A 144,179-nucleotide genomic window follows, 5' to 3' on the forward strand; every position below is an offset into this window, starting at 1 on the left:
GGGTCTACTGTACTTGGCCAGATTCCCTGATCCTGTGATGTCACCATGTTGCCCAGAAGTTCATTACACATCATTTGAAATACTGAATAGGAACTGTGCCACTGGCTCACACCTGTAATCCTAGTTACTCAAGAAACAGATTTAAGGATGACAGTTTGAAGCCAGCCTGGGCAAGAAAGTATATGAGACTCTTATCTCTAACAAACAAAAAATAATAATCTGGAACTGAAGCTGTGGCTCAAGTGGTAGAGCACTAGCCTTGGGCAAAAGCAGCTCAGGGACAGTGCCCAGGCCCTGAATTCAAGTCCCAGGACTGGCATTAAAAAAAAGAAAGTGTGTTTTATTTTGTATGTACTATGTTTTTATGGGTTCCTTGTTGGAACAGGACTCCTTTCTCAGGTGCAATTAGTGAGCGCACTCACTGAGCATGTAATCTGTGCCTAGACCTGTGTCAACTAGAGCAACATCTATAACAAATGTCACAGGTCACCCCGGCTCAGGGCACAGGGCAGGAACCACCTGGCCTCCACGCCAGGCTGGGCAGTGGCTACTGAGGGAGAAGCTTGAGGGTGTGCTCAAAGTAAACACAGGTTCCTGTAGCCACTTTTAGCATCTGTGTTCCAGATCAACTAAGAACGAACGTGGCTATCATGTTATCAAGCAGTTGACGCCTCAGTCTCCTATATCCTTAGGCTTCTTAATTCTGGAATCTATGTGGAAGCGAACTCTCTGGAGGACCAGGTGAGATAGGGAAGAACAGAAGAATGGCAGATTTGCATGGAGGAGAATAACACAGGAAAGCCTAGGGGCTGCATAATTCTAAGGTGTGAAAAGAACTAGGTGTGTGTGTGAGAGAGAGCGATCTAGGTTTGCTGTAGGTTCCTTAAAGCTCAATAGCAGGCCAGGCGCTGGTGGCTCAAACCTGTAATCCTAGCTACTCAGGAGGCTGAGATCTGAGAATCATGGTTCAAAGCCCAGGCAGAAAAGTCTGTGAGAATCTTATATCCAATAAACCATTAGAAAACTGGAAGTGGCGCTGTGGCTCAAGTGGTAGAGCACTAGCCTTGAGCTGAAGAGTGCAAGGACAGTGCCCAAGCCCAGAGTTCAAGCCCCACAACCACAAAAAAAAAAAAAAGAAAGAAAACAAAAGAAAAGAAAAAGAAAGTAGAATCGCAAAAGAAAGCAATAATGTGGAGACTAGCAGAAAAACTTAAAAAAAAATCCTACTAGTATTTCAGGATGCAAAGATCTCAGAAGCTTTCAGAGACATTTTGAGCTGTATTTTTCCCTTGCTTTATAATCAAGTCATATTAATGTAAACCAAAAACACATCTTGAAGTAAACATCTGTTTCACTCATGAGTAATTATGAAGCAGACATTTCAAATCAGTGCTGATCTAATGTTTTTAGAACATTTATTTAATTTTCAAGGCTCGATATCTGCCAAGTAAATCACCAATTTCCAGTCCACTCTTATTTAATATAAAAAATCTAATTGGTATAAAGCTATTTCACAGCTGTCTTTAAATAAAACCATAGTCAAGAGCATGCAGCATTTGGGGTTTGCTCCGGCATCTCCAAATCAAATGGATTTTTGTTCAGTTATAAAAATAATACCACAAAATTGTGCTTGATTTTGAAACCATAACCTTAAGATTATAGATCCTAAGGTGGGCTATATATATAAATATATATAGATATTAGTATCTATAGGGCATTTTACCCTATTTTGATTAATTATAAGAATTAAAATAAATATCACTATTAATACTTATTTTTTCATTTTTTTCTTGCATTAAGAAGCAGACTAGTTAGTTGTACATGCAGACTTTCAAAACCTTCAGAATTCATTCTTTTCTAATAAAAACTATTCTATATGAATTATTAAAACAAACTGTTGATAAATTATTACACACCAAACTAACCAAGGTACATTATCAGGACTTGAACTCATTTGGGTCAAAGAGGATTTGTGAGAGGACTGAGCAAAGAAACTCATAACCTCAGCCACATGGGTAGAGAGAAAGATCAAGGTTTAAAGCCAGCCCAGGCAATGTTAGTGAGACTCCATCTCAACAATAAGCTGGGCAGTGGTAGTGTGCACCTGTGGTTCCACCATAGATGCGACACAGATTATCTTCATTCATGGTTGGCCTGGGGCAACCTTGGACCTTACCTGAGAAATAACTAGAGCAAAAGGGGGCTGGGAGTATAGCTTGAGTAAGAGAGTTACTGAGAACAAAGCCATGACTCAAACTCCAGTATTGTCTCTCTTCCCCAAAACATAGTCAGATGTTAGTGTCTTTCATCCTTTGATAAACAAAATGACTTACAACACCGGCTTATTGTAGCCTAACTTGAGCTGGATCAGCCTGGCTACCATCTTGCCTCATATTGATCGTGGTAGATACGTGGATCGCTGTGTCTGTCATAAGAAATCTTGTAGAAAAAGGATGAGAGAAGACTGCTGGAATGGGCAGGGGTGGAGGCCTGACCCCTAGATGAGATCTGACCCCTACATACAAATGATGCCTACAACTGATGCTGTACCTGGCCATGACACCTGTGACCCAATCCATCCAAACCATTTCTGCCCAACTTGAGAGATGACCATCAGAGACAAAACCACAAATACCATATTCACTGTAATTCAGGCCCACCTACAGGGGCAAATAGCCGGACATGTCAAGCTCCACCAAGAGCTAAGGGAATGGGAAGGCAAAGGAATCCAGACTATAACATTTCAACCCCAGCCCCCAATACCTACCGCAGCCCCCACAACATATCACGTTTCCACTTCTAAAATGCTCGATGTAAAATGACTATGCAGGTAGGCTAGAAATGCAAAGGATTGACTCAGAAGCAACCAGTTACTTTATAAATTAGAAAAAAGGAAAAACCATTAGGCATGGCTTTATTATTTAGTGCTGGCTTTGAACTCAGGGCCTGGGCACTGTGCCTTAGCTTCTTTGCTCAAGGCTGGCACCCTACCACTTGAGCTCTGGTTCTTACTGGGTTAGATAAGAGTCTCATGGACTTTCCTGCTTAGGGTGGCTTCAAACTTTGATTCTCAGATCTCAGCTAGGATTACAGGTGTGAGCCACCAGCACTTAGTAGAAGTTACACTAGTATAAATTCCTTTTTTTAATTAAAAAAAAAACTTTTGGATGCAGGTTCTTGCTTTATGGTCCAGGTTAGCCTTGAACTAGTTATTTAGTCCAGACTAGTCTTGAGATCACAAATCTCCTGCCTCATGTGCTGGGATTACAGGCATGCACTTTGCACCAGATGGAAAGATTTCACTGTAGATCTGGACACAGGGCTGAAGACCTTAGTTTAAAAATTTCAAGATTGCCCAAAACAAAATAAATCTAATACATTCCTGTTTAAAAGGTTTTCATTTCCTTGTTACATTAAAGTAACTATGAGGATGTAAGAGACAAGTATTTGACTCAAACAGCTGTTCTATTGTCAGAAACTGGGAAAAACAGTTGGGTTGTCAGGAGGGTGGAATTGACATGCTTTCTGTATAATGCCATTTGAAACAAAACAGGTGTATGCCTACCTAAAAATTAAAAAACAAACAAAACGCTTGCTCTCCCTTATTAAACAAAGGATAAAAGCAAAACCAAATGTATACCAACTAAAATCAGCCAGGCAGTGTGGCTCACACCTATAACTCTAGCTTCTTAGGAGAATGAGATCTGATGATCATGTTAAGCCAGCTAGGGTAGACAAATTTGCAAAACTGTTTTTTGGGGTTTTTTTTTTATTTTTTGGGGGGGGGCGGTTGTCAGTCATGGGGCTTGAACTTTGGGCCTGGATGCTGTCCCTGAGCTCTTTGGCTCAAGGCGAATGCTCTACCAGTTGAGCCATAGCAAACTTCCAGTTTTCTGGTGATTAACTGGAGGTAAGAGTCTCACAGACTTTCCTGTCTGAGCTGGCTTTGAACCGCTATCCTCAGATCTCAGCCTCCTGAGTAACTAGGATTACAGGCATGAGCCATTGGCGTCCAGCTTGCAAGACTCTTAATTAACCAACAAAGGGCTAGAAGTAGAGGCGTGGTTCAAGTAGTAGAGCAGAAAAGCTGAGCAATGGTGAGAGGCCCTGATTCAAGCCTTAGTAAATGCTGAAAACTGTAGAGCACAAAATTATCAAATGCTAGACCCTGAATATTGCCCCCAAATACCCCAAAACAAAAGAATACTATCTCTATATATTTATAGGGAGAATATACAGAAAAAGAAACAGAACAATACATTGATTATTATCCCTAAAGAGTGGGTTTCTGGATAATTTTGTTTTCTTTTGAATATTTTTCTGTATTTGACAGATTATCCCTTTGGAGATTGTATTACAAAGAAAATATTGGCCTGTCTTAATATAAATGGTGCTTCCCCCAACTCCACCACCTGGTGCCAGACTCAGACGTGGTCAGCTTTTGCTCCACCACTGGAACCACATCTCCAGATCAACATTTCGCTGGTTATTTTAGAGATGAAGTGTTCTGGATTTTTCTTCCATTCTGGCTTCAAACTACGATCCTCCAGATTTCAGCTTCCTAAGGAGCTGGATTACAGACTTGAGCCATTGGAGCCCAGTGTAAGTATAATATACGTCTTTGAAGTGCAACATTTTTAGTTGTGTCCATTTAATACATTACTTAGCATAAGAATAAGATTTTTTTTCAATATCAAGAGTTTTACAGTAATGAAAATATATAGTGTAAAATTAGTCTCAATTTACATAAATACAAAATTCCTAGACCATGACTGTCTGCAAATGAGATTTTTCTTTACATTTCTCTTTTGTGCTCTTTTTCTTCTGTTTTTCTTCTGCTTGTTTTTCAAAATAGTCTTTAAGAAGATGGTTCAGCTGTGGTTCACACTGGCTTGCATGCTGCAGTCCGTCTTCCCTTCCTTAAAAATACACAGAGCAAGATAAATTTCCTTTTATCTCATACTGATCCTGTTATTATCATACCAGTCACCTTACACAATGACAAATCCGGAGCCACTCCATTCCACATCAACCTAACACTAACCAACCCCCAGCAGATTTAATTCAAAATGCATGAAATAAATGTATTCCTATTTTACCTTCACAGTGTTGGATCACACGGACCCATAGTCGATTTTTTCTCAAGCAGGTTAAATTTCCCACAATCAACAAATGCCTCCTTCCTCTGGTCAGTGCAACGTTCATTCGTTTTTCTGAATCAATGAATCCTACGTGTTGTGTGCGTACGCAAGACAGAATAATGATCTCCTTTTCAGCTCCCTGAAAAGCATCTACGGTGGAAACTTGTACACTTTTTATATCAGGATTGTCAAAGTCAGCAGTGGTGAGTAAATGACAAAGCTGTGGAGGGAAGAAGACAGGGATCCAGCCCAGGAGGTGTAAAGTTTAGTTAGATGGTTACTAAAATAACAATAATTATTTAATTAGTTGAGGAGATGACAATATTAATGATGGAGCAAAACCAAAAGTGATGATTTATCTATTACTTGAGAACTCATTAGCTTACGTTGATTTGAGATGATAAATAAGCTAAATAGGTAGAAAAAGAAAACCTACTAAAAGGGAAAAGGGAAGCTATACTTAAAGTAATGAGCTTTTGTATATATTAATATGTGGTGTGTAACATTGCATTTACCGATCAAATTTAATTCATTAAGGAACATTTTAGAAAACAAGAGATTAAATCTCACCTGTCCCCAAACATAAAATATATATTTTCTTCCTGTAATTTATTTGCATTTCTGCCTCAATGGCTGTATACTGAACTTAATTAAACCTTGTTAGGTTTACATTTAATTATGCAGAAAAAAATCTAGGCCAGAAAAACGTATCAGAATGTTCAGAATGTTTCTTTGTTAGTATAGAAGTTACAATTCCCCAAGCACTTCAAACTAAGACAAATGTAATACCGAATACTATAATATGTAATTATATTTAATATGTGACAAGTGTCATAAATGTAATGCAAACCTTGTACATCTGGGATTTGTATAATGTTATCACCCCAATCATACAGCCGGCTATTCCACTTGCAATCAGTGATTGAATTAGCTTGAGTGTAAAAGCTGCTTCTGCAACATTATAAAAGCTGTTATCTCTTTCAATCTGAAAGAAGAAACAGATCCTAAATCATATTTCTTGGAATGGCTATCGGAAGACTGAGTGAAATCATACAAACGACAATGAAATTAAACCAATACATTAAATGTTGCCTCCCATCAACACGAATGTCATTTACCTGTTCAAGTCCTGGAACATTGTAGAAACATAGGGTGGGGAGCCAGGCTAATAAAGGGCTCCTCTCTGGCTCAGAAATGCCATTCAGGAGGTTTCCTTCATAGAAGAGATCATTAGCAATTGCACTGATTGCAGGGTGACAGCGGTATTGGGTTCTCAACATAACTGGCTTGTGACCCTAAAAAATTTAAATAAGAAATTAGAAAAGCACTTTTTATCTCTTTAGTGAAAGAAAAATTATAATATTTTAAACTTTTTACATATTGCTATGGCATGGTATTAAAAGATGTATTATAAGCTGGGAGCTCACGCCTGTAATCCTAGCTACTCAGGAGGTGAGATCTGAGGACCACAGCTCAAAGCCAGCCCAGGCAGGAAAGTCCATGAGATCCTTTTCTCCAATTAACCGGAAAATTAGAAGTGGCACTGTGGCTCAAAGTGGTAGAGCACTAGCCTTAAGAAGAAAAGCTCAGGAACAGCACCAGGGCCACAAAACTGACAAAAAAAAAAAATTATTATAAATATGATAGGACAAGCAACAAATAAAATATTTTTAATTATTAAAATATTTAGAGTATAATGTAAACTATAAAATTACAAAATATTTTGCTAATGTAGCCTCATATGACTAAGATGCTCTCATAGGGAATAAATAGAACTAAAAACAGTTTCTAGTTGCTGGTCCAGGAGAGCAACTGTTAATGGGCTATGAGATTCCACTTTGGGAAAATGAAAATGTTCTAAAAGTAGACAGAGGTAGTGGTTAAACAGCATTGGGACTGTACTAAATGCTAACAAGTTACTCATTTAAGAGTTCATATGTTATTTGAATTTTACCACTATTTTAAATTACACTAATAATTAACTTCTTAGCTGGGTGTCAGTAGCTCAAGTCTATAATCCTAGCTACTCAGGAGGCTGAGATCTGAGAATCACGGTTAGAAGTCACCTTGTGCAAGAAAGTCTGTGAGACTCTTAATCTCCACAAAAGCTACTAAAAATAAGCTGGAAGTGGAGCTGAGGCTCAAGAGGTAGAGCACTAACTATCCTCGAGCATAAAAGGTCAGGGACAGTGCCTAGGCCCAGAGTTCAAACCCTAGAACCGGTTAATCATCATCATCATCATCATCATCATCATCATCATCATCATCATCATCATCATCATCATCATCTCTTAAATATCTAAAATGTGAAGTAGAGTTCCACATTACATATTAAGGGCAAAATAATATATTTACCACCAACTACTTAAGCACATAGGGTTCTTTATATAAAGGCATGATAAAATTTCAGGGTTCTAGTTATCTTTAAAATGAGTACTTTGGTCAGCTGGGATGTAGCTCAGTGACAAAGCGCTTGCCTAGCAAGTGCAATGTCCTGGGTTCAATCCCCAGTACCAAAAAAGAAAAGACAAAAAAAAAAAAATGAGTACTTTGGGGGCCAGGCATCCGTGGCTCATGCTTATAATCCTAACTACTAAGAATACTGTGATCCAAAGACTAAGGTTCAAAGCCAGCCTAAGCAGCCTAAGACTCTCATGTCCAATAAATCAGCAAAAAAAAGCTGGTAATGGAGGAGTGGCTTAAGTGGTAAATGCCAGCACTGAGAGAAAAAGCCATGGGAGAGCTACAGGTCCAGAATTTAAGCCAGAATACTGGCACCATTAAAGTATTTTTAAAATTTTAAAGAAGAGTACTTTTTCAATAATGCCAACTACAAACTGTTTAAGAACAGTAACAAGGCTGAGGTCTAATATTTTCTTATTCTATCCAGGCACATAGCATACAATCAATAAAGGAAAATCCTGCAAGTACTCAGCAGTGTGTACCATTAGGCAAAGTCGATCAAAAAGAGTTTGCTCCAATCCATTTTCATGAGCGGCGTCAGAACCCTGAATTGTGGGAGGCAGCTGTTTGGGGTCTCCAACAAGAATAAGCTTTTCACACTCAAACCTAAAAGCAAAATTCAAGAATTAGTCTACAATGGAAAGAGGTTATATTAACATCAGTTACTGCCTTTTCCAAAATGTGAGCCAAGGATTCAAAGAACACAGTGTGTGCCGGGAGGAGCTTCACAGCACCAGGACACATAAGAAAAGCTCTAGGTCTCATGCACTAAAGGACTGCTCACAGACTGATATTTGCCCCTTGCATGGAATTGGTATTTCACAGAACACAGTGGGAACACTGACTTTTAGAATCCATAAATGCTTAAGAATTAGAGGCTTTCTTACAATTCCTTTCACTTACACTCTCCTGTGAAAGGTAAAGGAAGGCTCTCAGGGGCCAAATGGCTTTTAAATAGGATTAAGATCTTTGTAGAAAAAAGTCCAAGGTTTATAGACAAACTTCTATCTAAACTGCAACTCTCATTGTTTTTCATAGACAAAGCAAGTTATTTAATCTCTCAGTGCTTCAGTATTTTTAACCAGCAACAGAGGTGAGGACACCCTGCGTGGCGACTGCAAAGATTAAATGATGTACGCAATGTGTTTAGTCCACAGTAGAAGCTCTCTTCTGCTGTCCGCCCAGGGCATCACTGCTCTTCCACTATGGCCCCTGCATACAGTGACCATCCTGATTGGCCTAGGACTTGAACAGCTTAAAAACAGAAGGATCATGCCTATATGCTAGCAGCTCAGGAGGCTGAGCTCTAAGGTTCAAACCCAGATAGACCAGGCAGGGAAGTCCATGAGACTCTTACCTCCAATCAACCACCAACACATGGAAAGGTAGGTATGGTGCAAGTGGTAGAGCATCAGCCTTGAGCAAAAAAATTAAGGGATGGCTCCCGGTCCTGAGTTCAAGCCCCAGTACTGGCACAAAAGCATTCAATCAAATAAATAAAACAACAACGAAAACCTGAAAGCTCCATGATCCAGGAACCTCCCAAGTCATGAGCAAAACCTGATAGTTGGCAACTAACTCCTTCCTTAACTAGGGACTAATCAAGGTCTGCTGAATACACTGTCTATTTTCCCTAGGATTCCTCAATAAGAGAGGTTATTGTTTTTTCTTACTTTATTTTTCATTGTGTTGAAGAGGGAACCCAGTGCCTCACGTGTGCTAAACACGTGCTCTACTACTGAAGTGTGTACTGAGCTCCAAGAGATACTTTAAAAGCACAATTTTCCTTTGGCTAGCATGACTTGGAAAATTTTGTAATCTTCAATTTTAAGGAACAAATGTTCACTTTAACTACTTTTTATACATATGTATTTTTAATTTTTTTTTCTTTTTGTTTTGGCCCTGGGCTTGACCTCAGGACCTGGGCACTGTGCCTGAGCTTCTTTGGCTCAAGGACATTGTTTAGCAGCCAGGCTCTCAAACTATGACTATAAGAGAGGAACTGTTAACATAGTTGAGGAAGCTGCAAAATTCTAGAAGAATCCTAGAGCTAGTGCTCTCAGGGCTTTAAGGATTATACGATTCAACTATCTAAGCTGCAATCTAACAAACTTGAGATACATTTACTTCAAAAAAATTCCCATCGTGTTATTTTCAAGAATGTTGTTTTTATACTTAAATTGCTAAGAATTTTGACCAAAATCTGCTAAGAGACTGTTTTCTGGAGATGTTGAAATAATTTTGACATGTGAGTGTATCTGGGGAAGAATCTTCCAGGTCACCTTGCAATGGGAAGCAGAGAGGAGGGCTCCGTCATTTGGCTACACTCATCCAGCACGACGACAGGGAACTTCAGGTCGTTCATACATGGGAACGGGCAGGCTGCGCAGGTAACACCAACTACTCGGACCTTAGACAAAAATGCGGTTAGTTGACAGCTGGTAAAAGAAAACAAGAGAACAGCCGGGCACCAGTGGCTCACGCCTGTAATCCTAGCTACTCAGGAGACTGAGACCTGAGGATCTCGATTCAAAGCCAGCCTGGGCAGGAAAGCCGTGAGACACTTATCTCCAATAAACGACTAGAAAAGCAGAAGTGGTGCATTGGCTTAAGCGGTAGAGCACTGGCCTTGAGCTGAAGAGCGCAGGGACAGCGCCCAAGCCCAGAGTTCAAGCCCCACGACCAACCAAAAAAACAAGAAAACAAGAACATACTTAACAAATCTTGTAAACAGGAATCAAACTAGTCCTAAATTATTTCCTGACAAGGAATCATTGGTCACTTTCTTTCTGTACATTTTTATTATTCCCACACACAGAAACCACAGAACACAGGCTACTTAATCTGCAGGCTCACTAATCAGAGCAAAAGGCATGATTTCATATTCAGAAGGAAAGCGTTGCCGAGCTCAAGCCTGTAATCCTAGCTACTCAGGAGGCTAAGATCTGAGGATTGTGGTTTGAAGCCATCTGGGACAGACAAGTCAGTGTTACTCTTATCTCCAATTAACCACCAGAAAACCAGAAGTGACTCAAAGTGGTAGAGCACTAGACTTGAGCAAAAAGAACTCAGGGATAGTGCCCAGGCCCTGAATTCAAGCCCCATGACCTACAAGGAAGGAAAGCAGTATAATAATACCAATGATTTAGGAAGCATCAAGGATGATGTTTCTATTTTATCTTCTAGGTGAGTTTGAATACAAGTATATTATAACAACATAGACCAAATTCCTCCACAAAGAAAAGGTAATTTGGTAATCAACTGTTCTTTGCTTAACTATCAGGCACACTAATACTGATAATATAGGTTAAACAGAAAAAAATGTTCTTAAGGCAAAAAGCCTGAAAGGCAAATATTTAATCTCCATAACTAAATGTAACCAATAGAAAAATCTATAAACTTTTTGTGGTCATTGGCTCAAGTATGTACTTGTGTGTACATATATAAATATACATCTATATATGCTTTTCTACTATCTGCAGTATAATTGTACTTTTTGTCAGCAAGAGCAATCCATAAAAATTAACCATCTCTTTTTTACAACAAAGGTCACTGACAAAAATATGCTTTACAAATTAAACACTGTCTTTGCAGATCCTATGAAACAATATTACAAACATCTTACTTTCTTTCTTTTTTTTTTTTTTTTTGGGTCCGGTCATGGGGCCTGAACTCTGGGCCTGGGCGCTGTCCCTCTACCACTTGAGCCACAGCGCCACTTCAAGCTTTTTTTCTTTTTGCTTATGTGGTACTGAGGAATTGAACCCAGGGCCTCATGCATGCAAGGCAAGCCCTCTACCACTGAGCCACCTACCCAGCCCCAAACATCTTACTTTCTTACTCGTCAATAACACTCATCACACGTAAAAGCTCTAAATACATAAGCTGTTTTCTTTCATCGGAAACAAAAACAAAGCCAGTTATGATAGGGTACACCTGTAATCCTGGCATTTGAAAGGTTGAGGCAAGAGGATCCAAAAGTCGCAGGCCTACTTGGGCTATATGATAACTCAAAACAAAAACAAAAATACATTGTAATCTACTTTTATATTAGAAATTTTTTTTGTCGATCATGGGGCTTGAACTCTGGGCCTGGGCGTTGTCCCTCAGCTCTTCAACTCAAGGCGAGTGCTCTACCACTTGAGCTACAGCACCACTTTATATTAGAAATTTTTATATTAGAAATTCTGTAACATTTAAACATTCATGTCTATAGTGATGTGCAATCCCTGTAACCTATATACTGCTTAGCACTACTTTGAAATATAATTTGCTATTTTAATTTCTGGGAACTGTATTTGACTAAACAAACTTTGAATGGGAACCTTAAATTTATAAATCAAGAAGAATTCTTTCAGTTTAAAGAAAGACCTAATACAAAAACTTAAAAGAATTTTTTTCTGTTAAGAATTATGTAATTTTGGGCTGGGAAGGTGGCTCAGTGGTAGAGTACTTGCCTTGCATGCATGAGGCCCTGGGTTCGATTCCTCAGCACCACATAAGCAAAAAAGAAAAAACCGGAAGTGGTGCTGTGGCTCAAGTGGTAGAGCGCTAGCCTTGAGCTGAAGAGCTGAGGGACAGCGCCCAGGCCCAGAGTTCAGGCCCCACAACCGAACCAAAAAAAAAAAAAAAAGAATTATGTAATAATTATGTAATTTTATCTTTTAATTCATTATTATATGATTAAAAAACCTTGTTACTGACCTAGGAATTAGAAATTAACTATGAAGCATTAAAAAAATAGTTTCATTGAAAAGATGTATAACTTTAAGAATCGGTCTGGTCTCACAGCTTAACTGGATTGGTATTCTTTAGTAGATGTGGTTCAAGTGTTAATACACCTATCTAGCAAGCATGAGACTCCCTTGGTTCAAACCTTAGTAACACACACACACACATTCTCTCTCTCTCTTCAAAAATAGTAATAGGTAATACAAAGTAATATACATTTTGTTTACGAAGATGTAAGCAGTTATTTTTAGGTTGGGTGAATAAAATGATAGTTTATATAAATGGCTATGGCGGGGGGCAGGATTTACTAGGGCTGAGCTCAGAGCAGCCTCTCTATCTGTATGCCTCTAGTCCTGAAATGGCTACTTTGTATTCATTCAACATAATCAAACTCAGCCCTTAGTGAAGAAGGCAACTGTCTTTTTATTTTTGGTGCCAGTCCTTGGGCTTGAACTCATTACCTGGGTACTATCTCTGAGCTTTTTTGCTCAAGGCTAGCACTCTACCACTTGAGCCACAGTTCCACTTCTGGCCTTTTGGTGGTTAACTGAAGATAAGAGTCTTGCAGACTTTCCTGCCCAGGAGGACTATGAACCCTAACCCTTAGATCTCAGCCTCTTGAGTAGCTGGAATTATACTTAAGTCACTGGCACCTGGTTGTCATAGTGGTTGCTTTTATTAAAATAATCTTCCCTTGCCAGAAATAGAGAATGTGACTAGTACATAACCGGAGATCTGCCTCCTACCTGCTTCAGCAGCATTCTGTTGGTCCCCAGCTTATGCTGCTCAATGCTTTTTCTTACATAGACTCTTTCCACAGGTGTCAGGTCCTCTTTCATGAGTGCATGGAGTTCTTTTAATTGTTCATTGTCATTTTCTGAGCCAGCATGCAGACTAAAAATAATAATAAAGCAAAAAAGAACAATACTACTATTTAGAGCTTGCCACTTGCTATCTTAGTTGGAACTGGCAATTTAGAATTTGATGTGGAGGGGGGGGGGCGGGGGGAGGCTAGGAAGGGATGTGAAGGGGAAACAAAGGAGGAAGCTGCAATGCTTGATAAGAAATGAACTCATTATCTTGCCCATGTAATTGTAACTCCTCTGTACAGTATGTTCACAAAAATTAAAATTAAAAAAAAAGAATTTGATGTGGAATATATATATGTGTGTGTGTGTGTGTGTGTGTGTGTATATATATATATATATATATATATATATATTCCATATCATATATATACATTTGCTTTCACTATAGTATAATATGAGGAAGTTGGAAATGTTTGTTTTGTTCTTTGGGGTTTTTGTTTTTTTGTTTTGCCAGTCCTAGGGCTTGAACTCAGGGCCTGGGTGCTGTCCCTGGGCTTCTTTTGCTCAAGGCTAGCACTCCCACTTGAACCACAGCACCACTTCTGGCTTTTCCTGTTTATGCGGTATGAGGAATTGAACCCAGGGTTCATTCATGCATGCTAGGCAAGCACTCTATAGACACACTAAGCCACATTCCCAGCCCCTGGAAATGTTTTGTAAAATAAAGCTTAAAATGTTCTTACACATGAAAAAAACAAAAAAAAACACTAGTCTTTATACTCCACTTTTTAAACATCACAAAAGAGAATACAGATTTTTTTAAGATTATACATATATTTATTGTTATTGTAATGGTGATATACAAAGGGGTTATAGTTATATAAGTGAGGTAATGTGTATATTTGTTTTTGTACAATATCACCTCTTCCTTTGCTCTCTCCCAGTTTTTCTCCTCCCATAAAGATGGGAGGAGAAACTATACAACTCACAAGTTGTATAGTTCATTTTCAACATAGTGTCCAGTTAGTAACACTGCTGCATTTGTTCACTCTTTGTGGAATCCTTTCTGTCTCCCTCTTGCCCTCCCCAAAACATTCAAACAAGTCAAAAGGTGCAGAAAACAAAAACAGCAACAAACTAAAAAAAAAAACTTTGTTCCCATTTCTTGGAGTTTATTTTGATAAATATTACTTTATATGATCATATACATATAGCTACCGAGTCTTTGTGATCCTCTCCTAAGTTTAAAGTTAGATTTTCTAATTTAAAATTTTCTTAGGCTGGGTATTAGTGGCTCACGCCTGGAATCCTAGTTACTTAAGAGGCAGAGATCTGAGGATCATGGTTCAAAGCCAGCCTGAGCAGGAAAGTCTGTGAGATTCTTACCTCCAATTAACCACCAGAAAACCTGTGAAATGGCACTGTGGCTCAAGTGGTAGAGCACTCACCTTGAGCTGAAGAGCTCAGGGACAGCGCCTAGGCCCAGAGTTCAAGCCCCACGATTGAAAAAAAAATCCTAAATCAATCCAGAAAAAGATAATATTTTCCTCACTCCTACTTAAACACCAGATTTAAGGTTAAAAATATAGATAAAATGTCTTCATGTCTCTGAACACTCATTGGAACTTAGCAGTCTTACCTATGAGGTAAAATTGGCTTGGCAATCTTCCTAAGACTCCCAACTCTGACAAACTTTTCAAATCCAAGACCAAGAAGCCTTTAAAGAAAAGAAGACAAAACAGATTCTGATTATGTATAAGACATGAAACAAAGTTTCATGCGGTATTTACATCAGGTGAGTGTTTTTGTTTTGCTTTATGAAGAGACAAGGTCTCACTATATAGCCTACAAATTGATCATCCTGTCTCCTGAGAGCTAGGATTTTAAGTGTATGCAACCATGCCTAGCTATATCATTAAAATTAACTTTGCATTATAGGTTTGTTGTTGGTTTTGTTTTTTGTTTGTTGTCTTTTAGCTTTTTTTTTTTTTTTTTTTTGCCAGTCCTGGGTCTTGAACTCAGGGCCTGGGCACTGTCCCTGAGCTTCTTTGTGCTCAAGGCTAGCACTCTAACATTTGAGCCACTGTTCCACTTCTGGCTTTTTCTGAGTGATTTATTAGAGATAAAGAGTCTTACAGACTTTTATGCCTGGGCTAGCTTCTAACTGCAGTCCTGAGATCCCAGCCTCCTGAGTAGCAGGGATTACAGGTGTAAGCCACAGGCACCCAGCAACTTTGCACAGTAATATTTTTATGGTTATATGATATAATGTGAAACACCTAAATTTAAAAAAATGTATTTAAATGATTTCTTTTAGATGAGACTTTTTTTAATTTAATTTAATTTTATTTGTGAACATACTGTACAGAGGAGTTACAATTACATGGGCAGGATAATGCGTACATTTCTTACCAAGCATTGCAGCCTCCTCCTTTGTTTACCCTTCACATCCCTTCCCAGCCTCCCCCCTCCCCCCCAATCCCAATCTTCTCCTTCCCCCCCCCCCAGATGAGACATTTTAAGACTTTCTCCCCTCCCTCAAATCCCTCGGTAGAACTAGGGATCAAACCCAAGGCCTGGCACTCTACCACTGGGCTCCTCTCTCCCATTCTGGAGATGGTTAAAAAATATTTATTATCTTATGTTGACAGTCATGAAATGTTTGTAAAATACCAAGGTTAATCATAAATAAAATTGTCCTTAAGGACACAGTAATAAAGCAATACATACCTTACATCTAGCATAAAAAATTATTAAGATCCTCTTCACACATATTATTTAATGACTGCAGTTCTGAACACCACCTCATCTTACAGATGAGGATAGTGAAGCTCAGAGATGAAGTAGCTTTGCTGAGGCTACATAGCTAACAGATGGAGTCAGCCATGTTTAAAACCCAGGCTATTCTATCTCCTTAGGCCATAACTATTCTCTATTACCTTAGGCCCAATTAGGTTTTATGCAGACGTTCTCCTCCCCCTTCCTGCTTATATGTTTTTCAGCTCTAGCATTAGGAAATTAATCTGTTAATTTATAAGTCTAGACTTCAAAATCTTTTATAAACAAATAAAGTAATGCTTATGGTAGAAACTATAGTTTATTTTTTTCACAAATTTTTATGTACACCTTTTACTTCACAAACTTGGAATTCAATATACACTGTTCTGCATTCTATTTTTCCTTTACTTAAAAGATTATTGCTCTCTGGTGTTAAGCCTCGGGAAACATAGCTTTTTTTAATTCAGTTGTACTTAATAATTAAGCAGTTATTGATCAGTAAATTCTTTCCCAAATTTTACCATTATGCTATACTGTGACAAAAATCCTTAAAGGCAAATCATAATAATTACTAAAAAAAAATGTATAACTGCTTAGGATTGCTGTTTTCTTTTCTGTATCATCCTTATTGAAACGAAAAGAAAAATTCACTCAAACTGTTTATCTATGTTACATGTTCACATAGGCAAGATGAACATAAGAATGGTCTGTAAGTATTGGTTCTGAGATTTTTTTGTTTTGCTGGTCCTGGGGTTTGAACTCAAGGTCAAGGCACTATCTCTGAGCTCTGTTATTCAAAGATAGCACTCTATCCCTTGAGCCACAGCCCCACTCCCAACTTTTCTGATGGTTAACTGGAGATATGAGCCTCAGAGACTGGTTTCACTTTGAACCATGGTCCCTGATCTCAGTCTCCTGAGTAGCTAGGATTGCAGGCATAAGCCACAGGTGCCCAGCTTGATTCTAAGATTTGACTTTACCTATTTCTCGCATAATAGACTCAAGGCTCATGGTTCAAAAGAAAAGGACTTTGGCTCATGGCATAGGAAGCAAAGTGAGAGTTGGGGAGTTGGGCTGTGACAATGGATGTCTGCACAAGCAGTGGACTAAATTAATATGAACGTTGGAGATTCATTGATTTTAGTAACAAGCAGTAGTCAAGGTTGCTCATGGTCCTGGAGGAAGACCTTACCATATCAGGCTGAGCTGCTTCCTGTGAGCTTGGCCCTGCAAAATGCTTGCAGGGATGCTCAGGGCCCACCGTTGTTAGCTGAACTTGGTTTTTATATATGAGATTCTCATAATGGTGTGAAAATTGTCAGGTCTGGGATTTGATTTTGTTTTTCTTATCAATTAATAAATTAGCTTGTCATAGTTTCGTAGGATCAGAGAAAATGGCCTTGCACTCTAAGCAAGTATGAATACTTAGGGGACACAGCAGACTGCTTTTCTCATCAGCTACATAAATATGCCCGTCCTACCTACCCAAGAAGGATTCTGTCCACAGCTACATTAGTGGAAGAAGAAATCAGAAGTTTCCATGGCCTTGCATTTCCAGCAGCAAGAGCTTCACTCTTTTCAAATAGCTGTACAAAGAACAAAATCACCACTGACAGCAAATAGCTTTTTCCTGCTCCAAAAACACCTAATTGTTTTAAAGAAAGGGAAAAAAAGAAATTAAGGCAATATTATGACACATGTTCTAAAAGTACAAGAAATATTCCATCTATTTATCTCTTGTTCTCCTTAACTATTAACATAGGAAAAATAATGGGTGCCCACTACAAGGTGTACACAAGGATAATCAGAATACTTTCACCTTAATAAGACCACAGTCAGCTTAACAGGATAAACAGGTAAAGGGGAAATGATCATCTAACATGGCAAGTAACATGGCTGTGGGGTACAGGAAAAAACAATACCCATGTGTGCTTTGGTGGGGACAGGAATGCTTCCTAAAAGGAAGAAGTTGGAGGACTAAGTCTTCAAGGCTTAAGATATCAAGACTGCTTAGAGGAAGTATTATTTAATGTAGAAGTGTGACAAGTATTGTCAAAAAGAACTTTAAATGGTCTATACAGGCTAACAGCAAATAGATGCCCAATGAGGTGTGGAGGGAGATGAAGCAGTAAGTCCTCAGTTTGCTATAGCTAAAATTTTTGAATTTCATCTTCAAGGATAGAGAGGTCACTGAAGGACTTTAAGCAATAGGATTTATCAGATGGTTTTAGAAAAATATGGAGAATAAGGCACTCAGAAAACTGTGTGAGATAATCATAAAAATAATAAATGCTAAATTTTCCAAGTATCTCCCATGTGCCAGACACTGTTCTAAGCCTCTCACTTATGGGTATTTTTTATTGTTGTTATTGTTTTTTTGCCTTTTGTTGTTGGTGGCACTAGAGCCTGAACTCAGGGGTATCGCACTCATTCAGCTTGCTTGCTCATGGCTGGTGCTCTATCATTGAGCAATACCTCCAGCCTATCTTTCGGCTGGTGGGAACTGTGTTCCTCTAGCTTTCAGGCCTGTGAATAGCTAGGATTACAGGCATGAACCATCACCACCCAGATCATTTCACCTATATTAACTCATCCTCCAACACAATGAGACATTCACCTTTCAGAGCAAGAAATCAAAGCTAGGTAATCTGTCCAAGATCCTAAACATAATAAATGAGAGAACCAGGATACAAAGGCAAGATTCTAATTCTTGAGCTGACACTCTTACTCTCTGGGAAATTACAAAGGAAGAGGACAAGTTACGACGTTTATATTATTATATTAAAGTGTATTGACTAAGGTCGTCTTCTTGCTTCTTACCATGTATGACTGTGATAGGAAGGGTGTGGATGCACATTTCCTTCACTTTACCAACACTTTCCAGGGATGACATCATTTGAGCGATTTGAATTAGAGCTGTAGCTTGGTCCTTGTTTAACTTGTGTGTCTGAATAAACTCACTGGCTAACTGCAATGTTGCTCCTAGGCTGAGGAGCTCAGATTTTGTGTTGATATTTACAGAGGCTGGTGGAATAAATTTTCTCTTACTGACATTCTTACTGCTAACTGTAGTTGATGAAGACCTGGTTTAAAAAAAAAAAAAAGACAGCAAATCAAAGAAAACTTAAAGACTTTTGAGATAGCTAAGTGGACTTTTCATAACTTAAATTCTTCCCTTTTTAATCATCACAGAAGATATTTTGAGGGAGAACAGATTTAGATCTCAATTTAGAGGTCAATGCAAGAGAAATAATGTTTTGTTCAATACCTACAATTTGCTAGGTTGAGTCTAAAACATATTCTTTTATATAATCTTCACAACAAAACAATTATCCAAAATATAAATATATAATTAAACTGTTTTCCCCAAAGTCACACTATTAATAAATGGTAGAATGCTTAGAGAACACAGCACCTGTTTCTGGTAAAATTACAATAATTGCTTTTATTTCTACTTATATAAGGGCTCAATTCATTTCAAGTTAGATAAATAACATAATGAACTCCTAAGGATTTTTTCTTTTGTACCTAGGATTCATTATGGTGAGAGTAAATCACAGCAAGATGGATAATAACATTGAAAATTAGGAAACAGAAAATTTCTATCATTTTAATGCATTTAAATGAGAGCAAAATTACAGTTTATATAAATGTCCTCCCCCCCCTTTATTTTTTGTCAGCTGTGGGGCTTGAACTCTGGGCTTGGGCTGTGCCCTGAGCTCTTCAGCTCAAGACTAGTACTCTACCACTTGAGCCACAGCACTACTTCTGGTTTTCTGGCAGTTTATTGGAGATAAGAGTCTCACAGACTTTCCTGCCTGGGCTGGCTTTGAACCATGAACCTCAGATCTCAGCCTTCTGAGTAGCTAGGATTACAGGCATGAGCTACCGGTGCCCGGCATAAATGGGGCTTTTTAAGAAGGGGCCTGGGTATTTGAAATATTAAAACTGAAATGAGGATTATGTCAAAAATAAAATTACATGCAGGCACCAGTGTCTCATGCCAGTAATCCTAACTACTCAGGAGGCTGAGATCCAGAGGATTAAGGTTCAAAGAAAAGTCTCCAACTCCAATTAACCACCAAAAAGTTAGATTGGAGCTACAGTTCAAATGGTAGAAAACTACCAGTGAAAAGGCAAAAGGAAGAAGCCAAGTTCAAATTCTACTACTGGCCAAAAAAACAGGCAAACAAACAAAAACAAAAAGAATAAAATTAATTCTTAAAATTTTAAATAATTGTGCCATATAGACGGATACATTTTAAAACAGTCAAATAATTATCTTTAAAAAAAATTTTGCTCATGCTTATAATCCTAGCTACTCAGGAAGCTGAGATCTGAAGATTATAGTTCAAAGCCAGCATGGAAGGAAAGTCTGTGAGACTCTTGTCTCCTATTAGCCACCAAAAAGCCAGAAGTGGAGCTGTGGCTTAAGAGGTATAGCTTAGACCAAAAAAGCTCAGGGACAGCACCCAGGTCCTGAGTTCAAGACTGGTGTGCACACATGCACACATACACATACATACACGCACACACATACACAACAAATTATTCCTTTAGCATCTGTGAGGCTGAGGCAAAGATTCTGAATTCCAGGCCAGCCTGAAGGACATTAAAATCAAAACAATAAATTATCCCTTGATAAAGAAAAAAATTGCAAATATGTAGCAGCCCAAACTAAAACAAATAAATAATAGCTGAGTAGGAAATTATGCATAGTTCCTCCTTTCTTTTTAAAACAATTTATTAATTTATTCATGTACATGGGAATCAAACCCAAGGCCTCACAAATTCTAGGCAAGTGCTCTACCCCTGAGCTACAATCTTATGTTTAAATAACAATAGACAGTAATCTTATGATCTGAAAGATAACTAAGCATTTTAAGGGTAAATTTTATTTAATGTGCTTTATATAGCATTTTCATTTGCTATTTTTAACTATCAATGCCCCAAAGACAAGTGATAACTTACATGGTTAATAGGTGAGGTGTTAGTGGTAGAGTAGCTGGATTAAAATAGTTCTGAATGTTTTTCAAAGTAGTCAGCTCTGTGCTGGCATTACAGACCAATAATGCATGGACCATTACTAGAGAGAAGAAGCAGAAAACAATTTTATTTTATATAAATGTACCAATTAAATATCGCTATAACCCAAGAGTTCAGCTACTGAATTCATCAAACTGCTAAATACCTGCAAAGATACACAAAATTTTATCCATTCAATAGTACAGCATCCAGTTACTCATTTCATAGGTGACCACCCACACGGAGTATAACTTCAATCATATTTGGACTTCTATGTATCAGTTGAAAGAACATTTGTTTTGATCTAATGTATTGTGGCACTATCTGACAGGAAGCTCTCTTTAATCAGTATACCACTTATGATGCACAGTAATCTTTATGTAAGTTTTAAATGTGTCTTGCATTTCTTCTTCAATTATCTTGTAAAAATACTAAGAGTGCTTATATTCTAATAGTAAGAAAACAACTTTAGGAAGTGGTGCTGTGACTCAAGTGGTAGAGTGCTCGCCTTGAGCTGACGAGCTGAGGGACAGCACCCAGGCCCAGAGTTCAAGTCCCACGACCAACAAAAAAAAAATCCCAAGCTGGGAGCTGGTGGATCACTCTTGTAATCCTAGCTACTCAGGAGGCTGAGTTCTAAGGATTATGGTTCAAAGCCAGCCCAGGTAGTAAAGTCTATGATATGAGACTCTTATCTCCAATTAACCACCAGAAAACCAGAAGTGGAGTTGTGACTCAAGGTGGTAGAGCACTAGCCTTGAGCAAAAGAACTCAAAAAAGAGCGAACAGCCCATTCTGGGGCACTGTTGTGGGGCATCCTGACTTCAAGCCCCACAACTGACAAAACAAAAATGTAAAGTATCTCCCAAGCCAAGTACTGGTGGCTCATGCATGTAATCCTAGCTACTCAGGAGGCTGAAATCTGAGGATTGTGGTTCAAAGCCATTCTGAGCAGGGAAGTCCAGTAGACTCCTACCCCTAATAAAAATACTCAGAAAAAGCCGGGCACCGGTGGCTCACGCCTGTAATCCTACTCAGGAGGCTGAGATCTGAGGATCATGGTTCAAAGCCAGCCCAGGCAGGAAAGTCCGTGAGGCTCTTATTTCCAGTAAACCACTAGAAAACCAGCAGTGGTGCTGTGGTTCAAGCGGTAGAGCGCTCGCTTTGAGCTGAAGAGCACAGGGACAGCACCCAAGCCCAGAGTTCAATCCCCATGACCGACCAAAAAAAAAAACAAAACTCAGAAAAGGCTGGAAGTAGTGCTGTGGCTCAAGTGGTAGAGCACTACCCTTAAGGAAAAGAAGCTCAGGGATCGCACCCAAGGCCCTGAGTTCAAGCCCCCCCCAGGACCATAAAAAAAAAAAAGCAAAACAAAAAACCTCCCCAGATGACAAGATACTCTTAAGGCAAATCATAACTCCGAATCTCCAAGATCTTGTCAGTGTAAAAATATATTCTTCACTAAATGTACTTTCTAATAACCAAGAGAACCAGAGTTTGATGGAATTATTTGAAAAAATTTCATTTACATGTTTAATGGGAGTATACAAATCAACTTCAGCAAAATATTAGGTAATGGTTCCAGATTTAATTATCTCTTGGGGCTGGGAAGGTGGCTCAGTGGTAGAGCGCTTGCCTTGCATGCATGAGGCCCTGGGTTCGATTCATCAGCACCACATAAGCAGAAAAAAAAAAGCCGGAAGTGGCGCTGTGGCTCAAGTGGTAGAGCGCTAGCCTTGAGCTGAAGAGCTGAGGGACAGCACCCAGGCCCAGAGTACAGGCCCCACAACCGGACCCCAAAAAAATAAATAAATAAAAAGATTTAATCATCTTTATAGGACTTGAACTGAAGAAATATTTATATTTTAGCTGGGCACTGGTGGCTCACCTGTAATCCTAGCTACTCAGAAGGCTGAGATCTTAGAATCATGGTTTAAAGCCAGCCCGGGCAGTCATGAGACTCTTATTTCCAATAAACCATTCGGAAAACCGGAAGTGACCCTGTGGCTCAAGTGGTAGAGCGCTAGCCTTGAGCTAAAGAGCTGAGAAACAGCACCCAGGCCCAGAGTTCAAGCCCCATGACAAAAAAAAAAAAATTGTATTTCATATACATATCTAAAATACCAGCTTTGGGCATTTGTTGTAGGACTTTCGTTTTTTCCTTGATGTACTAAGAGGATCTTCATTTTTGGTTTATAAGATTAAAATAATATTTATACTATTAAAGCAATCTCCATTTGAGCAATTTAAATTTTCATATGCATTTTCAGAAACACAATGTATACAATATTAGAAACTAGAAGTAGGCTTTCGTCAAATAATCCCACACACAGTTAGCAATCTTGCTCACAGTGCCTCTGTTATTTATTTTAAATACAAATTAAGATGGACATGGCAACACTTACTGTTTGTGGGCCAGTTAGAAGGGAAATAGCCTTTCAAAGGTAGCAGTTCCACCTCATTGGTACATGATGGTCCAAAGAAAGCACTACATGCGATGAATGTATCTAGTTCGAAGTCTAGAGTTTTTGAAACCACCCAAAGGTCATCTAGAGAGACAAACGTTTCCCCAGCTTTATTGAGGTATAATTGACATGTTTAAAAATGCATATGATTAGAGAATGTAACATGGTATTTGGGAAGGAGATGATGGGGAATGAAAAGGAAGCATTCATTCTACCACTGAGCTACAAACTCACAACATGTTATTTGATAATAAGTATAACTTGTGTAATGATTCCTACAGCCACACAAACATATCCATCACCTGCCATTGTTACATTTGTGTATGTATACATTGTGTGTATACATATACAGTGTGTATTCATAATATATATGTACATATGGATGTATGTATGTATGTATGTATGGATGGATGGATGGATGACAAGAACTCTTCCCTGTGCAAATAATCTATGTTCAAATATCTATCTCGTTACCAAAGTTTAGGTGCAGGATACATTTTTATTAACTATAGCCAACATGCTATGAAACCCTACAACTTACTTGTAACAGAAGGTTACAGGCAACACTCCACATTCACTTATATACAGTCTATTGCAAATAAGTCTGCATCTGGTTTCACTTAGCATGAAGTCCTACACATCCATACATGTTGAAAATATCAACATGGCTAGTTTTATTATATACATATAATGTGGCTAATATTATACTAGAATTATATACACACTAATGTGGCAAGTATTATATACCTATGTATGTATACACACTCATGTGCATACACAGCATTATTTCTTATTCTTCCACTGAAGGACAGTTGCTACCTCATCTTTGCTTTGTGAGTAAAGTATAATAAATACAAGAGTGAAGATACCTCTTGAAGATACTGATTCTGTATCTCTTGGATATGTACCTAGTAATGGGATAGTTACATAGTAGACCTATTTTGTTTTTTTGAGGGTCTCCAAGGCTGCTTTCCACAATATCTATACCATGTCACATTCTCATCAATAATGTACAACAATTTCAGTTTCTCCATATTCTGATCAATAACTGTAATCTTTTGTCCTTTCGGAATTAGCCATTCTAGTAGGTTTGAGATATTATCTCATTGTAGTTTTGATTTACATTTCCCTAGCAATGATGAGTATCTTTTCATACACTGTTGGCCACTGTATGTCTTTTTTGGGAAAATGTTTATTGTAGTCCTTTGTTTAGTTTGCAATCACATTATTTATTTGCTTCTTTTTTAATTTATTTATAGTTATTGTAGAAGTGATGTTCAGAGGGGCTAACATTACATCAGTCAGATAAAGAGTACATTTCTTTCTTCTTCTTTTTGTTAGTTGTGGGGCTTGAACTCTGGGCCTTGGCACTGTCCCTGAGCTCTTCACCTCAAGGCTAGCACTCTACCACTTCAGCAATAACGCCACTTCCAGTTTTCTGGTGGCTAATTAGAGATAAGAGTTTCACGGACTTTCCTGCCTGGGCTGGCTTTGAACTGCAATCCTTAGATCTCAGCCTCCCAAGTAGCTATATTACAGGCGTGAGCCACTGGTGCCTGGCTAAGAGTAAATTTCTTTTTGAACTATGTCACCTCTTCCCTTGTTCTTTCCCAGTTTTTCCTCCCTGATCCCACTCACAAGTTGTATATTCCATTTTCTTTTTTTTTGGGTCTGGTCGTGGGGCCTGAACTCTGGGCCTGGGCGCTGTCCCTCAGCTCTTCAGCTCAAGGCTAGCGCTCTACCACTTAAGCCACAGCGTCACTTCCGGCTTTTTTCTTTTTGCTTATGTGGTGCTGAGTTATCAAAACCTCAGACATGCAAGGCAAAGGCTCTACCACCGAGCCACCTTCCCAACCCAACATCCATTTTCAACATACTGTCTAGTGAGTACCACCGCTATATTTGTTCACTCTTCATCCCTCCATTTCTGTGCCCTCCTTATCCTCCGTAAGACAGATAAATGAACGAACAAAACCAAAGGAAATGAAAACAAAAACAGCAGCAAAGAAACAAATACCTCTTGTTTCCACTTCCTGGAGTTCATTTATATAAATACTTTTTATATGGTTAGATGTGTATACACATTGCACCCATGTGACCCCCCTCATAAGAATACCTTCCTTTAGTCTCACTCTATGTGAATACCTAATTTATCAAGCCCTAATATATTTTTCTTTTACCATCTGGTGTGTTTACTTGTGGATTTAAAGGCACATTCTAATTACTATAAATGAGGGAAAGCATGCAACCTATATTTCTTTGGGTCTGGGTTACTTTGCTTAATATTATTTTTTCCATGTCCTTCTATTTCCTTACGATTAGTACAAGATCATTACACTGTTGGTGGGAATGTAAATTTATTCAACCGCTATGGAAAGTAGTATGGAGATTCCTCAGAAGACTAGACGTAGAACTTTCCAATGAACCAGCGATTCCATTCCATTCCATTTATCCAATAGAGCACAAGCTACTAGCACAACACTGTTTACTGCAGCATTGTTTACCATAGCCAAGATATTGAATCAACCCAATGCCCTTCAGTGGACGAATGAAACAAGAAAATGTGGCATACAAGGTTATTTGGTTTCTAACTGAGTTCCTGATGTATTTTGCATATGGTTTGAAAATATTTTCTCCCATTTTATAGATTCTCTTAATTCTGTTGATTGTTTCCTTTGCTGTATAGAAGCTTTAGTTTGATGTAAACACAATTATTTTTGCTTTTGAAGTCTTACCAAAAACTCCTCCACAAAACTATTGTTAGTCTATTCAAACTGCCAGAATAAACTATCTTAGACTGATTTGCTCTCGGCTTCACAGATGGGGCCTCTTACTGCATCCTTACATGGTAGAAGGGGCAGAAGGCTAGGTCCTCAATGGCAGATGGGTCCAAAGGGGATAGGATGCTCCCTTCAATCTCCTTTTACAAGCCCACTAATCCCATTTGAAACATAGAGCCCAGGCAGATAAATATCAAAGAGACTTTTATCTCCAATTAACCAGTATGAAGACAGAAGAGGAGTCATAGCTCAAGTGGTAGAGCTCCAGCTGTGATTGGGAAAGAGAAGAGAGAGGCCATGAGTTTAAGTCCCACTGTTGATGAGCAAGCAAGTCAAGTGAGTATGAAGCCCTGGGCTCAAATCCCAAGATTGGGGGAAAAAATTTTAAACTAAAGATTTAAAATGTATTTGTTGAGTTGGGCATGGTGATATGTACTTTTAATTCTAGCACTGGAAAGGCTGAAGCAGGAGTATGGTGTGAGTTCAAGAAACAGTTGAGGTTAGCAAGACCCTGTCTCAAAAATTTAAAAACCAAGTGCTTTTTAGGAATTCATTTATATAAGTTTATGTACAAGAGAAAGATGAGTTAGTGTGGTAACTTTGTGTTAAATATACATTGGCATACTAGATTTTGTTTTGGATTATGAGTTCACAAATGCTTAAATTATTTTAAAAATTAATTAACTAAATAAAAGCAAGCTATGTAAGGATTAATGACAAGAGTAGATCCTAAAACCAAAGATAATTCATGTAACTTAGTGCGTCTAGAGATTTTTGAAAATCCATATTTTTAAATGACTTTGTTTCTAAGTATACAACAATATTTGGGATGCGGTGTAGGCAGACAGTTAGAGAAGTACCCACAGTCTCCCTATGCTTTTCAACGTATTTGCAATATTAGGTCAGAATAGAGCTGTATCAATATATTTATGTGACAAATAAACATAAGTTTTAAGTCAAGAACTTGGTGTAACTAATCAAATGGCTTTGAGTATTCTTTTAATAAAGTTTCGTGTGTGTGTGTGTGTGTGTGTGTGTGTGTGTGTGTGTGTGTGTGGTATATGTGTATGTATATGCAGAATACTGGGTCTTGAACTCAAAAGCCTTGAGCTTTTACTTTTTCTACTCAAGACTGGCACTCTGATACTTAAGCCACACCTCCACTTCCAGCTTTTATTTGCTGGTTAACTAGAGGTAAGAATCTCTTATTTGTCTGACTCTGCTGACTTTGAACTGTGATCCTCAGAACTCAGCCTCCAGAGGGATGAGCCACTGGTGTTTGGCCACTAAATTTCTTCAATACAAAGAACTCACAGAGCTGTGTTTAGCTGAATCACCTCAATGATCAGATTTACTTACCTTTGCTATAAACTGAAGAACTTTCCTTCCTACTCAGCTTAAGGTAAAGTTTGCTTTTGGTTTCACTATGAAATTCAGGATTTATTGTAGCAAACTTCTTTAGTTTGCCATACTGTTTTCTCTGAAAATCAAATCCCTTTCTGAAAATAATGAAAAATAAAAATACATTTGAATATCAAGGTATAATTCTTTAAACCTTTAAAACATAGTATATCAATACAAGAACCAGAGTTAGATACATACATACATACATACATATATATATGTCTATATATATATACTTTCACATATGTACATAAGACATAAAACATTCCAAAGTGAAAATAACCCTCACACTGAATTGTCATCTGTTTTAAAAGATGGATAGGAAAAATATACGACAAGCACTTCAGTTTCCAAAACTATAAAATAAGAATAATTTATTCCCACTATTTTCATATGTTCAACATTACTATGATGTAAATGAAATATTACATATAAAATGCTTAGAAGATGGAGAGTGGTGTGGCTCAAGTGCATCCACCTAGTAAGAACAAGGCTCTGAGTTCAAACTCCACTAAAGCCAAAAACAAAAACAAAAAAAAAGAAAAGAAAGAAAAAGGAAAAAGTGCTTATAAGAGAGCCTGGTATTTATAAGCTTCCAATAAACTGTTATGTAAATGTTCATTATACTTACTTTTTTAGTGATCTCACTTTTACAAAAGACATGTTTCTAAAAGTAGCATCTTACAGGCTGCATAGGTCAAGTTTGTGAACAATCAGTTCCCTATTATCCTGCATTACTAAAACATCATTTCTGGGGGCTGGGAAGGCGCCTCAGTTGTAGAGCGCTTGCCTTGCATGCCTGAAGCCCTGGGTTCGATTCCTCAGCACCACATAAGCAAAAAGAAAAAAGCCGGAAGTGGCACTGTGGCTCAAGTGGTAGAGCACTAGCCTTGAGCTGAAGAGTTGAGGGACAGCACCCAGGCCCAGAGTTCAGGCCCCACGATTGGACCCCCCCCCAAAAAAAATAAATGATTTTTTTTTTTGGTTTGTTCAATAAGGTTCTTTGGATTATGGAGGAGAGCCATGAATGTAAAAAAGAAAGAAAAAGAAACTGGTAGAAAATAGCCTCCTCGGGCTGGGAAGGTGGCTCAGTGGTAGAGCGCTTGCCTTGCATGCTCGAGGCCCTGGATTCGACTCCTCAGGACCACATAAGAAAAAAGCCAGAAGTGGCGCTGTGGCTCAAGTGGTAGAGCGCTAGCCTTGAGCTGAAGAGCTGAGGGACAGCACCCAGGCCCAGAGTTTAAGCCCCACCACTGACAAAAAAAAAAAAAAAAAAAGCCTCCTGTCACATATCCTGATATTGCTGTCATTTCATAGTTAGAGGACCAATATAAATTAAATTTAAATTAAAGATAAACTCCTATTTTATAGTTGTAGAAACTGAAGCACTGTCTCTGTCAGATACTTTCTCTCCATTAGATAGGCAACTTAGTTGAAATAGATTTCAACTTCTTTTAAAACTAATGTGGCTGGGCAGGTAATTTACTGGTAAAGAGCTTGTTTAGCACGTGCAAGGCCCTGGGCTCAATACTAAGTAGCTCAAAATATTAATAAAACAACTGATAATTCTGTGAGGGCTCCTATTCCTTGATATGGCTTAAAGGCAATTATTTGATATTATAAAACATACCTCACGCCGGGCGCTGGTGGCTCACGCCTGTAATCCTAGCTACTCAGGAGGCTGAGATCTGAGGATCACGGTTCAAAGCCAGCCCGGGCAGGAGAGACCGTGAGACTCCTATCTCCAATAAAACCACCAGAAAACCGGAAGTGGCGCTGTAGCTCAAGTGGTAGAGCGCTCGCCTTGAGCTGAAGAGCTAAGGGACAATGCCCAGGCCCAGAGTTCAAGCCCCACGACCGACAAAAAAAAAAAACAAAAAAAAAAAAACAAAAACATACCTCACTAAAAGCTGGCACTCTTCATAGACTGGTATCTTTTGACTTCTCAAATACAAGCCAATGCTTTTAATATCATTTAAAACCATGCTGGGCTGAGACTCTTCCTGTGTCACTCCTCCTGGAGTCACTTCTTCCAGCCACTTGAAAAACTTACATTGATCAGCTTTGGGTCTATCACATGAATAAAAGAAACGACCCTGAAGGGAAAGAAAGTATTAAAATTTAGGGCTGAAAGTAGAGTGTCACCCAGTGGTAGACTGCTTGCCTAGCATCCTGTGTGAGGCTCTGGGCTCTATCCCCAGCAGTGAAAAAAGAAAAAAAAAAGATGAAAACTTAATGAAAAAAAGTTTTTATTGTGTTTCGTATTATGCTTGTTAAGACTTTACTCATAAGTTTGCTTGACATTAATGCACTCCAAGGAATTACTATGCAATCTAATTATTAATTTAATAAATTAAATTTTTAAATTGCCTAATTTTCACTTATTTTCTCTTTATCAAAAAAATCTATCAGTCTGAGAATATTTATTTGAAAGCCAGCAATAAATTCATATTTATTATTCTCTGATCAAATGTTTATAGGTACCTTGAAATTTATCCAGAAACAACTGTAAGCAACATCTGTACATTTCCTTCCATGTCTTCCTCATACAAGTATATATATACACACACAGATAACATGTTTTGTTTTGCTAAAAACAAAATCCACATGATAGATTTTCTACCCTATAACATAATCTTTATATACAACAAGATAGTATGAACATGCAATGTCATTAAACAATTTTGAAAAGAAAGCCAAGATTTTAAGTGTCTATATGCTTCATTCTATGATTATGCCCTTATTTATTAGTTCTCTCTTTTAACAACTAAATTTAAAGTCAACGTGAGATATCCAATTAGTGAAAGAAAGCTGTTTTATGGATAGGTATGGTAGTACATTCCTGTAATCCTAGCACTCTGAAGGCTGAGACAAGAGGATAAGTCTGAAGCTAGTCTGAGCTACCCAGCAAATTTCAAGTTCCAAGTTCCAAGTGAGCCTGAACTACATAGCAAAAGATCTGCAAAGAAAGCAAAGAAGGAAAGGAAGGAAGGAAAAATAAAAGCACAGTTTTATAAACAAGTACACGTGATCAACCAACATACATTTTACTAATATGACTTCCTCCACAGTATGTTATTAGCAATATAAGTTAAGTGAGCTAACATTCCTGTTCCTTTCACTGGGTCTGTGCCTTGTATTGAAGTTCCCACAGTAGACTAGCTTCAACTTTCATTTCTTTCAGGCTCATCTCCATATTCTCCCACCCTCAGGTGCTCTACTGTAACTTGGACATAACTGTCCCTACTTTTACAATATTTTCTGTCTCTTCCATCTCTGTCCACTACTATGCAATGCATTCCTAAGCAACATAAAAGCCAAGTAATAGGAACTCAGAAATTTCAATTTTTAATTCTGTGCCCTAGAATACATAGATTAGCCTTTTCATAAAAAAAAAGTATTAAGCTGGGCACCAGTGACTCATGCCTATAATCCTAGCTACTTGTGAGGCTGGCATCTGAGATTGTACCAGGACAGAAAAGTCTGTAAGACTTTTACCTCCAATGAACTACTCAGAAAAAGCTGGAAGTGGCACTGTGGTACAAGTGGTAGGGTACTAACCTTGAGCAAATAAGCTCAGTGAGAGAGCCCAGGCCCAGAGTTTAGAGCCCAAAACTGGAAAAACAACAACAACAACAACAACAACAACAAAGGTTACTTATATCTCAAACAGAAGACTCCTAATCAAGAGTAAGACAAAAATGGAGTGTTGGGGAGCAGGACAATACCTTATTTGGACCTTCTTTTTTAACCATGACAAGTTTTGCTGGCTGGTTATGACGGCAGGATGGTAAACTTGTTTCTACATTTTTCAGATTCTCTCCTTTCGATGATGTGTAAAATGATATGTCAACTTTTGAAAGTGCTTTGTGTAGCCTTTGGGCCAACCCCAATAGCAATATATTTAGATGTTCTACAAAACAAGAAATAGACATGGTTGAAAATCAAATGTAAAATTATTTTGTATCTGTAGCACATATGCACTCTTTACTAGCCAAATTTGAAAATAGCCTTTTAAACCCAGTCATCTGTAAGACTATATTTATATTTTATTTCTTTTTTTTTTTTTTTGTCTGTCATGGGGCTTGAACTCTGGGCTTGGACGCTATCTCTCAGCTCTTCAGCTCAAGGCAAGCACACTACCTCTTGAGCTACAGCACCACTTCCGGTTTTCTAGTGGTTTATTGGAGATAAGAGTCTCACGGACTTTCCTGTCTGGGCTGGCTTTGAACCATGATCCTCAGATCTTAGCCTCCTGAGTAGCTAGGATTACAGGCATGAGCCACCAGCGCCGGGCTGTTTCTTTTTTATTATGACCTTTATTTTACCAAAAAGAAAAATTACAGCTACCAAATAATGTATCCTGGCCACAAACACTATTAAGTGACAGATCTGGGTAATATACACAGTACTATAATCCCTTTTTATATCACTCAGAGATCTTTTCAATTATTAGTGTATATTAACTGTGCATATACATTGGTTTCACTGTATATTTCCATTCATATATATGTAATATGTAACATGAATGAAAAACTGTTCTTAATACCATTTGCAAATTTTTATATTTTGAGACACTATGTAGCCCTCAACAACTACAAGCTCTTGATCTTCCTGCCTCAGCCTCCTGAGTGTTAGTATTACAGGCACATATTACTACCATTCCCAGCAACAGCTTGCTTTTAAAATGGCAAGTTTTAGAGACAGTCTGGGCTACTTAACAAGACCTTGCCTTAAAGTATAATAATAATTATAACACATAAAAGGCAAGTTTACCCTTGTATCTCCAGACATTCAAACCTAATTATGCTGCATATCCAAAATTTTCCACTTTAACAAAGGCATTTGTCTCTAATTAAAAAAAAAAAAAAAACTTTTAAAACCTGTAAGACCTATAAAGACAGTATTACTGGGGAAAATGATGAAAGGGGTGACGTTGGTCTAGATATATTATACTCATAAAGTGACATGTTGACTTGAAACTCCTTTGTACAACTACTTAAAGATAATTTTAAAAGAATATAAACTCACGCCTGTAATTGAACTACTCAGGAGGCTAAGATCTGAAAATCAGTTAGAAGCCAGCTGGGGTAGGAAAGCCCATGAGACTCTTATCTCCAATTAACCACCAGAAAACCAGAAATGGAGCTGTGGCTCAGATGGGTAGAGTACTAACCTTGAGCAAAAAAGCTCAGGGACAGAACCCAGGGACAGAAGCTCCACAACGACTATCTCTCAAAAGCTCAGGGACAGAACCCAGGGACAGAAGCTCCACAACGACTATCTCTCTCTCTCTCTCTCTCTCTCTTTTTCTCTCTCTCTCTCTTCTCTCTCTCTCACACACACACACACACACACACGCACACACACACATACACACAGACATACACACACACACATAAATAAAAAATATGGTATTGATAGTTTTCACTTTTTCTTTTTTGATGGTGCTAGAAATCTGAACTCAGAGCTTTGTGCTTGCTAGGCAAACCTTCTACCAACTACTCCAGCATATCATTACCCTATTTCAGAAACTCAATTCTGATCTAAAGTTAGAATAATAGCTACTGTCAAAAACTGAAGCAAAATTATACAAAATAACAAATCTCAGGTGGAAAATTGACTACAAAAATTCATAAGATATACTTTCTCAGAATTCTATTATATCAAATCAATAATCACAGTTTTGAAATGTGTCAATTCATACCTATGATGCAAGATGTAAAGGTCTGCTTATAATGTATGGGAGACTGAAAAACAGCTGGTATGTGAATCTGCCTTTGAGGAAGGAAAGCAGATTTTATTTTCTGCCTACTTGGGAAGCATAGCTCAGAGCCATTTATCTCCTGAAATGGAAAGATTCAAGTTATTCTAAAGGTTAAAAAACAAAATAAAACAAACAACCAAAAAAAACTCTTTACCAATCAGTACTTTTCTTACATATATTTAAGCAAACATATAATATTACTCTTAATTCCTAAAAATTAATGAAAATTGTTTCCTAATTGTAAATGAGAAATAAGATAAAGCCAGAATAGCTATACCTGGTAGCTGTCACCTGGTCCTTGAAACTCAAAATAAGATTTAACTTTTCTTGTCTTCCCCTTAATAAGTTCTTCAGTAACCTTTGCTAAGAAAAAAAATTAACTAATGCAACTGGATTTTTATACCTTTATTGACTTGAAGAACGACTCAAAATCAACACGTAATAGACTACTTTTACTATAGTAACAATCAAATTGACAAGACTAGATAGCTGAGAATAAAAACAAGCATAGTACCGGTGCAATTAGAACTAAGAGGTAGAATTTATTAAATACTTATTATGTGCCAAATACTGCAGCACAGACATTAAAATATGTAATAAGTTCACTTAATGTTCACAATTATTAAGAAAGCTTTTAAGTCAACAGAGATGACTCTGGCTAGAGGTCTAGCTCGAGAAAAACCATATGCACCAAAGGTGAAGTTGCTTGCAATAATTTTGTTAATTCTTTTGTTGAAATTGAGACAACTACTGGAAACAATGCACCCAAATGACTGATGCCATTTCCTCACCTGTAAATCAGTTACACTGTAGCTGAAGCAGGCAGACCTTCCTAACACATTTTGAATTTCCTCAGTTTTGGAAGTCTGCTTTAAATTTGAAGAAAGTGCTTTCTTTCTAGAAACCAAATCTTGACTGCTAAGATCCTGGTGTTGATAGAGCATGCCTTTTATCATTTGTAAATGCACAGAATCTACAGAGCTTTCACTTATAGCATCACCTTGTCTTTCACTCAGATCACTAAAATGCATCCCAGAAAGCATCTCAGCAAAGAACTCATCTTTTACTTTTCTCTCAACTCTGTTTAGAGCAGTCAAGTCACATTGGGGTGTGTTTTGATACTTTAGCCACTTGCTTTGAGTAGACTTAATACCAAGCATTGAAACATCTCCTGGAGGCATTTCCCTAAATACTTCAGAGGAAAAAGTTTCACTTTGGTCCTCAAGCCCAAAGCTAAAAGGAAGAACTTCTGACTCTTCACACAAGTTGAACATAGGAGAATTAGATGATTGTTCATAGCCAGTCACAAAAGAAGAATCTAAGTCATCTGACCTGTCAGCAGGTGGCAGAGTAGCAAAAGGAATCTGGCCTCTACTTACAAAGGGAGGCCTTTGAAGGATCTTACTCTGTAGAGAACTAGATTTTTTCATTCCTAAAAGAAAACAGAATGTTGATTAAATAAATATGTACTACCAGCCATCAAAGCCTCCAAGAAACAGTGGCTATCTATACAAAAGCAGAAATACCTCATTGCCCTATTCAGGTTCTGAAACTTTTTTTGGGGGTCCGGTCAGGGGTCTGAACTCTGGGTTCTGGGCGCTGTCCCTCAGCTCTTCAGCTCAAGGCTAGCGCTCTACCACTTGAGCCACAGTGCCACTTCCGGCTTTTTCTTTTTGCTTATGTGGTGCTGAGGAATTGAACCCAGGGCCTCAGATATGCAAGGCAAGCGCTCTACCACTGAGCTACCTTCCCAGCCACTCTGAAACTTTTTGAGGCTCATGAACTTCTACTTAAGGACCTTTCCCCCTAATTGCTATATTACAGTTACTCAGTATTTAAATTTTCAAAACCATTTTAAAGCCAAGAATAGATGCATCATCCTCATTTTATAAATGAGATTATGGGGCCCAGAGAGAACATGTCTACCACATGGCATTATCAGGATAAGTATCTGGAAATAGTTTGGCTTTTACATTTGTTTGTTTGTTTTTGCTAGTACCAGGGCTTACACTTAGGGCCTAGTCATCTCTCTCTCTCAGTTTTCATATTCATTGCTAATGCGCTACTATTTGAGCCACACCTTGAGTCTATTATTTTGTTGGTTAATTGGAGATGGAGTCTCATACACTTTTCTCCCCAGGATGCTTGATCCTACAGACCTCAGCCTCCTGAGTAGCTAGAATTACAACCACCAGCCACTGCCGCTGGTATAGTTCTCAGTTTTTTATATTTAATTTATATCTCTTTTCCAGAAACTAAAGTTCACTTAATATTGAGTGATTGTAACTTACTATGAACTTCTCATAACTTATTGTTACTCTCAAGACTAGGAAACTGTTGGCTTTAATTTGATCTACTGAAAGGTAATGGTAAAATCAGGGCAGACTGGTGTGGATAAGTCTTTATAATTCATTCTATCAGCAACTTTACTAAAAGAGATACTTGTATAAGAAGTTAACAGTGCTGAATGCAAAATCATGAATAACACTTCATGGGAACTATACAAACTTAAAAGGTTGTATCTGACAATACATACATTGCTGACAAAGTGACTGTTTTGTTGGCAGTAAATTCTAGAGATCATTTGGGAAGAAACAGAGTAGTAGATAAGCCAATGAATATTCTTTTATAAAGTGCGTATTGTAATTCAACGAAGTTTTCAAAGTATTCAAGAATGGACAGAAGAGATGAAATTCCTTTAAAGAAGTAAAAGATTCACAGCTGGGCATGGAGGTACACACCTGGCACCCAAGCCCTCCAGAGGCAAAAAGATCTGCAACTCCAGGCCAGTCTGAACTATATAGTGGGCCTCCATTTCAATAGATCAACCAACAAAACAAACAAAATAAGTGAAATTAAAAAAAAAAATCACTTGTAACTCCACTGGAGACTTACTTATTTTAGAATGTCTTCCTTCTCCTCCCATCCTGACTTGCCTTGTCTTTTGCATTCTAACAACCACATCGATTAGCCATCTCAAACCCAACTACCTATACATATTAAATTGTTTAAATAATTTTTTATTGAGATTAAGTGATTACATAAATTTCACAAGTTGTACAGTATCGTGGGATAGTGATATTTAGTTAAAGTCACAAACACATTTTAACCTTCACAAGGCAAATTGTCTCATCATGGTCTATAAAGTTTGTGAATTCTATAAGTATTAAATTTTTTATATGATCAACTCACAACCAAAAAAAGTTACCTACAACTTCACACTTCACCCAAAGAACTTCAAAATCAAAAGGAGATACATTAAAGACATAAAAAAAAGAGAAGGGTTGAGTACCAGCAGCTCATACCTGTAACTACTCAAGAGGTGAGATCATAAAAATCACAGTCCTGGCTAGCACAAAAAAAAAAAGAGACTTCAGCTCAACAGAAAAAGGTGGGCAAGTTGTGTAAATTGGAGGATTGAAATCCAGGCTGACATCACAGGCCATGATACCATAAAAACACTTGCATATCCATGTTCATTGCTGACTATTCACAATAGCCAAAATACTGAAGCAGCCCAGATAAGTGGATCCAAAAAATGTGGTATCTACACACAATGGAATTTTACAAAGCCATTAGAAAAAATAATACTGTCATTTGCAGGGAAATGGATGGACCTAGAACAAATCATGTTAAATGAGGTAAGCCAAGCTCAGAGAGATAAATAGCTCATGTTTTCTCTCACATGCTGAAACTAAATATACAATACACTAGGACATGATAAATTATACAGGACTTCACATACGCAGTGAGACCAAGAGAGTACTCTTAGGAGAGAAATACAAAGGTGTAACGCCTATATGCCTCTGATCATATACAATAATATATATCAAAATGAACTCCAAAAAATGGAAACGACTTTTTTTATTTGTTGTATTTGTTTTCTTTCTGTCTGGTCTGTTTGTCTGTCTTTGGGAGGGGTGCAGCAGTGATGCTCACTGGACACTGTTTAAAGTGAACTGCAGTATAAAACTTGCAGGTGAGGATGGGAAGGAGAGACAGCAAGGCAATGGGTAACACTGTAAAATAGGAAATGTATTCATTACCTGACTTATGTAACTGTAATCCCTCTGTACATCACCTTTATAATAATGATAAAGTTAATTAAAAATTAAAAATAAAATTTACTTTCAGTTTGGTGCTTAAAAAATAAAGAAACAGGAAGTGGCACTGTAGCTCAAGTGGTAGACCGCTCGCCTTGAGCTGAAGAGCTGAGGGACAGCGCCCAGGCCCAGAGTTCAAGCCCCACGACCAACAAAAATAAATAAATAAATAAAGATCACCAGGTAAAGTTCTTGCTTTCAGAGATTCCTCGGAGAACTCAATCACAACGTCTTCATTTCTTGAGTTCAAAGAAAAAGGAGAGGCCGGATTCAATGTAGAGATCTTTTGTTCTGGCGATATTACCTATCCGGAAAGAAGAAAAAACAAGTCTTCTTACTGAATGAGAAAGTAAGAAAAGCTTATTTGTTTGATTTCAGGTAATCTATATTATAAAAATTATTTCAAGCACATTATATAGAACTATGGTGAAGACAAAAAAAACTATAAAATGGGTGCCAAAAAGGAAACAGTAAACACTAAAATCAACAATGACAGAAAGTAAAATATAAAATATAAAGGCTTTGGATTCTTTCAAAATGAGTATCTGATTTGAACTGACCTACACCAGTTTCTACTTTAAAGGGCTCAGGGCAAATCAAACCTCATGTTTGGATACATCGTGCACACTCAAGGCTAAAGTGCTCTCACATCCTCCAGTTAAGAGAATCTCAATAGTTGATATAAACTTCAGTGATACAGTGGGTGATAAGGCAGGCGCCAGTGGCTCACACCTGTAATCCTAGCTACTCAGAAGGCTGGGATCTGAGGATCACAGTTCAAAGCCAGCCCAGGCAGGAAAGTCCATGAGACTCTTATCTCCAATAAACCACCAGCAAACTGGAAGTGGTGTTGTGACTCAAGTGGTAGAGTGCTAGCCTTGAGCTAAAGAGCTGAGGGATGCGACCAGGCCCAGAGTTCAAGCCCCTTGACCAACAAATAATAAACCACACACACACACAAAAAACTTTAAGTATGCTCACAAATACAATGAGTTTTTTGTTTTTTGTTTTTTTTTTTTTGGTCACGGGGGTTGAACTCTGGGCCTGGGCACTGTCCCCGAGTTCCTCAGCCCAAGGCGAGCGTTCTACCAATTGAGCCACAGCACCACTTCCAGTTTTGTGGTGGTTAATTGGAAATAAGAGTCTCATGGATTTTCCTGCCCGTGCTGGCTTTGAACTGTGATCTTCAGATCTCAGTCTCCTGAGTAGCTACGATTACAGGAGTGAGCCACCAGTGCCTGGCTAAATACAGTGACTTTTAAAATATATCCTAGACTTGAACAGGCATATCACTACTTTTTCTTTCTCTCCTTCCTTCCTTCCTTCCTTCCTTCCTTCCTTCCTTCCTTCCTTCCTTCCTTCCTTCCTTCCTTCCTTTCTTTCTTTCTTTCTTCCTTCCTTTCTTTCTTCCTTTCTTTCCAGTATGAGGTTTGAACTCAAAGATTCACATTTGCTAGATTGGTTCTCTACCACTTGAGCCATGCAGTCTTGTTTCTGACTTGCTATACACATATGAAAGAATAAATGCTTAAAAGATTACTCATCAAACTCTTTTTTGTTGTTCTGTTTGAGAGAGGGTCTCCCTAAGTACCCCAGGCTAGCCTCAAGCTCTCAAACCACCTTGTCTCTGCCTCTCAAGTGCTGTGATTATTGGTATATACCACAATGTCCAGCAAGAATGTTTTTGATGAGAGTGGGAAAGAGCTCTTTAACTTGAACTTCACAGCCTTCTGGACTGACTTGTAAAAATAAGTTTGTGTATGAGTGTGAACATGTGCACACAAATCTGTGTTTATTTTGGTTTTTCTTGGGCTTTTTTGTGTAAATGACAATAAAATTTTGAAGTTTGTAAATACAGCTCAGTGGCAGAACACTTGTCTATCATATGTCTATTATATACTGGGTTAATATCCCCAGCAGTGCCAAAAAAATGTTTATATATTCATTTTAAAGTATTTTCTTAATTAGCAACTATATCACAGGTGTTGGCCTGGAAATAAGGATATGAAAATAAACACTCAGTCTCTGTATTCAGTTTGGTCTAATGAAAGACAGACATGCAGATGGGAAAATATAGCTATGTTATCAATTAGAACTATATTAAGAAGTTCTTACTATGTGGCAGGGCCTGTGCATATAACATATATACTATGTATCTAAGCACTTTTCACTATTAACTTTAACCCAGAATATAACCTCGTGGGTTATATAGACTCTTATTTCCCTTATTTTGCAACTCTCTAAAACAATCTCTCTGAAAGTATAAGGCATGTGTATGTCTTGTGTGATACTCTCTGATCAGGCCAGCCTGGGCAGAAAAGTCTCCGTGAATCCCTTATCTCCAATAAACCACTCAAAAATTGGAAGCAGAGATGTAGTTCAAAGTGATAGAGCTAACTAGCCTTGAGCAATAGAGCTTAGGTACAGCGCTGAGACTCTCAGTTCAAGCCTCATGACCAAAAATATTTAAAAGGACATCTACACACCAGTAATTGTTGCATTACTATTCATAAGAGCCATGATATGGAGTCAACTTGTCCATCGACAGCTAAATAAAGGAAATACTGTACATGTGCACAATGACATATTCAGCCATGACAAAGAATAAAATTGCTGGGGCTGGGAAGTTGGCTCAGTGGTAGAGCGCTTGCCTTGCATGCCTGAGGCCCTGGGTTCGATTCCTCAGCACCACATAAGCAAAAAGAAAAAAGCCAGAAGTGGCGCTGTGGCTCAAGTGGTAGAGCACTAGCCTTGAGCTGAAGAGCTCAGGGACAGTGCCCAGGCCCAGAGTTCAGGCCCCACGACAGGACCCAAAAAAAAAAAAAAAAAAGAATAAAATTGCGCCATTTGTAGCACTATAGATGGAACTGGGAAACAATTAAGGCAGGCTTAGAAAGACAAATATAACACACTCTCACTTCTACATGGAAACAAAAATGTTTACCCTATAGAATTAGAGAATAGTGATTACCACAGTGATTATTTGGGAAAGGTATGAGGGAAGTGGAGAAAAGATAGTTAAGTGGAGCCAGGTGCCAATGGCTCATGACTGTAATCCTAGCTACTTAGGAAGCTGAGATCTGAGGATCACAGTTTGAAGCCAGCCTGGGCAGGAAAGTCTGTGAGACTCTTATCTCCAATTAATCACAGAAAAGCCAGAAGTGGTTCTGTAGCTTTAGTGTAGAGTGCTAGCTAGCCTTAAGCAAAAAGACTTTAGGGACAGTGCCCAGGCCCAGAGTTCAAGGCCCAGGAAAGGCAAAAAAGAAAAAGGACAGCTAATTGGTACAGAGGTATAGCTTGATAGAAGGAGTATTTTCTATGCTCTATAACCAAGTGAGATAACATGGTTGACAACAATGAACTGAATATTTCAACATAACTAGTAGAAAGGATTTTGAAGGTTCCAACAAAGAAACTGTAAATGTTTCAGGCAATAGATATGCCAATTACCATTATCTGATTTTTTTCTCAAAGCTAGTGCCTCTACCACTTGAGCCACAACTCTACTTCCAGCTTTATGGTGGTTAACTGGAGTCTCATGGACTTTCCTATCTGAGCTAGCTTCAAACTACAATCCTCAGATCTCAGCCTCCTGAGGAGCTAGAATTACAGGCATGAACCACCATCACCCAGCTAAAATGTTTGAAAAAATGAATTTTAAAAGCCTAAGATGATGACAAAGTTTTGAGATCTACTTTTATATTTTATTTTTTAATTTTTTTTTTATTTTTTTGGGTCCAGTCGTGGGGCCTGAACTCTGGACCTGGGCGCTGACCCTCAGCTCTTCAGATCAAGGCTAGCACTCTACCACTTGAGCCACAGTGCCACTTCCGGCTTTTTTTTTTTTTTTTTTTGCTTATGTGGTGCTGAGGAATTGAACCCAGGGCCTCTGGCATGCAAGGCAAGCGCTCTACCACTGAGCCACCTTCCCAGCCCCAAGAGATCTACTTTTTTAAACGCCAATGCATGTAATGCTACTGAGTTACACATTTTAAAATAGCAAATTTGTGATATATAGTTTTGTCACAATTAAAAATTTTGGTATTTTTAAAGTCTGAAAGATGAAGCATTGGCTAATGGACTTCTTTCTGAATGATATGTAACAAAATACTTATTTCAGTTGTAGCACTGAATTTGATCAAACAGAATATTTCAGGGAATGATTACAAATACAAATGAACATGTTTCTTTTTCTATAAAGGGTACTCTCCAATTTATTTTCCTCTCAGAAAACAGAAAAAATGAGAAACAGAAACTATCTTGGATGAGACTACAAAACAAGGATAATTATAAGTTATAACACTAAAAGGATGAGGAAGCAGCATAGACTTAGCAATATGGAGGAGTACCTCAGTAGCTACTATAGGAAAGTCTTATTATAAGCTGACTTGAGAGCTGGGCACTGGTGGCTCACGCCTGTAATCCTAGTTAGTCAGGAGGCTGAGATCTGAGGATCGTGGTTCAAAGCCAGCCAGGGCAGGAGAGACCGTGAGACTCCTATCTCCAATAACCACCAGAAAAACCGGAAGTGGCGCTGTAGCTCAAGTGGTAGAGCGCTCCCCTTGAGCTGAAGAGCTGAGGGACAGCGCCCAGGCCCAGAGTTCAAGCCCCACGGCCGACCAAAAAAAAAAAAAAAAAAGCTGACTTGCCCCCAATAACCATGAGAATCCTCAAAGTAGGATATGATGGACTATTATAAACAACTATATGCTACAAACTGGAAAATCTAATAAACTACTCAGGTCTTATGTAGTTTGAGATATTATACTTCCTGTCAAGTTACTACTGTGCTATACAAAGATTTAACAATAATTTCTTTTACAAAATTTAGTATTGACATAAAGAAAATGATTTGGCAAATGCAACTATAAAAATATTTTTACCTCCAAGAAGTCAGCCTGCATATAAGTTCTAGGCAAATCCGGAGCCAAGAAGCACATATCTGTCATGAAGTCTTTATATTCCATGCTATTTTGCAAGTGACTGCGTTCTACCAGCTGTGAGCGATGTCCTCTGACCATTTCACTACTACTAGCTGATCCTTTCACTTGGTGCCCTTGAAACTCAACAGGCTGTAGGAAATTATTAAAAATAAGAATGACATAAGTATATATTTGCAATATATATTGAATATAATTTAACTTTTTATTAAATATTACTTAATGAAAATAAATGCTAGGGGACTAATACTGAAAGTCAAGAAACACTTCCATTATCCTAAAACATGTTAAGTGTAACCACTTTAAAGTGCATTGATTTTTCCCCCACAGTATAACCCCTTCTTTCACTGTATTTGATGTCGGTATAATTTGTGGAGGGGAAGGGGAAAAACAAGTCTTCTTATTAAGGATACAGGTGGACCCGTTGCAACAATGAGAAGTACAAGTTGTCATGTTGAAAACGAACTTTACAACTTTGGTGGGGGGGGGGGTAGTATTAGGTGGGGGACCGGGGGGAGGCTGGGAAGGGATGGGAAGGGGAAACAAAAGAGGAGGCTACAATGCTTGATAAGAAATGTACTCACTATCTTGCCCATGTAATTGTAACCCCTCTGTACAGTATTTTCACAATAAAAAATAAATAAAAATTTAAAAAAAAAGAAATATACTCCTTATGTGACTTATGTAACTGTAACTCCTTTGTACATCACCTTTACAATAAAAATAAATTTTAAAAAAGAAAAAGAAAAAATAAATGTAAAAGAAATTTAAAAAAAAATAAAGTGCATTGATTTAACTACATTCATGTCAATATTAATCCAAATGAATTCTATGTTACTATGTAAGGACAAATATATCAGCTAATTAAAGAGGAAGAACTAGTTGTCCCTCTTTATGCAGTTTTTACACATCACATATATAATAAGTTACATATTATATGATAGATTATAGACTCATTATTTTATACTACAATGAAGTTTCTCTTTGTTTATATACAAATATACTACAAGTTCCCTGAGGGCACAGACATTTTTCCCTCAAAAAAGAAAAGGTAATTATAAGTTATAATATAACTTATATGTATCACCTGCATTCAATACAGTGCTGGCATATGGGAAACAATCAATACAAAGGAGAAAGAAGGCTGGGCACCAATGGTGGTGGCTCACGCCTGTAATCCTAGCTACTCAAGAGGCTGAGATCTGAGGACTGTGGTTCAAAGCCAGCCTGGGCAGGAAAGTCTGTGAGACTCTTATCTCCAGTTAACAACCACAAAACTGGAAGTGGCGCTTTGGCTAAAGAGGTAGAGCATTCGCCTTGAGCTGAAGAGCTGAGGGGCAGCACCCAGGCCCAGAGTTCAAGCCCCATGACGGAAGGAAGGAAGGAAGGAAGGAAGGAAGGAAGGAAGGAAGGAAGGAAGGAGGAAGGAGAGAGGTAAGAAGGAGAAAGAAAGAAAAGAAAGAGAGGAATTCAGGAAGCATTTTCCTTAGCTTAAAGCTTCTGTAAAGTATTGTTTAACTAGTGGGCTAATAAGTTATAGAGAGTGGGTCCATGGGGCTGGGAAGGTAGCTCAGCGGTAGAGTGCATGCCTTGCAAGCATGAGGCCCTGGGTTCGATTCCTCAGCACCACATAAACAGAAAAAGCCAGAAGTGGCACTGTGGCTCCAGTGGTAGAGTGCTAGCCTTGAGCTGAAGAGCTGAGGGACAGCGCCCAGACCCAGAGTTCAGGTCCCATGACCGGCAAAAAAAAAAAAAAAAGAGAGTGGGTCCTCTTCAAAGGTCTAATTCTGCAAAGTTCTCTTATCCCCTCATAAAAGTGGTCTGCTTTCAGGCTTTAAACAGCTTTCTCTGCTACCCCCTTGAGGGTTTTGGGATTATAATCTATATAGGGTAACAGCCTGGAAAAATAAGATTGCTAAAGGAATATCCATAAAGGATTCATTTATTTATTTATTTATTTATTTTTGTCGGTCGTGGGGCTTGAACTCTGGGCCTGGGCGCTGTCCCTCAGCTCTTCAGCTCAAGGCGAGCGCTCTACCACTTGAGCTACAGCGCCACTTCCGGTTTTCTGGTGGTTTATTGGAGATAGGAGTCTCACGGTCTCTCCTGCCCGGGCTGGCTTTGAACCGCGAAAGGATTCATTTATTTTTAACTAGCAAATTTACAAAATGACAACATAGAATCTGAAAATACTAATTCAAGAGTCTAAATTAATTAAGAAACAAAATTAAATCTAAATGCTCTTTCATATAAGACTTGAAATAGCTGTACAAAGGGGTTTCAATTCAATATGTCATTTCGTGAGTACAATGCATCTTGATCAATGTTACCCCTTCCATCCTTCTCCCTCTCTCTCAACTCCGCCTTCTCCAAGTTACCTGGTTCTGTTTCCACATATGTACATTGAGTATTATGACTGCATTCTCCCACTCTTCCTCTCTTCATTCATCTGTCCCCCTCCCCTTAACCTCACTCCTCATACGTAAAACACATATTCCAGGTTCCTGGTGTTCATTTTATTAAACATAAGCTAGTTGTTCAAAGGATTTTAACCACTGGAATTCTCCCCAGCATCTCTAAAAGCATACTTGTAGATATGATGACCTATATATATCATCTATAAAACTTTTATCTAGGTGTTTGTGGATTACCCCTATAATCCTAGTTACTCAGTAGGTTCATACCTGAAGGATTTAAAGCCAGTCTGGGCAGGAAAGTATGGGAAACTCTTGTCTCCAATTAGCCAGCAAAAAAGCCAGCAGTGAGGCTGTGGCTTAAGTGGTAGAGCACCAGCCTTTAGTAAAAAAGCTAAGGGAAAGTTCCCAGGCCCTGATTTCAAGCCCTAGTACAGGCAATAAATAAATAAATAAGCAAGCAAGCAAGAAAGCAAGCTGGGCTGGAAATATGGCTCAAGTAATATAGCAACAGCTGAATGAGAAAATCAAGAAGCTGAGTAAACTTGAGGCCTTGAGTTCAAATCCTAAAGCAAAATATATACAACTTTTTCTTTTTTCTGGTGGTAGTAGAGATTGAGTCTATGGTGGAGAATATCCACTCCTTACAAGAAAATAGGTGTCTTCTGTGCTGCCATGTACCTCTTCCAGAAGTACGATGGGCTTTAGAAACAGAATCACTATTTACAACCTCATTTACTGTCTCTTAGTTTTTAATGTGGAGTAGATAGCACTATTTACAACTGAAGTTATATAAAGTTTTACACATTCAATCATAAAGTGAAGAAGACCATAAGTTAAAAGCTATAAAGAAATTCATTTTGTTCACCACACACATTCATTAATTGTTCAACCCTAGTATAACTTACGCACAGATATTGTATATGCTGTATTACTAGTTCACTAATAGTACAGAAAAGGTTCAAGGCAAAAAAAAAAAAAAAAGGAGGTAGAAGCTAGGAATTTTTAAGTAGTTTTCCTTGGGGCAATAATATAGCTCAGTAGTAGAGTACTTGCTCAGCATGCTCAAGGCTCTGGATTCCACCCTCAGCAGTGAAGGGCGTGGCTCTTATTCTTAATACCAGTCTAACTTATTATGCCAGTTTTCTGACTGAAAATTCTTTTTGCCTGTGTTGAAATACACACACACACACACACACACACACACACACACACACACACACACACACACACACACACACCACACACACACACACACACACACACACACACACACACGATATGGCAGGAAGAGTTCAGAATTAAGGGAGCAAATCATATATCTTACCTTAGGATCACAGACGTTTCCTTCTATTTCTTCAGGAATAACTGCTTGAAATGCAGAATCTTCTTCATTTCCCACAGGAAAGAACTAGAATAAAATATCAATATGTTAGCTGTTATGTAGCTTATTACAATAATTCTGTAGATGGCTCAAGATTTTGATGGGAAAACACTTAAATAACAAGGTTAAGTTTGATCTTTGAAAGCACAACTGTTCTATCTTGTTTTGCTCTCGATACACATACACAATCTATCCCTGCCACCACTCACAAAAAAGAAGTGCTCTAATAGATAAGGTACTCAAATTAGCATACTAAAAACTTCTGGTCTATTCTTTTTCCAGTTCTGGGACTTGAACTCAGGGCCTGGGTGTTGTCCTTGAATTCTTTTGCTGAAGGCTAGTGCTCTACCACTTGAGCCACAACTCCAATTAAAGCAAAAAGTAGTTTATTAGAGATGCAGACTTGTACTGCCCAGGTTGGCTTTGAATCACAATCCTCAGATGAATCTCCTAAATAGGTAGGTGCCAAGCTTTCAGCTAGTTTTTGTTTTGTTTCTGTTGGTTGTGGGGCTTGAACTCAGGGCATGGAGACTGTCGCTGAGCTTTTTCACTCAAGGCTAGTACTCTACCACTTTGAACCACACCTCCACTTCTAGTTTTCTGGTGGTTAATTGGAGATAAGAATCACATGGACTTTCCTGCCAGGCTGGCTTTGAACTGTGATCCTCAGATCTCAGCCTCCTCAGTAGCTAGAATTACAGGTATGAGACACTGGCACCTGACTCTGATCTACCTTTTTTTTTTTTTGGTCGGTCATGGAACTTGAACTCAGGGCCTGGGCACTGTACCTGACGTTTTTTGCTCAAGTCTACCACTTTGAGCCACAGCTCCACTTCTGGTTTTTGAGAGGTTAATTGGAGATAAGCATCTCACTAGGACTTTTCTGCTTGGGCTGGCTTCAAACCATGATCCTCAGATCTCAGCCTCCTGAGTATCTAGGATTATAGGCGTGAGCCACCGGAGCCCAGCCTGATCTAGATTTTTAATTAAAAGTTTTACAACTAGAAAAAATTGTTAACTACATAACAATCTAATACTTCTCTTAATGTGAACTATTTGCTTGAAAATTTAGTATTCTACTTATACATACAAATTTTATGTATTAAAACTAAATTAAGCCAAACACAGTGGTGCACACTTAAAATCACAACACTTATGATGCTGGGGCAGGATAGGGTTTTTTTGTGTTTTTTTTTTTTTTGGGGGGGGGAGGCCGGTCATGGGGCCTGAACTCTGGGCCTGGGCGCTGTCCCTCAGCTCTTCAGCCCAAAGCTAGCGCTCTACCACATGAGCCACAGTGCCACTTCCGGCTTTTTTCTTTTTGCTTATGTGGTGCTGAGGAATCGAACCCAGGGCCTCAGGCATGCAAGGCAAGCGCTCTACCACTGAGCCACCTTCCCAGCCCAAAGGATAGGAGTTTGAGGCCAGTCTGGCTTACTTAGTAAGACCCTGTCTCAAAAATTAGTTAATTAGGGGTTGGTCATAGTAGTGTGCACCTGTAATCTCAACATGCATAAGAACATCACAATTCAAGGCCCACCCAGGCAAACAAGGTTAAGACCTTATCAGGAAAAACAACTAGGCCAAAAAGGGATAGAGGTGTGGCTCAAATGGTATAGTAGGTACAAAGCCAGTACAGGATTTCAATAACCTGGATCCAACCCCTAGACGTCAAAATAATCATTAATATGAAGTTAAAGGAGAAAATACTAAGCTGGATTTTTGGGGCTCAGAACTAATACTCAGGAGGCTGAGGTCTGAAAATTAAGGTTTTAAGCCAGTGTGGGCAAACAGCTGTCTAATCTAAGTTAACTAAGTACAAATGAGTTTGAAAACTGAGAATTAATAATATAAGCTTAAAATTATGTTCCATATATATATTATATATGTGTGTATGTGTGTGTATGTGTGTGTATGTGTATGTGTATATATATATATATATATATATAAGTAAACTCACTGGTAGAGGCTCAAGTTGTTCACTTGGTTCAACTTCATTTTCAGGTAGAACCTTAGAAAGAATATTAATATAAATACAATAATTAACAACAAAGGAAAATAAAAATTTCTATTAGATGTAAAAATACCAGAACATCACTACTAGTAAGAAATGAAAACTAGGAAGTGGCACTGTGGCTCAAAGTGGTAGAGTGCTAGCCTTGAGCACAAGGATCTCAGGGAAAGCACCCAGGCCCTCCATTCAAGCCCCACACTAGCACTAACAACAAAAAAGAAATAAAAACAAAAATTTTACCAAATGCTGGTAGCTTAACACCTGTAATTCTAGCTACTCAGGGGGCTGAGATCAGAAAGATTATAGTTCAATGACAGAAAAGTCCCCAAGATGGGCTGGGAAGGTGGCTCAGTGGAAGAGCGTTTGCCTTGAATGTATGAGGCCCTGGGTTCGATTCCTTAGCACCACATAAGCAAAAGGAAAAATGCTGGAAGTGGTGCTATGGCTCAAGTGGTGGAGCACTGGACTTGAGCTGGAAGAGCTGAGGGACAGCGCCCAGGCCCAGAGTTCAGGCTCCACAACCAGACCCGAAAAAATCCCCAAGACTCAAGTTTCCAAAATAGCCATGAAAAAGTAGGCCTGTAGACATGGTTCAAGAAGTAGAGCACTAGCCAAGCAAGCAAGCTGTTAGTTAAACATGAAGTCCTAAGTACAAACCCCAGTAATGCCATAAAAATAAACAAAAAGGGGCTGGGAAGGTGGCTCAGTGGTAGAGCGCTTGCCTTGCATGCCTGAGGCCCTGGGTTCGATTCCTCAGCACCACATAAGCAAAAAGAAAAAAGCTGGAAGTGGCGCTGCAGCTCAAGCGGTAGAGCGCTAGCCTTGGGCTGAAGAGCTGAGGGACAGCGCCCTGGCCCAGAGTTCAGGCCCCACGACCAGAACCAAAAAAAACAAATAAAATTTTAGTAAGACATTATTTTTACTGAGCAAAATGTTAAAAAAAAAAAAAAAAAAAAAGAGAGAGAGAGAGAAAATCCTTCCAGTAAAGTGATAAATGTATTTTTTTCTCTTTTTTTTGTCGGTCATGGGACTTGAACTCCAGGCTAGGGTGCTGATGCTGACCCTACACTCTTCAGCTCAAGGCGAATGCCCTACCACTTGAGCAACAGTGCCACTTCCGGTTTTTGAGTAGTTTATTGGAGACAAGAGTCTCACAGACTTTCCTGCCTGGGCTGGCTTTGAACCTCGATCCACAGATCTCAGCCTCCTGAGTAGCTAGGATTACAGGCATGAGCCACCAACGCCCGGCAGATCTAAATTTTATAATATTAAGAAACAAAGTTGTTCTTAGTCTTTCCTTTTTAACTGTATTTTTTTTTTTGTTTTTTTCTTTGTTGGTACTGGGGATCAAACCTAAGACACTACACTTTCTAGACAAGTACATCCCAGCCCCGTTTCTATTTGGGGGGGGGGGGTCGGTGGTGGGGCCTGAACTCTGGGCCTGGGTGCTGTCCCTCAGCTCTTCAGCTCAAGGCTAGCATTCTAGCAGGAGCCACAGCGCTACTTCTGGCTTTTTCTGCTTATGTACTGCTAAGGAATAGAACCCAGGGCCTCATGCATGCAAGGCAAGCTCTCTACCACGAAGACATCTTCCCATCCCATTTCTAGTCTTTTGAGTAATCATTTCTACTTCTAGGAATAGAATCTAAGGGAAAAAACTTGAAGTACAATGATTACATGCCAAAATATTTACTGAAATATTATTTATAACCACAAAACACCAGAAATAATCCAGATGTCCAAAAATAGGGAACTATTGTTCAAAGCACAAGCCATCCACAGAATGGATGGAATCATTAGTAACCTTCAAAGGTTTAAGAAGAATTCTTAATAATGTAAGTAAATGCAATAGATTAAAAGGAAAGGTAAAAAACTACTTATACACCACAATTTAACTACGTTGCTTTTACATATGCACAAAAAACTGGGAAGTTAGCAATCTATATCTGGGAAGTAGTATAAATAAATTTTCTCCACACAGTTTTCTTTTTCTTTTGTTGGTCATGGGGCTTGAACTTGGGCCTGGGCACTGTCCCTCAGCTCTTCAGCTGAAGGCGAGTGCTCTACCACTTGAGCTACAGCGCCACTTCCGGTTTTCTAGTGGTTTAATGGAGATAGGAGCCACCTTCCCAGCCCCTAGTATTATTATTTCTAAAACTGCTATCTGGTCCCCAACTATGCAATAAAGTACATTAAGAAGTCCAAAACAGGGGCTGGGAAGGTGGCTCAGTGGTAGAGTGCTTGCCTTGCATGCATGAGGCCCTGGGTTCGATTCCTCAGTACCACATAAGCAAAAAGAAAAAAGCTGGAAGTGGCACTGTGGCTCAAGTGGTGAGCGCTAGCCTTGAGCTGAAGAGCTGAGGGACAGCACCCAGGCGCAGAGTTCAGGCCCCACAACTGACAAAAAAAAAAAAAAAAAAAGAAGTCCAAAACAAGGGTTCCTCAAGATGTTTAAACTTAAGGGAACAGTGTTAATACCTATGGGACAGGAAAGATAGTTCAATTTCAACATAAGATCTTTGACAAACAATAATTCTTTTGAGAAAATCAATATGGAATAGGATGGTATCTTTTCATCTGTTCCAAGGTCTAGAAGTTGTGCAGTTTCCAGCAGGGGCACACATTCCATTAATAGCTGTGTTTATTTAAAAATGAAATGCTTACTAAGTTACTAGGAAATAAGTATTTACTGTTTTAATAGTAAGTACTTAATCAAATTGGAAGTGCTGGAATTTATTTCTTGTGGCCAAGCAATGCCACAATTTTAAGAAACTATTACAAGGGTATCATGAATCAAAAAATTGGACTTTCTGAAATATTGGAATTCTACTATAAATTACAGAACTATTATATCAAAGTAAAGTGTGTTTAGAATATACAAATACCTGTTGAGAATCCTGCTTTAGTTGCGGAGATACTGGTATAACTTGTGAAACTACTGTAGTAAATGCTTTCCTAGCTACAATGGAGAAAATGAAACAGTCTTATCCATCATATATATGGTGGTTTTCTAATGTTTTAAACATTTCTAAAACTGAAACAAGGAATGTAAGATTTTGAGATGATGCGGTCTTGATGACTTTAATCTGGATTGAGGGAATTTACAGATTATTTTACTATTTTGTATAGGCTGGGAAATGTTCTTGATTAAACAGTTCAAAAGCCAGTCACCAGTGGCTCACACCTGTAATTCTAGCTATTCAGGAGGCTGGGGATCTGAGGAGCAAGGTTCAAAGCCAGCCTGGACAGGAAAATCCATAAGACTTAAATCTCCAATTAACCACCAGAAAACTGGAAGTGGGGCTGTGGCTCAAGTAGTAGAGCATTTAGCTTGAGCTGAAGAGCTCAGGAACAATGCCCAGGCCAAGTTCAAGCCCCATAACCAACCAAAAAAAAAAAAAAAAAGTCCAAAAATATGGCTAGAGGTATGACTCATGTGGTAGAGTATATCAGCCTAGCAAGCTTGATTGAAGCTTCAATGAAGGCCTTCCTTGAAAACACTAATACTGGAAAAAGAAAATTAGACAATACAATATTAATGACTAAGTCAGCAACAAAAATGTTTCCTTGTATTATGGTGTCTCAAACTAACTTTAAAAATAAAGTTGTTATATTGAAATGCCTTTGTACAACTACTTAAAACTAAAAAAAATAATATAAATAATACTAGGCCAACAACAAATCAACCTACAGTAAAAATGTTAAAATTCAAATATGACCAATTTTTATGAACAAAGGAATTGAAATAAACCATGTTGTTGCTGTGTGCAACCACAGAAAAGAAAAAGAAGAAAAAAAGCTCCTAAGGCTATTTCTGAGGCCATCTTAAATCCATGACTCAGGGAAAACACTCTCATAAATTATTTTCTAAGCACAGCATGCCAACACTGAGGAAACAGCAATAAAACAAAATCTCTTGAAAAGGAGGGCATAGAAGATAATTAAATCAGATTCTAATACAAAAGGGTGTCACTGGGCTGGGAAGGTGGCTCAGTGGTAGAGCGCTTGCCTTGCATGCATGAGGCCCTGGGTTCAATTCATCAGTACCACATAAGCAAAAAGAAAAAAGCCGAAAGTGGTGATGTGGCTCAAGTGGTAGAGCGCTAGCCTTGAGCTGAAGAGCTGAGGGACAGAGCCCAGGCCCAGAGTTCAGGCCCCACTACCGGACCCCCCCCCCCAAAAAAAAGTTGTCACTAAGAAGAGTAATGCAATTTGAATACTTTTCCATAGGGTAATCAGGAAGGCCTCTTATAAGAAGTGAAGACGTAAAGAAAACACTCATTAGTACCATCGATAAAAGTGTTCATGTAAAAGACAGAACAAAGCAGAGTAGGAGACAAAAAAGTTGGCAAGCCAGAAGAACGGAAAAGACGGCAAAGACTAGTTATTACACCTGGCTAGGTCACCATTTAAAAGTAGGATGTTTTCCCCAGTAAGTACTACAGTTAGAAGCACTTAGCTTGCATAGTACACATAAGACCCTGAATTTCATCTCTAGCACTACAAAAAATAAATAAGTAAACAAATAAATCAATAAACAGCAAATAATAAAATAAAAATAAAAAATGCACATTCAATAATCTAAGAATCTCTATTTGTTCTAAAATAATAAAAAGGTTGTATATCTTTTTTTTTTTTGCGCTGGTACTGGCACTTGAACTCAGGGACTTGAGCTCTTGTTTGGATTTTGAACTCAAGGGTACTCTAGCACTTGAGCGCCACACCTCTGCTTCCACCTTTCTGGTGGTTAATTTGGAGATAAGTCTCAAGGACTTTTCTTCCAGGGCTGACCTTGAATTGTGATCCTTCTGTTTCACTCTGCTAAACTGACAGGCATGAGCCACCACCCTCCACAGGGCTACCTAAGTTTGTAATAGAACTATCAGAGTAAGTATCTATTATACTTTGAGCTACAAAGAGAACACTCCAAAAGACATGGCATTCTAACCTTTAGGACTGCTATCTGGCTCATATGTTTGCTCAATTCCTTGTTGTTGAAAGGCAGAGTCTTTCTTTTGAAATATTTCTAAGCTTTCTAAGGCTGTACTATGTTCAGATAGTGATTTTAAGAGAGAAAAATTATTTACTACCCTAGGAAGTTCTGAACAATCTCTAGAGTTACTCCAGGAGTGTGTGCTTTTCCTTGTGGTTTCAACTTCAATACAGTCCTGGGGTGAACTTGTAATCCTTTCCAAATCTTCAGGCTCCAGAATACATGCCTCACTTTCTTCAGAAATGGAATGTTTTTTTCTCAGAGGGCAAACTAAAGAATTGAAACCTTGAGTTTTGGATTTATCAAAGGTAATATATTCAGAGTGATCCTTACTGGTATTTAATAGTTGGATATTATCATCAGTGTTAGAGATCGATGTTAAAACCTCATGTTCATTTTTGTCTAAGTTACTTTCCAAAATAGAAGGCTGAGAGTGAGCATCTTCTGAAAACACATAATTGTTTTTAGGAGTCTGATTAGTGACTGTGTCTGAAAAGTGAGGCATATGTAAGCTCCTTTGTAAACCTTCAGACTTACTCAAAGGTGAAACACAATCATAGTTACTTCTAATTTTTTGGGTTGATTTTTCAGCACCTTCATTGCTATCCGCATACTCATCAACAACATCCCATTCTAAGGACAAGTCAAAATTGCTTAATGTGTCCCTATCCTGTTCCTCTATCGCTTTTCCAGTGTTTACATCTTTACAGGCTCCAGTGTCAAAACCCACACAAATTCTATCACAAAACTCTGATAACAGAGGCTCTTTTCTGGGCAATATTTCCGTAAGTTTGCCACCAATAGCTGTTAGGAGTGGTAAAGGTTCATTACCAATTTTTTGACAGTTTATATTCTCACAACTCTTTTGAACACATGAATTGCCATTATTAACCAAAATTTCTTTTTCCCCTTGCTCTGAATCCTGGGAATGTTTGTTGCTTTCCAGTGATTCCTCATCGGTGTCACTGATCTCAAAATTGCTTAGATTAAAAGTTACCTCTATAGATGGTTGTGAAAGTTCACAAACAGCATTCAGACTTTCATTCTCAGTATGACATTCAGAAGACATGCCTGCGGTACCATAAGAGAGACTAGAGTTGTTGTTATGAAGGGGTTCACCTTGTATATGTTCTGATTTTGGCAGAGGTGACACTGGCTTATAGTCTTGTTCTATCAGTCCATGTGTATAGATTACCTTTTCTCTAATGCAAACTGGATCTTCTATGCATACTCCATTATGATTAAGAGAGATTTCACTACTTGTTTGATTATTGGATGCCAATAATAAATCATCATTTTCTGTACTGTTACAACTAACCGGTAAGCTGCTGCTTTCACAGAACGAAAGAGATTCTAATTTTTCTTCTTGATTCCAGAATTGGTGGTTGTTGTCTTCATGATACTTTTTTCCATTTTCAGGGCATGCTTCGAATGTCTTTTGTGCCAAAAAGTTTTTCAAATTTATATCATCTTCCTGGGACTCAGGCTCCCCTTCTCTATCATTCTCATCTACAGTACAACTCCGTGAGGGTAGATATATGGCCCATCGGCTTTTATATCTGCTAGGATTTTCTGATGGTTGCTCATCATGAGGCTTTTCTGTGCCTTTTGTCTGAGCATACTCTTCCTGTTGAACTAAGTGCTTTGATGTAGTAGGATTTTTTTCAGAACTTCCTTGTGGTTCTACCTGAGAAAAATGTCTTGTAATCTCAAAATTTAGGTTTGATTTGGACTTCAGAAGAGCTAATATCTGTGCTTTGCTTCTGATGGTTTGTGAAACTTTACAGTGAGATACTAAACTATTTCTACTTATGGGCTCGCTGGTCAGTAGAGGATCTGAATGTTTACTTTGAGAATTGATAGAAGAGCAAAAGTAACTTTCTTCACTTAGCAGTTTTGGGTCACTATTTAAGGATGAAGTAGAGACAACTGAAGAACAAGGCGTGTTATTTCTTTCTATGTTCTTATAAGTGACCACGTTCTCAGGGACTGTTGGCATATTATTTAGATCTTTCTTGCCAACAGTAGAAAACAAAGGAAGTGTGCTTGAGAATGGAGGAAAAAAGGGAAGATGGGGTTTCTCAGTCTCCAATGTTTCAGCTGATGAAGCATTTTCTGTAACAACCACTTTCTTTGGAACTTGATGTGGTCTTTGATAACCCTAAAAACAGTAAAATAATTGTGACATTACCAACTACAAAGAAAACACAAAATGAATTGACTAAAAATAATAAGCTTTGCCTAAGGCAAGGAAATAATGGAATTTTTCTTTTTTCTTTTGGCCAGTCTTGGGGTTTGAAGTCAGGACCTGGGCACTGTCCCTGAGCTTCTTTTGCTCAAGGCTAGCACTCTACAAGTTGAGCCACAGCACCACTTCCAGCTTTTTCTGTTTATGTGGCGCTGAGGAATTAAACCCATGGCTTCATGCATGCTAAGCAAGCACTCTACCACTAAGCCACATTCCCGGTCCTAGGGAATTTTTCTAACTACTATTTATTACCTTGTTACCAAGATAAACTATGAAGTAACATTTTAATGAGAGAGCACCATAAAAAAAATCTTTTGAAATGATTTTATAAGTATACATTGATATATTATTTTGCACTTACAGTGAATTTCCTTTTTAACCCAGCAGGTTGACATCCAAGAGAGCGGCCAGAAGATACCTTCCTGAAACTGGGCTGTGGTGTTTCAATGATATCCTGTTTAACTGCTCTGCTCCCAGCAATTTTAACCTCCTCAACTGTGATTAAGTATCGATCACTTTCCAAGTCATCTCCTGGCTTCACCTAAATTTTAAAGGATTTTAAAGGATAATAAGTACTTGTTAATAAATAATAAATTAAATAAGAAGATAAATAAAAGTATAATAAATACTTGTTAAATGAAGGAATGAGTTATTAGTAACTCATTTAGATCCTTACTTTTTATTATGCCCTAGTAAGCAAACAAGCAAAAAAGTGACAATAATACAATAACAAATTTCCCTAGTTTGTTCATTCATAAATACATATTATAGTTCTTTATGAAGCCCTTTGTCACATGCTAAGGGAACAAAGACAAGCAAGGAATTTACTTAGGAATTTACTTAGGATCTATGTAAGTCCATGTATTTTAAAAAAGATCAAGTAGCTAGGTGCCAGTGGTTCATGCCTATAATCCTACCTACTCAGAAGGCTGAGATCTGAGGATCATGGTTCAAAGCCAGCATGGACAGGAAAGTCCATGAGATTCTTATCTCCAATTAGGTATCCACAAAGCCAGAAGTAGAGCTGTGGCTTAAGTGATAGAGCTCTAGCCTTGAGCAAAAAAAGTTCAGGGACAGCACCCAGGCCCTGAGCTCAAAGCCCAGGTCTAGCACCAAAAAAAAAAAAAAAAAAAGAATTGTAAATTATGTCTTCTTTATAAACATGTGTGAATCAAAAATTTATTTATAATTACCACAATTAAATATGATAAATTGTGAGTTGCTTGAATAATCATATTCCAAAAAAAGCAGTTTAATGACTACATAGCATTTGCTACCACTTCTGATTACAGCATAAAAATAAGACTATCAAGACTATCAACCTAATTTGAAAATACACAAAATCTATCAGATTGATCTTTTACTAGTAAAAGGAAGATGAAAAAGCAGCTCTAACCAATTACGCAACTACTAAGATGGTTCCCTTCTTCTTATACCCTCTTTTCATAAATATAAAAGTGTAACTACTATTAATGGCATACAAATTTCAAACTTAATTACATACCATGGCCAAAGTTCATAGTGATAGTAATATGGATTTTAACACATTTAAAATCAATGCAAAAAATAAAAATAAATGCACTAAACTTCCACACACTTTACATTTAGCTATTTTAACCAAATAACCAACCTCAGAGAGTCTACAATTGAAGAATAGACACAGAGAAGTTGGGTGAAATAGGAAGTGTTTGTGTACCCAATCACAGACAAGTTGGGTTAGCTAGCTAGGAAATAAACCCCAGAGGAACCAACTGTAATACTCCATTCTTATAAAATAATGTCTTTAATTCCCTTCCTTTCCTTTTTTTCCAATAAGGGAAAAATACAGAAAATAGAGTAACAACAACAACAAAATCTTCATGCAATAAAAGTAGACCTAGAATTCATATCCTGGGTTCAAATTTCAGCTCTACTACCATATTATGAATGTAGGCAAGTTATACTTGTGCTGTACTCCCAATCTAAAAAAAAAAAAAAAAAAATCATCATTCCTAACAAGATTAAATGGTATATAAAAGCTTTTAGTTTATAGTCTATTTATTAAAAAATACAAATATCAGCCATAATTGTTAGCATTGGTATCATGATTATACTATTTGTATTCACAAAGCAATCTTTAAGAAAATGTTTTAATTATAACAATAAGGTAAACAATAAAATACCTCAAGGCACTTAAGAAATAGAGTTTCCAAACATGTTCCTTTATCATCATATAAAGTTGCCTGTGTTAAAACAAAATAAATGTTAGAAAAAAGAACCAGAAAATAATTCATTTTTTTTCAGCAAGTCAAAAATTATTACATATGCCAGGAACTGAAGTTGTACACCTGTAATCCTAGTTTTGCAGAAGGCTGAGATCGGAGAACTACAGACTGAAACCAGCCTGGGAAGACAAATCCAAAAAATGCTTACCTCTAGCCAGCAAAAACAGCTCAAATGGTAAAGTTCCAACTTTGAGTAAAAAAGCTAAGCAAAATCATTAGGTCTGAGTTCAAGCCTTAGCACTGTCACATACACACACAGTTACTCAAGTAAATTGTTACTCAAGTAAATCATGCAATATAAGAATTATCCATTTTGTTTGACTTGCATCTGAAAGCACATCTTTTTCAAATATTTACTGTGTATCACTTAGTAAGAAAGTATAGATATACACATAAGGGACTCAAGAACTTAATTTCCACTAGCAAGACCCTAGAATGGAAATGAGAAGACACAGAATTAGAATGCAGTAGAGGGGGCCAAAAGGGCACAATACTAATCCAGAGATACTTTAACAGTATGTTTGGGGTGAGCACTGAGAATGACCAGTACTTGAAATGAGGAATTAGCACTGGGGCTAGGTATAATGAAATCTTGTTGAATGTGAGGGTAGGAGGAGAAAAGCGAAGGTGACACGGCTTTCCTCTGTGTCTGAGTCATTTCTCAGTGCATTTTCTCTATTAGCTCCTTTACTATTAGATTTTTCATCACTCTTGAAAAGTTCAGCACTCTAAACGTTAAACATAAAGTTACTATATGACCCAAGAATTCCTCTCATAGGTAGAGTGTTGATACATTCAAAGAATTGGACACCAGCCTTTGAGGGGCTTTCTGCAATGTTTGCCATCAGGGTTTCAACCTGAGCGTCTCCCTTCAGCCCCTGAGCAACTTTTTTTTTTTTTTTTTTGGTCAGTCCTGGGACATGAACTCTGGGCCTGGGCACCATCCCTCAGCTCTTCAGCTCAAGGCTAGCACTCTACCACTTGAGCCACAGAGCCACTTCCAGATTTGTCTGCTTATGTGGTGCTGAGGAATCAAACCCAGGGCCTCATGCATGCAAGCAAGACAAGCACTCTACCACTGAGCTATCTTCCCAGCCCCCAAAAGCGGTGTTTATTTTTTTTTTGTTTTGTTTTTTGCTATTCCTGGGGCTTAAACTCAGGGCCTGTGCACTGTCCCTAATGCTTCTTTTTGCTTAAGGCTAGTACTCTACCACTTGAGCCACAGCACCACTTCCAGCTTTTTCTGTTTATGTGGTACTGAGGAATCAAACTAGGGGCTTCATGCATGCTAGCAAGCACTCTACCACTAAGCCACATTCCCAGCCCCTAAGCAACTTCTTAACCAGTCACTCTGTTGCCTCTCCCAAGCCTTAAGACAAATAAAAATAAAGCTTTTTTACTGGCAGGGGAGAAAAAAAAAAAGCATTATGCATGACATATTAAGCACTCGACAATGTTTTTAATCAATACAAATTTAATAATGTTTGTTTTCATATCACGTTAATGTAAACATAGCCAACATTTTGTCTAGAGTTTTCTTTTTTTTGTTTGCTTTTTGTTTTTTGTGGGGGGGGGGGGGTCCGGTCGTGGGGCCTGAACTCTGGGCCTGGGCACTGTCCCTCAGCTCTTCAGCTCAAGGCTAGTGCTCTACCACTTGAGCCACAGTGCCACTTCCGGCTTTTTTCTTATGTGGTGCTGAGGAATCGAACCCAGGGCCTCGAGCATGCAAGGCAAGTGCTCTACCACTGAGCCACCTTCCCAGCCCTAGAGTTTTCTTAAAAGTAAATCAAAGGCAAGGTCCTAGCTCTTAGATTCTGTAATTGGTGGGCTTTGAACTTACTTTGTTTCCTATGTGAGTGACCTTCAGAATGCCATCTTGCCACACTTTTGACTTCTTCGTCTTCTGATGAGTATATAGGACCTTATTTCCAAAAGTACAAAAGCAAAATAAGTTTATATTTGAATACATTCAATGTAACTTTTAATATGCCCTCCTACAAATAGGAAATATTTAAGACACTTGAGTGTATCTGTGTGTGTATGGATGCATGTGCATGCCAGAACTAGGCTTGAACTCAGGGAACATGGGCACTGTCCATTAACTTTATCACTGATAGTTGGAGCTCTACTACTTGAGCTACAACTCCACTTCCAGCTTTTTGAGGGTTAATTGGAGATAAGAGTTTCAAACACTTTCCTATCCAGGCTGGCTTTGAACTACGATCCTCAGATATCAACCTCTTAAGTAGCTAGGGTTGTAGTTATGAGCCACAAATATCAGGTAAGACATGTTTTTTCTTTTTTCTTTTTTTGCCAGTCCTGGGGCTTGAACTTGTGACCTTAGCACTGTCCCTGAGTCTCTTTGTACTCAAGGCTGGCACTCTATCATTGAAGCCACAGCTTTTTCTGAGTAGTTTATTGTAGATAAAAGTCTCATGTACTTTTCTGTCTGGATTGGCTTCAAACTGTGATCCTCAGATCTCAGCCACTTGAGTAGCCAAAATTACCTGGCTGCAAAAGAAAAGCACACTGGGGCTGGGAAAGTGGCTCAGTGGTAGAGCACTTGCCTTGCATTCATGAGGCCCTGGGTTCGATTCCTCAGCACCACATAAGCAAAAAGAAAAAAGCCAGAGTGGCACTGTGGCTCAAGTGGTAGAGCGCTAGCCTTGAGCTGAAGAGCTGAGGGACAGCGCCCAGGCCCAGAGTTCAGGCCCCACGACCCGCCCCCAAAAAAATTAAAAAATAAAATAAAATAAAAGCACATATATTATGACAATAACAAGAATATAAATAAAAGAGGCTTGGAGTGGAGCTCAATGGTAGAATGTGTTCTTGGCTTGTATGAAACCCTGAGTTCAATTCCCAGCACTACCACCTCCCACAAAAAAAAAAAAAAAGAAAGCAAAGAAAAAGGAAGAAAGCCAGCTAACTGGGTAGTAATTTTAAAAACAAAACAAAACACAGGGACAGGAAAATATAAGGAAGACATTAAAAATAAAATTATGAGCATCAAAATATAATCTTATTCCTATAAGTCAACCATTGGGAGAAAAAAAATTGGTTTACTGAGAACTTATGATTCATACAGTTAGTTTTTAAACTGTGATCCAGACTCCTAAAGGTCTCAACAACCTGTACATGCATCTGTGAGATTAAAACTACTTTCATGTTTTGGCCTTTCTATTCTCATTTCTTCAGGTGAAGAATAGAGTTTCCCAGGATTATACATGTGTAATGGTGCCAGACTGGATCACAAACTGGGTGGAGAAGCAGATGTGAGAATCCAACTGACTTCTACACCAAATGTGAAAGAAACTTGAAAAAAAAATTAATAGCAATGTCACTCTTTTCCATGTTTTCTTTGGCTGTTATTGGGGATTTACAAAAAAAAATAATTACTTCTCTTTAAAAAGCCAAGCACAAGCCGGGCGCTGGTGGCTCACGCCTGTAATCCTAGCTACTCAGGAGGCTGAGATCTGAGGATCGAGGTTCAAAGCCAGCCCGGGCAGGAGAGACCGTGAGACTCCTATCTCCAATAAAACCACCAGAAAACCGGAAGTGGCGCTGTAGCTCAAGTGGTAGAGCGCTTGCCTTGAGCTGAAGAGCTGAGGGACAGCGCCTAGGCCCAGAGTTCAGGCCCCACAACCGACCAAAAAAAAAAAAAAAAGCCAAGCACAGTGATACACACTTATCATTCAAATTTTACTGAATATACTGCTTGTTCTTTTTGTTTGGATAAATCTGGCCATAGTAGAAATACATTGGTGAAAGAAAGGAATAAAGGAAAAAAGAAAGTGAAAAAAAATGTGAAAATTATTAAGACTTACAATAAATTCGTGGCTTTCCATAGTTTCTTCTGAAGATATAAGCCAGTCAAGTCCAGAAAATAATCAGTAGTTGTTCACCTAAAGTTAAAAAGGCAGAGAATTGTGCAATTCTGACTTTAAAAAAATTCTTTAATGTCTCAATAGACTAAAAAAGAACAAATTTTAAATGTCTCAAGAGACTAAACTTTTTTTGTCGGCTGTGGTGCCTGAACTCTGGGCCAGGGTGCTATCCTCAGCTCTTCAGCTCAAGGCTAGAGCTGAAGCTGAAGGCTTGAGCCACAGCGCCACTTCTGGCTTTTTCTGCTTATGTGGTGCTGAGGAATCAAACCCAGGGCCTCATGCATGCAAGACAAGCACTCTACCACTGAACCACCTTTCCAGTCCCTAAACTAAACTCTTGACTGGAAACTGGAATCATTGTCCAAATATTCTCTAATGACCAAGGAAAACAGAGGCTCGATCAAATTATTTGTGACCCAAGACATAGAGTGATACCACACTGTGATAAAAGAAAAAGAAGTTACCAAATATATAGAAAACTAAATAAAATAGTGAGTTAATTAACAGTCTGCAAACACTTTTCCAAGCAACAGAACATGTATCAATTCAATTTTTTTTTCCTGAATGGCCATACCCACCACAAGATGGCACCTTCGAGTTAAAATTTTTCCTTTTATGGAGTACCCTTTCCTTTCCCTTCTGGCAGGGCTGAGGCTCAAACCCAGAGCCATGAGCATGCTAGGCAAGCCCTCTACCTTTGAACTACATCTCCAACTCCTCCTTTCTTATTTTACCACAAAATAGGAAGGCTTTATCTACCAGCATCATTCTGTTAAGGCAAATTAAAAAAAAAAATCTGTCCACAGTCTTTCAGACAATTCAAGTGCTGATCAACCACTAATAGGTAAAAGTATAGTCTACAAAGGAGTTTTTTAAAGTGGTATAGACTCCAGATGTTCAATATGTATCTACATACACATCATGCTCTATATAAATAGAAATTTCATAAGTTGTTATCTGTAAAATACCTGCCATTCTTCCTGTTAATCTGGGCAAGGTGTTTGGTCTATATGTTTATGAACATAAAAGAATTTAATGAATGAAAACCCTCAGATGTCTATATTAAAAGTTTAAAGATGCAGGGCACCAGTGGCTTACTTCTAGACTCCTAGCTAATATTTGAAAGTCGAGGTTGGGGAGCCAGCTGGGACAGACAAATCTCTAATTAACCAGCAAAAAGGCTGTGAACTGGAAGCATGTGGCTCAAGTGGTAGAATACCAGCTGTGAATAAAAAAGCTGATTGAGAGCTGGGAATGTGGCTTAGTGGTAGATGGTTTGCCTTGCATGAAGCCCTGGGTTTGATTCCTTAGAACCACATAAACAGAAAAAGCTAGGAGTAGCACTGTGGCTCAAGTGGTAGAGTGCTAGCCTTGAGCAAAAGAAGCTCAGGGACAGTGCCCAGGTCCTGAGTTCAAGCACCAGCACTGGGGGGAAAAAAAAGCTGGTTGGTAACTGAGAAGCCCCAGTTGGCTGCACAAATACATACACAGAAAAAAAAAAAAAAAAAAAGCCAGGCACTGGTGGCTCATGCCTGTAATCCTATTCAGGAGGCTGAGATCTGAGGATCGTGGTTCAAAGCCAGACCGGGCCGGAAAGTCTGTGAGAATCTCATCTCCAATTAACCACCAGAAAACCAGAAGTGACACTGTGGTTCAAGTTGTAGAGCGCTTGCCTTGAGCTTAAGAGCTGAGGGGCAGCGTCCAGACCCAGAGTTCAAGCCCCACAACCGATAAAAACAAAACGAACAAACTGCAACAACAAAAACACAAAACATTAGTTTCCCAAAACCCCAATGGTAATGCCGACCTCTAATCCCAGCCCTAGGGAGGAGAAAGCCAAACTGGGTTACCTAGTGAAACTCTACCTCAAAAAAACTAAAGTTCCCTGTGCTGCAGCTGCAGCTCAATGCAGCTCTTGCTTAGTGTGCACGAGACCCTGCAGAAAATACTGAAAACTCAAAAACGTTCAGAACCTGGCATTCAACATCATAAGTGAATCATCAAGTCTAAATGAGGAAAGGAAACCTAAATGTCATTTACCAAGATTCTAATAGGAGCCTGGTGCCAGTGGCTCACGCATGTAATCTTAAGTTACTCAGAAGGCTGGGATCTGTGGGACGCGGTTCGAAGCCAGCCCGGGAAGAAAGTCTGTAAGACTCTTCTATCCAATTAACCAGCCAAAAAAAAGGGGGGGGGAGGCAGAAATGGAGGGTGACTCAATCGCTACAGCTTCAGCCTGGAGGAAAAAATCCAAAGGGCAGTGCCCAGGGCCTGAGTTCAAGCCTCGTTATCAGAACAACAACAAAGGTTCTCACAGGAAAGATCTTGTGTACTAAAAATGGCAGTGGAGACTCGATCCTGTCAGCCTTAAAAACACATGGCGAAAGTCTCCAGGGCCTCAGACTAGGAGGAGGTGCAGCGCAGGTCTGAGCGAGGCGGTAAGGATGACGGTGTGATTCCAGGCCGTCGGAGCCGGCAGGGACGGCAATCTTGGTCCCGGGTCGCTGCCTGTGGAGCCTATTCTTCCTTCCCTTCACTCCTAGTCGTTCAATCACTCCAATTCATCCCTCACTTCCCCCAAACGCGAGAAAGAGTGCACTTCACCTGTCCCATTGCACAAAATGGACATTTTCGAATTTCTCCCGCGTACGAGTGTGACGTCATCGACATGGGACCGCACCGGAAGATCAACTACTAAGCCCGCCCCCTAGCCGTCTTAGACAGAATCGCCGTTTTTTTCCAACAGCCAATCACATTCTTCCTCGGGGTGGAGGGCGTTCCCCCCGCCCTCAGACGTCGCCCTGAGCTCTACGAAACCCCGCCCCCTCAAGAGGCGGCGCTCTCCTCTGACGTCTACGGAGGACGCACGGCCTTCCAGCGTGTCTACTGCTGGAGCAACGGGAGAACGGTGTCGCTCTTCGTATGACGCGAAATAACCACGACCGTAAGGCTCAGAGAACGAAAAGTGCTGGAGGAAGCAGGCTCTGAGCCTGTATTTGCGGGAATTGGACGAAGTAAGTTCCAGGTGGCCTGTGGGGTCCCTCCGATCGGGTGCAATCTTCCTCGCCGCCCTTTTTTCATACAGTTCATCTTACGTGTGGCTCTTGCTCCGCCCCCTCCCGCGAGCCCGTCCGTTCACTCGGCTGGTTCTCTGTGCGCACGCGCAGAAGTGCTCAGGCGGCGCGGTTCCAGTTTTCCGCGCGTGGGGGCGCGCGACGCCCGGGGACAGGACAGCTTCGGGGCCCACCCGGGGTTTGGCTGCCTCTGAGCGGAAGTACGGATGCCGACGGGGCTGCGCCCCTCTGCCCCTAGATTGGGGTTGAGTTTCGACTGTCAAAGGATAATTGAGTGTGTGACGCCTTGCAGTCTACGATTAAGTCGTTCTTCTATGCCAGCCTCTCATCCTTGCCTGGCGCCAGTGGCTCACATCTGTCACCCTAGCTATTCAGGAGGCCGAGATCTGAAGATCAAGGTTCGAAGCCAGCCTAGGCAGGGAAAAAAAAAAATCCATGAGGCCCAACCACCAAACAGCCGGAAGTGGAGCTGTGGCTTAAGTAGAGCACCAGCCTCTCGTACAAAAAGCTCAGAGACATTGCCCTGATTTCAAGCCCCTGGAAGGGCTCAAACAGACAAAAACCTAACAGTCGTTACAGAGAATTGAAAGTTCAGTTGTAAAAGAGAACTAAATACGGTGTACCAAGTGCGTTGTTAAGAGATATTTGGGGAAAACAGATGTGACAAGGAAGGCATGGTGGTAGGCCATGTGGCCTAAGCCTCGTAAATTGAATAGAAAGGTTTGTTTGCTGGCTTGTTTGGTGCCAGTACAGGGCTTGAACTCGACCTGGTTTCTGTCCCTGAGCTGTTTTGCCCAAAGCTGGTGCTCTATCACTTGGTCCGCAATCCACTTTTACTTTGGGGTGGTTAATTGGAAATCAGAGTCTCACAGACTTTTCTTCCCTGTTTGGGTTCAAACTCTGATCTTTAGGTCTCAACCTCCTGAGTAGCCAGGGTTACCAGCATTAGCCACCAGCTCCCACTGTAAGCCAGAATGAGGGGCTTCAGCCACTACCTCCAGCCTTGAACAGGGGTTTATGCAGCTTAGAGTGCTCATTCAAAAAAAAGCAAAGACCTAGCCCACCAGGTTTGTTGTTACTGTTCACTTTGGCTGTGACCACAACCTTTTATTTCTTTATTTTTGCACATGAGTTATTTTTTTTTAACCTGAAGAAGTTGTAGATGAGTTTCTCTGAAAACTGTTCATGTACCTATCAAACTATTCTGAGTATAATTTTATAAGGAAAATTTGAGAAAGCCAAAAAAGTTACCTCACATCCTAATTTATCTGTGCCTTTATTTTATTATTATAGCTATTATTTTACAACTGTAACTTGCAGGAAAAAAGAAGTGGCAATTAGGTTTGTTCAGGGGAATTGTCACTAGTTGTCCTGACATTGATTTTAACATTCCTGATTGCCAGCATGTGTATCTACTTTTTGAATTTTCCTTTGTTTTGTTTTATAGCACTTCCCTGATTACCTCGTTAATTACCATGTCTTCACGTACAAGAATGTTTTGGCCTTTCTATTAAATTTATCATTTAATCCTTTTATGAAGTTTACAAAAATTCTTGAAACTCAACAGATGTTCCTTAGACTTCTGTTTGAGAATTCCTGAGTCATGGCACTGGTGGCTTAAGCTTGTAAGCTTACAAGCTCAGGTGGCTGAGATCTGAAGATCATGGTTCAAAGCCAGCCTTGACAGGAAAGTCCGTAAGACCTATCTTCAGTTAACCACCAGAAAACCGGAAATAGCCCTGTGTCTCAAAGTGGCAGAGCATTAGCCTTGAGCAAAAGAGATCAGACCAGCTCTCAGGCCTTGAGGCTGAGGCTCTATGGCTGACAAAAATAAAAAATTTCCTAAGGTATGCCAGATGGATCTGTAATTCCAGTACTTGGCTAGAAGCAAGAGGTTGCAAGTTCACAGCCAGCATGGGCAACATAGCAAGGCTCTAGCTCAACGAAGCAAAACAAAACAAAAGGATTCGAGAATCAAAATATAATATGATGGTAGGTTCTACTGAAGAGTAGTTTGTGTGAAAGTTGTTCGTACCAGGACCCTCTTATCCAGCTAGTTTTGGCCAAGTTACTTAAACTTTAAGCCTCCTTTTAAAGAAAGTGGAACTGCTTAGTGGGATTGTGGAGATTTAGAAAATGTGTATAAAGTAATTGGCATTGTTACATAGTAACTTTTATTTTCCTAAAGCCCATGTATGAAAGTCAAGGGTGACTGGTTTACTTACAGTATCTTTATTACATATCATAGTAAAGGAATAGTAGATTGCTGAGGAATAGCACATTTGACATCAGCAGTATAAGTCAGATCTGAGATTATGCCAGTTGCACATAGGGTTCTTTGAAGAATGCATGATATTCAGAACAGAGTATAAGCTGTGTCTGCCTTCTTTTAGTGGCAGAAAATGTTGGGGATAGTCAAGACAAATTGATAAATAATAATGTAGTTACATATAACTATGTTCTCTACAGCAGCAATTTCAAATGCTTGGAAGAATGTGGCATTGTTAAATAATGTAAGGGTTGTAGAAAGAATAGACCTTGGTAGGAAAGATAATGAATTTGACTTGGAATGTGTGGAATGACAATACAATACCTTGAGAAAATACAAGCTTTGAGAATTAAGAAAATTATTGCCATGTAACTTCCTGATTTTGTGTAATATTGTATGAAAAATTGTTTTATATCTTATGAAACCTTCTGTTTAATCTATCCTCTAAATCAAAGGTGTACTTGCTCATTCTGCACTTGACTACTCCAAGTTACAAAAATGCTTATTAGGAGAAAAATGAAAGAGAGTCTCTAAGCTTAGATACAACATTTTATTTCTTAGATGATAGGCTTCAAAAAGAAAGGTATTGTAGAACAGATAGTCTGCCTTCTATAATTTACAGGAAGCAGGAGAACCTGCTATAGAGATTATCATAGCCTGCATTTGTATGTTATTTATATCCCACAATCATACAAAAAGAATTTGAAGCTGGGCGCCAGTGGCTCATGTCTATAATATTGGCTACTCAAGATACTAAGATCTGAGGATCAACATTTCAAACCAGCCCCGGCAGGAAAGTCAGTGAGAATCTTATTTCCCATTAATCAGCAAGAGGCCAGAGTGGAGCTGTGGCCCAACTGGTAAATCACCAACCTTGAGCAAGCTCAGGGACAGTGCCCATGCCCTGAATTCAAGTCCCAGGACTAGTATACACAGACACACACAGACAAGAGTTTGGAATGCTTAATGTTTTACAGATACTTCAACAGATACATAGTGATCAAGTTTAAATTTCTGCCTTTAATAGTGTTTACATCCTAGTAGAGTAGGTAATAAAGTTATAATTTCAGTTTATTATAACACTGGATCAGTAGTGTAGGTATGGTTTAGATTGGAAGCAAAGGAGTTTTTTATATTGGGTGAAAGGGAAGGCCTCTTTTGAGAAAGTGACATGCAGACCTAAATGAACAGGAATTACTCTTTAGAGAAATGTCAGGGAAGGTGAAGGAGCAGAAAGAGTAAAGAAAGAAGTTGAATGTCTTTAACATGTTTAAGGAATCTAGAGGTGGCATGTTATGATTGGAGAAAGCAAGCTGCAAAGAATTATGGATAGCCAGGCGCTGGTGGCTCACGCCTGTAATCCTAGCTACTCAGGAGGCTGAGATCTGAGGATCGCGGTTCAAAGCCAGCCCGGGCAGGAGAGACTGTGAGACTCGTATCTCCAATAAACCACCAGAAAACCGGAAGTGGCGCTGTAGCTCAAGTGGTAGAGCGCTGGCTTTGAGCTGAAGAGCTGAGGGACAGTGCCCAGGCCCAGAGTTCAAGCCCCACGACCGACAAAAAAAAAAAAAAAAAAAAAAGAATTATGGATAATGGAGTTAGCTATCCCCAGGCCAGGTAAACAACATTGTTCTTTTTTGTTTTTGTGTGAGCACTGGTCCTTGTGCTTGAAAATATCTGGTCTTCTGGTTTCTAGCCCTGTACTCTTGTGCTCAAAACTGGCCCTTTGCCACTTAAGCCATAGCTCCAATTCCGGATTTTTGCTGATTAATTAGAGATGAGTCTGACTTTCATGCTCAGGCTAGCTTAGAATGACCATCTTTATATCTCAGCATCCTGAGTAGCTGGGATGACAGGTGTAAGCCACTGGGACCCAGCTTCAAATTCTTCTTGGATGATTATAGAATATAAAGAGCATACAAATGTAGGCTATGATAATCACTATAGCAGGTTCTGCTGCTTCCTGTAATTTATTGAAGGTTCTACCATCCCTTCCCTTTTTGAAGTCTCACGGACTTTCTACCTGAGCTGGCTTTGAACCACAATCCTCAGATCTCAGCCTCCTAATTACCTAGGATTACAGGTGTGAGCTACTAGCGTCAGCATGTCTTTAAATTTAATTCGGGATGAAGTAAAGCTTCAGAGGAGTTTGTTCAGAGAAGTGTATGCTCTGGATTATGTGTTTAAATGATTCTTCTATCTGGAGAATTGAAGGGATAAATAGTAAAGGCAGGTGGAACAACATGGAAGATCTTGCAGTAAGTAGTTCAAGTAAGATTTGACAGTGGCGGGCTAGGAAGGTGGCTCAGTGGTAGAGCGCTTGCCTTGCATGCATGAGGCCCTGGGTTCAATTCCTCAGCACCACATAAGCAAAAAAGAAAAAAGCCGGAAGTGGTGCTGGCTCAAGTGGTAGAACGCTAGCCTTGAGCTGAAGAGCTGAGGGACAGCGCCCAGGCCCCACGACCGGACCCAAAAAAAAAAAAAAAAAAAAAAGATGTGACAGTGGCTCAAACCAGTTGAAGATGTCTGCTAAAGGAAATGAGAAGTATTTGTGTTCCGATGTGGTTTAAAGGTATAACTAGCAATAATTCTGATGAATTGGCTACAGTGTGAGGAATTTAAGGATGCTTTTCACATTTTTGCCCTCTGTATACTTTTGTAGTTGAATTCCTGAGATGGGGAATGTAAAGACAAAGAGATTTGTTGAATTTAGAGTACTTTCAACTAAGTTTGACATAGTCTATAAATTAGTGGAGCTGTCAAGAAGACAGTTGAAAGCCAGGTGCTGGTCACTCACGCCTGTAAGCCTAGCTACTCAGGAGGCTGAGATCTGAGGATCCAAGTTCGAAGCTAGCCTAGGCAGGAAAATTAATGAGACTCCAGTAAACCACCAGGAAACTGGAAATGGTGCTGAGGCTCAAGCGGTAGAGTGCTCACCTTTAGCTGAAGAGCTGAGGGACAGTGCGCCTGCCTAGAGAGTTAAAGCCCCACAACCAACAGACAGATGAATATTGAATGTGGAACTGATGAGAGAATATAGTTTAGTAAGCATAAAGCCAATTAATTAAAAACCAGGACTTTTTCCCAGTAGGTAGAGTTCAAGATTGAGTGCAGTCACAGGCAGTATGGGAAGAGCACAGTAAAAAGGTCTAAAAAGGAACACTCTGGGGAGCAGTATGATGAAAATTGTTTCAAGGAAGGGATTAGTAGCCAGAAGAGAACAATGATGCCTTCAGTTTCACTACAGTAGTAAAAAAGGAAGCCTGACAGAACGGGTTGGAGTGTGAAATAAGTTGTGGGGTTATTGTGCCAATAGTCATTGCCTTAGGAGTTCAGATGTCTTAAGCAAGCTGTCAACTTTCTTATTTATGTACAAAATTGTAACAGAATTGCTATTTTCTTACTGGTGAAACTGCATGTCAGTTGAGATTTGGTAACCTCTTCTTTGAATATCATCTTGGAAGATGGAAGTTACTGGATCTGGCAAGCAGTCAATCAGGAGATATTAAGTGGGTTCTAAGCAACCATTGGGCTTATTTAGCAAAGAATAAAAAACAAGATAGTTGGTAAAGCAGCACAGATCACTAACCCAAACCTAGCAAATATTCAGATCTTAAGGATTGATAAGGTATATTGCTTATCAATAGCATCGGCAAGCTACTGTTTCAGGAGATGTTGCAGCAAGTTCACAAAGATTTTGACAAAAATCAGGAGATGTCTCCCGATTGCTTATGTAAGCTGCAACTGAAGCATAGAAAAACCATATTTGTGAGCTGGGAAGGTGGCTCAGTGGTAGAGGGCTTGCCTGAGGCCCTGGGTTCAATTCCTCAGCACCACATAAAAAGCCAGAAGTGGCGCGGTGGCTCAAGTGGTAGAGCACTAGCTGTGAGTTGAAGAGCTGAGGGACAGGGCACCGGCCCAGAGTTCTGGCCCCACCACCGGACCCAAAAAAAAAAAAAAAAACCATAGTTACTACATATGGGTGTCTTTCTACAGGAATGGAAAGTGAAAAAAAAGAAAGTACTGAAAAGAAAAAAGAAGTCGAAAAAAAGAAACGCTCTCGAGTTAAACAGGTGCTGGCAGACATTGCTAAGCAAGTGGACTTCTGGTTTGGGGATGCAAACCTTCATAAGGACAGATTCCTTCGGGAGCAGATTGAAAAATCTAGAGATGGATGTAAGTTTTTGTGTGTTATGTACACACGAATATTGATGTTGTGATAAGAACCTTCATGGATGATTAAAGGTATAGGGGCCAGTAATGAGCAGGGGAAGAAATACCAAGAAAGCAGAGGGCCAACTTTCTGGGGGCTTAAGCTAAGAAAGGAGCAATCCTAAAACTTTGATAATTACTTTATTACCTAACCTTATTGAATTTTTAACCTCCTTCAATAGATGTTGACATATCACTTCTGGTATCCTTTAACAAAATGAAAAAGTTGACCACTGATGGGAAGTTAATTGCCAGAGCATTGAAAGGCTCAGCTGTTGTGGAGGTAAGTAAGGTGTATGTTTAATTACACATTATACCACAAGTTTAACCTCATTAAACTAATTTGATATTTCCATTGACTAAAGCTGGATTTAGAAGGCACCAGAATTAGGCGAAAAAAACCTTTGGGTGAAAGACCAAAAGATGAAGATGAACGCACAGTATATGTGGCAAGTACATTTAATGGAAAGTTTTAAAAAGAGACACGCCTTTATTCATTGTTACCAAGACACAATATTTTGAATTTATTAATTTGTTACAGGAATTACTTCCCAAAAACGTTAATCACAGCTGGATTGAAAGAGTATTTGGGAAATGTGGCAATGTTGTTTACATAAGTATACCACATTATAAGTCTACTGGAGATCCAAAAGGATTTGCGTTTGTGGAGTTTGAAACAAAGGAGCAGGCAGCAAAAGCTATTGAGGTGGGTCCAGGGTCCTAAGGGAAAAGAAAAAGAAAAGTCACGCTTTATAGTAAATTTTTTTTATTGCAGTTCCTTAACAACCCACCAGAAGAAGCACCGAGGAAACCTGGCATATTTCCCAAAACTGTAAAAAATAAACCTATTCCAGCCTTAAGAGTAGCTGGTGAGTACATTAACTATAGTAATTACTTTGTATTTAGTGCTCAAGCAAAATAAAAACAAAAACATTGTTGCAGATGAGAAGAAAAAGAAGAAAAAGAAAAAAGGCAGAATAAAGAAAGAAGACAGCACACAGACCAAAGATTTAAACATGGACACAAGTAGCTTATCCCTCTCTAAGATAAAAAGATCAAGGACTGCATCTGAGGGCTCAGACGCAGAGACACCAGAACCCCAAAAGCAACCTGCCAAGAAAAAGAAAAAACGAGATAGAGATAGAGGTGAAAGCCTAGCGGAAGGCAGAGCAGGGAAGAGGAAAAGAAGCAGCTCTGGAGATGCAGAATGTCTGGCGCCAAGATCAAAAATTAAGAAACTAACTCAAAAAGGCATTAAAACGGAAGCTTCTGAAATTTCTAAAGAAAACAGAGGTTTGACAATTTAAAAACTTAAATTTAACTTAAATTTAACTTAAATATAACTTAAATTTAAATTTTTAAGTTATATCTGAAACAAAAAAATCACATTCTTTAACTGGACTCTCATAGATCTAGAATTTTCTACAGAAGAGGAAAAAGATACTGGAGATATTAAAGATGGTTCACTACTGAAAACTAAAAGAAAGCACAAGAAAAAACATAAGGAGAGACATAAAATGGGCGAAGAGGTTATACCACTGAGGGTACTTTCCAAGTGAGTATATTATGATGACTGACAACATTCCATCACCATTGCTAAAGTGCAATTCCAATTTAGTGAACAGAGTTGCATATTAGCAACAGTGATGGCATATCGCCTAGTTACCAGAACGTGGGATGGCCTGAGGATTAAGTAGGAACCACCACACTCAAACATGGAAGCACTTACTTGTTATGTCACAGCAAGAGCCTCCACGTTAAAGTAAAGGGGGCCCCTTAAGACTTTCCCACTAAACACAAGCTTCATAAAACGCAAAAGGAAAACTTACCATCACCAAAACATGGAAGCACTTACTTTTTTAGATACAAAGCAAGTACATCCACGTTTAAGTGATGGGCAGCCCACGTTTGAGACACTTGGAAATGCTGTAACTTGGAACAAAACTGATCATAGCAAACCTCACAAATGTGTGCGGATGTAGAGTCACCTCCACTGAAACATGGAAGCACTTACTTTTGAATCACACAGCAGGTACCCCCATGTTAAAGCAAAGGGAAGTCCCCTAGTCAGTCACTGGGGAGACGTCTCATCCTGAAGTAAGTTGAATTCACTTCTACTAAAACATGGAAGCACTTACTCTGTTATTAAAAACTCACAGAAAGCACACCCATGTTAAAGTGGAAGGGAATCCAGCACACAGAAGAGAAAGAAACATCTCCCTAGAAGCTTTCCTTTACCTCCAGAGCATACTTACCAAAGTGCAGTTCTCTTTTCAAAGGTGAAAGATAGAGACCTGGGGCACTTGTATTTATACTATTCTTAACTCCCAAATTCCTTTTGCTTTTTATCTCGGAGAATCATTACAAGAGCCTTTTGTTATTTTAATGTATCTGCTCTCGGGGAAACTCTGCTGGGTGGGGTGGGATTCTGGGTTGCCCCTACCCCCACCCCATATTTTTTTTAAGTACCGATGTCAATGTTAACTGCTAAAACCATTACCACTAGATATCCTCTTAAAAAAACAAAACTCTTGTATCTTTTTTTTCTTTTTTTCCCTTTGGCACTGATTAGAGTTAACAATGAATGCTCCTACTGAGCTAAGAGATGCATTGTGTTTATATCTTGAGGAGCTCTAGCTGTTTGGAGAAATAGCTACATGTTAAAATATATGTAAATAAATAAATTGCTTCCTTGGGGTGCTATTTTCTTCACTGAAATCCTTTTGATTCAACTAAACCCCTAGGAATGTTTGTCTCACATTGGAAGCAATTTTACAAATAATCTTTAAATTTTCTCACAAAATGATTTGATAAATACTAGTAATTAACCAAGGAATTACCTTATAATTTTTACTTTTATAAGGTAAACTCTGAAAAGAAGCACTTAATATCGATGTTGAAACCAAAAGAATTTCCTGTGCCTGTTTACTGAATGTATTTAGGAACGAAAATAGTGAGGATTTAGAAACTAAGTAATTTATATATTTTAAAGAGGAAAGTTGAAAGTCATTGGAAAAGTATAATATTTAGATTAATCTCTATGCTTGTTTTGAGCCAGTTGTTGTCATTATTTCTAAACTTTATTTTTTGCCTTACAGGATTGAATGGATGGATTTAAAAAAAGAGTATTTAGCACTACAAAAAGCCAGCATGGCTTCTTTAAAAAAAACAATATCTCAAATAAAATTGGAGTCAGAAATGGAAACAGACAGTAGTTTACCTAGTAAGCCTGAAGTGAAAATTGCAAAAGGTAAAGATCACCTATTTTGTAGGATTGTAATGGATGTAAAGATATCATTTTTATAATATATATTTAGGAGTTGTAGGTATACCCAGTGACATAGTGCCTGCCTTGTTTGGACAGGACTCTGGTTTGGCTCTCCATCTCTGGAGTGGGAAAGAGGAAAGAAAGAGAAAGGAATCATAAGGGCTCCTTTTAAATAACATTTTTTTCCTACTCTTTCCCTACTTTTTATGACTGATTTAATTGTGTAATAAGTTCATAGTTTATAGAAGTATAGGTTGGAGTTTCTTACCTGAAATATTTTTTGTCAGTCCTGGGACCTGGCGCTCTCCTTGTTCAAGGCTAGCACTCTACACCTTTGAGCCACAATGTCACTTCCGGTTTTCTGAGGTTAATTGGAGATAAGAGTCTCATGGACTCTCCTGCCTGGGCTGGCTTTGAACTGTGAGCAACCAGCACCTGGCTCTTACCTGAAATTTCATTCAGTAAGGTGGACAACAAGCAAGGATAAGTTCATTCAAATTAGGATAAATTTTAAATACCTATAGCTTGCAAAAAATGTCTATATATATCCTCAGATTTGAGTAGTAATGTTTAACAGTCTTAAGTATACTACTTTAGTTCTTTGGTTCATGGATAAGGGAGTGTATTTTTATAAATTCTCTTCACAAGGTGAATAATGATATTTTCTACCTTCATGATATTTTCTATCTTAGTAATCTGAAATAACTCATCGTATATTTTTAAACTAAGTAAGTTTTAAATAAATTGTTTCAGGTCGCTTATGAAGAAATCTCTTGTTATTCTGGAATAGTACTTTCTAAGTGTTAAATTATTCAATGTGAGTGATTTAATCCTGGTCTTTTTCCCTTTTCAAATCAACAGCCAACAGTCAAGAGTGTCGCCCTCTGGAGAACACAGGACCACAATTTGTTAGTGGCGTGATTGTAAAAATCATTAGCACCGAGCCTTTACCTGGGAGAAAACAAATCCGGGTAATACTTTCAAGCTCCTAGGTGGTCGTTGCTTTTCTTAACTTCCTGGTGTGAAAATGTTGTCACTATAATATAGAAGACAAAAGAGAAATTAGAATCTATATTCTAGCCAAAACCCCACTCCATAATTTGAAGCAAATTCTAAAGACTCTGCATCTTAAGCATTCTTGTTTTCTGTCACTGATGGTTGCCTGCTGTGTAGTTGTAAAGGGAAATAATGCGATAGTCATCTTGACCACACACTAGTATTTACCACACATTTTTCTGAAACACTTTCAATTTTCGGAGTTTTAGAAAATTGCTTGGTAGATAATTTTTGTGAAGATTTAAGCATCATTATTGATCTGGAGTTATTTCGGAATTATAATTATTGTTTAATTTTGAAGCAAACTAGAAAATATATAAAATTTTATTTGTTTTTTTTAGCTTTCAATGGGTTCCTATATTTTATTACCTACAAAAAGTAGAAATTGTTATTACAAAATAAAAAGAATAATGCATATTTTTCACTTGGTGTTGGTTTTGATTTTTTTTTTGTTTGTTGATTAGCTATTGCAGATTTGGGGGAATTGAAAGAAAATTTTTTTTAGAAAATAGCCTTTGGATTTTTTTTTTAAATTCAATCCAGAGCTAGCAGAGTAGATCCAGTAAACATGAATTTGGACCCCAATGCCTAAAGAACTCAAAACAAAAATTTTAAATACTGTTCTAAAAAATGTTATATAGTTTACATCTAAACAGTCTTTTATACAAACAAAGCAATACATTCATTTTAATGCAGTTAGATTCCTCTGTGAGGAACAGTACTTGATCACACAAGGTGAGGTACCAATCTTTTATATTCTCTTCTGTAACTTTCACTACGGTTTAGTTTGTCTTGTTTGGGGCTTGAGACCTGTGCAGATAGTTTTTCACGATATACCCTCTATCTATGTTTTGTGCAAAATCAGAAAGCAGCTGCAGTAATGAAGTTAATAGTTACATTTTGCTGGAACAAAAACTAAGTTGTGTTGGTAACTGTTGTCTGTGACTTGCCCCTGTGATTACCAAGTTCATTTGTCATTATAGGGTTTTAAAGCTAAAGGTCTTAAATCTAGAGATTAGGCTCACATTATAATGGATATTTAGTAAATATCATTTGAATTGTGCTTTTCTACCTGAAAAACCGGTTATAAAACTCAATGAATAATTCATAGTTCATCAATTTATTACCAGTAGTTTTTCTTGCTGTGTTTCTAGATGTTGTACTATACACTAAATAAAGCTCTCTAGGTTTTTCTTTTTATTGATTCAGCAAACATTTACTACGTGCCTGGTTTTCTGAGAAACAGTATGTTAGGGTACATAGACGTGAAGCAGTACCCTTTTTTTAGAGACTCATGTATATTACTACATAGCATAAACTCTGCTTAGTCTATAATGAATTAGTATTTCCAGTCACTGCTTGATTTCTAGATACCTAGAAATTCAGTATTCAAGAGTAATAGAAATAGTTCCTTCTTAAAAAATTAGGTAAAAACTAAAAGGAAACCAGGTAAATAAAACATTCTTTCCCCAGTTGGAAATCTCCCTCTACTTCTTTAGCTTTATGAATGAAAATTGATGAATTAAGAATTAGTGTGACATTCCTGCATAAATGCATTCAGTGTTCTCTGGAACCTGCTGTGAGACACTAATTAAGGATGCAGGAATCTAGCTAATTTGCCCTCACAGCAGGAGTCCTAGGTAAAACTTTACCCTTATTGGTGATCTCCACTTATTTAGAAGTTATATTGGTATTTTATCAAAATCTAAGTGGTCTTGTGCTGTGTTCCTATAGTTCTACTGACGAACCTTAGAATTTTGGTAGGTTCAATAGAACTTAGTTTTCATGAGTTATAAAGAGTTGAAAGGTCATTACACATATTTTAAGTCATAAGTGGTGTACAGGTGAGTAAAAATAAGCCTATCCCCAAGTCCTCTGTCTTTTTTTGTTGGTCATGGGATTTAAACTCAGGGCTTGGGTGCTGTCCCTCATCTTTTGGACTCAAAGCTAGTGCTCTACCACTTTGAGATGCCTTGTCACTTCTGGTTTTCTAGGAGTTAACTGGAGATAGGGACTTTCGAATTGTCATCTTCAGCTATCAGTCTCCTGAGTAGCTGGTATTATAGGAGGGAGCCTTCAGTTCCCGGCCTTGTCTTTTCTTTTAACTTTGTTCCTTTGGATTGTCCATTCCATTCTACACGTATGTTGTCCTTAATAGAATATTTCTAACTTCATTCATATTTTAAGGACATGGTTTAAAGGAAGGAAGTTAATCATTAGACTTGTGAATTAGGCTCTGCTTTTTGTAAACCCAAATCTATTTTTAGGACCGCTTCTGTGTTTCAAAAGTGTTTGATATATTTACTCAATCTGCATCATGGAGTACTTGTTTGTGTAATATCTTGCAATGCCCATTAGAATTACTTTAGATGTATTATGAAGTATCATTATTGATTTTTATGGCATTTTGTTTAATTCCAATGCAGGACACCTTGGCCACAATCTCCGAAGTTGTTTATGTTGATTTGCTAGAAGGAGACATAGAATGCCACGCCAGATTTAAAACCCCTGAGGATGCTCAAGCAGTAATGAATGCACATACTGAAATTAAAAAGAAGCATAACTGGAAACTTGAAGTCCTTTCTGGTAAAACTTACTAGGAACATTTTTAAAGAATTGATCTCTTTCAAATTCAGGTCTTTGCGTATATTTCTCCAGCTATTCTACTTCTATTAATAGGGTTTCATTTGTGTTTTCTCGTGTGTGTGTCAATATTCAGTGATCATAGCTTGTTTTCTTATTTTAAGGTGATCATGAACAGAGATATTGGCAGAAGATTTTGGTAGATAGACAAGCCAAACTTAATCAGCCTCGGGAGAAGAAAAGAGGCACTGAGAAGGTAATCAGTTTTTTGTTTTATGTCCTAAACTGTTTCTGGAGGTTAATTATCTTCTGAAAGTTAGTAACAGATAATCATAAATAACTTTAGTTATTAAGTAAAACTAAGACTTAGCAAGTACAGTGTTTTAGATTGAGAGGGACTACATGTTTCTCAGTTTTAAAATATATGAAATATATGAAATGAGTTTTTTTTCTGTAAGGATACATAATATTTAAATTAATATTATGTAGTTTTTGTTTAAAGCAGCAATATTTTACACAATAAATTTAGTCTTGACATTTGTTTTGCAGTTTACATGACTGTATATGGATTGTCTTTAAAAACCACAATATATTTTGAATATAGTTTATGAAGATAGCAGGGGGCTACAGAGATAACATTCAGAGAGTTAAGACTGAGATACATGGCACCTATAGCATTGTTAAGCATTATTGTTATTCTCCAAAAAAGACAGCATAAATAAGCTTTAGGCAGTTTCTCTCTCAATTTTTTAACAAATATGATACTAGTAACCTTATATAATGTTTTTTGCTATTAAACTATGGAGTTTGTTCTTTGGAAACATTTTCTGGCATATGCTTATACAAGCTAATGTGTTCAGAACAGAGTAGAGTATATGATAAAAATATTATCACAACTTAGAACTCTATTATGAAAACCTGAGGAAATCCTAAAAAATATACGTTTGGTGAAAACTTCGAAAGTCAAACTTTACGTATTCGCAGCTTGTTTTGTGTTGTACTTAGTTTTTTAACATAAAAATTTAGTGTTTATTAAAATAATAGGAGACAGCCCCCCTTGTTACAAAAGTTACTCAAAAGTAAAAAATACATATGGATTTTTTCTTCAGCCATCCATTGGGCTAGCATTCATTGGAACTTAACATGATTTCAGGGGTAGTTTCCTACTGGGCTTTGTTAAATGTGTTTTCTAGAATAGAGACTGAACTTGTTGATAGAGAAGCCTCCTGCCTTCCTAATGACTAAGGTCTCTGTGGTGCTAATTTCAAAGCCTTTTTGAAATTATTTAAATGTTAAAAGCACTGATCCAGAACCTAAAACTGGAAGTTAGTTTGTAAGTAAAACTTAATCCTTTGTGTGAAGTGTCATTTAATACTGGAAATTAAGAACATTTATTTTTTAATTTTAGAAATTGTATAAAGTTCTGTTCTTCATTGAGTTGGAGAATTCTTTTCCATAGTTACCTGTTTCACTATCAGGGTTGGTGATAGCACAATTTATTGTGAAGTAGAAACAGCTGAAGCTGTAGAATTAAAGCTAGTTAGCTCATAAATTAAAATAAAAAGGAGATACTACACAGAGTAAGTGTTATACAAAGCTTGTTAAAGGAAAAGAGAAGACCACAATTTACCTACTTGTTTAATAATTAACTTAAATTAAATAACCTGTTGTTAATTTTCTACCAAGGAATTTTTGGAAGTCTAGAATCATACTATGTGTTAGCTTGTTTTCACACAGCTTCATTTTCCTTATAATGTAGTTCAAATGAAAGATGCTTGCCTTCCACATCCAAGGCCCTGATTTCTAGCCCTTTTACTAGCCCTTTACTTTTAAAAAGTAAAGAAATCCAATGGATGTTGCAAGGGTGTAATAAATAATACCTACTTTTGATATTAGCTCTCTGTCATATCTTAAATGATTTTTTTAAGTGTTTAAACATGTTTGACACATAATTGTACATCTTTGTGGCATTTCTTTGTCTTAGGAACTTTGAAAAGTTCTGTCAGTATTTTTATGTTGTTTGGGGATTTTTCCTGTTTTGTTTGAGTATTTTGGAAAGGTTTGGTACTTTTTTTTAAGAGACAGGATCTCACTATCTTATATAGTCCAGAATTTTCTCCAACTCATGATTTTTTTTCTTATTTTTCCAGTGCTGGGATTACAGGCCTGGGTCGTCACCATTCTTCTGGTTACTTATAATACATATAAATTGTTGTAAACTCTAGTCACCTACTGTGGTTTACTGAAATTGAAGAACCACTCTAATGAGCAGTTTGTAAACAAACTTTTATAACAGCTTAGGAATATATTGTCTTTTTGAAAGTACCATGTAATTAAGGATTTTTGATCATTCGATTCTTAACTCAGTAATTAGTACCAAGTCCATACTGAACAACAAAAGTATGCCGTGTATCTTTCTAAGAAAGGTTAAAATTCACCAGTGAGTTGAGGAGTGACTATTTTAACTAGAAAGACTTTTAAATCATGTTCAGCTTAAGTGGGAATAGGTAGATATTTCAAAAGTTTGATATCTATTTTACTTAATAATCTATAATTTCAACAACTCTCCCTTTGATTTGACCTAAAACATAATTGTTACACTTCTCTTCCTCTTCCCAAAAATTTCATTCAAAATGAAATCTTTGTAATAATAATTTGGTTGTTCAGTTTTACTTTTGTGTGTGTCTAACACATTTTCATTTCTTTCTCTGTAGTTAATCACCAAGGCTGAAAAGATTAGACTGGCAAAAACTCAACAAGCAAGTAAACACATTCGATTTTCTGAATATGACTGAAGAAAATTAGACTTTACCTTTTCATTTCACTGAATACTTGAGCGATTCTTGGGAAACTCATTTTATTATGGTAGTACAACATGCTAAATGTTTTTCTAAAACACAAAAGAATCCCTCAACTTGTAAATAAGACTTTTGACAAGTACATTGCAAACCACAGTTTTTTTGCCAAATATTTTATTTGAAGTAGGTAACGCAACCTCAATTGATTTCATAAATAAATGTGTTTTGAACATTATTGTTTATTTTTATTTGCAAAATAAATTCATGATTAACAAAAGTGAAAGACATGCATGGAAATGTTTAGAAATAAGCAGTAGGCTCAGAGTTTTGTAACTTTCTAATTAGAATTACCTTGCAGCTGGGTGCTTGTGGCTCACACCTGTAATCCTAGCTACCCAGGAGGCTGAGATCTGAGGATCATGGTTCAAAGCCAATCCACACAGGAAAGTTCATGAGACTCTTACGTCTAATAAGCTACTAAGAAAAAGCCAGAAGTGGAGCTGCGACTTAAGTGCTAGAGTGCTAGCTTTGAGCAAAAAAAGCTCAGGGGCAGAGCCCAGGCCAGAGACTAAGCCCCAGAACTAGAAAAATAAATTACCTTGAATATCTTTTCGTATTGGTATCTGTAGACATGTATGTATAATATTTTATTCTAATTGTGCTTCCATTGAAAAGAAGACATATGGGGGCTGGGAAGGTGGCTCAGTGGTAGAGCGCTTGCCTTGCATGCCTGAGGCCCTGGGTTCGATTCCCCAGCACCACATAAGCAAAAAGAAAAAAAGCCGGAAGTGGCACTGTGGCTCAAGTGGTAGAGTGCTAGCCTTGAGCTGAAAAGCTGAGGGACAGCGCCCAGGCCCAGAGTTCAGGCTCCACAACCGGACCCAAAAAAAAAAAAAAAAAAGAAAAGAAAAGAAGACATATGAACTGTTGGTAATTCAAATGTTAAATTTTAAAAGAATATTTCTTTCTAATAAACACTTTATTTTCACTACACAGAATAAACTGTACCAGGGTCTTTGAGCCAGTTTGAGTTGTATAGGAGTCAACATCAAACAATTAAGTAGTGTCAATTTTTGCTTTTTTTTTTTTTAAAGCAAGGATTATAGGATAAAGTAACTTGAAATGGGGAGGGGAAAGGAATATTTATGGGAATTAAAGATTTACCATTTTATTCAGGAAAAATCTCAGGACTGGAGTGTTTAACACATTCCTAGAACTGAATTTACAGTATCTATACAGGACTGATACTTTAGTGTCTTACCAAAATCCTAAGAAAGTACTTTGGATGGTACTTTAGTTAGTCTTACCAAAATCCTAAAAAAGTACTTTGGATGGTACCTTAGTCTTTTTTTTTTTCCCCCTGGTTGTGGGGCTTGAACTCTGGACCTGTGCTCTGTCCCTCAGCTCTTAAGCTCAAGGCCAGTGCTCTACCACTTGAACCACAGCACCACTTTTCTGAATGGTTTACTGGAGATAAGAGTCTCATAGACTTCCTGCCTGGGCTGGCTTTGAACCATGATCCTCAGATCTCAGCCTACTGAGTAGCTAGGATTACAGGCATGAGCCACCACCAGCACCCGGCTCTTAGTCTTTTTCCAAAATCCTAAGAAAGTACTTTGGATGGTCATCAGATTTATTTTCTTGGACAGCATACCCATTCCTGGTTCCAGCTTTATCTAAAAGTGGGGACTCATTTGACTGCACCTTCTGTGGGCTAAGACCTAATATCAGGAATCTCTTCACATCTGTGAATCAGAGATTTAACTAACTTTCTGGAGAGAGAATGGAAACAGCTGATACTTAACAAAAATAAGGACAAGTTGGCAGTCATTTATTCCCTGGTTTCTCCTAAAAAAACAAAATATTAGCATACATGGACTTATCCAGAAGGAAGATCTATAAAGCTGTTACACCCTACTAAGAGTACAACAAATGGTGCTCCAGTAGGTAGAAATTAATCAGAAGTAAATGCCTATTTCAGTGGTTCTTAGGTCTTAGGGTAACACCAGAGACATTAAAATATATAATTTCAGAAATTACCCTTAACATTTAAAGCAAGTACTCATTCAACAAGTATGTGTTAAATATTTTACATTTGAACATTGTTGTAGCACTTGAGAGTAAACAAAAATATCAACTTTTTTTAGGAGTTTATGTGCCAACAGGTGATAATAGATATTAGTCATACTTGTTTGAAAACCTGGGAGCTTTTTTTTTTTTTTTTGCTGGTTCTGGTGCTTGAATCAGGGACTAGGCACTGTTTCTGAGCTTCTTTTGCCAAGGCTAAAGCCAAAGAGACCTCTGCCTTTGAGCCACAGAGCTACTTCTATCTTTTTCCGAGTAGTTTATTGAAGATAAACTACTCATGGTCTTTCCTGCTCCAGCTAGCAGCTAGCTTTGAACTATAATCCTCAAATCTCAGCCTCCTGAGTAGCTAGGATACAAACAGATCTGTGTTACATCCCAGCACAGCATTAAAGAACATTCTTCAAAATTGCCTTGGGAAGTTTACACCACAGAAGAGCAGTTAGCATGCAAAACTAGGAAGGAGTCAACACCAGAACCATTACTAATTGTACTTATTTCTGGTTTGTTGGCCTAAGGCACAAGCAGGCTGTCTTGAACATAGAGTCACACAAGTTGCACACATACAGCAGCATTTAAAGTGACTGCTGTGTGACTGGTATTCTCAGACTTGGGCAGTGAACAATCTACATACCTGTATGGCAATCCAGTATACAAAATCCTTTGTATTTGAGATGGCCTGTCTGCTAAAGAAGGTCTGACATGGCCCCAAATTAGGAACCTGATTTCACTGTGGACTTGTTCATATCTAACTAAGTCAGAACCTCACATGAGAGATGGGAATTAGAGAAGGAATCTCAGAGTTTGAACTCCTGAGACTTTACATTTGAGGACATGGTGTTTTTTCATGATGAATCTGGGCTTTATTCCAAGTACATTAAAAGGTTTTAGACTCAGTCTTGATTGTTTAGGGCTTAGCTTAAGAAAAACTGTAAAGCTGGGGCTGGGAAGGTAGCTCAGTGGTAGAGCGCTTGCCTTGCATGCATGAGGCCCTGGGTTCAATTCCTCAGCACCACATAAGCAAAAAGAAAAAAGCCGGAAGTGGCGCTGTGGCTCAAGTGGTAGAGTGCTAGCCTTGAGCTGAAGAGCTGAGGGACAGCGCCCAGGCCCAGAGTTCAGGCATCATGACTGGGCCCAAAAAAAATTTTTAAAAAGGAAAAAGAAAAACTGTAGAAGCTGAATGTCAGTGGTTTACAACACCTGTAAGCCTAGCTATTCAGGCAGCTGATACCTGAGAATCATAGTTCAAAACCAGCCTAGACAGGAAAATCTGTGGCTTCTTTTATCATCGTCAATTAACCAGAAAAAAAAAAAAAAAGCAGAAGTGGAGCTGTGACTGAAGTGGTATAGAGTGGCAGCCTTGAGGGGAAAAGGGACAGCATCTAGGCCCTGAGTTCAAGCCCCGATCCAGCACTGATACAAAAAAAAGAAGAAGAAGAAGAAAAGAAATTGTGGTTTTGAATTCTCATTCTATAGTTAACTGGAATGGCAATGAGTATTCATGGAATCAGCTTTCTGGGTTTTTTGTTTGTTTTTTGTTTTTGCAGAGCTAAGCATTGAACCCAAAATCTTGCACATGACTGGCAAGCATTCTAGCACAAAGTTTTATCCCCAGCTGGATTTAGAAGTACTAAGGGCCAATAAATATAATAACAAAACTCACAAGTAATCAAGAAAAAGAACCAAGGCATTCTGGGTTTGATCAGTAGATGACAAGCATGTAAACTACTGATACTACCCAGTGTATAATAGAAAGATAAAGAGATTAGGTAGTGTATTACTTAAAATACAGCTTGATTGAAAGAAAATTTAGCAGATATCAACATAATATTTGCTCTAAACAATTTACAAACTACAAAGGACTTTCAGATATGTGAAAATATTTTCCAATCTAATTCATAATAGGAGAAACAAGTCAAAACATAATAGAGCACAAGTCAAGACTGTACTAGGACACTAGTTTTCACATCAAATTGGCAGAGATTCCCAAATTTTATAAAATACAGTGTGGCTGAGGATATGAGGAAATGGGCTGTTTGCTTTTCTGAATGTTTATTACTTGTTAAAATTTGTTTATAAAATACCTAATCCTTAATACATTTGAGTTGTTTTGAAATGAATAAACTCTGGGATCTAGCAGTATAACTTTCGCATATTTATATCGTGAAGGAAATTATGCAGCCCTCAAATGGAGAATGAAGCCAAGTTCTTTCATGTCCTAGGAGAAAGACAAACATCTAACAACAGCAGATTCATAAAACACGTTACAAACTGGTCATCATGGGCATAAACCTGGAATATCAGCACTTAGGAGCTGAGGCAGGACTATCAAAGTTGAAAAACAACCAGAAGGAATACAGAAGGACTTTCTTATAGCAGTTGGAAAACTGGCTCCAGGCAGACATTGTGATACACACTTACATTCCCAGCATTTAGGAGTCTGAGGCAGGAAGATTGTGAGTTCGGGCAAGCCAGAGATAATATAGTAAGAAGTTGTGTGTGTGCGTATACTTCTGATTTTTAGCTGGTTGATTGGAAATAAGAAACTGACAGACTTTCCTGTCTGGGCTGGCTTTGAATCCAGATCCTCAGATTTCAGCCTGTTAAGTAGCTAGAATTACAAAGGTGAACCACTTGGTACCCTGATACTTTGATACCTGGCTAGAAATCTTCATACTTACTTTACCAAGTCATTATTACTTTGCCAAACTTTAATCTATATTTGTTAATACTTACCAGTTTTCACCAAAAACTTACTGATGACTTAAGCCTGTTGAATTAAATCCATGGGTTCTGCTTTGCAATGTTTTAAATGTATCTCTTTTTAAGTTCTTGGCAGATTTGGAAAGGGTTTATTTTGAAATCTCTTCTTGGAAGTGGGCTGCCCGTGTCTCACATCTGTAATTCTAACTACTCCGGAGGCTAAGATCTGAGGATCGAAGTTGGAAGCCAGCTCAAGCAGGAAAGTCTATGAAACTCTTATCTACAGTTAACTACCCGCTGCCCCCCTCCTCCCCAAAAAATATAAGAAATGGAGTTGTGACTTAAGTTGTAGAGTGCTAGCCTTGGTCAAAAAGCTAAGGGACAGTGCCCAGGCCCAGAGTTCAAGCCCTAGGACCAATACACACACCCTTCCTGGACTATGGAGCAGAACTCCTCCCCTGATACGTGTTCCACCAACTCTGCTCTTCTTTTTGTTGTTGTTGTTGTTGTTGTTGTTGTTAGGGTCCTGAGGCTTTAACACAGGTTCTGAGCCCTGTCTCTGAACATTTGCTCAAGGCTAGTGCTCTAGCACTTGTCATGGATCCACTTCTAGTTCTTTTGGTGCTTTTTTGGATTATAGGCATTATCCACCAGTGCCCAACTCTGCTCTTAATTGAAATTCATCTTGGTATCTCTGAGTTATATGGACCCCAGAGGGAACAATTACAGGTAATTATAGATGGTTTCTTCTGAATGTTGAACATTAAAACTGAAAAGAAAACTAGAACTCAGGAGGAGTGCTAGACAGTATAACATCTGATTTGATTTTTATTTGATATCTTTGGCACATTGAAAATATCAAGATAATTAAAACTTTCAACTTTGTCCTGCTTTAGATAAATGCTATGCACTGTGAATTAAAACTCAGTTGTTATAAATGTGGCTCACAACATTTGTGAAAGTATATAACAAGCCAAGTGTAAGCAGGCCAAACAAGATTAAGGCTCTGAGTTCAAACCCCAGTTTTGACAATAAAATAAAAATCTAAAAAATAATACACATTAAGAGAAAGGAGGACAGAAACAGAGACACAGAGAAAAACAGGACAGAGGAAAGGCTTTTATAATTCTAGCTTCTCAGGAGGTTGAGATACAGGAGACTGTTTTAAAGGCAGTCTGGGAAGAAGAATCCTCAAAACTCCATCTCAAAAACCAACCAGGAAAAAGCCAGACTGGAGATGTGGCTTAAGTAGTAGAGTATCAGCTATGAGTAAAAAAGTAAAATAAGGTGTGAGACCCTGAGTTCAAACCCTACACCCAGCACTAAAAAACAAAAACAAAAATCTGGTAAAGGGCTGGGTGTCAGTGGCTCACACCTGTAATCCTAGCAACTCAAGAGGCTGAGATCTGAGGATCCTGATTTGAAGCCAGCGCAAGCAGAAAAGTCCTAGTGAGCCTCTTATCTCCAATTAACCACTCACAAACCAGAAGTGGAGCTGTGGCTCAAAGTGGTAGAGCACTAGACTTGAACAAAAGACGTCAGATACAGTGCCCAGGCCCTGAGTTCAAGTCCCACAACCAGGAAGAAAAAACATAAGCTGGAGTTGGAGATGTGGCTCTGTGGTAGTATGCTAGCTCTGAGCTTGGATAGCACCCTGACCAGGACCAGCATGAGAGAGAAAAACAGAGAGAACACAAAGGTTTCACTGGTTTACTGAAGTGCAAGGATAGCAGGTGTAAGTGAAGCAAATTCACAAACAATAATTTAGAACGCGTCTCTACACATGGTTAGGGTTTATTTAAGAAAAACTGAATGACTATTGCATGAAAAAAGTTCATGAGTCAAGGGTTATTTTCTAGCATAGAAACATTTACCTTGGAATTATTTCACACTCTGATGTTGAGATTAATAGAGCAATATTGTTAAAGCAGATTAAGTAAAAACACATCTGAAGAAAAATGTTATTGTGCAAAATATTACTATATATCTTACTCATAAAAATTGCTTTTTTTTTTTTTTTTTTTGTCTGTCATGGGGCTTGAACTCAGCCTGGGCGCTGTCTCTCAGCTCTTCAGCTCAAGGCTAGCGCTCTACCACTTGAGCCACAGCGCCACTTCCAGTTTTCTGAGTGGTTTATTGAAGATAAGAGTCTCATGGACTTTCCTGCTCGGGCTGGCTTTGAACCGTAATCCTCAGATCTCAGCCCTCCTGAGTAATTAGGATTATAGGCATGAGCCACCTGAGGCCGGCAAAATTCCTGCTTTAAGTGGCCTAATTTACCCCTATGTTTCCTTCTTTCTTCCTTTTTCTTTTTTTCCTTTGGCCATGGGGCTTGAACTCAGGGCCTGGGCACTGTACCTGGTCTCTTGCTCAAGGCTAGTGCTCTACCACTTTGAGCTACAGCACCACTTCTGATTTTTGCGTGATTAATTGGAGATAAGAGTCTTACATAGACACTCTTGCACAGGCTGGCTTTGAACTGGGATCCTCAGATCTCATCCTCCTGATTAGCTACCATTACAAGGCTTGAGCCACCAGCTCCTGGCCTGCTCATCTACCCTCTCCCTCCCTTTCTTTCTTTCTCTTTCTCTCTCTCCCCCTTTCTTCCTTCTTTCCTCCCCCTTTCTTTCTTCTCTCTTTCTCTTTCTTTTGTTCTTTCTTTCTTCACTTCTTTCTTCTCCCCTCCCTTCCTCTCTCCCTTCCTTCCTTCTTTTTGTGCCAGTACCAGAACCTTGAATTCAGAGCCTGAATGCCATCCTTTATCTCTTTCCCTCAAAGTGGGCACTCCATCACTTGAGCCACACATCCACCTGTGGCTTTTTGCTGGTTAATTGAGCATAAGATCTCACAAACTTTCCCACCTAAGCTGGCTTCAAATCTTGATCTTCAGACCTCAGCCTCCTGAGTAGCAAATATTACAAATGTGAGCCACCAGTGTCCAGCTTGTGTTTTTTTTTTTTATATAATGACATTTATGTGGACTATCAACTATTTTTTTTAAATACAGTCCTGTAGTCTTTGCACTTAACTGCCATATTGATGAAGATAATAAGATTCCCTGGGTACTGCTTGCTGTGGCGCTCAGTTTAGCATTCTGGGCTGGCTGTCAACTCCCATTTTTTTAAATTCCCCTAACATGACCTTCTTCTAGAGCCAAGTTAATTGGCAGATAGCAGGCAGCACATGACTCGCTAGTTCCTGTCTTTGGACTGTTGGAAAGGTCTTTCTCTGAACCTGGAGTGGTGTTCTCACTCCATCATTTCCTCTCAGTGTTGCTCCAAACTGTGGATTTTCTTGGGGTGTAGGGGTGCTGAGAAGGGCTCACTAGGGAGATTTCCCATTGTCATGCTCCTTAAGCTCCCTGGGGCTTCTCACTTTGGTCCTTGTTAATTTCCCTAAGTTAATTTCACTTTCAAGTGACTATTGTCTGGGGGGGGGGGGGGATGAAGTCTTTGTTTCTTTGTTATTTGAGTTGAATTTAACACCTGCTGATACCCCCATTGTCTTCCAGCAGAGATTCAAATGTTGCTATCACTCTTGTCATTAAAAAAAAAATAAAATCAGAATTTAATGGTTGTATTAAAGAAAACACACAGAGAAGTTACAAGAGAATATGACAAAAATACACATTAAGCTGATCCATGGAAGTACATACAAAACTGTGTGAAAATACGTAGTAGCCCCCAGTAATCTACAGATAAAAATAAAGTTTTTTTTTTTTTTTTTTTTGTCATGGGTTTTGAACTCAGGGCCTTGGGGCTGTTCCTGAGATTTTTTGCTCAAGGCTAGTTCTATCACTGGGCTACAACTCCACTTTCAGCTTTTTTTTTTTTTTTTCTGTCAGTCCTGGGGCTTGAACTCAGGGCCTGGGCAGTGCCCCTGAGCTTCTACCACTTAAGCCACAGTGCAGTTTCTGGCTCTTTCCATTTATGTGCTACTGAGGAATTGAACCCAGGACTTCATGCATGCTAGGCAAGCACTCTACCAATAAGCCACATGCCCAGCCCTACTTCAGTTTTTTTGGTACTTAATTGTAGATTGTCTCACAGAATGGGCACTGATGGCTCAGGCCTATAATCCTAGCTATTCAGGAAGCTGAGATCTGAGGATGATGGTTCAAAACCAGCCCAGGCAGAAAAGTCCAGGTAAGTCATTTATCTTCAATTAACCTCTCAAAAACCAGAAGTGATGTTATGGCTCAAAGTGGTGGAGCACTGGCCTTGAGAAAAAGAGCTCAGGGACAGCACTCAGGCCCTGAGTTCAAACCCCAAAACCAACCAAACCAGGGGTGGGGTGGGAGGGAGAGTTTCACAGATTTTCCTGCTCCAGTCTGGCTTCACACCACGATCCTCAGTTCTCAGCCTCTTAAATAGAATTACAGATTTGAGCCACCAGTGCCTGATTTGTAAAAATTTTTCTTCCTTTTTTGGGGGGTGAGGTGGGGTGGGGTTGTCATTACTGAACTGGTACCAGGCTTGAACTCAGAGGCAGGGCAAAGTTTTGTTCAAGGCTGGTACGCTACTACTTGAACCATACTTCTACTTCAGCTATTTGCTGATTAACTGGATAACAGAGTGTCATAGATTTTTCTGCCCTATCTGGCTTTGAAACCATTCCTCAGATCTTAGCATCCTGGGTAGCCAAGATGACAGGCATAAGCCACCAACACCCGGCCAATGTTTGTTTGTTTATAATAACTAGGCATCTAAAGTGGATCCTTTTTTTTTTTTTTTCAAATTCTTTATTGTGATTAAGTGATTTCCCAAATTTCACAGTATTGTGAGATAGTGATGCTTAAAGTCACAAACACATTCTAATTTTCATGGGGCAAATTGTCTATCATGGTCTATAACATTTATGAGTTCTATGAGCTTTGACAATACAGTTATTTCTTCCACATTGGGTGATATGTACATTTCTTTTGTTTTGCATAGCATCAGCCGTTCCCTCTTTCCCACTTGTTCCCTCCCTCCCATTGCTGCCATTGAGTTGTTTAGTTCATTTTGATCAATGTCCAATGCAACTGATGGGCTAAAGTGGATCCTTAATCCTAGCACTGTAAGGGTCTGTACATAGGCCTGAACAAGTGTTTGCTTTCACTGTTCTTCTGGCTCCAAATACATATTATTGACACAAAATTTCTATTAATGAGAGATATACTTCTGGGTAGATGAGCTGAAAAAAAACTGGAAGAGACTTAAGATGTCTTTGTGCTATTCTGCTCCCAAACAGTTCTTACAAATTGTCTTCAAAAGACAGAAACTTTCCGGGCACTGGTGGCTCATGGCTAGCTTCTCAGCAGGCTGAGATCTGAGGATTGAAGTTCAAAGCCAGCCCAGGCAGGAAAGTCTATGAGACTCTTATTTCCAATGAACTACCAGAAAACTGGAAGTGGCGCTGTGGCTCAAGTGGTAAAGCGCTTGCCTTGAGCTGAAGAGTTCAGGGTCAGCACCCAGGCCCCGAGATCAAGCCCTACAACCGACAAAAAAACAAACAAAAAAACCTGAGCTTGGAGCTGGTGGCTCACACCTGTAATCCTAGCTACTCAGGAGGCTGAGATCTGAGGATTGCAGTTCAAAGCCAATTTAAGCAGGCAAATCCATGGGACTCTTTTCTTGGATCAACTATCAAGAAGTCAGAAGTGCAGGGTGTGGTTCAAGTGGTAGAGTACTAACATTGGGCAAAATGTTTAGGGACAAACTCACAGGCCCCAAGATCTAGCCCTAATCCCTGAAAACACACAAAAACAAGACAGAAACCACAGCAAAGGGCCTGGCTACTGGTGAGCGTGTGCAAGCTATCAGCTTCCATAAGTGGGCTGTCACCAAGGACTCTTCCTTGCAGCAGCTGGGATGGCCTGCCGAGCATGCGGAGTGATACAGTATATTTTTGTCTGGAGTCACGTAGTCCCTATCTTTAAATATCCAGGTTGTACTTTGAAAGGGACGGTCTGAGCACTGAATCACTTAAAATTTGGGGGTATCAGATTCATAGTGGAGCCCTTACCTAGGGCCCAGTAAAGGCCCTGGATCCAATCCCTAACACACATACACACACATACTCTTACACATACACGCACATATCCAATTATGGTATAAAAGAGGGAATTGTGAATGTTGGTTTCTTCAATGTTCCTAGCTCAAGGTTGAAATGACAAATGACACAATACGTTCCCTGTCAACGAGAATCCTATTTTGGCAGACTTCTATACTATTTATTCCTTACAGCACAGGGTAGCTATATTTAGTGGCTGTTCCCTCCTAGGCCCTTGAAGTCATTCCTTCTGCCCTACTGACCTTAGTGAGAAAGGAAAGATCTAGCTAGTAACATGAATGAGAAAGAGCAACAAAAGGGTTTTCATAAGGCCCTGGGGTTTCTGAGATGAGGTTCAGATTTTCCACAGTCACCAGCATGAAGGCAGGACTGTTGGGGATAACTTTCCACAAAGTCAAATTGGACTCCCCAACTCTATCCTTCAGCTCCCTGGGTGGGAACTTGTCTATCGTGTTCCCCACATGACTGGTGTTAGGAAGGCGTTTTCTTAAATCTTCTGATATAAAATAGAGGTTCTCATTCATTCATTCACTCACTCACTCATTCCATTTCCTTTTCTTTTTCTTTTTGCTGGTACCAGGTATTGAACTCAAAGCCTCATACCTAGTCTCTTGCTTGCTCATGGCTGGTGCTCTATCACTTGAACCACACCTCCAGCTCTGCTTTTTGCTCAATGTGAAAATGGAGTCTCTTAGACTTTTCTGCACAGGCTGGCACATACTTCAGATCTCAGCCACTAAGTTGCTAGGATTGCAGGTATGAGCCACCAGCAACTGGCTTTTAGCTATTTTGTTTTGTTTTGTGCCAGTTCTAAGGCTTGAACTTAGGGCCAGAGCACTGTCCCTGAGCTCTTAAGCACAAGTCGAGCTCTCTACCAGTTGAACCACAGCTCTACTTCTGCATTTCTTTTCTGTAGCCCCTGGACTCCATAACCTGGAATGAGCATTTGTGAAAACAGTTCTGACATCACTTTACTGTATGGAGAGCCCAGGGCCTATGGTGGCAAGAATCAGACTCATGGACTGGAGGCGTGGCTTAGTGGTAGGGCTAGCAAGCTGATTGAGAGGCCCTGAGTTCAAATACTAGTACATACAAAAATAAAAGAAAAAAAGGAACTTAATTTTACTACTTATTACTTATTATTTACTACTTATTCATCTACCTAATTCATTTGTAACATACATGCTGAAGGGACAAGTTAGGTATGATTAAAAAAAAATAAGATGGGAAGTTGGCTCAGTGGTAGAGTGCTTGCCTCGCATGCATGAGGCTCTGGGTTCGATTCCTCAGCACCGCATAAACAGAAAAAGTGCCGCTGTGGCTCAAGTGGTAGGGCTCTAGCCTTGAGCTAAAGAGCTGAGAGACAGCATCCAGGCTGGGCTCCGGTGGCCTGTAATCCTAGCTACTCAGGAGGCTGAGATTTGAAGATCACAGTTCAAAGCCAGCCTGGGCAGGAAAGTCTGTGAGACTCTTATCTCCAATAAACCACTCAGAAAACTGGAAGTGGTGCTGTGGCTCAAATGGTAGGGCGCTTACCTTGAGCTGAAGAGCTGAGAGACAGAGTTCAAGCCCCATGACAGACCAAAAAAAAAAAAAAAAGAGCAGGACACTGGTGGCCTTAAGCCTGTCATCCTAGTTACTCTGAGGCTGAAATCCTGAGGATCACAGTTTGAAGCCAATCTAGGGGAGATAAATCCACAGAGTTTATTTACTATATCCAATTAGCCAGCAAAAACCTGGGCTAGAGGTGTACCTCAAGTAGTAGAACAGCAACAGAATGAGCAAGTGAAGCTTCAAATTGGTCTTTGTTTAAAATAGAGGCTCAGCTGGGTACTCACAATGTTAGCCACTCAGGAAGCTGACTCTGAAGATCACAATTTGAAGCCAGTCCAAGCAGGAAAGTCTGTGAGACTCCTATCTGCCATTAGCCACCGAAGAGTCAGAAATGGATCTGTGGCTCAACATGGTAGAGTGCTAGCCTTGAGCATAAAAGCTCAGGGACAGTACCCAGGCTCTGAGTTTAAGTCCCAGGACTCCTCAGCTCTCACACACAAAATACAATCCTATCCCAAAGTTCAAGGCTTTGAGTTCATTATTCCTACTCTACCTAAACAAGTTTTAAGAAAAACTGATCAATTTCCCCCAAACCTGCAAATGGCAAAGTCAATAGTAAGATTCCAAGTTTATTTAACAGTTAAAGCCCATATTTTACTAGCACAAATAGTAATGTTTAAAAAAAAAGAATATAAATATCAAGCATAGTCTACACACATAGCTTCACTCTTCCTTGGAACATGAAATAGAATTAAAGGCTATTTACATTGTGTATTCCCAGGGCAGGCAATGTCTTTGATCTCTTATTCAGGCCAAACTGTTGTCCAAACACAAGGCATTTCCCTTAAGGAAAGGCTAACCACTAGAAAGGTAAAGAAATCCCCTTGCCCAGGCTGAAATACCCTGGCTACTTGCATTGGGGGTGGGGAGGGGTGAATTCAAAAGGCCAAGAGCTCAGGCTTGGTGTCTTCATGTGTGCGTCCAGACCAGGCTAAAAGAGGGAGGTGAAGGGCAGGCACTTGGAGTTGGGCAGGAGGCCAAGTGCAAAATGAGAAGCAGCAGCAGCTGAGAACCCAGTGAAGGGAATGGCAGGGCCTCCCAGGCCTGACTTTCCTTCTTGACCTTGACTTACTTTTTCTACTTTTGTCTGGATCCAACATCAACCCTTCTCTCTGCATGTTTCCTCTTTCCTAAATTAAAAGGCAAAGAAGCTTTGCTCTGAGAAACATCACAAAGATGACTTCAAGGATACAGCTTCAAAAAAAAGGATCCAGCTTCAAGTGTGTGTGTGTGTGTGTGTGTGTGTGTGTGTGTGTGTGTGTGTGTGTGTGTTTCAGTACTAGGGCTTGAACTCAGGGCCCTGAACTCTCACTTGGCTTTTTCACTCAGGGCTGGCACTCTGCCACTTGAGCCACAGCTCCATTTCCAGCATTTTGTGGTTTATTGGATATAAGAGTCTCGCAGACCTTTCTTCATGGGCTGGCTTCATGCATCCTCAGATCTCAGCCTCCTAAGTAGCTGGGATGACAGGTGTGAGCCTCTCATGCCTACCTCTAATGAATATGTTTAAGAAAATAATGTTTTGAAGAGCTGTCAAGAAAATTTTGTCCTTTGACCTGGTAACTCCATGTGTAGGATTTTTTTTTCAATAGGAAAACATATGTGGGACTGGTCAATAAATATATGATGTATTTATAAAATAAAATATCATGTGCCCATTAAAGACTATATTTGAAAATGTTAAATGACCTGCTGAGTTAATTGTGTTGCTTGAAAACCAATTTCCAGTATAAAACTCTATATATATGGTATGTTACATTGATATATCAAGATCTATACATATACATATGTATGTGTATATATAATGTATATAAACATCCTAGATAAGATACAAATAAGAAATAAAAAGATAAGAAGTCCAGGTGCTGTTGGCTCATGCCTATAATCCTAGCTATTCAGGAGGCTGAGATATGAGGATTGTGGTTCAAAGCTGGCCCAGGCAGAAAAGTTCCTTTGAGACTCTTATCTGCAATTAACCACTCAAAAACCAGAAGTGGTACTGTGGCTCAAGTGGTAGAGTGCTAGCCTTGAATGCAAAGAGGCTCAGGGACAGCGCCCAGGATGTGAATGTGTTCAAGCCCCACAACTGACAAAATACAAAGCTGGATACTGTTGGCTCAGGAGGACTGCGATTTGAAATGTAGCCTGGACAGCAAAGTCCATGAGACTTTGTGTGTGTGTGTGTGTGTGTGTGTGTGTGTGTGTGTGTGTGTGTGTGTGTGTGTGTGTGTGTGTCGGTCGTGGGGCTTGAACACTGGGCCTGGGTGCTGTCCCTCAGCTCTTCAGAGCCACTTCCAGTTTTGTGGTGGTTTATTGGAGATAAGAGTCTCACAGACTTTCCTGCCTGGGCTGGCTTTGAACCGTGATCCTAGGATCTCAGCCTCCTGAGTAGCTAGGATTACAGGTATGAGCCACCGGTGCTGGCTTCCAAGAGTTTCTTATCTCCAATTCAGCACCAAGAACAAAAGCATCAACAAAAACAGAATTGGAACTGTAGATCAAGTGGTAGAGCACTACCCTTGAGCAAAAAAGCTCAGAGAAAGTGCTGCCCAAGCCCTGAGATCAGGCCCCAGGCCTGACAAATACACACAGACACAAACACACACACACAGACACACACAGGATGAAGCCTTTTTAATGTACTAATAATTTCAGGAAGGAATATACACTAACTTTCAGTAGTTCAATATCTCCATAAATATTTTAACTTTTATACATCAAGATATTTTCAATGTACATTAGTTTCATAATCAGAAAAAAAATTCTGGACAAATGTATATCTAAAACCCACTAGACTGAAAGGTTTTCTCATCCTTCTCTTTCTAGCATCCAACATATTTCTTGCATGCTCTGCTGTAATGCCTGAGTTATTGAAAAAATAAATACACAAAAGGAAGAATGGAGCTGTGTGCTGGTGACTCATGCCTAGCTATTCAGGAGGCTGAGATCTGAGGATCTTGGTTCAAATCCCAGGGCAGGAAAGTCCTTGAGTCTCTTTTTTTTGGGTGGGGGGGTTCGGTCGTGGGGCCTGAACTCTGGGTCTGGGCTCTGTCCCTCAGCTCTTCAGCTCAAGGCTAGCACTCTACCACTTGAGCCACAGCACCACTTCTGGCTTTTTTCTTTCTGCTTATGTGGTGCTGAGGAATCGAACCCAGGACCTCAGGCATGCAAGGCAAGTGCTCTACCACTGAGCCACCTTCCCAGCCCCAGTCCTTGAGTCTCTTATCTCCAATAAACCATCAGAAAACTGGAAGTGGAGCTGTAAAATGGACAAAAATAATGAAATTAGACAGTCACAGCCTTCTGACTACATCTTTTCCTCTGTTGCATTTTCAGTCTGTCCTCAGATTTTTGTAGCCTTCCCTTCATAGACAACACAAATCTGATCTTTCCCCATTCTGTTCTGATACCATCACAGTCCACACTGTTTTGCTCCCATAACTGAATCAATGCAGCCATGTCTAACAGGCCCTACAGTGCCCTTTCCTGTAACTAACAACCTTTCTCCTTTAAAACTTACATTGAGAGGGAAAAATGAGGAGAGAACAAGGGAAGGAGTGACATTGTCCCAAAAGAAATGTACTCCTTATTTGTCGTATGTAATTGTAGTCCCTCTGTACATCACTTTTATAATAATAAAATAAAGGGGCTGAGAAGGTGGCTCAGTGGTAGAGCGCTTGCCTTGCATGCATGAGGTCCTGGGTTCGATTCCTCAGCACCACATAAGCAAGAAGGAAAAAGCCAGAAGTGGCGCTATGGCTCAAGTGGTAGGGTACTAGCCTTGAGCTAAAGAGCTGAGGGACAGCGCCCAGGCCCAGAGTTCAGGCCCCACGACTGGACCCCCCCCCAAAAAAAAAAAAAAAAAAAAGATCAAGTGGTAGAGCACTATCCTTGAGCTAAATGCTAAGACAGCATCCAGGCCCTGATCTGAAGCCCCAATACTGGCACAAAAAAAACAAAAAACAAAAGTGACTTTTCAGTGTCAATCAAGGGGAAAACCTAAAGTGCTTTGAATGGACTATGCAAACCCCTGTACACCACATCTTTCAACCTCATCTTCTAATCTGTTCACTCCACTCTAGCCACATGAGCTGTTGGCTCCTAACTTCGGTTCTTGCACCTGCCTGTCCTCTGCCTGAAATGTTCTTCCCCAAAATAACTAGCTAGCCTGCCTACACGTCTTCTTTCAAGCTCCCTGTACAAGTAAGTGTCTGCATATCAGAGAGGACTTTCCAGACCCAGCTATTATAAATAGCTCCATCCAGTCCATCACTCCCTTGTCATTCACTGTCCCCTTACTCTGGCTTATTAGTGTGTGTGTGTGTGTGTGTGTGTGTGTGTGTGTGTGTGTGTGTGTGTGTGTGTGTGTGTGTTTTAAATAGAAAACTACAACCCTACCTAATTTGTTATATTTATTTGTTTGGAATCTATCTCCTCTTCCAGTCCCCTAGCTACAATATAAGATCCATGAAAGCAAGGGTTTTTTCTTTTGTTTTATTTTCACTGTGCACAAAATTAACTCACTATAGATTCACTCATTTGAAAATTAAGACATAAATCCTATCAGATGTTTAAGGATATGGCCAGGTGCCAGTGGCCAAGGCTATAGTCCTCAGTAGGCTGAGATTTGATGGCTGAGCAGACAAATCAGCCTCAGCAGACAAATGAGAGACTCTTATTCCTAGTTAACCAGCAAAAGCTAAAAGTGGAGCTGTGGCTCAAGTGGGAGAGCACCAGCCGTGAGAGAAAATGCTCAAAGTTAGCATCTAGGCTTGGAGTTTAAGCCCTAGGAACTATGGGGAGAGGGGAAGGGAAAATAAAAGAAAAAATATTAATGAAATATTCTTCCCTCTGAATTATTTAAAATGATCTTAAGAATGCCCTAACATACTCTACATACCAAATTATGAATCTCTTAGATGATTATATTTTGATTGGTTATTTTATTAAAATATGGTAATTTCTTGGTAGCATTAATTTAGAAAGTAGAAATTTCAAGACCACTTGGTTCCAAGTGCCTTATGCCTCATACACTAGGGTGATTTCACATAAACCAGCTCTGTCTCACAGAAGCAGAATATCAGACTCATAAAAAATTTAATTTTGGGGCTGGGAAGGTAGCTTAGTGGTAGAGTGCTTGCCTAGCACTCATGAAGCCCTGGGTTCAATTCCTCAGTACCACATAAACAGAAAAAGCCAAAAGTGGCACTGTGGCTCAAGTAGTAGAGTGCTAACCTTGAGCAAAAGAAGTTCAGAGACAGTGCCCCCAGGACTTGAGTGGAAACCTCAGGACTGGCATTTAAAAAAAAATTAAAATTTTGGCCAGGAACTGGTGGCTCACTCTTGTAATCCTAGCTATTCGGGAGACTGAACTCTGAGGATGACAGTTGAAAGCCAGCCTGAGCAGAATAGTCCATGAGACTCTCATCTCCCATTAACCACACAAAAACTTGGTGATGGAGATGTTTCTCAAGAAGTAGAGCACTGACTGTGAGCAAAAAAGCTCAGAGATCGGCATTCAAGCCCCAATACCAGCACAACAAACACACAACCTCTTGATGAGGAGCAAATGCATATCTTGCTCCAGGCTCAGTATTGGATTAAAAGTGAAAGAAACAGATCAAATAGGTGAAAATAGTTTTAATAACCTATTTCCCTCAGCCAAATATCAAACATATTCCAAGATGCAAATAATATAAACTAGTATTAAATAAAATAGTTGACATTATATCTTTTTTTTCTGGTCTTGGGGTTTGGGCCTTCTGCTCTCACTTGGATTTTATGCTCAAGGCTGGTGCTCTACCACCTGAGTCACACTACTTTTGCTTTTTACTGGTTAACTGGATACAAGATTTATTTTGGCTTCAAACTTCAAACCTCTAATTTCAGCCTTATAAGTAGCTAGGATTTCAGGCTTGAGATATCCTTTTTCTTTGTATTATTTCTTTGAAATCTAGTACGTACACTTCCATTTCCATTCATATTGTGTATCATTCAAGTGTTCAGATGTCACACATAATATTGGCTAGAATACTAGACAGTGCAGACCTAAACAGCTACCTGGTTTTCTTATCTATAAAATGTACATAATAAGAGTATATACCTCATGGAGTTGAATTTGGTTGCACAGACTTGGAATTTTAGTTTTGTAATTTGTTTATCTTTTTAAATTGTTATATAAAGTTATAAATTATTATTGTAAACAGGGGTTATAGTAACATAAATCAAGTGAGGAGTACATTTCTTTTTGGACAATGTTACTCCTTCCCTTGCTTTCTCTTTTAAAATCCAGATTTGGATTTTAAAAGGCAAACTTAAGCTAGGGTGCTAGTGGCTCATACCTACAATCCCAGCTATATTAGGAGGCTGAGATCTGAGGACTGTGGTTCAAAGCTAGCCCAAGCAGAAAAGTCCACTAACTATCAAGAAAACCACTCTGGGCACTTGTGGCTCACGCCTGCAATCCTAGCTGAGATCTGAGGATCACAGTTCAAAGCCAGCTGGGACAGGAAAGTCTGTGAGGCTCTTTATCTCCAATTAACCACTCAGAAAACTGGAAGTGGCACAGTGGCTGAAGTGGTAGAGTGCTAGCCTTGAGCAAAAAGAAGTTTAAGAACAGTACCTAGGTACTGTTGAAGCTTCAGGACCACCTCTCTCTCTCTCTCTCTCTCTCTCTCTCTCTCACACACACACACACACACACACACACACACACACACACACACACACACACACACACTAGAGCAAAATGTAGGTAATAACACCAAAGGAAAAGGACTCTCTATTCAGATGCTACCTACCATTCTTTACCTGTTATGATTACATGTTTTAACACTGGAGTGTAAACCCAGCACCTTCATCAAAAGAGCTTGGTGATCTATATAGAATTCAGAAGAATTTGTTGCCACTCAAGCAAAGTAGAAAAGACAAGATTCTAAATGAACAAAGGTCACTAGAGCTCCAATACCACACATTGGAAAGAGATCACCAGATTCGCCCAGTAAAACATTGATGGTTTTGTTGAGATATTAGTGGTCTTCCTGTAGTTACTGATTTGTAGCCTTATCTTATTTTGAGGAGCTCATTTCTGCAAGAGAAAAAATAAACAACTGCTCTTAAATTATTATCTTAATCTATTTGTAAACAACTCAGCAAGAAAAGGCTTTTATCTATAGTTTTGCAGGCTAGGGATTTTTTTTTTTTTTTTTTGTCGGTCGTGGGGCTTGAACTCTGGGCCTGGGCGCTGTCCCTCAGCTCTTCAGCTCAAGGCGAGCGCTCTACCACTTGAGCCACAGCGCCACTCAGGCTAGGGATTTTATAGGCAAAAATCAAGGGAGAATAGTTAATTTACCCAAAAGTCAACCCAAGGAATGGATCAAAGCTTTCGACCTGGTTTATCTGTTCTCAGCTCTCATGTTCTTTCTCTTTCACTGTATTCTGAACAGTAACATAAACTAAGACAGATATTTCAGTCAAATTGTGTGTGTGTGTGTGTGTGCGCGTGCGTGCACGCGCAAGCCCACGTGCGTGTGTGCTATAGAATATTAAATCCAGGACCTTGCAAATAAGGCACAGTCTGCAATAAGCTACAACCTCAGCCCACAAAGGAAAACTTTAATATAGTTTCCCCCCCTATACTCTTACCTTTCACTATTTCCTAAAAAGGTATCAGATGCCTCAATATTAATTTCTGGGTTTTGTGGCTGTTATATATTTTATTTTCTGGTGCTAGGCATCAAATTTCATATTGCCAGATTAGCAAGCAACCTAATTGTAAGTTATGCTCTCAGTTCCTATTTTGCAGCTCCTAGTTTTTTTTTTTTTTTTTTTTTTTTGTCGGCCGTGGGGCTTGAACTCTGGGCCTGGGCGTTGTCCCTTAGCTCTTCAGCTCAAGGCGAGCGCTCTACCACTTGAGCTACAGCGCCACTTCCGGTTTTCTGGTGGTTTATTGGAGATAGGAGTCTCACGGTCTCTCCTGCCCGGGCTGGCTTTGAACCGCGATCCTCAGATCTCAGCCTCCTGAGTAGCTAGGATTACAGGCGTGAGCCACCAGCGCCCGGCAGCTCCTAGTTTTTGAAATGATGTAAATTTAGGCTGGAGGTATGGCTCAAGTGGTAGAGCACCAGCTAAGTGGGCATGCAAAGCCCTGAGGCTCAAGCACTGAAACCAGGACATAAATTGACATTCTGTAAACCTTGTACAGCAATACTACATTTTATATGTTAATACACTCAAACAAAGAGCAATGATGTAAACTTTAGACATTAATACCACACCACTTTGGAATCCAAAGTGTTCTGAGAATGGAAAATAACTGTCAATATAAAGGTCAAGGCACTGGAGTCCGTGACTGTCATTAATAGTCTCTACAAATTCATCTGAATCCATTTTCCCATACTTGGCTTATAGTTACAATAATTTAGCCTCCAAACTGAATTCTCCAACAGAATGGTGTTGGAGAAAAGGCAGCTCATTCACATGTTCACATGGTATATCAACAAGCAATAAGTGCCAGATGATTTCCTGTTATCCAAGGTGGAAACAGAAAAATAGAAGGAAAATTTATTCTGAAAAATATTAACATGGAAAAAAGGAGAGGGCTGTAGCATCACGGTAGGATTCTTGCCTGGCATTCATAATCTCCTGTGTTACACACACACACATACACCATACACACACATACACCACATATGATAAACACACACACATACATGCAATAGAGAGGTATTTAGTGGGACCATGCATTGTCTTTTTCTTTTTGGTGCCAGGCCCAGGGCTTGAACTTAGGGCCTAGGCACTATCTCTTAGCTTTTTCACTCAGGGATGGAACTCTACCACTTGAGCTACAGCTTAACTTCCAACTTTTTAGTGGTTAATTGGAGATAGGAGTCTCACAGACTTTCCTGCCCAAGCTGGCTCTGAACTGCAGTTTCCAGATCTTGGCAGCCTGAGTAGCTGGGATTACAGGCATGAACAACCAGTGTTTAACTCCTAATAATTTTTTGAGGGGAGATAAACTATGACACTAGCTAGAAATTTTTCCACAAAAATGATTAATATAAAAATATTTTGGAGGGCTGGGAAAGTGACTTAGTGGTAGAGTGCTTGCCTCGCATGCATGAGGCCCTGGGTTCGATTCCTCAGCACCACATAAGCAGAAAAAGTTGGAAGTGGCGTTGTGGCTCAAATGGTAGAGTGCTCACCTTGAGCTGAAGAGCTGAGGGACAGAGCCCTGGCCCAGAGTTCAAGCCCCATGACTGACAAATAAAAAATAAAAAATATTTTGGAGCTGGGTGCTAGCGGCTCATGCCTGTAATCCTACCTACTCAGGAAGCTGACTTCTGAAGATCACGGTTCAAAGCCAGCCTAAGCAGAAAAGTCTGTTAGACTCTTATTTCCAATTAACCGCCAGAAAACCCAAAGTGACACTATGGCTCAAAGTGGTAGAGCACTAGCCTTGAGCACAAAAAACTCAGAGACAATGTACAGGCCCGGAGTTCAAGTCCCACGACCAACAACAAAAAAGAAGACATGCTTTAGCAATAAATAGGAAAACAATTGTGTTTTATATCTGAAATATAGATATTTTTCCTTGTCATTGAAATAAATTATTCTCCTCTTTGCTATAATCTATTTGTGAAGTCACAATTATGTTACCATGTATAAACCAATGAGATTTACTATTCAAATTTTCCTAGTTGCCTATGAATATTCTGGTTTTATTGATAGATCTTTAAATCATATTTTAATTGATAAACAACATAAATGACTAATGCACATTTTCTTATTCTTTTTTTGTTTTGTTTTGGTTTTTTTTGGTCCGGTCATGGGGCCTGAACTCTGGGCCTGGACGCTGTCCCTCAGCTCTTCAGCTCAAGGCTAGCGCTCTACCACTTGAGCCACAGTGCCACTCTGGCTTTTTTCTTTTTGCTTATGTGGTGCTGAGGAATTGAACCCAGGGCCTCAGGCATGCAAGGCAAGCACTCTACCACTGAGCCACCTTCCAAGCCCACGTTTTCTTATTCTTAAACTTATGTCTAATGATTTCCACTCCTAGATTCACAATTTCATCAAGAGTTAGCACCATAATGGAAAGATATGATAGCATTTTTTTGGGGGGGGGGTTCGGTCGTGGGCCTGAACTCAGGGCCTGGGCGCTGTCCCTCAGCTCTTCAGCTCAAGGCTAGCGCTCTACCACTTGAGCCACAGCGCCACTTCCGGCTTTCTTTTTTTCTGCTTAAGTGGTGCTGAAGAATCGAACCCAGGGCCTCAGGCATGCAAGGCAAGCGCTCTACCATTGAGCCACCTTCCCAGCGCATATGGTAGCATTTTTATAAATATATATTTCTGCAGGTTTTTATATTCTAGTTTCCTCTTTTGGAATGTTAAATTTCATAGAGAACTAGCTCACATTTTTTCCCTTTACCTCTTTCTTTTTTCTCTTTTTTGCTGATACTAGGGCTTGAACTCAGGGCCTAGCTGTCTCCCCTTAGCTTTTTTTTATAAGGCTGGTGCTCTACCACTTGAGCCGTAGTTCTACATTTGGCATTTTGATAGAGATAAGAGTCTCATGGACTTTCCTGCCAAGGCTGGTTTTGAACTGTGATCCTCAGATCTCTGCCTCCTCAGTAGCTAGGAATACAGAAATGAGTCACTGGTGCTCCGCTATTTCACATTTTTGGAAGCACTTTATAGAAGCTGTCTCAGTCATGGTGAGGTTCAATTAATCCTGAATTGGCAGTGCTTCTTTTCCCCTCCCAGCTTCCTGACTGCTCTGAATGGGCAAGGGTTTCTTACTAGACAGGATTAATAATCCTGTCCTCCCATGGGAAGTTGTCAGAAACACAAGAGCCAGCTTATAAAAGAATCTGTTTGCCTGTTGACCTACTCAGCTCATTTTCTTGCTGGCTCTTCATAGAGCAGGTATACCACCCTGGGAGACCTGGAAACGATGCCAGTCCAGAAGGTCAGAGCTTCACCTCCATGTCTCCTTCCGTCTAAGAGCACTGTTCCTGTCTCTCAAGGTCCAAGGGAATCATGCCGAACAAGCAATTGAATCCATACAAATTCATTTTTCTAACTTTAAACATTTCCTACTGGAATGATTGTCCCAGATCACACCCAGTGCCATGTTAGCATTCTATTCCTGCTACAAGACTAGGCTGACATTGACTTCAATACAATCTGTCTTGCTGACTCCCTCCCATTTTTGTGTCTTAAAATGGATTGTAATAGAAGATAGATGCTTCCATGTCTGGCATTAAGATTCCAACTTATACTACTCCACAGTAAAAAGGAACGAAGTGCTAATGTATGCAACTACTTGGATGAAAATCCAAGGAATTTTACTAAGAAAGGGGGGAAAAACCCAATCTCAAAAGGTTGCATACTCTACAGTTCCATTTAAAGAACATTTTTGAAGTGACATTTTAGAATGAAAGATCATTTAGTGGTCGCCAGAAGTTGAGTAGGGGTTGTTTATAAAAGAGTAAACCAGCAAGGCACCCATGGCTCATGCCTGTAAACCTAGCTACTCAGCCTCCAATAAACTACCAAAAAAAAAGATTAAAGTGGAGCTGTATCTCAAGTGGTAGAGTACTAGCCTTGAGCAGAAGAAGCTCAAGGACAGTGCCCAGTCTCTGAGTTTAAGCTCCAATACTGGCAAAAGGAATCTTAGGGCATTGGCAAAATTATAAAAGATATTGTTTTCTTTTTGCAGTGCTAAGAATCAAACCCAGGGCCTTAGGCATGCTAAGTAAAAGTGTTCTACCAGGGCTGGGAAGGTGGCTCAGTGGTAGAGCACTTGCCTTGCATGCTCGAGGCCCTGGGTTCGATTCCTCAGCACCACATAAGCAAAAAGAAAAAAGCCGGAAATGGCGCTGTGGCTCAAGTGGTAGAGCGCTAGCCTTGAGCTGAAGAGCTGAGGGACAGCGCCCAGGCCCAGAGTTCAGGCCCCATGACCGGACCCAAAAAAAAAAAAAAAAAAGTGTTCTACCATTGAGATATATATCTCAACTGTTTTGTTTTTGTTTTTTAAAGATAAGATCTTACTAACTTGCCCAGATTGACCATGAACTTCATCCTCTTGACTCAGCCTCTGGAGTGGCTTGCACACCACTACTCTCAGTTATATAGTACCTAACACACACACACACACACAAGTAGGAATGTATAAGTAACAGTGAGAATCCTGAATAAGATTCTTGGATTGTATCATGTTTATACATGACTGTACAATTACACTATTGTGTGTGTGTGTCCTGGGGCTTAGTGCTTTTCCATTTGCTCTATCACTTCTGGCTTTTTGGGGTGTTTAATTGGAGATCAGAGTCGTAGATTGTCTGGATTCAAACTGCAATACTCAGATCTCAGCTTCCTGAGTAGTTAGTATTACAAGTGGGAGTCACTGGTACCTGGCTTTACTATAGCATTTTAAAGCATTTTCAGGGGCTGGGAAGGTAGCTCAGTGGTAGAGTGCTTGCCTTGCATGCATGAGGCCCTGGGTTCAATTCCTCAGTATCACATAAGCAGAAAAAGCTGGAAATGGTGCTATGGCTCAAGTGGTAGAGCACTAGCCTTGAGGTGAAGAGCTCAGGGACAGCGTTCAGGCCCTACAACCAACAACAACAACAACAACAAAAGCATTTTCATGAGGGTAACTGGACAAAGTGTAAAAGGGATCCTACTGTGTTATGTCATATAGCTACATGTGAATCTACAATCTACTAGGTTAAAATTTTCAATTTCACAATAAATGGTATTAACAAGTTTTTTTTGTTTGTTTGTTTTGGGGGGGGTCTGGTTGTGGGCCTGAACTCTGGGCCTGGGTGCTGTACCTCAGCTCTTCAGCTCAAGGCTAGCGCTCTACCACTTGAGCCACAGCGACACTTCTGGCTTTTTTTTTTCTACATATGTGGTGCATGCGGAATCGAACCCAGGGCCTCATGCATGTAAGGCAAGCACTCTACCACTGAGCCACCTTCCCAGGCCCTTATCAAGTATTTTTAAGCCAGGTTTGGTGGTATGTACCTGTAATCCCAATATTTTGTCAAGCAGGAGGGCACCTGCCTAGCAAGTGTTAAGCCCCAAGTTCAAACCCTAGTACTGCCCCCAAACCAAAACAAAACTCCCAAAGGCCAGGCACTATTGAGTGGTTCATGCCTACAATCCTAGCTACTCAGGAGGCTGAAATCTTAGGTTCATAGTTTGAAGCCAGCCCAAACAGGAAAGTCTGAAAGTCTTATCTTATCTCGAATGAACCTGCAAAAAGTCAAAAGTATAGGTATGATCCAAGTAGTAGAACACCAGCTTTGAGCAAATAAGCTCAGGGACAGCACCCAAGCCCTAAATTGAAGCCCCAAGCCCAGCCAGCACAAAACAGGAAAAGCCCTCAAATTCTCTAATCAAATCAATAAAGCAAAACCAAAACAGCAAAAATATTTTATAATGTAATGACATCCATCAAAACATATCATATGGATTAAATATTATGTTTGTTAATGAGTATATAGGAACATACTCATGCTATATAGGAGAGTAAAAATAAGGCACCCTGCCCAGCATGTGTAACATAACCCTCAAATATGCATATTATATCTTTGCAGAGTTGTGTGCCAAGAGATCTGGAAGAGCCAGAGGTTCAGAGTAGTTACTTTTGGAGGAATACTTAATTTTGAGACTAGAGGACTGGGGGTGGGGAGTTCTCGCTTGATATAAATTTGTAAAGTTTGTATCCTGTTTACCATAAGCACTTGCTACCTTCATATTATATACAAAAAAAAAATGCAATTTACAAGGTGGATGTTAGTGGCTCACACCTGTAATCCGGACTACTCAGGAGGCTGAGATCTTAGGATCACAGTTCAGAGCCAGTCCAGGGCAAAAAGTCCATGAGGCTCTCATCTCCAATTAATCCCCAGAAAGCTGGAGTGGCACTGTGGCTCAAAGTAGTAGTGCACTAACTTGCAGCAAAAGAGCTTAGTGACAGTGCCCCAGCCTGCAGTTCAAGCCACACAACTGACTAAATAAATAATGAATGAATAAATAAATAATCAGGGGAAACAAAATGATGTCAGTGTGAGGGTAGACATATTGGGAATCATGTTAAACAATAAGATAATAGTAAATTGTCAGCTACAGACCAATGTATAGTCTTCAAAGCTGCCTTTTTTTCACACACATTTTTGTGGATGTACCAGTCCTGGGGCTTGAACTCAGGGCCTGGGCATTGCCTTTGGTCTTTTTTACTCAAAGCTAGTATTCTATCATTTAAGTTCCACTTCCAGATTTATTTTTTTTATTTTTAAAAATGTTCTGGTGGGGGTTGTGAACGTGGCTAAGTGGTAAAGCGCTTGCCTTGCATTCTTGAGGCCCTGGGTTTGATTCCTCAGCACCACATAAGCAGGAAAAAAAAAGCCTGAAGTGGCGCTGTGGCTCAAGTGGCAGAGTGCTAGCCTTGAGCTGAAGAGCTGAGGGACAGCGCCCAGGCCCAGAGTTCAGGCCCCACGACCGGACCCCTCCAAAAAAAAAGTTCTGGTGGTTAGTGGGCACCAGTGGCTCAAGTCTGTAATCTTAGCTACTCAAGAGGCTACTCACAAAAACTGGACGTGACACAGTAGCTCAAGTGGTAGAACACTTGCTTTGTGCACAAAGAGGCCTAAAGACAGCACCCAGGCCCTGAGTTCAAGCCCCAGGACCAGCAAAATAAATAAAATAGAATAAATTTGGTGGTTAACTGGCAATAAGAGTTTCATGAACTTTCTTGGCCTGGGCTGACTTTGACCTGTGATTCGCAGATCTCAGCCTCCTGAGTTATCTAGGCTTACAGGTGTGTGCTACTGGCACTTGGCCACAAACTATTGTTTTTAAGAAACTAAAAATAATTGGAAAGGAATACTCACTTTTCATTTTCTCTTCTTCTTTTTCTCTTTGAGACAGGTTCTTACTCAAACTCACAATTACTTGGTTCCTTCCTTTCTTTTTTTTTTTTTTTTTTGGTCCGGTCGTGGTGCCTGAACTCTGGGTCTGGGCACTGTCCCTCAGCTCTTCAGCTCAAGGCTAGCGCTCTACCACTTGAGCCACAGCGCCACTTCCGGCTTTTTTTCTTTTTGCTTATGTGGTGCTGAGGAATTGAACCCAGGGCCTCAGGCATGCAAGGCAAGCGCTCTACCACTGAGCCACCTTCCCAGCCCTGGTTCCTTCCTTTCAACTGCTCTGATAACAGGTGTGTCGTACCATGTCCTTCACATGTTGTGGCTATCTTGAACTGAGAGCCTGGCATGCTCACTTAATTGTTTAAGTCTGATACTGTGCTCTTTGAACTACACCTCTACTTTTTTTTTTTTTTTGTCATGCGGCTTGAACTCTCTGGGCCTGGGTATTGTCCTTCAGCTTTTACAGATCAAGGAGAGTATTCTTCCCGTGAGCCACAACGCCACTTCTGGTTTTCTGGTGGTTTATTAGAGAGTAGAGTTTCACAGACTTTCCCATCCAGTCTGGCTTTGAACCATGATCCTCAGATCTCAGCCTCCTGAGTAGCTAGGATTACAGGCATGAGTCACTAGCGCCCAGCTCTTTCTAAAGTTCTTTAAGAGAGAAAAAAAAATTCCCATGCTAACACATCTTCCTTTTCTGGTGAGTTTCTTAAATGACAATCATCTTTTTTTTTTTTTTCCATGCCCACTATTTTGGTAAACAAGCATATGATATAGGTTCCCAACTTCAAAATGTTAATAGTATAGGTACTGAAAGAGTGTGTGTACAGGAAAGACAACCATACATATTGCATAAATATGCTGCCGATCATACAAGTAACATGAGTAGGATATGTATTATTGGATCACTAGAGACAGTAAATGTTAACGAAAGATCAGAGGAGGAGGTAATTGAGAAAGTCTAGGGAAATCCAATAATGCTTTTGTTTGGAGAAAGAGATAAAGGTAACAGCATATTTAAGATAGAGTATACTGATTCAGCTGAAAAATGTTTATGGGAAAAAGGGACAGGAAATAAAATTGGAGAGGAAGGAAGGAGTCTTAATGTGCAGAGTCTTGAATTTCAGTCTCCTGACATTCAGTTTGTATTTAATATGACTAGAACTTGGATCGAGATCCCTGCAAGCTAGAATGTCTGCACTTCAGCCTATGGATTTGTTTTGCGTAGCTGAAACTTGGACCCTCCTATGTGATTGGTTTTAAGATTTGTTTTTTGGACCTTATGTATATTGGTTTAAGATGTTTATTTGGGAGTGAGCCCCATTCTCTTAGAGAGTTCTTCGCCTCTCTCAATTTTGTCTGGAAGTTATTGAGAGCCTTTGTAACCTTAGAATATAGGTTAGAAAGCAAAATCTAGCACTTTCAAATTACAATCTCACCTAAAATGCCAATTATACTCTATTAGAACTATCTTGTTCTCAGGACTAACAAGTTTTTTCTGATTTCTTGTCTGGTTAACTACAGTGGCAGAGAAGGAGGAAACACCCATAAGTTAGTAAAGTAACTAATGCCAGGTGGCAGGTCCAGGAGAGGATATCTCAACTTGACATTGTGTGCCAGGGCCATTTATCCATTACTATATGGCATCATATATATGTATACTCTCCTGTGGAATGCAGTCCTTGACAAGTGTGGGAAGGGGTGAGAAAGGACCTTATTTCTAGACTCAAAGCTTCCTGGGAACTTGATTCTGAGTCTTACATGATCTAATATGGTGGCAAATGGCAGTATTCACCTCTTTCTTTTTTCTTTTGGTTGGTCATAAGGCTTGAACTCAAGGCCTAGGCACTGTCCCTGAGGCTTTCTGCTGAAGGCTAGTGCTCTACCACTTGAGCTACAGCTCTGCTTTGGGTTTTCTGGTGGTTCATTGGAGATGAAAGTCTTATGGACTTTCCTGTCTGGGCTGGCTTTGAACCCGGGATACTCAGATCTCAGTCTCCTAAGTAACTAGAATTACCGGCATGAGCCACCAGCATCCGTTCAATCACCTCTTTTCTTGATCTTTGGTTCAATGAGCAATCAAGGACTACAGTTAAAAGGAAAGGAAAACAGGAAAGGAGAGTGTGAAGCGGGGGAAATGGAAGGGAAATTGGAGGGAAGAAGGGAGCACTTTTATATTCTGATTCTGGCTTTGTACTTAGAATCAGAAAATACCTCTCTCCCTCTCCTTCCTCCACCCACTATTTTTCTTTTACCAGCACTGGGGATTGAACTCAGGGCCTGGATTGTGTTTCTTAGCTTTTTCACTCAAGGCTGGCATTCTACCACTTGAGTCACACCTCCATTTATGGCTTTTTGGTGGTTAACTGGTGATGAGAGTTATAGATTTTCCTGCTGGGGTTGGCTTTGAATCATGATCCGCAGATATCAACCTCCTGAGTAGCTTGGATTATACAGGCATGTGCCACTGCCCCCCTACCAGACTCGCTACAATGGTAGTGTAATTCAAGGAGATCTTTTTTTTGGGGGGGGGGTCAGTCATAGGGCTTGAACTCTGGGCCTGGGTGCTGTCCCTCAGCTCTTTGGCTCAAGGCAAGCTCTCTACCATTTGAGGCACAGTGCCAATTCTGGTTTTCTGTGGTTAATTGGAGATAAGAGTCTCATTGACTTTCCTGCCCGAGATGGCTTTTTTTCTCAGGTCTCAGCATCCTGAGTAGCTAGGATTACAGGCATGGGCCACCAGTGCCCAGCTAATGAGAACTTCTTGAGAAAGGCTTGAATTTCTATGTGACTCAGACTGTAGATCAACACTTCTCTGGTCAGTCTCCTTTTCCTTATCTATATCATAAGCATGACACTGCTAAAGTAATTGTGAAGATCAAACATGTCTGATTGGTATAAAAGACTGTCAATGAGAGATAAGTTATAAGTGTGGGAAGTTCAGATTAAGGAAAGAAATAATACCTACCTTTCCTCACATTTGTTGAGTTCCCTGATGAGTAATGATATCTATCGCTGTACTACTGGAGCTACTCCTTTCTTTCTGACCTTGTTTTGCTGGATGATTGGAGATGAAAGTCCCTCAGATTTTTCTGCTCAGAATAGCTTTGAACTGAGATCCTCAGATCTCAATCTCCTGAGCAGGAGTAATAATGTCCTCTTTGGGATCCATCATCTACATAGACATACATACAAAATGTAACATTTAGAAAGGCAAGTTGGCAGCTGGGTGCCAATGGCTCACACCTGTAATCCTAGGTAGTCAGGAGGCTTAGATCTGAGGATCATTGTTTCAAGTCTGCCTGGGCCGGAAAGTCATCAGACTCTTTATCTCCATTAACCACTAAAATTTGGAAGTGGAGTTGTATCTCAAGTGGTAGAGAATTAGTCTTGAGCAAATAAAGCTCAGGGAAAGTGCTCAGGCCCCGAGTTCAAGCCAGCCCTGTCATACAAAAAAAGAATGACCAGATATCATTTCTGAAGCTCTCAAGAGAAATTTACACACAAACACAAAAATCTCTTCTCAGATGATTTTTATCAGTGTTTTGACATTTCAAGTTGCATTTATTTTATCTGTAATAAAGCTGAACAATTTTTTCATTTGCTTGTTAGCAATCTTTGGGGGTGGGGGGTGGGAAGGTGGCTCAGTGGTAGAGTGCTTGCCTTGCATGCATGAGGTCCTGAGTTTGATTCCTCAGCACCACATAAGCAGAAAAAGCCAGAAGTTGCACTGTGTCTCAAGTGGTAGAGTGCTAGCCTTGAGCTGAAGAGCTGAGGGTCAGCACCCAGGCCCAGAGTTCAGGCCCTACAACCAACAACCAAAAGAAAAAAAGAAAAAAAAGAAAAGAAAAAATTAATCTTTGGGATTTTTTTTCTTCTGTGAGTTTTAATTCCTCTTCTTTTACTAAAGTACTTGTTTTATTTATATTATATATTAAGGATATTAACTCCCTCGGTCCATAAATATCATTGTTTAAATTTTTTCCTTCTAGGCCCATAAATACATCTATATTCTGCATTTTTCATACCCAAATTATAAAAAAGTAGTAAAGTACCTATTAATGTAAAGAAAAATTTTTATTCAAGCCCCATGACCAACAATAAGAAGAAAGAAAAAAAGAAAGTTTTACATTTTTATGGAAAGTAGTTTTTCAATCTTTTCCTGTTTCATTCCTTTGTAGGTTTTGGTCTTAAAAATATCTTCCCCAACACCAAAAATTATATCAATACTTACAAGGGCTTTTATTTCAAAACAAAGGGAATGTATATTTTATCACAAAGGCAATGGAAAGCCATGGAGACTTTTTAAATGGGATCTTACTTTTTTTTTTTTTTAAGGAAGATATTCTCCATGAATTATGCAAGATGTTCCAGGATAGAAAGAGCTCTGCAGTGCCATTATTAAGAAACTACAATATACTAGGAGTAGCTGAAAGCCTGGACTACAGCCACAGTGTGTTAGTATCTTGACACTATGACAATATGTGGGGGAATAATTTAAGGGAGGAAGGGTTTCTGTGGCCCTGGGCATAGCCATCATGGAGGGGAGGGTAAACTGGGGGGGGGGTGGCTAAGGGGGAGGGAAAGCAGCTCACATCCTGGCTGCCCCAAAGCAGAGAGAGAAAATACCTATGGTGTGGGCTCTTTCCTTTCCCTCTTCATGCCCTTTAGGCTCCCAGCCTATGGGGTGATGGGAGCAGGTCTTCTTTCTAGTAATCCTCCCTGAAAGACCCTCACAGACACACCTGGAGATGTGCTTTACTAATCTCTTAGGAATTTCTCAATCCAATCAAGTTGACCTGCGTGCACAGAGGTGGACAGAAAAGGAAACAAGTCATAGAACTGATGGGATTTGGAGCCCAGTAACCAGCCATGTGATTAGCATACATGAAGCCCTGGATTCAATCTTTTTTTTTTTTTTTTAATTAATCAGGGGCTTGAACAGCGGTCCTGGGCACTGTCCCTGAACTCTTTTGCTCAAGGCTAGCACTCTACCACTTTGAACCACAGTTCCACTTCTGATTTTCTGGTGGTTAATTGGAGGTAAGAGTCTCACAGGGACTTTTCTGTCCAGGCTGGCTTCAAACCAGGATTCTCAGATCTCAGCCTCCTGAGTAGCTAGGATTACAGACGTGAATCAGCAGCACCAGGCTTAAAGATTTATTTTTGACAGGTGAGCTTGAGTAAGGACACTCATGAGATGGAGTATGAAGGATGGGAAGAAGGTAGTGCTGAGAGAATGAAGTGGGATTGAAGAGTTTTGGAGACAGGATGATGCATAGAAGGTGTAAATGATGATCAGAAAAATGAAATGCTTGTTACTGAGCTGATAAGGAGTGAGGGGAGAGAGGTGACAGGTCTGTCGAGCACTGGTGGCTTCTGCTTGTAGTCCCAGCTACTTAGGCATCTGAGATCTGAGAATGGTGGTTCAAAGCCAGCCCTGGCAGGGAAAAAAATCCATGAGACTCTCCAATTACCCATCAACAGCTAGAAGTAGAGCTGTGGGTCAAGTGGTAGAGTCCTAGCCTTGAGCAAAAAAGCCTAGGCACAGCGCCCAGGCCATGTGTTCAAGCCTTAGTACCAGAGGGGGGGGTGAGGTGAGGGAGGGAGAGACAGAGACAGAGACAGAGACAGACAGACATGCCTGTGCCTGAGTGCACATGCGCTCTCTCTCTCTCACACACACACAGGGTGTCTATAGTACAGAAAAGCCATTGTCTCCTTATGAGGCCCAGACTGGTCTCAAGCTCCTAGGCCTCAGGAATCCTCTTGACTCAACTTCTGGAGATCTACAGACCTAAGCCCAGAATTTGTTTGTTTTCAAATGTAGGGATGTGTTTGCATGGTGGTCTATAGGACAGGAAAATTTGATGAGGTATCAGAGAGAGAGAGAGGACATTTGATCTCATGAAGGTCATCTTGCTATTTATAAACCCCCCCTCCCACCCACATAATTCCCACTGCCACAGGAACAGCGGATCCAACGCAGGGAGATAAATACTAATCGGGGATTGGGGGAAGGGCCTGGACTGCTCTGGATCCATGAGTGTTTCCTTAGATCTCTGGAGTGGGTGCAGGATTGGGGCTTTTTGGTAGTTGACAGGAAATAAGAGTCTCACAGACTTTTCTGCCCAGGCTGGCTTCAAAGGGCGATCTTCAGATCTCAGCCTCCTGAGTACCTAGGATGACAGGCGTGAGTCACCAGCGTGGTAGCATGCTCCTGACTTTTAGGCTCTTCTGGCAGCCATACAAGGTGTGGAGAAATGGAGCCAGACCCCCACCCTGGTGCTTTTCATACATAGTGAAGAAGGGAGGGCAGGGAGAGGAGAGCTGGCTCTTGGGAAACGCCCAGGGCATCTCCTCATCAGCCCACAGGTGACAGGAGTTCGAGTCCCTATTCAGTCCACCCATCCATCCGTTTCTTCCTTCTCGATGGGGAGGGGTTGGTAGAACAAAGGATGCGTGGATGTGCTGGAGGTGGGGTGGGGGCCCGCGTGTCACCTCCCTCCGGGGCGCATGGGCAGCGTGGGTCAGGAATGAATGGAAGAAGCCGAGGGCCAGCGTGGAGAGGGACCGGGCGGAGCTGGCAGGGACCCAGCAGCCGGGAGGCTCCCCGAGGCAGTGTCTGCCTTCGATGCATCGTTGTCCCCACCCACCTCGCCAACTCCGGCAGTCAGTGGTGCAGATAGACATATTTCTGGGAGCTGTCCATGAGCTCATCGTTCTCAGGGTGAGAGCCGCAGCCGCCGGGGAAGGAGGAAGGCGCCCTTCTTTTTCCTCCCCGCGCCTTTGCTAGAACCATCCCGGCCGTGCGCGCTGGCCCAGCCCATCGCCAAGGTCGCGGGCTCCCCCGGCCCGGCCATGGCCCCGAGTCCCCCCACCCGGAGGTAGGGGAGGGGGCGCGCACAGGCTGGCGAAGAGGGGGGCTCCGGAGAGCGATCGGAGGCGGCAGCCGCTCGGCTGGGGCGCGGAGCCCGGGCCGCAGGCCCCGCGCCGCCGAGGACACCCGGGAGCTGACCGGACCCCGGGACCCCCAGAAGCGGGAAGATGGCTTCTCCCACCTCCCCGGCCCCAGAGGGCGGGGCCTGCACCCCAACGAACCCGCCGCGGATTCGTCAGGTGGGTACACACAGTGCGGGGAGGGGCGCCCACACCCCACTTTCCTTGACTGCCCCCCCTACACCCCAAGGACCAGGAGACCGGGTCCCCCAAAACTGATCCAAGGCTGGTGCACCTCGCCTGGCCCAAGATCATTCTCAAAAATCTCTTCAGGTCGGTACACACACACACACACACACACACACACACACACACACACACACACACACACACACACACACACACACACACACACACACGCCCTAGAAAAACACACTTCTTCCAAACCCAGACATGTAACTTCCGCACACACCCCGCAAACTCATCCCCCGCACCCCGCCGCGCACAGAGTCACACACCCAGCCATGCATCACATGACTCACTGCAGTCCTAGAAGAAACTCTGGGGCGCAGAGGAGACCCCCAGACTCAGATCTAGGGGGACCTGGAGAAGGATTGACTATGACAGTCCCCTGTCAGCCCTAGCAGAGAGCCAAGAACAGGTCTAGAGGGGGCTTCGTGCGTTCCCAACTTATAATGGAGCTGTCCCCAACACCTTCAGCCAGCCCTGGGTTCCAGGCGCCTGTAAGAGACCCAGACAGCTGGCCCCCAACCTTGCAAATGGGAAAGGCACCTGTGTTTGGCTCTTTGACTAAGCCCTGTGTTCTGTTTGAATGGTGATATTAAAACAAGGGAGTATTCCATCTGGTTGTGATCTGTGATTTGGTATCTACAAGGTTATTTTATTTTATTTCTCCCTCTGCTACCATTGCCAGAAACTACAGCAATGGCAAGGTACATTGTCACAGTGGAAGTAATTGTCTCTTATTTCTTATGAGGTAAGACAGGGCTTAATTGACCACAAACAGGGAACTTCCTTACCAAAAAAGAATTAAATCCTTGTTTAGAAACAAGGTGACTACTATCTGGGCCAGGAAGGTAATGTCCAATAAATAAATAAATAAAGGAATAGCCTTTATTTTTTGGCAGTGTGAAAATTGTGAGGACAAAACAATTAAAAAAAATAGCCAAGAACTTCAGAATTTATGAACACATGATGTCAAAATTGGGGTGACACTAAAGGACTTAGACACATTGGATTTCTCATGCTTGAAGGTAGAACTATATGGGCGGAGTCTTTGGGTAGGCTTTGTTTATGGACATTTTTAATGCAATGACTGAAAATTAATGTATACTTTTTATTTGATGTCTATCTGTATCCCTGAGAAAATATCAAGGTTTTAAATCCTTATAGGATTTAGGATTCTAATTTAATGACAGTGTATTTTTAATGGTGCTTGAAGCTATTATTTTTCCTGAAGATGAGAATGAAGGTGGAATGATTGCTACTCAAAATACAAGAAAAATCACATCGTAAGCAAAGAGCATTTTGGTATCTGCTCAGCTATGTATCTTTCATGTATTTATGTCTGTACATATATGCATATACTAATATTTGTACAGGGATATTGAGGAAGTGTAATATGTTAAATATGTTAATTTAGGTAGAATATAAGCATTCATAGCTACATCTCTAAAGTCTCATTCTATATTTAGAGCACATTAATTGACCTCAGAAACAGTGTGTATGAAAATAGTTACTAGAAAATACTTGCATGAAAGGTCATTGCTGCTTTCCAGACAGAGTACACACTTGACTCGGAAGACTTCATAATTAGATGCTGTGTAAAATGGCAACGTTCAAGTTATGGACTGGTGTCCTCTGGTTAGATTTTCCATTGATATGACCTTACAAAGAAGCACTTTTGTAGTGATTGGTGCATTAATTTGCATAGGATGTAGAAATAGGTTGCTGGAATTGTTGGTCATTCCAGTCAGGTAGAACAGAGGGACTGATAACTTCTGGCTGCAGAATGAGTGATTTTGAGCAAATTGGAAATAGACAAACAGAATAGGAGGGATATATTAGCTTGCTAACTGGAGAAATATTTTATGCCTTAGTCATAATGTATTTTAACCATGTCACTGTTTCCCTGACATGTTTCTCCATGTTCTTCAATCATTTTCTTTTTTTTTTTCTTCTTCAAATTAGTTCTGGGTTGAATGAGTTTAAAAAATAGGAATTGCTTTCCTCTGTCTGAACTATGTTGGGAGAGAAAGTACTGAGGGATTTTAATTCAAGACATGGCACAGAATTTAACAATAAATATATCAGTCATCGTTTGGCTCATGTAATGGAAATTCAGAAATAAAATATTTTAGAAAGGTTTGTAATGAATATAAATTAACCAGTGAGTTGGTATATTAAACTACTAACTTGAATGACAATAGGATCTTTGGACATTCATTTATTCAACACACATTTATTATAAAAGTAATATTTAATACCCAAAGGATGATAAAACAAAGAAGACAAAAAATTTTCTCATTAACACATAGGTACTTCTCATGAAGACAAACATCAAACTATTTGCTGCTTTGAATTGCTTATAGGGTCTTTTTCATATTATTTAGAAGAAAAGTAGTTATTTCCTACCATTTTGTTTTGAGTGTTCCTCTAATAAGGATTCAAAATAATACCTAAGTTTGTATAAACCCCAAAGTATTACTGTTTGAATGAGTTCATATTTGGATCTACTATAGTTCTAGTCTCATTTAATTATTTATCTTATTAACAGTACATATCAAATGATATGTTATTTAACAACTTGATCTTTGGATTAATTTTTTTTAGAGCTTTTCAGAAAATGCTTATACAATGTTAAATTCCTAAAACAGTCTAGTGTTTTTGTATAAGGCAGTTAAAATCTTAAAAAACAAGGTAAAACTAAAATGACCTTCAACTCCATTCTTTTAAGGGAGAGACAAAAACTTTCTTCATTTACTGTCTTCTCATGCTTCTAAAAAATTAAAGATTTCCATTTTCTCCCTTCTCTTAGTAAAAGTTCTATTTTTATTTTATATCTAGTGTAAGTATTGCAAGTTTCACCTACCTTTCCGAACGTGTGTGTGAAATTAGTTACCAAACTCTGAAGACAAATTTCCTGGATATCAACTCAGGTTTACTTATTCATTTATTTGTTTATTATTTAATTTTTCCTTTATGATTGTGGAAATTGTGGTGATTGGACCCAGTGCCTTACCTGTGCTGAGAACTCTACCACTGAGCTACAACCTCAGCCCTTTTACAATACTGTTTTTGTTTTCTTTTCTTTTCTTTTCTTTTGCTGGTCATGGGGCCTGAACTCTGGGCCTGGGTGCTGTCCCTCAGCTCTTCAGCTCAAGGCTAGCCCTCTATCACTTGAGCCACAGCTCCACTTCCAGCTTTTTCTGCTTATGTGGTGCTGAGGAATTGAACCCAGGGCCTCATGCATTCAAGCAAATATTCTTCCACTGAGCTACCCTCCCAGCTCCAATACTTTTTTTTTTTTTTGTCGGTCGTGGGGCTTGAACTCTGGGCCTGGGCGCTGTCCCTCAGCTCTTCAGCTCAAGGCGAGCGCTCTACCACTTGAGCTACAGTGCCACTTCCGGTTTTCTGGTGGTTATTGGAGATAGGAGTCTCACAGTCTTTCCTGCCCAGGCTGGCTTTGAACTGTGATCCTCAGATCTCAGCCTCCTGAGTAGCTAGGATTACAGGCGTGAGCTACCAGCGCCCGGCTTACTTTTTGTTTTTGAGGCAGGGTTCCAGTTGCCCAGGACGGCCTTGAACTTGTGATCTTCCTGCCTCAGCTTTCACAGTAACTAGAACTAAAGTTAGATACTTTTGTATCTGGCCCCAGGTTTATTCTTTACATTTTCTAACTTTATAAAAGAAATATTAAAATGATATTTTTGCAATTGAGGAATTAAAAAAAATAGTGTGTGTGTGTGTGTGTGTGTGTGTGTGTGTGTGTGTGTGTGTGTGTGTGTGTGTGTGTGTGTGTGTGTGCTGATCCTGGGATTTGAACTCAGGGCCTGGGTTCTGTCCTTGATCTTTTGTGCTCAGGGTTAGTGCTCTATTAATTTGAGCCACAGTACCATTTTTTTCTGGCTTTCTAGTAGTTAATTGGAAATAAAAGAGTCTCACAGACTTTCTTGACTGATCTGCCTTTGAACTGCAATCCTCAGAACTCACCTCCTTAGAAGCCAGGATTACAGGCATGAGCCACCAATGCCCAGGCTGAAATTGAGTTCTTGAGTAGTTTTTCTTTTTTCTTTTTTTGGGTCTGGTTGTGGGGCCTGAACTCTGGGCCTGGGCGCTGTCCCTCAGCTCTTCAGCTCAAGGCTAGCGCTCTACCACTTGAGCCACAGTGCCACTTCTGGCTTTTTTCTTTTTGCTTATGTGGTGCTGAGGAATTGAACCCAGGGCCTCATGCATGCAAGGCAAGCGCTCTACCAATGAGCCACCTTCCCAGCCCGCATTGAGTAGTTTTTCTATAAACGTTAAGAGACATATTCCTAAAGGATTTAAATCAATCAATTCAGTACATTTTGATATCTTGAAGTTCAAGGCACCTTGGGAGCATATTTCTGACCCTTCTTTCCTTCCCTTCTTCCCTCCTTCCCTCCCTCCCTCCCTCCCTCCCCCTATCTCTCTCTCTCTCTCTCTCTCTCTCTCTCTCTTTCTCTCTCTCTCTCTCTCTCTCTCTCTCTCTCTCTCTCTCTCTCTCTCTCTCTCTCTCTCTCTCTCACCATGGGGCTTGAACTCAGAGCCTAGGCTCTGTCCCTGAGCCTCTCTGTGCTCAAGGCTAGCGCTCTACCACTTGAGCCACAGTGCCACTTCTGGCTTTTTCTGTTTAAGTAGTACTGAAGAATTGAACCCAGGACGCATGTAAGGCATGTGTTACATTCCCAGACCCCTTATCACCTTTCTGATGGTTTCTGATGGGCGTTCTCATGGAATCGATGATTGTGAGACCTGGAGGAGCTATCCAGTCATCCTCCATCAATCATAGTACCAGCAAAATGTAGAGACCATCTCATTTCATGACCAGTCTTTTCCCAGATCTCTAGATGTTGCTACTATTTTGTTTAGATCAGCAAAGTGTTTTGTTTTTTCCTTTGCTGTACTAACTTAAACACCTCTCATAGAGTAAGACTGTAATGAAACATTTACAATGAGCCAGGCAGAGTTCTGAACAAAGGGTGGTTTTCTCAACACTCTTGAGAAAAGAGATATTGTTATTCCCATTTTCCAGATGATAAAATGTGGGAGTCAGGAAACTGAGCTACATGCTCAAGTGCAGAGCCAGGAAATTGAAACCCAGGGGTTGAAACTTTTTTTTCCTAATGGTGTCTTCCTTCCCAATTATTGTTGTTGGCTGTCTTCCTCTTCTCATTTTCCAGCATCCTTCCTGGCTATTAAGGGGGCTCCATTCAGCCCTCTTGTTACTCCTAGCTATCTATAACTGTTCTCATGGGGTTCCCTTTTGGGTTGCCCTGATTTGATGACAGGATTTATAGCACTGTTGAAATGATTTTTGTTACTGAAATCCATCACATGAGAATAACTCGAAGTCCACATTTACTTCTGGCTACCGTAAGGGAGCATTTCTCCAGCGTTGTGTTGGCTGAGAGCAGAGCTCAAGTCTTCATTCAGCTTTTGCTCCTCCTGGGAGCTGCTCAACTGCTCCTGCAGCTTCCTCCAAAGTCTTGGGAAAGATCATCCTGAGAATAATTTGTACTAATGGAGAATCTCCTTGAATAGACATAAAGAAACAAAGAGCTAGCTTATATTTTCAAGGTTCTTTCTTTCTTTCTTTCTTTCTTTCTTTCTTTCTTTCTTTCTTTCTTTCTTTCTTTCTTTCTTTCTTCCTTCCTTCCTTCCTTCCTTCCTTCCTTTCTTTCTTTCTTTTCTTTCTCCTTCCTTCTCTCTTTCTCTTTCCCTCTTTCCTTTCCTCCCTTCTTTCCTTCATTCCTTTCCTCCCTTCCTTCCTCTGTTCCTTTTTCTTTCTTTCTTCTTTCTATCTTCCTTCCTTCCTTCCTTCCTTCCTTCCTTTCTTTCTTTCTTTCTTTCTTTCTTTCTTTCTTTCTTTCTTTCTTTCTTTCTTTCTTTCTTTCTTTCTTCCTTCCTTTCTTTTTTCTTTCTTTCCATCTCTCTCTCTTTCTTTCTTTCCTTCTTTTTCTTTCTTTCCTTCTTTCTTTCTCCTCTTCCTCCTCCTCCTCCCTCTCCCCCCTCTCCCCCACTTCTCTTCCTCCTCTTCCTTCTTCTCCTTTTTCTCCCTCCTCCTCCTCTTCCTCTTCCTCCTCCTCCTGGTTTTGCTATTATTTTGTTCTTTTTTAATGCTTGTCAAGATGCATATTGAGTTGATGCTGCATCTTAATGGTACAATGCTTACCTAGCATGATTAAGGTCCTGGGTTCAATCCCTAGCATTGCAAAACACCAAGAACAGGTTCTATGTATCTATGTCTACATACATATATGTATGGATGCATAAATGGATATATACATGTGCATATATAAACATACATACATTTGTGTGTGTTAGAACTGGGGCTTGCACTCAAGGCCTGGGCACTGTCCCTTAGCTTTTTCCTCTCAAAACTAGTACTCTAGCATTTGAGCCATACATACTTCTATTTCTAGCTTTTTGGTGTTTAGTTGGAGATAAAAGTCTCCTAGACTTTGAAATCCAAGGTGGCTTTGAACCTCAATCCTCAAATCTCAGCCTCCTAAGGAGTTAAGATTATGAATGTGAACCACTAAATGTAAGAGCTAAATTATAAGAGAGAATTATTTAGACAGTGAAGGGCTGGAATGAAGAAATAAATTAATCTAGCCAAGTATACACATTAGTAAGATATTTAAATTTTGTTTTTAATGTATACATAGCAAAATTCACTTTCTATATCATTTTATGATTTTTTTTGTCAGTCCTAGGCCTTGAACTCTAGGCCTGGGTGCTATCCCTAAACTCTTTTTGCTCAAGACCAGCATTCTACCACTTGAGTTACAGCACCATTTCTGACTTTTTTTGTGATTAATTAGAGACTAGAGTCTTATGGACTTTCCTGCCTGGGCTGGCTTGGAACTGTGTTCCTAAGATCTCAGCCTCCTGAGTAGATAGGATTACAAGCAGGAGCCACCAGTGCCTGGATTTGATTTGATGAGTTTTGCAAGTACTAAGAGTTATATAACTATTATTACAGTCTCATTTCAGAAAGCCACTGATCCGTTCTCTGATTCTCTGGCCCATTTTATGTGGAGATGTGTGTCTGTCTGTCTGTATTTTCTTTCTTTCTTTCTTTCTTTCTTTCTTTCTTTCTTTCTTTCTTTCTTTCTTTCTTTCTTTCTCTCTTTCTTTCTTTCTGTCTTTCTGTCTTTCTCCTTCCTTCCTTCCTTCCTTCCTTCCTTCCTTCCTTCCTTCCTTCCTTCCTTCCTTCCTTCCTTCCTCTTTCTTTTTCTTTCTTTCTCTCTCCTCCTCTCCTCTCTCAGAATTAATTTCACAGGGAATACCTTTTAACTTAAATTTTCCTGAATCAATGTGTCACAAAAGTTCAGGACTAGTGTTTGAGTATCAGAGTGTTTCATTCTCTAGTCCCGACAGCAGTGGCCCGGGCTCTACATCCCTATTGTTCAGGTCTCCCCTGGCCTCATGCTTTCCAGTGAGGGAGCATGGAGTGGGGCAGGGCCTTGCTCAGAGATGGCTGCACATACTCAGCTGTGCTCTGAGGAGTCAGGGACTGAATTCCTTCCCTGCCTCCCTGGCCGCCTTCCTGTATCCAGGCTGGAGCAGAACTTTCCTTTCATCCCTTTGCCCAGAGGGTAGACTGTGAGGCCTACTTATTCACCCCTGCACCCAAGCATAGCCATTTATGGGATGCAGACAGGCATTTATGGCAAGGCCTAAGTGTCCACATGTCTTCTGTAAAGTCTGGTTTCATTTTTTCACAGCTGTATAGCTTTATTTTATTAATTAATAAAATAAATGACATATATTTATATATATTTTATAAAATTTATATACTGAAGGCTGGGAAGGTGGTTCAGTGGTAGAGTGCTTGCCTTGCATGCATGAGGCCCTGGGTTTGATTCCTCAGCACCACATAAGCAAAAAGAAAAAAGCCGGAAGTGGTGCTGTGGCTCAAGTGGTAGAGCGCTAGCCTTGAGCTGAAGAGCTGAGGGACAGAGTTCAGGCCCCACAACCGGACCCCCCCCAAAAAAATTTTATATAACTGAGCCACAGCTTTTCATCTGGCTTCCTCTGGCTCATTGGAGATTAGAATCTCATGGACTTTCTTGCCCTGGCTGGCTTTGAACTGCCATACTCAGATCTTAACCTCCCGAGTAGTTAGGATTACAGGTGTGAGCCAATGATACCCAGCTATCATATTACTTTTTGGTGACACTGAGGTTTGAACTCAGGGCCTCACACTTGCTAGGTAGGTGCTCTACTACTTGAATGACAACTCCAGCCCTTTTTTCTTTTTTCTTTTTCTTTTCTTTTTTTTTTTTGGGTCCGGTCGTGGGGCCTGAACTCTGGGCCTGGGCGCTGTCCCTCATCTCTTCAGCTCAAGGCTAGCGCTCTACCACTTGAGCCACAGCTCCACTTCTGGCATTTTTTCTTTTTGCTTATGTGGTGCTGAGGAATCTAACCCAGGGCCTCATGCATGCAAGGCAAGCGCTCTACCACTGAGCCAACTTCCCAGCCCCTAAAGTTAAGTTTTTAAAACTCAATTTTATTGAACTTTTTTAATTGAAGAAGTAATGGCTTTATGGTAACAACATATTTTAGATAGGAAAAGTAAACATACCCCAAACTCAAAGCTTATAATCACTTACTCCAGGAGTAACTACTTTGTATACATCCCTCTAGAAATATGCTAGGTGAATAAAAAAAAATTCTGTGTACACCCCTCCTCCTTTTTAAAAAAATATTAAATGGGTGCCTACTATACACAGTGCTGTACATTTCTACTATTTTCAAAAAAATTGCTGGGTGCTGGTGGCACACATTTGTAATCCTAGCTACTCAGGATGCTGAGATCTGAGGATTGTGGTTCAAAGCCAGCCTGGGCAGGAAAGTCCGTGAAACTCTTATCTCCAATAAACCACTAGAAAACCAAAAGTCGCGCTATAGCTCAAGTGGTAGAGCACTCGCCTTGAGCTGAAGAGCTGAGGGACAGCACTCAGGCCCAGAGTTCAAGCCCCACGACTGACAAAAAAAAAAAAAAAAAATCTCACAGACTTTCTGGTCTGTGCTAACTTTGAACCATGATTCTCAGATCTTAGCCTCCCAGCTGTTACATATTTGTTTAGAAATGTGTCATAGTTTATTTCTTTTCTTTCCTTTTAAAAATATTCTATTATCTTTAAGCAGTTGTACAAAGAAGTTACCTTCAACAAAATCGTTTATGAATACAATGAGCTTTGATCAATGTAACCCTTCAACATTCTTACCCATCCCTCCCAACTCACCCCTTCTTTTCTTCTTCTATTTTCCAATATTTGGGTTTGAGCTCAGGACTTGGTACTTGCTTGACTGACACTCTACCACTTGAGCCTCATCTCCAGCCCAACATTTTGCTGGTTAATGGGACTTTTCCACTCAGGATTGGTTTTGAAGCATGGTCCTCAGATCTCAGCCTCCTGAGTAGCCCTGAATTCAAGCCCTGGAACTTGGGGGTGGGGGGCACAAGGGGTATTGACAAAATCAGACTTCCAGTTGGATAAGGGACCTCATGGCCAACTTAGAAGGTCTTATCTTTTTTTTTTTTTTTTTAAATAAAAAAGCCAGATCCTTGGATAGCTGACTTAATTCTTTCATCTGGAGTACAAAAGATTTTATGTGGAAGTGGGCACCAGTGTCTCACACCTGTGATCCTAACTACTATCTATCTATCTATCTATCTATCTATCTATCTATCTATCTATCTATCTATCTATCGGTACTGGGGATTGAATTGGTACTTGAGCCCTGTTTCTTACAGAGTTGGTGCTCTATCTCTTTAGCCACAACTCCATTTCCAACAAAAAAGGTGGTTAACTGAAGATAAGTCTCTCAGACTTTTCCTGCCTGGACTGTCTTTGAACCTTAACCCTCAGATCTTATAGGCATGAGCCATTGACACATGGCTAATTACTCCCACTTAAAGAAATGTAGGCTTGTATGCTCCAGATTATACAGACAAATAAATGGCAGAACAAGAACTCCAGACTCCTATGTGTTAGTTGTGAAAGCCTGTGTCCCTTCTACAGTGCATGTAAATATTGCCACCATATACCAGCTACCATGTGAGGCCTGAAAATATGTGGTGAATCAATGCACATGAAATCATGGGAGTAGTGTGAAAACATAACAAGATGTGATGATTTTAATAATGCAGCTATAATTCGATGCTGTGTGGGGGTAAGCTGAGGAGGGGTGAAGTCTTTATTTACTTGCAGAATTCAGCAAAAATCCAAGCTAGCTACCTGAAGAAAGATGAAGATGCCAGGCATGATAAAGAATGCCTGAAATCCGAGCACTTGGGAAACTGAGTCAAGAAAATCACCAGCGGGCTGGGAAGGTGGCTCAGTGGTAGAGTGTTTGCTTTGCATACATGAGACCCTGGGTTCAATTCCTCAGCACCACATAAGCAGAAAAAGCTGGAAGTGACGCTGTGGCTCAAGTGGTAGAGTGCTAGCCTTGAGCTGAAGAGCTGAGGGACAGCGCCCAGTCCCAGAGTTCAGGCCCCAGGACAGACCAAAAAAAAAAAAAAAAAAAAAAAAAAAAAAAAGAGCTATGGCTCAAGTGGTAGAGCACAGAACACTAGCCTTGAGCACAAAAGCTCAGGGACAGCACCTAGCCACTGATTTCAAGCCCCAGGACTTGAACAAAACAAAGCAAATAAATAGCAAGAGTAAGAGCTTGCGATATGATTAAGAAAAGATAAGAATTCCAGGTAGAGGAAACAGCAGGTGCAAACGTGTTGAAGTAGAAGGCATAGGATATATAAGAAGGCATCTGAACAGATGAGCACAGCATTTGGGGAAGTTCACAGGAGAGGTAAGACTGGTACATCATTCAAAAGCTGAATTGTACAGTTATACTCATGATCAGGGCTCCTTCAGGGGTTTCCCATCAGTGTTACTTTATCATTCTCCCCAGTCACTTCCTCTTCCTTTTCTTGTCAGTATATATTAGCATCTTTCAGAGTCTGTTTTCCATTATTGATTTTCATTTCCTGTGTTTCGTCTTCTTCCATTACCCCCATCCACCAAGATGCCTCTTCAGTCTGTATCTTTAGTATCAGCTTTTTTTTTTAACCCAATGGTGTCATTTGACTTGTATGAATGTGTGTGTGTATGCATGCATGCACACATGTGTGCCAGTACTGGGCTTGAACTCAGGGCCTGGGCACTGTCCCTGATCTCTTTTGCTCAAAGTTGGTGCTCTACTACTTGAGTCACAGCTCCACTTTCAGCTTTTTGGTAGTTCATTGCAAATAAGTGTCTCATGGACTTTTCTTCTCATGCTGGCTTCAAACTGTTATCCTCAGATCTCAGCCTCCTGAGGGTTACAGTATGAGCTACCAGTGTCTAGTTCATTACCTAGAAGTTATGTTAGAAACAGTAAAGCCATTATACACTAAAGAACTTACATTTAGCTGGGCTCTGGTGGCTCACGCCTGTAATCCTAGCCATTCAGGAGTCTGAAATCTGAGAATTGCAGTTCAAAGCCAGCCCAGGCATGAAAGTCTTTGAGACTCTTATCTCCACCAGAAAACTGGAAGTGGCTCTGTGGCACAAAGAGGTAGTGATGAAAAGAGCTCAGGGACAGCTCTCAGGCCTAGAGTTCAAGCCCCATGACTCACAAAAAAATAAAAAGAATTTACATTTAGCTGTGGCTTTTACATGAGAGTCCAGGCTATAATAGTGCTAGTATCAGATATTTTCCTTAGTTGCTTTCTGAAAAGTGCTGTGGGATTTTCTCAGTATTGAGGAAAATCCCACATCCATTGGCCCCTTTCTTCTTCTTCTTTTTTTTTTTTTTGGTCCGGTCATGGGGCCTGAACTCTGGGCCTGGGCACTGTCCCTCAGCTCTTCAGCTCAAGGCTAGCACTCTACCACTTGAGCCACAATGCTACTTCCGGCTTTTTTCTATTTTTGCTTATGTGGTGCTGAGGAATTGAACCCAGGGCCTCATACATGCAAGGCAAGCACTCTACCACTGAGCCATCTTCCCAGCCCCGGCCCCTTTATTCTTAATTTCCCCTTCTTTCCTTCCTTCTTCCTTCCTTCTTCCTTCCTTCCTTCCTTCCTCCCTCCCTCCCCCCCTCCCTCCCTCCTTCTTTCTTTCTTTCTTTCTTTCTTTCTTTCTTTCTTTCTTTCTTTCTTTCTTTCTTTCTTTCTTTCTTTCTTTCTTTCTTTCTATCCTAGGGCTTGAACTCATGGCCTGGCACTTTCCCTGAATTTCTTTTGCTCAAGGCTAGTGCTCTACCACTTGTGGTACCACAGTGGTACTTCTAGTTTTTTGGTGGTTTATTGGAGATAAAAGCCTCACAGACTTTTCTGTCCAGGCTGGCTTCGAACTGTGATCCTCAGATCTCAGTCTCTCGAGTAGCTAGGATTACATGTGTGAACCACTGGTACCCAGCTCTTTTATTCTTGTCAGGCTGTAGAGAATATAGAGTCCCCAAATCCCTCAGGTGCAGAAGCCCTGATTCTCAGGTCAGTCTCTGGAAAGAGGAAGAACGGGTGTTGAGGACAGGATGAGATGGGGGATGGAGAATTATTTCCCTGGCACTTCTAGGGGAGAGGTATGGCACCCTTGTGGTGAAGATAATAGACTGCCTTATTATCCTATCTGGCTTTCCTGAAGAAGGTCGTGTATTATAAAGTTGGACAAAAGCTGTGGGCTTTTACGCAGGAGTGTGGGTGAAGCAGAGATCAGAAGTGATTCTGAAGACAGCTCTTTTTCTAAGGGAGAGTAGCAATGCCACTGTGAATTCTGCCATGGAAGTGTCAAGGTTTATTGTGTCTACCTAGCAACAGGAAGGCAGGAGTGATGGCAGTGACATTGTGAGCATCGAAAGAAGTGATATCAAAAGCAAAGTCATTGTGTGAGTGAGTGAGTGAGTCACAAGGGTGACACGAATCTAAACCATGGCCTCTAGCGTGGTCTCTAAAAGTGACTTTCTCCTGGAAGAGAAAGTCAATGCGGCTGAGAGAGGATTTGCATTTCTTGCACGTATTATGATTTAATGTCAACCATTATTTTTCTCAAACTTAAATCAAAAAGCTGTAAACTCACACAATGTTTTATCATATTACATCTCCTGACTCTGCCATTGTATTTCTTGAGCTGTTTCTAAAGAGCTTCAGTTTTTCATGCATTCTTTTCTTTTTTTTTTTTTTGTCGGTCATGGGGCCTGAACTCTGGGCGTAGGTGCTGTTCCTCAGCTCTTCAGCTCAAGGCTAGTACTCTACCACCTGAGCCACAGAGCCACTTCCAGCATTTTCTACTTATGGGGTACTGAGGAATCAAACCCAGGGCCTCATGCATGCAAGGCAAGCACTCCACCACTGAGCCACCTTCCCAGCCCTTTTCATGTATTCTAAATTAGTTAGAAATGGACATAAATAGCTCTGGCAAAGAGAAATTTAATTTGTGTTTGTACTTTCAGTTTTTCTTTACCACATACTTACTTTGGTCCCACACAGCAGATGAATTGGGAACACATAACAATAATTCTCTGTTGATCTGGGTGCTGGTGGCTTATGCCTATAATTCTCTCTACTCAGGAGGCTGAGATCTGAGGGTTGTGATTCACAGCCAATCTGGGCAAGAAAGTCCTTGAGTCTCTTATCTCTCATTAACCACCAGAAAACCAGAAGTGGAACTGTGGCTCAAAGTAGTAGAACACTAGCCTTGAACACAAAAACTCAGGGACACATCCAAGCCCTGAGTTCAAGCCTTACAACTGACATACATACATACATACATACATTCTCTGTTAATCTAGCCCAAAACATAGAGACACAAAGACCCATATACACGGGTATTATGCTATTTACGTGTATGCATGCATACATATTTAGAGTATATTGGAAAAGTCCTGGGATAATGGAATGATACTTAGAAATAACATCAATAGCTAGAGAGGAATTTGACAAGGCAAAGTTCTGCAGAAGAACATGCTATTGATAGTCAGACCATAGGAATACATAAACATTGCCCTTGACAACTGAATGTGGGTGGTTTTTGTTGGTGGTGATTAAGGGGTTTGAACTCAGGACCTGAGTGCTGTCTCTTGAGCCTTCTTGCTCAAGGCTAGGACTCTACAACTTTGAGCCACAGCTCTACTTCCAGCTTTTTGGTGGTTAATTGAAAGTAAGGATCTCAGCCCAGTGCCAATGGCTTAGACCTGTAATCTTAGCTACTCAGGAGGCTGAGATTTGAGGATCACAGTTTGAAACTAGCTTGGGCATGGAAGTCTGTGAAATTCTTATTTCTACTTAATCACAGAAAAAGCCAGAAGTGGTGCTGTGGCTCAAATGGTAGAGCACTAACCTTGAGCAAAAGGAGCCTGGGACCAAGGAAAGAAAGAAAGAAAGAAAGAAAGAAAGAAAGAAAGAAAGAAAGAAAGAAAGAAAGAAAGAAAGAAAGAAAGAAAGAAAGAAAGAAAGAAAGAAAAGGAAGGAAGGAAGGAAGGAAGGAAAGAAGGAAGGAAGGAAAGAAAGAAAGGAAGGAAAGAAAGGAAGGAAGGAAAGAAAGGAAGGAAGGAAAGAAAAAAGAAAGGAAGGAAAGAAAAGAAAAGAAAGAAAGAAAGAAAAAGAGAGAGAGAGAGAAAGAGAAAGAGAGAATCTCATGGACTTTACTGTGCAGGCCCACCAGAAATGCCAGTGCCCAGCTTGATGTTTTTGTTTTCTTAAAAGAATAGATTTCAAATCCTTCCTTCCTTCCCTTTTCTTCTCTTTTCTCTTTCTCCTTTCTCTCTCTTTTCTGTCTCATTCTTTCTTCCTTTTTCCTTCTCTTTTTCTTTTTTTGTTGATTGTGGGGCCTCAACTCAGGGCCTGGGCTCTGTCTTTTAGCTTTTTTACTTTTTTGCTCTACCACTTCAGCCACAGCTCACTTTTTCCTTTTTCGTGGTTAATTGGAGATAAGAGTCATATAGACTATATCTGGGATTGTTTTATCATCCCCAAATAACCACCACTATAGTGAGACACTTGTTTCCATTTTTACTTTTCTAGTTCTATTTGTGTATGTGTGTAGGAAGTGATCCGGGCATTCTGCCCACTTTGGTTTAATTTTTGTTTATTTGTGAAGTGTCTTAAATTGCATTACACTTATTAGATTATTACTGTTATTAGTCGTTAGTAATGATACAGCATAATGTATTCTTATCGGCCTAAAACTGAATCAAGAAAGAGTTCATTCTCATAGCGATAGTATGTGTTGCCTAAATTACGAGAAAATGATGTACATGAAAACATAGCTCAGCATTAAAATTGTGGTTAGAATTAAAAAAACCCTAGATTTTGGGTTTTTTTTTTTCTTTTCATCCCAGTGAAAAAAAGGGGTGTGAACTCAGGGCCTCATGCTTCTTGCTTTGCAGGTAATGCTGGTGCTCTACCACTGGAGCCATACCTCCACTTCACAGCTTGTTGGTGGTTATGTGGAGAAAAAACTAAGTGACAATGCCTACTGTCCAGAGTTCAAGCCTCAGTGCTGGCATAAACAAAACAAAAAGAATACCTCCTCCCCACCCCCACCCCCATCACCCCCTGCCCATGAAAATAAAAACTCCGGGATTACCTGTTTTTGTTTTTGTTCAGTCTGAGGATCTAACTCAGGGCCTAGTACATGCTAGGTAAGTATTCTCCCACTGAGCTACACCCCCCAGGCCGAGTCTCATCATTTTAGTGGTGTTTTATGACTTCTTTTTGAGATAGAGCAGTTCTCTTTAGTTAACAAATTCATTAGAGATATAATCCTTTTAACTAGGTGTATTTATTAAATTATTACTTATATATCCTTTAATTTTTAATTTTGACTTTTACTTAAAGATATGTGCTTTCTCAGGCTGGGAAGGTGGCTCAGTGGTAGAGTGCTTGCCTCACATACATGAGGTCCTGGGTTCAATTCCTCAGCACCACATAAACAGAAAAAACTGGAAGTGGCTCTGTGGCTCAAGTAGTAGAGAGCTATCCTTGAGCTGAAGAGCTCAGGGACAGTGCCCAGGACCAGAGTTCAAGCTCTACAACTGATAAAAAAAATAAATAAATAAAATAAAAATATGTGCTTTCTGGAACTGAGTATATATCTGACTCTGCCTAGCACAAATTAAGTCTGGTTTGGAGCCCCAGTAGAGCTTGGTTTTTATGCCCATAATCTCAGCATTCAGGAGGCTGAGGGAAGAGGATTATAAATTCAGAGCTTGGGTTATATTGCAAGCCTGTCTTGAGAAAAAAAAAAAAAAAGAATAAAAATAGGCCAGGCACAAAATTGGTTAATCACCTGTAGAAAACTAAAGCTAGACCCTTATATATCACCCTCCACCAGAATCAACTACAAATGAATCAAAGACCTCTGAGTCAAAGCAGACACCCTGAAAACATTACAGAAAGGAAAAGGAGAAACCCTAGTTCTCCTTGGCACAGGCCGAAATTTTCTTAACAGAGACCCAGAAACAAAGCAAAGCAAAGAAAGGTTGGACAAATGGGATCGCATGAAATTGCAGAGCTTCTGCATGGCAAAGAACATAGCTAGAAAGATCAATAGAAAACCCACAGATTGGGAGAAGATCTTCACTAGCCATACAACGGACAAGGTTTCTCATATCTAAAATATACTTGGAACTCAAAAAATTAATCCCCCAACAACAAATCCTCAAAGAAACAACTGCCCAATAAATAAATGGGCTAAAGACTTAAAGAGAAACTTCTCCAAAGAGGAAATAAGAATGGCCAATTGACACACGAAGTAATGCTCAACCTCTGTAGCCATAAAAGAAATGCAAATCAAAACAACATTGAGATTCTACCTCACCCCAGTTAGAATGGCTATAATCAAGAACTCTAATAACAACAGATGCTGGAGGGGATGTGGACAGAAGGGAACCTTACTGCGTTGTTGGTGGGAGTATAAACTTGTTCAACCACTTTGGAAAGTAGTATGGAGATTCCTCAAAAGACTCCACATAGAGCTCCCCTATGACCCAGCAATCCCACTTTTGGGCATTTCCCCAAATGATCACAAACAAGACCATACTAAAGCTACCAGCACAACTCTGTTTATTGCAGCATTATTTACCATAGCTAAGATATGGAACCAAACCAGGTGCCCCTCAGTAGATGAATGGATCAAGAAAATGTGGAAATCTATGCCTCCATCAGAAAGAATGACATTGCCCCATTTGTTAGGAAATGGAAAGACTTGGAAAAAATTATGTTAAGTGAAGTAAGCCAGGCCCAAAGAAACATAGGTCCCATTTCCCTTATTTGCAATAACTAGTATATGTTTGGGACAAGCAGAAAAGGTCAAAACTATGTACATCTGACCAGATAAGATGATGTTAAGCAAAATCAACCCCAAATAGGGACACAAGAGGTTTTTTCTTTCTTGCTACTGTTTCTAATGTATTTATAATCTACCATGTGATTTTTTTTGTTGCTTTGTGTGTTCCTCCCCCATGGTATAACCCCTGTTTTCATTGTATTTGATTCCTGTGCCCTGCATCTTGTATATACACTTCTCTAATTTGGGGACGGGAAGGGAAAAAACAAAATGTTTAAATAGAGATACAGGTTGACCCATGGTAACAATGAGATATAAAAGACACTATGTTGAAAAAATGAACTTTACAATTTAGGTGGGGGGATGGGGGGGAGGGGTGGGAGGCCAGGAGTGTAGTTGGAGGTGGGAGGGAAAGGAGGATAGGGGAAAAACAAAGGAGGAGGCAAAATGCTTAATAGGAAATGTACTCATCACCTTGCTCATGTAACTGTAACCCCTCTGTACAATATTTTTACAATAAAAAAAAAACCATTAAAAAAAAGTAGAACAGGCACTGGTGGCTAAAGTTTGTAATTCTAGCTACCTAGGAGGCTGAGATCTGAGAACGCAGTTCAAAGCTAGCCTGGGAAGGAAAGTTTGTGAAACTTTTGTCTCCAACTAACCACCAAAAAGCCAGAAGTAGAGCTGTGGCCCAAGTGGTAGAGTGCTAGCATTGAGCACTGTTGGCATTATCTGCTCCTCAATTCCACCCAGATCTGAGCTCCTCCCTGCCCTAGAGTTCCTGCCATATGGTTGGCCACTCCCTCCCCCCCCCCCAGATTTACCTGCATAGCCACTACCCCCAGAGCTACTCACCTGGATAGGGGCAGATGCCAAGTTCTCCCTCTCCTGGGGGAGATATGGCCCCTCAAGTAAACCTTATAATAATCTTTCTTGTCTGCCTGCCTGCCTGCCTCCGCATGGTCTCCTGGGATGGTACTGATGGATCTTAATAAGCACAAAAGCTCATGGGCAGTGCCTAAGCACTGAGTTCAAGCCCCAGGATCTGCATAAAAATAGATAGATAGATAGATAGATAGATAGATAGATAGATAGATAGATAGATAGATAGATAGATAGATAGATAGATAGATAGATAGATAGATAGATAAAGCCAGACAAAATTATTCCTTGGGTCCTCATATTTTACTGGGCCAAACACTTTTTTTTGTTGGTCGTGATTGAACTCAGGGCTTGAGCGCTGTCTCTGAACTATTGTGCTCAAGGCTAGTACTACTTGAGCCAGAGCTTCTTTTCTCGTTTTGGGTGATTAATTGAAGATCAGTGTCTCCCAGACTTTCCTAACCAGGCTGGCTTCAAACCATGATCTTCAGCTTCCTAAATAGCTAGGATTATAGGCATGAGCCACCAGTGCCCAGCTAGGCCAAACATTTTTGTAAGTTTGCCATTTCTATTTCCTTGTTTGTGAACATCAAGTATTTGTCATTTTCTTTGTTTGGTTTGTTAATGACTTGAGGCACTTTTTTTTTTTCAGTGTGATTTTTTTAAAATTTTATTTCTTAAATCCCAGTCATTGTATTTTTCATCTTTGTTTATTATATTTATAAGTAGATAGTAATTGATCTGTGTCATTTTCTTTCTTCCTTTCTTTCCTTCTTTCTTTCTTTCTTTCTTTCTTTCTTTCTTTCTTTCTTTCTTTCTTTCTTTCTTTCTTTCTTTCTTTCTTTCTTTCTTTCTTTCTTTCTTTCTTTCTTTCTTTCTTTCTTTCTTTCTTTCGTAGGTCCTGAGGCTTGAACTCAGTGCCTGGGCACTGTCCCTGAACTTTTTCTTTCTTTCTTTCTTTTTTATGTTGGTCATGGGGCTTGAACTCTGGCCTTGGGCGCTGTCCTTGTGCTCTTCAGCTCAAGGCGAGCGCTCTACCGCTTGATCCACAGCACCACTTCCGGTTTTCTAGCAGTTTATTGGAGATAAGAGTCTCACGAATGTTCCTGCCCAGGCTGGCTTTGAACCGCGATCCTCAGATCTCAGCCTCCTGAATAGCTAGGATTACAGGCGTGAGCCACTGGCGCCTGAACTTTTTCATTCAAGGCTAGAGCTCTACTCTACCACTTTGAGCCACAGCTTCACTTCCTCATTTTCTTATTGTTTACTTCTTTTCTGATTAATTCTCAAAAACAAAAACAAAAAAGTAACATATTCACCCATTTCCCTCCCCACTTTCTTTGTGAAGTACTAGGGTTCTAGCATTCTAGGCATGTACTTTTTATTTTGGATAGTGTCTCTCTGTCTTCTACACTGCCCTGGGAGTCCTGAACTTCTTGCCTTGACTTCCTGAGTGTGAAGATTACAAGTGTGTGCCACTATGCCTGAGCACTTTCACCTGTTTATACAGGTTGGAGTATACATACATCACTATAAAGTCATGCATGGAAGACATAGTATTCTTTTTTAATGAATATGTAGCACTAATCCTGTCCTCTCACCCACTGTCATACCTCACATTATCTCTTTAAATGAATCCACATAGAGTTTCTCAATTATATAGTGGCTCTTAAAGAGATTTTGGGCAGGGTGTCTGTAATCCTAGCTACTCAGGCAGCCAGACCTGGAAGGAAAGGCTGAGTTAACCACCCAAAGCAGAAAGTGGAAGTGTGGTTCAAGTGGTAGAGTGTCAGTTAAGGGGTAAATGCCAACCCTGAGTTCAAGCCCCAGTACACACACACACACAAACGCACACACACACACACACACACACACACAGAAGAGAGATAAAATGTGAGAGATCTAAGAGTTCTTAGAGTTTGTGATGGCTAATTAGCATGAATAACCAGCTTTTTCATAATCTTTAAAATGTTTAAAAATTAAACCAATTGAAAAGTAACATTAATCTTAAGAGTAGTGCCAGGGGCTGGGAAGGTGGCTCAGTGGTAGAGCGCTTGCCTTGCATGCTCAAGGCCCTGGGTTCGGTTCCTCAGCACCACATAAGAAAAAAGAAAAAAGCCGGAAGTGGCGCTGTGGCTCAAGTGGTAGAGTGCTAGCCTTGAGCTAAAGAGCTGAGGGACAGCGCCCAGGCCCAGAGTTCAGGCCCCATGACCGGACCCTCCCCCCGCCCCCCAAAAAAAGAGTAGTGACAGGACTGGATCTCTAGAGGGAATTCAAAAATAAGAAGAAAATGTTAAAGTACATTTGAAGAGATGTTTAATTTCAGTTGAGACTTTTTTTTTTTTTTTTGGGTCCGGTCGTGGGGCCTGAACTCTGGGCCTGGGCGCTGTCACTGAGCTCTTCATCTCAAGGCTAGCACTCTACCACTTGAGCCACAACGCCACTTCCGGCTTTTTTCTTTTTTCTTATGTGGTGCTGAGGAATCGAACCCAGGGCCTCATGCATGCAAGGCAAGCGCTCTACCACTGAGCCACCTTCCCAGCCCGAGACTTTTTATTTTTCATTTTAGCTCTTATCTAAAAGAGGATGAATTGAAATAGGAAAACAAAAATGTTATTTGGAAGTCTTGCTCATACCTATAGTTCTAGGCACTCAGGAAGCTAAGATCTGAGCCTCATGGTTTGAAGCCAGCTTGGGCAGTAAAGCCCATGAAACTCATGTCCAATTAACTACCTGAAAAGCTGGAAGTGGAGCTGTGGCTCCAGTAAAAAAAGCTCAGGGCAGCGCCTATGCCCAAAGTTCAAGCCCCAGGATTTACACACATGCACACAGAAAGTTATTTGGAGAGGTTGGGTAACAGAGTTAGCTTGGGGTTAGAAAATGCCTTTACGAACAAAATCTTTTGCGTGAGAAAAGACATTGTTAAATCTGCTTAATTAAAAAACAAACAATCCAGAGCCAATTGCTGGTGGCCCATGTCTATAATCGTAGCTTAGGTGGCTGAGAACTGAGGATTGTGGTTTGAAGTCAGCTTGGAGAGGGAAGTCTATGACACTGTTATCTCCAATAAACTACCTAAAAATCTGCAAGTGTAGTTCTGGTTCAAGTGGTAGAATGCTAGTCTCAGGGCTAGTGGCCAGGCCCTGATTTTATGTCCCAGGATAAGGAAAAAAAAGCCATCCTTATATCTTTCTTGTATTGAAACAATGCAGGTGGCATGCTTTAATGTTAAATCACTTTTACTTTCACTTGCCAATTTGTAAATATAGGGATGACTAAGACATCAATCCAAAGCAATATTGATTTGTGTAACTTCAAAATAGATTCCAGTGGTTATTAATTGAAGTTTTAATCATGCACCATCATGAGATACCTGCACTAACTGCAAATATATTCAAAGATCCAGTTTTAAACAGAATTTCCAATACTAAACAATGTGTCCAATTTTAACAAGTATACTTGTCGCCGTATATATCAAAAACGCTAGACACAATTTTAATTTGTGGTGTTTCTTTTCTCCTCATTGTCAACGTCCTCTTCTTCTGGAATTGAGCACTTTCACAATAGTTTGAGACTTACTACCTTACAAAAAGTGGTAACAAGCAACCAGATCTTTTAAAGTTGAGGAATTCCTAACAGCCTAAGTTATAGTGAAGAATATCACCATCCCGAGGTGATACATTCTCCACCCAAAAACTCGGTGGGGATTTTCCAAAGTGAGAAATTCTTTTGTATCTTTGAAACCAGGCAAATCAAAGGCGTTTCTTTTAATCTGGTTTAGGTCTCAGCCAGTGAGTGCCACTAATAAGGAACAAACACATTACCACCAAAAGGAAATGATAATTAGAAACCAAATCTTAATCCCTAGCCCACAGGCTGGGATCCCTAATGCCTGGGCTACTGGACTTTAAATGTAAAAATCACATTCAAATGTACAAAAGGATAAGGTGAAAGATATTTGCATGTGAAAATGAGTGGTTTGCGTGCATAATTGGTTAGTTGAATACCTTTTGTTGAGGAGCCCTTGGGCTGGGGGTGGGGGAGAAGCCAAGTTTCTTTTTTTAAAATGGGAAACAGTCTGTTTAAGAGGTTTAGTTTCCATTTGAAAGTTAAATATTAAGCACTGACAATTAAGCAAATCGATTTTGAGCTGAAGTGATTTATTTTATTGGTGGGTCTCTAATGTCAGGTTCTCTACTATTGGGAGCCAGCTGCTTTCTAAAGACAGTATTAAAACAAGGTATCCGTGTGTCAGCAGAGATGAAGTTACAGACTTTAACCCTTCAGTGCCTAGAGTTGGAAGGGTTGAAAAGGAGAAACAAGAAATTACGACATGATATGGCAGGCTTGGTATTCTGAGAATGATTTTAGCTCAGTGGGCTAGTTGATCTATGCTTTTAGAGAATTCCCTGAAATGTCTCCTATGGATATTTGCTCAGTTATGTTTTTGGGGTGTGTGTGTGTGTGTGTGTGTGTGTGTGTGTGTGTGTGTGTGTGTGTGTGTGTGTGTGTGTGTGTGTGTGTGTGTGTGTGTGTGTGTGTGTGTGTGTGTGTGTGTGTGTGTGTGTGTGTGTGTGTGTGTGTGTGTGCGCGCGCGTGCACGTGCATGCACAATGCACATGCCAGCCAGTCCTGGGATTTAACTCAGGGCTTTGGCACTGTCCCCGAGCTGTTTTTGGTGTGTGTGTGTGTGTGTGTGTGTGTGTGTGTGTGTGTGTGTGTGTGTGTGTGTGTGTGTGTGTGTGTGTGTGTGTGCGCGCGCGCGTGCACGTGCATGCACAATGCACATGCCAGCCAGTCCTGGGATTTAACTCAGGGCTTTGGCACTGTCCCCGAGCTTTGTTTTTTGCTCAAAGCTAGCACTTTATCACTGGATCTACAATTCCACTTACAGCTTTTTTGGTAGTCAATTGGAGGTAAGAATCTCATGGACTTTCCTGCCCAGGCTGGCTTTGAACCATGTTCCTCAAGCCTCAGCCTCTGAATAGCTAGCATTCTATTATAGGCAGGCTGGTTCTAATCGGGATCCTCCTCCACTGTAAGCTTTCTCAGTAGCTGGCTTTAAACGTTTTCAAGTACTGAAAACAAAAATTGCAGAGAGTTGATTTAGTACACAGTAGCTGAAGATAGAAGTAATCCTTTATAGTCCCAGAGTTTGGGGGAGTGTGGCCAGGTGGAAGAGTACATGAAGCTCTGGATTTGATTTAGATATCAAGATGTGGGGGGAGTTAATTTCATGATTACTCAACTCTAAGTACTTTCTTTGTTTTAACCAGTGGTCATAAATGCAAAAAGTTTGATCAGATCAGTAATAACAACAAAAGGTCTTGTTTGTTTTCCTGAAGTAATGTGCTGCAGAGGTCTCCTTTATCTATAAGAATATTTTCTTTCTGTGAAAGGAAGCAGATTGTGCGGGGGCGGGGGGCGGGAGTGTAAGTCTCAGGTAAACTGGAGAAGAATTGGAGGAGGACTCAGTGGTTTAGAAAGCCCAGGACCCCCACAGTTCTCCATTGTACTTGTGATTGAGCAGATCTTGCCAAAGACAGACAAAGCCAACTGGGAAACCTGGGACTCTGGCTAAGCAGGAAATGCCCAGGTCTGCTTAAAGAATCCCAACTGTTGTGTTGGTGGTCTCTGTGAGTTATAGCTGCTGGCAACAATCATATTTCACATGGTCTTTTAACTCTTATCTCTATGGGTTTGGAGATTTCTCCAAAACTGTCTATACCTGGCTTCAGAGTCCTTCAAACATCAGTAGATGAAATTATATACTCTTTTCACTGGCTTAGATGATGCACCTTGACAAGGATTTGGGAGAGATTAAGTGCAGTTTAAGGAGAAAACCTGGAGCTACCGAGAGTATGGGGTAGAGACCTGGGAGAATAAGGGACCAGGTGGAAGGCAGCAAATAGTGCATTAAAATGTATATATATACTCGTACACACACACACACACACACACACACACACACACACACACACACACACACATATGGGCTGTTGACTTGGTTGAGGGGAGAAAGCTGGGTGAACACTCCAGGATTGGGGCTAGAAGGAAGAGGTGGTTGTTGCTTACTGTTTAGTGAACAGGAGAGCAAACAAGTCTCTTATCCTTGCTCTAACCCTGTGCTGCGTAAGGGTGGATGCAGCCATCTAACATCCTTAAAGAAGGTTGGTGGGCTGGAAGCCAGAAAGAAGAACAATGACAGTAATCTAAAGGGGACCAGAAACAGGGAGTTTTTCACAGTGTGAGGTCCAGAATTAGAATCAGGAGACATCCCATAAATAAGGGAATGCATGTGTGAAGGGTTGACTTTCTCCTTTACCGTTTGTTCTCTTCATTCCTGGCAGTGGGATCCGTCTGTTCTGGGTTCATAAGAAGCCCTGGCTCAGACTGACAATGCAGTGCAGCGGTAGACCAGTTGCCTGCCTAGCAGGTTCTGGATTCTGTCATCAGCAGGGATCTGATTCCAGAGACTGTTTACTTTTGGGTAACTGGTAGTCAAACTGAAGCAAAAGTAACTAGAGCATCAGGGAAAACCTTCAATACTTTTTTCCTACTCTTCCTGCTGATTATTTCACAAAGAATTGGGTTATTGCAGTTTAGACCTGGAGGGTTTCACAGCCCCTGCTGGGACAGCTCTCAGTGAGCTGTCAGCACATCTTTCACATCTCCTAGAAGAAGAGGTCCCCAAAGTCCCCCTCCCTCCCCAGTTCTAAACACCTTGCCTGGGATTTCTTTATGCAGACGGCCCTCACTTCCTAGCAGAGAGATAAGAGATCTTTCTGCCTTCTGGTGTGAGATCTCTTTCGCACCTTAGCCCTCCTCCATGCATTCCTGCCACAGTTCTTGCGAAAGTTGTTTCCTTCGGCCTCCCCCTCCCCCCTTCCTCTCCGGACTCCATTCCTTCCCCCCTGCTACTTAATCCTTCTCATCCTTCAGGGTTTAATCTAATCTGAGAATTCCTCCACCAGGTTTTCCTTCCATAAAGATGTCTCCCTTCTTTGAACTTCAGCAACATCTGTCATAAAAAGTCTCAGGACCGTCAAACTGGCTGCATCTTAAAGCCCTCTTGAGTTTAATTTACTGGTTTATGTATTTACTTAGTTCTTAAACCAGTTAATGGTTGAGCCAAGAGGAGACCTCAACTTTCTGCTTTCCATTGTTGTGTGAGCTGTGTCATCATATTACAAAAAATGAAGGCCGAGTGCCCCTGGTTCATGCCTGTAATTCCAGCTACTCAAGAGGCTGAGAATGGAGGGTTTGAAACCAGCCCCGGCAGGAGAGTCTGGTAGTGTTTTATCTCCAATTACCCACCAAAAAAGCTGAAAGTAGAGATGTGGCTCAAGTGGTAAGGCACCAAATCTTGAACACTCCCCCCTCAAAAAAACCCCAAACTGTTCAAGCCCTAAGTTCAAGCACAGCATACATACATTATTAACTAATATAATTACTAAATAAATAAATACAATAAAGACAAGGCTAGAATTATCACTCAGTGGTAAAGTGTGCTTCACATTCACATGATCCTTGCACTGAAAAAGTGAAAGCATAAAAAAATTGAATAAAAAGGCAAAGGTGAGTGTTTTCTTCTTTGGACAGATTGATAATGGAATATGACTTTAAGCTCTAGAAGAGTGCTTCCATATTGTAAGCATGCTGGTGGTGTCAATTACCCCTTCAGGGGCTGGGGTTGGTTTAGGGAAGCAACAGGCAGGGCAGGGGAACCTAGGGCTAGAGAAGGAGGAGGCTTGAGTTGGGATGAGAGGTGTTAACTGGCTGTTAGAGAACCATTACCTTCCTAGTTCTCTTTCTGTCTTCTGCCCAATCTTCTGTTATTGGGTGTGCTTATATAAAACTGCTTTGCTTTTATTCACTAGTTCTCTTCCACAGGCTGTAGTCAAGCTATGCTTCACTCTGCCTGGTAATTAGTCCCCAGTTTAGCAGTGGTTCAGCCCCAAAGCCATAGACCCTAATCTTTTTTTTCTTTTTTTTGGGGGTCCATCCTGGGGCCTGAACTCTGGGCCTGGGCACTGTCCCTCAGCTCTTCTGCTCAAGGCTAGCGCTCTACCATTTGAGCCACAGCGCCACTTCCGGCTTTTTTTCTTTTTGCTTATGTGGTGCTGAGGAATCGAACCCAGGGCCACATGCATGCAAGGCAAGTGCTCTACCACTGAGCTACCTTCCCAGCCCTCCCTTAATCTTTTTCATGGTTTTTATTTTTATTTTTATTTTCCAGTCAGGGGGCTTGAACTTTGGGCCTGAGCACTGTCCTTCAGCTCTTCAGCTCAAGGTTAGCACTCTATCACTTGAGCCACAGTGCCACTTCCAGTTTTCTGGTGGTTTATTGGAAATAAGAGTATCATGGACTTTCCTGGCCAGGTTGGCTTTGAACCACAACCCCTAACCCTTTCCTAAGCCAAAAACAGAGCCTAGAGCCAGGTGCTGGTGGCTCATGCCTGTAATCCTAGATACTCAGAATGCTGAGATCTGAGGATTCTGTGTGTGTGTGTGTGTGTGTGTGTGTGTGTGTGTGTGTGTGTGTGTGTGTGTGTGTGTGTGTGTGTGTGTGTGTGTGTGTTGGTTTGGGGCTTGAACTCAGAGCCTGGTGGCTCATACCTGTAATCATAGCTACTAAGGAGGCTAAAATCTGAGGATAGCAGTTCAAAGCCCATGACATTCTTAGCTCCAGTTAACCAGTAATAAGCTAGAAGGGCTATCGCTCAAGTGGCAGACTGAAAAAGACAAAAAACTAAGCGAGAGTTCCTAGGTCCTGAGTTCAAGTGCACAGAGAGAGAGACAGAGAGAAAGATAGAGAGAGAGACAGACAGACAGAAACACATAGAGACAGGCACAGAAAGAGACACAAAAAGTGAGGCAGAGAACTGGATTAATTGTTCTATAGAAAGTTTCAGTTTCTCATCCCTCTGTAGGTCTGATTCCCTCCCTCCCTCCCTCCCTCTCTCCCTCCCTCCCTCCCTCCCTCCCTCCCTCCCTCCCTTCCTTCCTTCCTTCCTTCCTTCCTTCCTTCCTTCCTTCCTTCCTTCCTTCCTTCCTTCTTTGAATGCAACACAGGACCTCATGCATATGAAGCATGCACTCTACCACTGAGCCATATCTGAAAGCAAGCAAAAGTTGTTTTATTAACATATCAAGCAAAAGTTGTTTTATTAACATATGATTAAGTAAATCAATGAAATAAAACACAGGCAAAGAAACACGTTATATACTTTTTTTTTTTTTTTTTTGTCGGTCGTGGGGCTTGAACTCTGGGCCTGGGCACTGTCCCTCAGCTCTTCAGCTCAAGGCTAGCGCTCTACCACTTGAGCTACAGTGCCACTTCCGGTTTTCTGGTGGTTTATTGGAGATAGGAGTCTCACGGTCTTTCCTGCCCGGGCTGGCTTTGAACCTCGATCCCCAGATCTCAGCCTCCTGAGTAGCTAGGATTACAGGCGTGAGCCACCAGCGCCCGGCTATACTTTTTTTTAGTGTTTACAAATTTAATGTGTGCTAGTAGCTCATGCCAATAATCCTAGTTACTAAGGAGGCTGAGATCTGAGGATCATGGTTCAAAGCCAGCCTGGGCAGGAAAGTCCATGAGTCTTCTCTCCAATAAACCACTCAGTAAAAAGAAAGTGGTACTGTGGCTCAAGTGGTAGAGTGTTTGCCTTGTGCTAAAGAGCCGAGGACAGTGCCAGGCCCAGAGTTCAAGCCCCACCACTGACAAATAAAAATAAAAATAAAAATAATAAATCATTTAGTGGCAGTGGTTTGAAAAGAATCTTCAAAACACTTAGTGGAAAAAGACTAAATTAAGTAACTACAGTATAGTATAGTATATACAGTATATACAGTATAGTATAACTTGTATTTTATATTTTAACTTTAAAATTGATTTGTGAAAAATCTTTTTTTCCTGCTTCTGAACTTTTAGTGCCATCTTGTGGCAGGAATGTATCATTTAAACTAAAGTTTGTATGCTAGGTGATTTAATTCTATGCATATTCACTATCTTCTTAGGAGATAATTAAATTTGCAAATGATAAGAAGGAAGTTCTGCCTGGCATGAAAGTAGTAACTCCTAGAATCATTTTGGAACACTTGATGACCAGCTCAGAAGAAAGAAGGATTCTGTTCTCAAGGTACCAAGGAAAACATACTCTGGAGCTGAATGTAAGGAACATTGAATATAGGAAGCTAAGAATATCAAATCAAGAAAATACAAACTGGCCGGGCGCTGGTGGCTCACGCCTGTAATCCTAGCTACTCAGGAGGCTGAGATCTGAGGATCGCGGTTCAAAGCCAGCCCGGGCAGGAGAGACCGTGAGACTCCTATCTCCAATAAACCACCAGAAAACCGGAAGTGGCGCTGTAGCTCAAGTGGTAGAGTGCTAGCCTTGAGCTGATGAGCTGAGGGACAGCGCCCAGGTCCAGAGTTCAAGCCCCACGACCGACAAAAAAAAAAAAAAAAGAAAATACAAACTGGCCAGCCACTGGTGGCTCACACATGTAATCCTACTTAGGAGGCTGAGATATGAGGATCCTGGTTCCAAGC

General features: G+C 40.0%; 2 protein-coding genes across 2 annotated transcripts; one reads left to right on the forward strand and one right to left on the reverse strand.

The window, feature by feature from the left end:
• Nucleotides 1-4,335: 4,335 nt before the first annotated feature.
• Nucleotides 4,336-64,267, reverse strand: Zgrf1 (zinc finger GRF-type containing 1). Its single transcript, XM_070022474.1, has 28 exons — nucleotides 64,215-64,267; nucleotides 61,551-61,628; nucleotides 59,564-59,644; nucleotides 57,622-57,681; nucleotides 55,821-56,000; nucleotides 53,167-55,372; nucleotides 51,104-51,177; nucleotides 48,165-48,215; nucleotides 46,148-46,231; nucleotides 42,350-42,538; nucleotides 37,647-37,770; nucleotides 34,155-34,795; nucleotides 33,304-33,442; nucleotides 31,325-31,509; nucleotides 29,496-29,692; nucleotides 27,552-27,691; nucleotides 23,353-23,496; nucleotides 20,894-21,008; nucleotides 18,743-19,005; nucleotides 17,408-17,567; nucleotides 14,784-14,861; nucleotides 13,082-13,229; nucleotides 9,887-10,014; nucleotides 8,087-8,210; nucleotides 6,260-6,436; nucleotides 5,992-6,126; nucleotides 5,100-5,361; nucleotides 4,336-4,919 (listed from the first exon to the last, which is right to left on the reverse strand). Exons 2-28 carry the CDS (start codon nucleotides 61,569-61,571, stop codon nucleotides 4,762-4,764), a joined length of 6,264 nt encoding a protein of 2,087 aa, XP_069878575.1. The 5' UTR covers nucleotides 61,572-61,628; nucleotides 64,215-64,267; the 3' UTR covers nucleotides 4,336-4,761.
• Nucleotides 64,268-64,459: 192 nt separating this feature from the next.
• On the forward strand, nucleotides 64,460-81,105 carry Larp7 (La ribonucleoprotein 7, transcriptional regulator). Its single transcript, XM_070022475.1, has 13 exons — nucleotides 64,460-64,624; nucleotides 70,950-71,129; nucleotides 71,348-71,448; nucleotides 71,531-71,614; nucleotides 71,707-71,871; nucleotides 71,941-72,034; nucleotides 72,108-72,458; nucleotides 72,576-72,720; nucleotides 74,264-74,415; nucleotides 75,295-75,404; nucleotides 77,916-78,075; nucleotides 78,237-78,328; nucleotides 80,787-81,105. The coding sequence occupies exons 2-13, from the start codon at nucleotides 70,952-70,954 to the stop codon at nucleotides 80,865-80,867; spliced, it is 1,713 nt and encodes a 570-aa protein (XP_069878576.1). The 5' UTR covers nucleotides 64,460-64,624; nucleotides 70,950-70,951; the 3' UTR covers nucleotides 80,868-81,105.
• The last annotated feature ends 63,074 nt before the right edge of the window (nucleotides 81,106-144,179 follow it).

Source organism: Dipodomys merriami, unplaced genomic scaffold (assembly GCF_024711535.1).
Source record: "Dipodomys merriami isolate MVZ:Mamm:240054 unplaced genomic scaffold, mDipMer1.0.p SCAF_15, whole genome shotgun sequence".
NCBI lineage: Eukaryota > Metazoa > Chordata > Mammalia > Rodentia > Heteromyidae > Dipodomys > Dipodomys merriami.

Excerpts from the sequence above, each read along its gene's own strand:
- Zgrf1 (XM_070022474.1), bottom strand. The coding sequence starts at position 61,571 with ATGGAAAGCCACGAATTTATT. Across the intron at positions 51,178-53,166 it reads GCCAGATAGCAGTCCTAAAG|CTAGGAAAGCATTTACTACA; the intron begins GTTAGAATGCCA and ends TCTCCATTGTAG. Across the intron at positions 21,009-23,352 it reads TTCTAACTGGCCCACAAACA|TAATGGTCCATGCATTATTG; the intron begins GTAAGTGTTGCC and ends TCTTCTCTCTAG.
- Larp7 (XM_070022475.1), top strand. The coding sequence starts at position 70,952 with ATGGAAAGTGAAAAAAAAGAAAGTACTGAAAAGAAAAAAGAAGTCGAA. Across the intron at positions 74,416-75,294 it reads TGAAGTGAAAATTGCAAAAG|CCAACAGTCAAGAGTGTCGC; the intron begins GTAAAGATCACC and ends TCAAATCAACAG. Across the intron at positions 78,076-78,236 it reads GAAACTTGAAGTCCTTTCTG|GTGATCATGAACAGAGATAT; the intron begins GTAAAACTTACT and ends TCTTATTTTAAG.